At 42.1% G+C, this 128,360-nt stretch overlaps 3 protein-coding genes and 1 long non-coding RNA gene across 20 annotated transcripts in view; 3 read left to right on the top strand and 1 right to left on the bottom strand.

Moving 5' to 3' along the window:
• Window positions 1-12,971: 12,971 nt before the first annotated feature.
• On the top strand, window positions 12,972-26,421 carry cox11 (cytochrome c oxidase copper chaperone COX11). 6 transcript variants are annotated; one of them, XM_021581035.3, is made up of 5 exons: window positions 12,972-13,641; window positions 23,098-23,494; window positions 23,864-24,019; window positions 24,422-24,547; window positions 25,918-26,421. In XM_021581035.3, exons 2-5 carry the CDS (start codon window positions 23,162-23,164, stop codon window positions 26,116-26,118), a joined length of 816 nt encoding a protein of 271 aa, XP_021436710.2. In that variant the 5' UTR covers window positions 12,972-13,641; window positions 23,098-23,161; the 3' UTR covers window positions 26,119-26,421. The 6 variants fall into 6 exon arrangements, with proteins under 6 accessions (XP_021436710.2, XP_090073412.1, XP_021436706.2 ...); XM_090217286.1 differs by lacking the exon at window positions 12,972-13,641 and adding an exon at window positions 18,728-18,888 and having other exon boundaries at window positions 23,098-23,437; XM_021581031.3 differs by lacking the exon at window positions 12,972-13,641 and adding an exon at window positions 18,728-18,888.
• On the bottom strand, window positions 23,671-33,355 carry LOC110502763 (uncharacterized). Of its 7 annotated transcripts, none has more exons than XR_016491068.1 (6): window positions 33,218-33,351; window positions 31,739-31,823; window positions 31,353-31,590; window positions 30,766-30,868; window positions 28,481-28,682; window positions 23,671-28,267 (listed from the first exon to the last, which is right to left on the bottom strand). It is a non-coding gene; the product is annotated as an uncharacterized LOC110502763 (long non-coding RNA). The 7 variants fall into 7 exon arrangements; XR_016491071.1 differs by having other exon boundaries at window positions 30,766-30,865; window positions 31,739-32,446; window positions 33,218-33,340; XR_016491072.1 differs by having other exon boundaries at window positions 28,011-28,267; window positions 28,481-28,667.
• A 3,399-nt stretch (window positions 33,356-36,754) lies between these two features.
• On the top strand, window positions 36,755-91,202 carry rab40b (RAB40B, member RAS oncogene family). 2 transcript variants are annotated; one of them, XM_021581030.3, is made up of 6 exons: window positions 36,755-37,840; window positions 72,494-72,554; window positions 76,290-76,350; window positions 88,746-88,823; window positions 89,375-89,597; window positions 89,754-91,202. In XM_021581030.3, the coding sequence occupies exons 1-6, from the start codon at window positions 37,699-37,701 to the stop codon at window positions 90,059-90,061; spliced, it is 873 nt and encodes a 290-aa protein (XP_021436705.2). In that variant the 5' UTR covers window positions 36,755-37,698; the 3' UTR covers window positions 90,062-91,202. The 2 variants fall into 2 exon arrangements, 1 of the variants encoding a protein (XP_021436705.2); XR_016491066.1 differs by lacking the exons at window positions 36,755-37,840; window positions 72,494-72,554; window positions 76,290-76,350 and adding an exon at window positions 77,520-79,724 and having other exon boundaries at window positions 89,754-91,057.
• A 15,688-nt stretch (window positions 91,203-106,890) lies between these two features.
• LOC110502760 (caskin-2) overlaps window positions 106,891-128,360 on the top strand; it is a 74,377-nt gene continuing 52,907 nt past the window's right edge. For all 5 annotated transcript variants that reach the window (XM_090217278.1, XM_090217276.1, XM_021581029.3 and 2 more), the window contains exons 1-2: window positions 106,891-107,381; window positions 109,189-109,774. In XM_090217278.1, the coding sequence (XP_090073404.1) occupies window positions 109,761-109,774 (14 nt within the window). In that variant the 5' untranslated portion in view covers window positions 106,891-107,381; window positions 109,189-109,760. The remainder of the gene's footprint in view (window positions 107,382-109,188; window positions 109,775-128,360) is intronic.

Here is a 128,360-nt window from a genome sequence, read left to right as displayed (position 1 = left end):
CATCACCGCTTGGTATGGCAACTGCTCGACATCCTACCTTAAGGCACTACAGAGGGTAGTGCATACAGCCCAGTACATTACTGGGGCCAAGCTTCCTGCCATCCTGCCATACAGTACACTATACTTTACTGTACTCTACTGTATTGTACTGTACTCTACTTTTCTTTACTGTACTGTGTACTGAACTGTAATATGCTGTGCTCTACTGTACTGTATTGTGCTGTACTGTGCTGTTCAAACTTGTGAAACAAAGATGTCTATGATTGGTTCAAATTTGATCCGGTCCGGACCATATCTGAACCAATTATAGACGTCTGTGTTTGTCTACGTCTATGTTTGTCTGTGGACATTGAAATCGAGTCCAGACCGGACCAAATCTGAACCAAACGTATATATTTGCCGATCTTTCACTCATTTGTGCTTTACTTGGATGACAAGAAACCACCTTTTTCCGTATGTCTACGGCCTATGTTGGCCCTGCTCAGGACTCTGTACTGAACTGACCCTGTAAGTAGCAGTGGAAAAGGGTTCGACATTCCAGATTTAGGAAGAGCTGACCTGGTTTTCTGACTTTCCTCTTCTTCCTTTCCTCTTCTTTCAATTCCTATTGATTCCCTTCCCCTCCTCTCATTTCATCTCATCAATACCACCTCATTTTCCTGTCTTTTATTTTCCTCTCCTGTCTTCTCTCCTCTCTCCTTTTCTCCTCTTCTCTCCACCCCTACACATCTATCCTTTCCTCTCCTGTCATTTCTGTGATCTCCTCCAGCCCCCGCCCCCTTTCCCCTCCCATCTTGTCCTCTCCTCCCTCTTCTGCTCTTCCCCTTCCCCTTCACAACAAAAGCCCACATTTCTAAATTTAGCCCAGGAGATTACACTGACCAATAGACATTGACCAAGACGGACAGTTACTGTCTTCAAAGTCTCATAGCAAGATATCTAAACAGCTATTGTTCATGAAACCTACAAAAGACTATTATAAAAACACCCTATAGCCTACATTACCACATATAGAACCCTTTATCAATAAACAGCGAGTGAGTCATTTATAGTGCGTTATTGGCGGAGTAGCGACGAAACAGCTCCGTTCTTCCTCCTGCTGCAACAGTAATATGGTAATACGGGATAGGCCAGCACCGGTCACAGGGCTCTAGCTGCTATAGGCTACTGGTTTGGGCAACTGGTGGCCCTCCCCCTTTTTGTAGGCCCGCGGACAAATTTCCAACCAAAATAATAATAATAATATATATAAAGTACCAATAAAAAGTTTGGACACACCTACTCATTCCAGGGTTTTTCTTTATTTTTACTATTTTCTACAATGTAGAATAATAGTGAACACATCAAAACTATGAAATAACACATATGGAATCATGTAGTAAGCAAAAAAGTGTTAAACAAATGAAAATATATTTTATATTTGAGATTCTTCAAAGTAGCCACCCTTTGCCTTGATGGCAGCTTTGCATACTCTTGCCATTCTCTCAACCAGCTTCACGAGGTAGTCACCTGGAATGCATTACAATTAACAGGTGTGCCTTGTTAAAAGTTTATTTATTTCCTTCTTAATGCATTTGAGCCAATCAGTTGTGTTGTGACAAGGTAGGGTTGGTATACAGAAGATAACCCTATTTGGTAAAAGACCAAGTCCATATTATGGCAAGAACAGCTCAAATAAGCTAAGAGAAACGACAGTCCATCATTACTTTAACTCTTTTGGGATAGGGGGCAGTATTTTCACTTTTGGATGAATAGTGTGCCCAGAGTGAACTGCCTCCTACTCTGTCCCAGATGCTAATATATGCATAGTATTAATAGTATTGGATAGAAAACACTCTGAAGTTTCTAGAACTGTTTGAATGATGTCTGTGAGTATAACATAACTCATATGGCAGGCGAAAACCTGAGAAAAATCCAACCAGGAAGTGGGACATCTGAGGTTTGTAGTTTTTCAAAGCTTGGCCTACCGAATACACAGTGGGATATGGATAAAGTTGCACTTCCTACGGCTTCCACTAGATGTCAACCGTCTTTAGAAACTTGAATGAGCATCCTACTATAAAGGAGGGGCTCATGAGACCTGTTTGAGTCAGTGGTCTGGCATAGTGCCTTGGTCTCATGACGCGCGCTCCCGACAGAGTTACCTCTCGTTCCAGTGCTTTTCTTCAGACATAGGAATTCTCCGGTTGGAACATTATTGATGTTTTATGTTAAAAACATCCTAAAGATTAATGCCATACATCGTTTGACATGTTTCTAAAGGACTGTAATGGAACTTTTTGAGTTTTTGTCTGGACGAAGTGCCTGCTCCTCATGAAGATGGATTACTGGGCTGAACACGCTAACAACAAGTGGCTATTTGGACATCAATGAAGGACTTTATGTAACAAAATCAGTCATTTATTGTCGAACTGGGATTCCTGGGAGTGCCTTCTGATGAAGATCATCAAAAGGTAAGTGAATATTTATGGTGTATTTCTAACTTCTGTTGAATCCAAAATGGCGGATATTTCTCTGGCTGGATTGGGCTCTGAGCGCCGTTCTCAGATTATGCTTTTTCCGTAAAGTTTTTTTGAAATCTGACACTGTGGTTGCATTAAGGAGAAGTCTATCTTTAATTCTGTGAATAACAGTTGTATCTTTTATCAATGTTTATTATGAGTATTTCTGCAAAATCACTGGATGTTTTGGAATCAAAACATTACTGCACGTAACGCGCCAATGTAAACTGCGATTTTTGGATATAAATATGCAGATTATCGAACAAAACATACATGTATTGTGTAACATGATGTCCTATGAGTGTCATCTGATGAAGATCATCAAAGGTTAGTGATTAATTTTATCTATATTTCTGCTTTTTGTGACTCCTATCTTTGGCTGGGAAAATGGCTGTGTGTTTTTTTTTTACTTGGCTAGGACCTAACATATGTTGTGCTTTCGCTGTATTTTTTAAATCGGACATGATGTGTCGATTAACAATATGTTTATCTTTCATTTGCTGTATTGGACTTGTTAATGTGTGAAAGTTACATATTTCAAAAAAATATTTTTGAATTTCGCACGCTGCCTTTTCAGCAGAATGTTGTCGAGGGGATCCGGCGGAACGCCTGCCCTAGAAAGGTTTTAAGACACCATCAAGAGCTATGATGAAACTGGCTCTCATGAGGAGCGCCACAGGAAAGGAAAAACCAGAGATACCTCTGCTGCAGAGGATAAGTTCATTAGAGTTACCAGCGTCAGAAATCGCCAAATTAACTGCACCTCAGATTGCACCTCACAGTTCAAGTAACAGACATATCTCAACATCAACTGTTTAGAGGAGACTGCGTGAATCAGAACTTCATGGTCGAATTGCTGCAAAGAAACTACTACTGAAGGACAGGAAAAAGAAGAAGAGACTTGCTTGGGACAAGAAACACAAGCAATGGACATTAAACCAGTGGAAATCTGTCCTTTGGTCTGATGAGTCCAAATTTGAGCTTTTTGGTTCCAACCTCCATCTTTGTGAGACGCAGAGTAGGTGAATGGATGATCTCTGCATTTGTGGTTCCCACTGTGGAGCATGGACGAGGAGGTGTGATGGTGTGGAGGTGCTTTGCTGGTGACACTGTCAGGGATTTATTTAGAATTCAAGGCACACTTAACCAGCATGGCTACCACAGAATTCTGCAGCGATACGTCATCCCATCTAGTTTGGGCTTAGTAGGACTATAATTTGTTTTTCCAACAGGACAATGACCCAACACCTCTAGGCTGTGTAAGGGCTATTTGACCAAGAAGGAGAGTGATGGAGTGCTGCATCAGATGACCTGGCCTCCACAATCACCCGACCTCAACCCATTTGCGATGGTTTGGGATGAGTTGGACCGCAGAGTGAAGGAAAAGCAGCCAACAAGTGCTCAGCATATGTGGGAAGTCCTTCAAGACTGTTGGAAAAGCATTCCAGGTGAAGCTGGTTGATAGAATGCCAAGAGTGTGCAAAGCTGTCATCAAGGCAAAGAGTGGCTACTTTGAAGAATCTCAAATATAAAATATATTTTGATTTGTTTAACACTTTTTTTTGTTACTAAATTATTTCATATTTGTTATTTCATAGTTTTGATGTCTTCACTATTATTCTACAATGTAGAAAACAGTACAAATCAAGAAAAACCCTGGAATGAGTAGGTGTGTCCAAACTTTAGACTGGTACTGTATATTATCTTATTAGGACATTAATTCTCTGGACGCAGTGCTAGTGACGATGGATTCAGTGGATTAAACCACAATGGCCTAGTAGTATTGTGCCGTGGTGATCAACTCAGCTAAACAGAGATCAGGCAGACCAGACGTTTACCTTCTTCTTGGTGGTGAGGATGTGTCTCAGGGCAGTCCTCAACTTGCAGCTTCATTAAGTAGTACCCGCAAAACACCAGTCTCAATGTCAACAGTGAAGAGGTGACTCCAGGATGCTGGCCTTCTAGGCAGAGTTCCTCTGTCCAGTGTCTGTGTTCTTTTGCCCATCTTAAACTTTTATTTTTATTGGCCAGTCTGAGATATGGCTTTTTCTTTGCAACTCTGTCTAGAAGGCCAGCATCCCAGAGTCGCCTCTTCACTGTTGATGTTGAGACTGGTGTTTTGCTGGTACTATTTAATGAAGCTGCCAGTTGAGGACTTGTCAGTTTCTCAAACTAGACACTCTAATGTACTTGTCCTCTTGCTCAGTTGTGCACCGGGGCCTCTCACTCCTCTTTCTATTCTGGTTAGAGCCAGTTTGCGCTGTTCTGTGAAGGGTGTACAACACAGCCCTGTACGAGATCTTCAGTTTATTGGCAATTTCTCGCATGGAATAGCCTTCATTTCTCAGAACAAGAATAGACTAACAAGTTTCAGAAGAAACTTTGTTTCTGGCCATTTTGAGCATGTAATCAAACCCACAAATGCTAATGCTCCAGATACTTAACTAGTCTAAAGAAGGCCAGTGTTATTGCTTCTTTAATCAGAAAAATAGTTTTCAGCTGTGCTAACGTAATTGCAAAAGGGCTTTCTAATGATCAATTAGACTTTTAAAATTATAAAATTGGATTACCTAACACAGTGTGCCATTGGAAAACAGGAGTGATGGTTGCTGATAATGGGCCTCTGTATGCCTATGTAGATATTCCAAATTCTGCCATTTCCAGCTACAATAGTCATTTACAACATTAACAATGTCTTCATTATATTTCTGATCAATTTGATGTTATTTTAATGGACAATGGAAAAAATAGCTTTTCTTTCAAAAACAATGACATTTCTAAGTGACCCCAAACTGTTAGTGTAAATATAAACTCAGCAAAAAAAGAAACATACCCTTTTCAGGTCTTTCAAAGATAATTCGTAAAAATCATTGTAAAGGGTTTATACACTGTTTCCCATGCTTGTTCAATGAACCATAAGGGCTTGTAGGCCTGTTGTAAGGCAGGTCCTGACCAGACATCACCGGCAACAATGTCGCCTATGGGCACCTAGGGCACAGACCCACCGTCGCTGGACATCCTCCTCCCTCATGTGGTACCCTTCCTGCAGGCTCATCCTGACATGACCCTCCAGCATGACAATGCCACCAGCCATACCCATACTGCTCGTTCTGTGGGTGACTTCCTGCAAGACAGGCATGTCAGTGTTCGGCCATTGAGCACGTCTGGAACCTGTTGGATCGTAGGATGAGGGCTAGGGCCATTCCCCCCAGAAATGTCCAGGAACTTGCAGGTGCCTTGGAGGAAGAGTGGGGTAACATCTCACAGCAAGAACTGGCAAATTTGGTGCAGTCCATGAGGAGGAGGTACACTGCAGTACTTAATGCAGCTGGTGGCCACACCAGATACTGACTGTTACTTTGATTTTGACCCCCCTTTGTTCAGTTTATGTCTCAGTTGTTGAATCTTGTTATGTTCATACAAATATTTACACGTTAAGTTTGCTGAAAATAAACACAGTTGATATGAGAGGACGTTTCTTTTTTTGCAGAGTTTATATATATATATGAACTTTGCGACCTTTTGCCACATTTCAGGCTTCAAACATAAAGATATAAAACTGTATAAAACTGTATTTTTGTGGGACACAATCATGAAGTGGAACGACATTTATTGGATATTTCAAACTTTTTTAACAAATCAAAAACTGAAAAATTGGGCGTGCAAAATTATTCAGCCCCCTTAAGTTAATACTTTGTAGCGCCACCTTTTGCTGCTATTTCAGCTGTAAGTCGCTTGGGGTATGTCTCTATCAGTTTTGCACATCAAAAGACATTTTTTCCCATTCCTCCTTGCAAAACAGCTCGAGCTCAGTGAGGTTGGATGGAGAGCATTTGTGAACAGCAGTTTTCAGTTCTTTCCACAGATTCTCGATTGGATTCAGGTCTGGACTTTGACTTGGCCATTCTAACACCTGGATATGTTTATTTTTGAACCATTCCATTGTAGATGTTGCTTTATGTTTTGGATCATTGTCTTGTTGGAAGACAAATCTCCGTCCCAGTCTCAGGTCTTTTGCAGACTCCATCAGGTTTTCTTCCAGAATGGTCCTGTATTTGGCTCCATCCATCTTCCCATCAATTTTAACCATCTTCCCTGTCCCTGCTGAAGAAAAGCAGGCCCAAACCATGATGCTGCCACCACCATGTTTGACAGTGGGGATGGTGTGTTCAGCTGTGTTGCTTTTACGCCAAACATAACGTTTTGCATTGTTGCCAAAAAGTTCAATTTTGGTTTCATCTGACCAGAGCACCTTCTTCCACATGTTTGGTGTGTCTCCCAGGTGGCTTGTGGCAAACTTGAAACCACACTTTTTATGGAAATCTTTAAGAAATGGCTTTCTTCTTGCCACTCTTCCATAAAGGCCAGATTGTGCAATATACGACTGATTGTTGTCCTATGGACAGAGTCTCCCACCTCAGCTGTAGATCTCTGCAGTTCATCCAGAGTGATCATGGGCCTCTTGGCTGCATCTCTGATCAGTCTTCTCCTTGTATGAGCTGAAAGTTTAGAGGGATGGCCAGGTCTTGGTAGATTTGCAGTGGTCTGATACTCCTTCCATTTCAATATTATCGCTTACACAGTGCTCCTTGGGATGTTTAAAGCTTGGGAAATCTTTTTGTATCCAAATCCGGCTTTAAACTTCTTCACAACAGTATCTCGGACCTGCCTGGTGTGTTCCTTGTTCTTCATGATGCTCTCTGCGCTTTTAACGGACCTCTGAGACTATCACAGTGCAGCTGCATTTATACAGAGACTTGATTACACACAGGTGGATTGTATTTATCATCATTAGTCATTTAGGTCAACATTGGATCATTCAGAGATCCTCACTGAACTTCTGGAGAGAGTTTGCTGCACTGAAAGTAAAGGGGCTGAATAATTTTACATGCCCAATTTTTCAGTTTTTGATTTGTTAAAAGAGTTTGAAATATCCAATAAATGTTGTTCCACTTCATGATTGTGTCCCACTTGTTGTTGATTCTTCACAAAAAAATACAGTTTTATATCTTTATGTTTGAAGCCTGAAATGTGGCAAAATGTCGCAAAGTTCAAGGGGGCCGAATACTTTCGCAAGGCACTGTATATATATATATATATATATAGATATGAATAATAAAATGCTTTCAGTGTTAAATGACTAAAACCAGATATAAAGTATGTAGAAAAAAGATAATGGAGCTATGTATTTTTATAAATAATATAATCTTTGAGAACTAACAACCAGCTGAAAAAATGAAAAAGAATGAAAAATTCCAAAAATGTCATGGTATATTTTAGATTTTGTTATACATTTTAAGTCACTCAGATAGCAAAAGAACAAGGCAAAAGCCATGGCAAAATGTGTAGAATTGCAGAAAACTAGCTTTAAACTGTAAAATGTTCTCTCCGTCCCATGACAAAATGTGCAGAATTGCAGGAAATTAGCTTTATAACAGAAAAATGTTGTCTATGCAATTTCTCAAGCAATAATTTTGCTAGGGCTGTCTGGGAGTGGTCTGAGTGGGGAGGAGAAAACTGAAAACTAGCTGTTATTGGCAGAGAGGTTTTCAACTCTTTCTTATTGGTTAATTAGCTAATTTGCCACTGGTGATGTCACCAGGAAGGCCAAAACTCCCTCCCACCAAAAACAGGCTGAAATTGTAGGTGGTCTTTTCAAACCGTTTTTAAGCTGAAAGGGCATTATGATCATTTTCACAGTATTATTCCAACCTCATAGTGTAGAAATATATATCTATAAAAAACAGGGAAATCACGTTTTTGACTGCACTGGGACTTTAAAAGAGTGAGGAAGAGGATGATTAATTAAGCAACAGAGGATGAAAATGAGAAAGATGGACATACCAATAAAGTAGAGATAGCCCATCGAATCGTTCTGCCTCCTTAGGCAGCAGTGGCATTGCAGGGAAAGAGAAACTGAATCACTTTCTCTCACAGACAAACACACACACACGGACAGAGGGCGATAAACTGACACCCACACAGACACACACACACAAATATTACAGAGCCATGGAAGATGACAGCAGTCAGTTGTTTGGAGGGAGATGAGATGAGGCACTAGCAGTTCAAACAGGGTCGGTGCTGTGTAACTGCAGAGAGAGAAAGAGACAGATTGAAATCCGCCTAGACAGAGAGAGAACACGCCTGCCTACCTTTACCACTAATCCCTCCTGATACCCGTCCATCACTGGCTGCCTCCCCTCACCTCTCCTTCCACTGTCACTGGGCGTCAGGGGCGTCAGCGTTACACACACAATCTAAGAAACACACACACACAGCCACACACGACACACCCACATACTCACCTGAGCTGTACCTCTGTCCAATAAGCTATCATGGAGAGACAGATGGACTGAAAGGAGGGAGAACAGAAAAACAAATAGGTAAAACTACGCAACCATGCAATTAGGGAAAGAGAGATGGAATAAAAATGTATGAAAAACAGAAAGGAAAAGAAAGACAACAATGTTAAGTTGAGGTCCCTGTGGAGAGAGAGCCTAATGGGTAATACTAAACTACTCTAATTCCATGCGTCTCTGTCTACTACAGCTAGTCATTTACTAGGATTGACATCATAAAAAAATCCCCTTCAAAATCTGTCTATTTAAGCCTATGGTTTAAACTCGAGATGTATCTGGTGTTTTGTATGGGATGCGTCTCAATCCACCACATTTCGACCTTCTGCATTGGTGGTGGAAAGTGGCAGAGCTACAGGGCTGTTTGTCAGACCAGCAGACATCACGAAAATAGGTCTTCTCACAAAAACATCTGTTTGGGATGAGACTCTCATAGACATGATGGTGTTCTCAGTTTTGCTCTACGACCACCACAAGCGTCACAGGACTCTCTGAAGGTAACCCAGTACCAGTTTAACTGATGGAAGTATGGAAGTAGTTTTGTGCCAACAAAAAAAGGGGTTAAAAATGTGTCCAAAAAAAATATATTTCCTGAGCTTTGTTATATCTCCTATATAGGACAGAACTTATTCCTCATTATTTATTTTTTGATTGTCTTTTTTGCCATTTATGAATGTGTTATTCAATGTATTTCTATGGGCTATAGTAGAAAAGGCCAAATTCAATATTGTATCCCATTTTTTTTTTTTTTTTTTTCTACTTACTGGCGTCCTAACATTCCATATCAAATAACTAAATGATCCATGGTACGACCATCTTAAAACAATTCCATAAGTTATCTTAGCAGAACCCCCCCCCCCCCCAATCAGATAAGTAGATACTACAAAGCCAAAAGAGTTTTGTCATGTTATTTTGTTAGTAGATGATCAAAAATGAAGATAGACAGTTATCTAAGTGCACCGGGCCATGCAAAACGAAGTTCACTTGGATTTAGGCTAGATCAACAATGTTTTGCAGAAATTAATTATCAAATACCCATCGGATTAACGTCATTGTTTAGTTCAAAGTATGGCTTTATTTTGCTGAACCTCCTGATCTTTATTGGCCAATACAACTTGCAGGATATCATGGTAACCAATGTTTGTGTCAGACATTATACCTGTATTTACTGTTACTGCTGCTTGTAATGTTAGTACTCAGGTTAGCATGTGGCGAGCTAAAGCTACCATCGGCCAACAACAGAGTTTTAGCCAGTTTGGTTATAGACGTTCAATGTCTACTATGATGGTAAAGGTTTATCTTGATTTTGTGTAACAGTATGAGAATATGTTGAACTGCTAATAAGTGATGTTTCAAGGCTGCTAGTGGGTAGCTAGTAGGGGTTAAGCCCAAATCACAGTCAGACGCCGTCAAAATGTGCATGCGAGACTAGAGAGCGTCAATTCGCATATGGCAATTTAATTGTCTCGAGAATCCATAATAAACAGTTGTATTTGCTATGTAGCCCTTGTGAATTATTGATTGTTGTTGTTACTTTTGACTCACCATATATTTCCTACAGGAGCCACTGTACCTGCCTATTAGACTGTTATGTTAGCTCACGAACGTGAGAACAGTAGTAGCTAATATACCCGAGCAGTTTATAAATAATTTAGCTAGTCTCGTTCATTCTACATAACAGTATTCTTTCGTGAAATTCGAGTTCCTTCGAGTTTCCCAGCCATAGCCTGCCAAGGCTACATGCCTGTGATTGAAATCAACACAGGTAGGCATAATGTTATTGTTTTCAAATATGTATTGGCACTGGCAGTATTATTATTATCAAAACTAAATAGACACTATAACTTAGACACTGTACATCACAGGATATGGTCAGATGATAAGTTGACTTTATTCAGAGTGTGAAAATATTTATTCAAAAACAATGAGGACTCGGTATGATGTGGTTCTTTACCGTCTTATGTGGACAGTGGCTTCACTCTTGTCGTATATTCACTCATGTGATCTTCTCTTGTCACTTTTCCGAACGATTTTCCAACATTACTTCAGTCAAATTCTGATCAAATAAAATAAAATATCCCAAAATATAAATGTACATTTTTACCTGTCGTATTGGGACTTTTAGTTGGAGGGTTGAAACCAAACATAATGTTTATTAACAGCAACCTAATTCTGCAATCTTCTTTTAAACAGTGATTAAACATAGGCAGTGTCAACCCGGTCTCAGAGCATTTTGTATTATTCTGTACGTAAATCCGTCATACTCAATTTAGTATGACATGTTACATTTCGTATGGTATGTATTCATTTGTGTATGTCCATTATCCATTTGTATATGTGACAAATTGCAATTCGTATAATATGTTACAAATTATGTGGCTAACGTTAGCTAGGCTAGAAGTTAGGGTTAAGAGTTAAGGCAAGGGTTAGCTAATATGCTAATTAGTTGCAATGGAGCTAAAAAGTAGTAAGTAGTCAGCAAATTAGCTAAAATGCTAAAGTTGTCCATGATGAGATTTGAACACGAAACCTTTGAGTTGCTATACATTTGCGTTATACACCAACCCGACCAAAAGTAAAAACCCAACCCGACCAAAAGTAATGGTGATGGACTGCGCTATTAGTATGCATAGGAGGCCTACAATATTGAAGTGCTATTCTGAACAGTTTTAAATCAATGTACAGGTAACTGCCAAAATAATGAATACACCTGAGTAAATGAAGTGTTTGCTTCCACACAGGTGTGGTTCCTGAGTTAATTAGGAAATGAACTTCCAATCATGCTTAGGGTCATGTATAAAAATGCTGGGCAGGCCATTATTTTGGCTACCATGGCTATGCTCCCATCCAAAGGGCACGAGTGGTCACAATGTAAACCTTATGCCATGGCCATCACAGTCACCAGATCTCAACCCAAATGAACACACATGGGAGATTTTGGAGCAGCACCTGAGACAGCATTTTCCACGACCATCAACAAAACACCAAATTATGGAATTTCTTATAAAGAATGGTGTTGCATCCCTCCAATAGAGTTCCAGACTCTTGTAGACTATGCCATGGTGCATTGAAGCTGATGTGGCTCATGGTGGTCCAACGTCCTATTAAGACGCTTTATGTTGATGTTTCCTTTATTTTGGCAGTTACCTGTAGCTATACTGTTTGTCATTGTTAAAGTGTGTAAAATCTATGTAGCCTAACAATGGTTCTTAGGATAGGCCTAAGGCAGGGTCAAGACCTAACCTTGGCACTTCCGGTCACGGAAGTCACAAGAATTAGGTTGTGTTGCATGCATCAACCAATGGTTACGTACCACATCATCGACTGCGCCGTCGGGCACCAGATTGCTATGACATACGATTTGGTAATGTTGCGTTTGTGACAAGTTGGAAGGTGGTATTTACCACATACGACTGTGAAGCATCCACTTGAACGCCCCTCTAACTCGTAATTACTGATGGGAAACTCGTCTATCATCCTTGCGCGCCAACCTCTCCCACATGCTGAACTCTGATGTAACGTACTAAGGAAATGGCCTCTAAAAGCATTTTCAGCAGTTAAATGTAACAAAACATTCTTTATAAAAAACGATGTATTAATATGGTTTTTGAACACGTATTTGTTTACTAGCATGATAGCTGTAATTTTAGTTTATGGTTGCAGCAGCTTGTTGAAAATAAAGGAGAGACGCACACTAGGAGCTCAGATGCAAAAATGTAATATCCAACGTTTCGACAGGCAAGCTGTCTTCATCAGGGTATAATCACAAACACCGCAGGGTGACTCGTTGATATAGTGTCAAAAGACACACAGGTGTCTGTAATCATGGCCAAGTGTGGCCTAATATCATTAGTTAATTCTCAAATATTAAAATGGCCTACAAAGAACAGCATACAAAAAACAGATGGATAGCATACGATCATAGATTCATTTTACACAAGCTTACAATTACAATGGCAAAAGTCACAATAATCACAAGAATGGATTCAGATCAAAGTTTACGTTGAGACCGAAGGGAGCAAGGGTTTTTAAATTAAAGATCCAGGCAGCCTCTCGTCATAAACCCATACAAGATTACTTTGAATATAGCCAAAGGGAGCGTGATAAGATCATTGTTTCGGAGTCCCTTTTTTGACATGCCGGAAGGTAATTCTGACCTCGAAATAACTGTTACATTTATCTAGGCGCCAGATGAGAACGCATCTACACATAGTCACTCTTAGTGATTATGTGCGTCAAGGCACTATTCCACGGGGACTCGTGGCAAAAATAACGATAATTGGGACAGCCCGCAGATGATTTATGTGAGCGCTGGTGTGCCATCCTGAACAAATGCTCTATTGATTTAATTACATTAATTGTTGACCAGTTGAAAAATGATTTTATTGAAATGGTTAACACGATTAAAGACAAGCGCACAGCTCTACAAATAGCTGTTAATGATGATGGCATATTCAATAAACTGATAAACTAACCAAGCACTCCGAGACAAGTGGTCTACAGAAATAAAGGAACATAAAATCAATTCAACCAAGACAAAAAAGACAAGGCCGAGGATAAAGTAAACTTCTGGAGAAACCCTGACAAAGGAGGTTCCTCCTCTCCATGGCAGACGCAGGAGGAATGACGCTTACTTCGATCCACCCCCGTCTGACCAACACTCTACAACCAGCGCCTCATCGGCTTCCAGTGGCAGTTTTTTATTCAACGAGAGACTGGGCCGACCGAAGGGCGGAGGTGGCCGCAGGCACGCTCATCGACGAGATGCCGCACCCGACGGGGTAAGAAGAAACGACTTTCAGAGGCATAGGGGACCATTCACACGGTCCCAGAACACACAGGACTGAGTGTCTTTAATGTATCAAGCAAGATATTGAGCCTTGCCCATGTCTCCTTGCTTCGTAAAGGACACCAGCAGTATGATCTCTATCATTGAATCTCTTGATCCTCTCCCTGAGAATACCTTGTTAGTTACTTTTGATGTTGAGTCGTTATACACAAATATATTCCACACGAGGGTGGTATTGAAGCTATGGAACATTTTCTTCTGCAACGTGACCCTAATTAACTACCTTCCAGTGCCTGCATTATAACATTGGCTGAAATAGTACTCACACACAACTACTATGTTTCTAAATGGTTTATTTATTCAGACGAAGGGTACTGCTATGGGATCCCCCATGGCTCATAACTATGCTAATTTGTATGTGGGTCACATGGAGAAAGTCTATTTTCAATCCTCTCAAATGTTTTCTTGCCTAACATCATTATTTGGAATCGTTATATTGATATTTTTTTTCTATGGAGGGGTGATGCAAAACAGCTCCAGGCATTTTATGCTTTTCTTAACTCCTGTTCTGATCATTTGAGATTTACTATGCAAACTGATTTGATGTGTATCAGATTTCTTGATCTTGTGTGAAAAATAATGTTCTATACACTGATCTTTACAGGAAACCTACTGATCGTAACTGTTTGTTGAGAGCTGACAGTTGACACCCACTTCCCTTGAAAAATAGTTTGCCCTACAGCCAATTCTGTCTAATCAAAAGAATTTGCAAAAATCATTCAGGTTTCGACAGAAATATGGCTGAGATGCAAAGAAGATTCAAGGAGAGGGGGTACAAAAATGATCAGATTAATATTGCCATTGAAAACAAAACGAGACATGACCTTTTTCAAGGTCAGTCTCTCAAAAAGACACATTCTTGTGTTCTAACTACCAGCTATTCAAAGTGCTCTGAAAAAATTAAGGGAATTGTTCACAAACATTGGCACATTCTAAAATCCGATGATAATCTCTAATGTGTTTTCGGACCTTCCCTTGGTCGTATTTTCATGGGGCAGAGATCAATTGATACACTCGGATTTACCACCCCAATATATTCCTGAACGGATTTACCTTTTTTTGTATGCTGTTCTTTATATGCCATTTTAATATTTGAGAATTAACCAATGATATTAGGCCACACTTGGCCATGATTACATACACCTGTGTGTCTTGACACTATATAAACGAGTCATACCGCAGTGTTTGTGATTATACCCTGATGAAGACAGCTTGCCTGTCGAAACGTTGGATATTACATTTTTGCATCTGAGCTCCTAGTGTGCGGCTCTCCTTTATTTTCCTCATCTAAATAGGTGTGCGTTTCTTTTTCTTCTAGATTGCAACAGCTTGTTGGCCATGAGCCAATCTGCGTTTCTCAACGTGCATCCAACTGGTATTTACCGCTTCACACACTGATAATTACTACCTTCCCACATGGTTATCAATGCAGCATTAGCTGATACGTAAAATACCTATCCAGGCGTTGTAAGATCTGGCATGCATCAGCAACGTCTGATCAGGGGAACACGACCACCTGGCTGGCTTTCGCTAAATCCACAGCCAGCTGTGAATACTTACAGATTAACACATGCACCATCATTTTGGAGGAAACAGGTGGCGGTCATAGCCTTAATATATAGACAACTCTAGTGCCCAAAAGCCTGTTTTAGCATGGGCAGTGCTATTGAGGACTTTCACAATTTTGAAGTAGTCAACTGGTTGGGACTTCCTTTGAGTTAAGGCATGATCACATAATTCCATCCAGGTCATCAGGACATTCAGGCAATGAATTATACTTGTGAGGAAACATTCTATAACTGTAGGTGGCAGTACATTTTCAACCTTGGCTTTATACCTGTTCAAAGAACACACTCCAGGTGGCAGTATGCACCCTTTCAGTCTGCTTACCAACTCATAGAAGTAGTAGAAGAATAAACTGTACTACTTCAAAATTAAGATGGCCTCAATGGCGCTGCCCATGTGCTCACAGAGGGCATAATGGGACAGATACAAAGAAGAGTCCTTGGAGGTTAGTGCTATCCAGGGTCCGTGTGATGTCCCTACCTTAATCCTTACCATAACCATTTTAAATGTCAACTTCAATGGGTAGGGAAGTCCTAAGGATCCCAGGTTGCAAGGACCTTGACTATCTCTATGGTGGTGGCGCAGTCTCCTTCATACATGCACCTAATCAGAGCACACAAGCAATTATTTCAAATGGAACAATATGCTCACAGTACAAAATCACATTATTACCCACTATTTTCTGCAATTCATGGAGCCACCACCCTGTTACAGTTTAATAGCTGATTAATTATATCAAAGATCATGTATATACTGACAAGACACATGTCGCTCCGCACTAACAATGGGAGTAGTCCACAAAGCTCACGGCGGACTGTCTAGCTCCTGCCTATTCTTTCTTTCTTTCTTTGGATTGATAAATACATCTAATTTTTCACATCCTTTTTTGAATATTCGATGAGGGTTATTGACGTCAACTGCCTGTATTTAATGGAGAGAGATGTGGTGGTGTAAAGTACTACTTAATCACCCTGTCGTCTCAGATTTTGAAATGACGCTTTACAGCCAAAGCAATCTTTTTTTGGTATCTGTACTTTACTATTTATATTTTTGACAACTTTTACTTCACTACATTCCTAAAGAAAATAATGTACTTTTTACTTCATACATTTTCACTGACACCCAAAAGTACTCGTTACATTTTGAATGCTTAGCAGGACAGGAAAATTGTCCAATTCACGCACTTATCAAGACAACACATGGTCATCCCTTCTGCCTCTGATCTGGCGGACTAACTAAACACAAATGCATCTTTTGTAAATGATGTCTGAGTGTTGGAGTTTTCCTCTGGCTATTCATTTTAAAAACAAGAAAAATGGTGCCAACTGCTTTGCTTAATAGAAGGAATTTGAAATTATTCATACTTTTACTTTTGATACTTCTTTAATTTATTTTCGGCAACAGACATATACAGCAAAATGTGGACCCAGAGGATATCACTTGAAAGTATTAATTAAAACCATTATTTCCAAAGTGATCCTCTGGGGAAAAACAATAACACATAATGATTAAAAGACCATACAAAATTACACAACCATACATTCATTTATATTGACATCCTAAAAAGTGACACTATGCACTGCACTTATCCCTAACCTTAAAAATCAAACATATTAATTTCACAATAAAACAATTTATTAATTGCACATCATTCCGATCCTTCAAATACGCCTGACCAGCAGTAGGGGGCACAAGGAGCATTGGAGTGGTTTCCCTGACAACAACCTTATCCAAATGGCAAACTTAAGTATATTATAACGACCCTGAGTTTATAAGACACTGCCGCACGAGCATGCTTTTGCGGCACAGTCGATAGCACGCTGGACCTCGGGCTAGAAGGTTGAGGGTTCGAGACCTGCTCCCTGCTGTTTCATTACAATATCTAGAACCAAATACTTTAAAACTTTTACTCAAGTAGTATTTTACTGGGTAACTTTTACTTGTAACTTTCTATTAAGATATCTATACGTTTACTCTAGTATGACAATTGGGTACTTTTTTCACCACTGGAGAGATGCTACTAGCGTCATCCCATGAATATGCATAGCCATCTCGAGATCAATATAAACTCCAATATAAAGTGTTTTTTCCCCAAAAAGTTGCCCGGGATGTCACGTCAACTACTTAAATCAGTACAACATAAGCATTACAAAACGTATATTCAATCAAATAAACCTCACGTAGCAAATAAGCCATTAATTTTTTTTAATGACGAAATTCGGTCGACACATTGACCTGCATAGAAAAAAATCCTTGCTTGGTGGGCGAAACAACAAAAAAACGCCACCTGCTGGAAGGAGTCTGAATTTCAGACGAATTGGGCTTCTCTCTTCAGCTCTCACTGCATTCAAGTCAACAGTCAACTTCCCACAGGTTTTCTCTGAATACATTTTCTGCAAGCAAAGGCTATACAGATTTAGCATTTCAGGGCTATTCCAATAATTATAATTCTGAATGTGTGTTAACAAGTTGTGAATGCGGGTTTAAGTAGCCTACTACAGTAGCTGGCGAAGGAGAAATACAGACCATCTAATGTAGCTTTTGGTACTATTTCCTGTGTTGAATGCATTTCCCCTATCTATAATCATATTTGGAATTTGGATGTACTAATTTTCTAAGTGATTGTGTGTTAAATAGCTAATTATTGTCAAGAAAGGTTGAGGGAAGAGGAATGGCTGTCGGTGTGGTCATGAGGTGTGAGTAAGATGGAGGACATGGATAAAAAGGAAACAAGTGGAACATGTTTTGAGTGAATATGGAGTGGTGGATCACACAGATCTTTTGGAAGAGCTACAGAAGGAACTTGAACATGACGAGAGTGAGGGTGAATTAACTGCGGTGGCAGCTTCGGTGAAGACCGCTGAGTTTGAGCCTCATCTTGATGATGACAAAGATATTCCTGGCCCAGTGGGAGTGGGATTTTTTACCTTATGGATCTGATTCCTAGATGTGAGGTACCCATGGTGATGGCGATCAGAGGTGTCCAATGAGAGAAAGGCAGGTTGAGGTTGCCAGGATCAGAGTAGTCCACAAAGGTGTCCTATGCTGAGGTAGTGAAGAGAGTAGTAGAGGAAGATGGGTCCAGGGTGAGGGCTCTTAAGAGGATCCCTATGAGTAGGCCAAGGCCAATAGAGTGATCGGAATAACCTGTGCTTCGTTAAGGTTGTTTTTGTTTGGTGCTCTTGGCCATGGTTGTCAAGTACTGCAGGAATGACATGTAAATCAGAGAGGATAGATGTGGTGGCAGCTGCAGAGAAGTACTTGGGTGTACAAGATGTTTTGAACAGGATCAGAGGGGGCCAAAGTAATGGAATAGTTTTGAGGTTTTAATGGGTGCAGGGTTAGTTGGTCATTTGTATTTGTATTTTTTTCACAAAGTGTAATGAATTCATACTGTACTACAGATTAGTAGGCTGATACACTGCCAATACAGTAGGTGGCGGTAGGCACCTAAAACATTTGAAGAAAAAGAAGAGCTGGCGGAACAATAGCACTGTCCGGAACCTATGATTATGGTCCTCGTATCAAGGGGGGGACGTTAAACCGCTGGACCATGCTTTTCTTATGTTTTGTAATGTACAATCCAAGGTTGTGTGGGAGCTGAATTTACTTGGTGAGTTATTAACACTATCATCTAACGTTACCTATCGTATTGACTTTGGGCAGTATCAACACTAAACGAGACCTTGGCGGCATGAGCAGGTACGATTTATATGTAGTTTGTAGCTTGTTTGTACCAAAGCAACTTACCCGTAGCTAGCTACATTAGCCTGCGCATGTTTACTAATGAATAATTGTTTCCTATGGATTTTTTTTAGAAACGAACAGTAGTTAGCTAGTATATGTTATATTGTGTAGCTAAATTAGCGAGATGATAATATTAAGGGGTTTCTCAATGCTCTTTCACATCGGCTGTGTTGAGAATATTCTGGCCAACCATGTCTGTCTTTATTTTCACAGCTCAAGAGGTAACGTTACTCTACTGTTATGTCTCGTTAGCTAGCAGATTGTAACTGCTAATGATGCTCCATTAGCCTTACATGATAAGTACCGTTTGGCGTAGCACTGAATTTTCGACCAACCTTAACTTTGCGATAACTTCGTTCTCGATTCGGTCAAACACGTATCTTCTAACATGTATGTCCCTCTCCAGTTGCAGGTTTTTCGTTTGAATTCAGAAAATGCTCCGTTATTAAATACGTACTATACAGAAATCGCTCTTCCTTTTCCTGGTTGTTAAAATTCGAATAATTCCCATAATTTGTTTGTGACAGCAAGCAAGTAGTGTATAGTGTAGGGAATCATTTTACCATCTAAACCACTGTGAAATGTATTTTCCATAACCAAAAATGCAGTGGTGTAAAGTACTAAAGTAAAAAATACTTTAAAGTACTACTTAAGTCGGGGGGGGGGGGGGGGTGTGTATCTGTACTTTAAATTACTATTTATATTTTTGACAGCTTTTACTTTACTACATTCCTAAAGAAAATGATGTACGTTTTACTCCATATATTTTCCCTAACACCCACAAGTACTTGTCTAATTAGTCTTTCACTATTATCTAATTCGCGCATTTATAAAGAGAACATTCCTGGTCATCCCTACTGCCTCTGATCTGGCAGACTCACTAAACACATGCTTCGTTTGTAAATTATGTCTGAGTGTTGAACTGCGCTCCTGGCTACCCGTAAATATATATATATAAAAAACAAGAATCATGTCGTCTAGTTTGCTTAATGTAACACATTTTAAATGATTTATACTTTTGATACTTAAGTACATTTTAAACCAAACACTTTTAGACTTTTACACAAGTAGTATTTTACTAGGTTACTTTTACTTTAGTTATTTTCTTTTTTAAGGTATCTTTACTTTTACTGCAATTTTTTTTATTTTCAGCTTTTTGAAGCTGGTGTACCAAACTGAAAGTAAAACATGCAAAAACGAAAGTTATGAACGGGAAGTATAGAAGTAATGCACATAGAACATATACCGCTTCTTAGACTTGCTTTCAATATTTGTGACAGATCTATAATGCACATTTGTATGTGAATATGGCTGGGTCCCCCAAAAAGTAACATATTGCAGCTTTTAAAGAAATCAATGTTTTGTTCCATGAACTAATCCAACCTTGTACTCCATCTTGTCTATTTTAACTCTTCCCTCATTAATTGAGACAGTTGTGTCATGGCATGCAGCACTTTGGTGTGGACACACCTGTCTCAGTCATTGGGCTAGTTTTAGTGGTGAATGCAACAGACTGTTGATGACACAGGATGTTGTTAGTACATTAATTGGGGAGAACGGGCTTGTGGTAATGACTGGAAATACCTCAAACACAGCTATTCCATTTGCTCCATTCCAGCCGTTATAGAGCTGTTCTCTCCTCAGCAGCCTCCTGTGGTTGATGAAAGTCTAAGAGTGTTGTCGGGGGAGGTGCATCTGTAACAGCCGAAAGTCGGACACTGATGTGGATTTCCACCCGCAAGGTTCAGTGCAACATGACAGTGTTTATAAAAGTTGTCTCCAACCCCCATATCACACACTCACAAACTGAAAATGTGTGTCTGTTGAACATAAATTGGTGAGAGACCATTATATTACATTCATTTCTACATATCCACTGAATACATGAATTGCGGCAGAGTTGGTTCCTGTTTGTCACGTCTTTGGTCATGTTCGCATCAAAAACACCTTAATGATTGATTGACAATAGAGCCTCCCACAATGCAGGCGATGAATGTTTATCCCCATAATGCAACACACTTTAAAAGGCCGACTTGACAACTGAAAAGCTTCAACGCCCAATGAAAGAAGATGTATAAATAGTTTAAATATACATTTATAAATAGGCAAGATGGCAGCATACACATTGTTGGATTACTTCATGGAGCAAAAAAACAAGCCATTTATTTTAATAACTGAACTTTTTCTAAATTCAAACAAACCAGCTGCAACTGAACACTGATATTTTAGAAGATATGTTTGGGCGAATCGAAGATCGTATCGCCAACTTAAGCCTGTGGAAAATTCTGTGCTACGCAAAACAGTACTTATCCTGTAAGGGCTAATGGAGCGTCACATTAGCTAACAGACTGTCTTACTAGCTAGCGAAGGGTTTTGCTTTCTTGCTTTACCAAATATGTTTTATAAATTCCGTTTTTATCTGTATTTTTACCAGTGACAGGTTATTGTAGTGCAGTGAACCGGCATTAGCTACAGTTGAAGTCAGAAGTTTACATACACCTTAGCCAAATACATTTAAACTCAGTTTTTCACAATTCCTGACATTTAATCCTTGTAAAAATTTCCTGTCTTAGGTAATTTAGGGTCACCACTTTATTTTAAGAATGTGAAATGTCAGAATAATAGTAGAGAAATATTTCAGCTTTCATTTCTTTCATCACATTCACAGTGGGTCAGAAGTTTACATTCATACTCAATTAGTATTTGGTAACATTGCCTTTTAAGTTGTTTAACTTGGGTCAAATGTTTCGGTGACTTTTGGCCCATTCCTCCTTACAGAGCTAGTGTAGGTTTGTAGGCCTCCTTGCTCACACGCTTTTTCAGTTGAGGTCAGGGCTTTGTGATGGCCACTCCCATACTCCCATTTTTGACAACTTTGGAAGTATGCTTGGAGTCATTGTCCATTTGGAAGACCCATTTGTGACCAAGCTTTAATTTCCTGACTGATGTCTTGATGTTGCTTCAAAATATCCACATAATTTTCCTCCCTCATGATGTCATCTATTTTGTGAAGTGCACCAGTCCCTCCTGCAGCAAAGCACCCCCACAACAGGATGCTGCCACCCCCGTGCTTCGCGGTTGGGATGGTGTTCTTCGGCCAGCAAGCTTCCCCTTTTTCCTACAAACATAATGATGGTCGTTATGGCCAAACAGTTCTATTTGTGTTTCATCAGACCAGAGGACATTTCTCCATGTGCAGTTGCAAACCGTAGTCTGGCTTTTTTGGAGCAGTGGCTTCTTCCTTGTTGAGCGGCCTATCAGGTTATGACGATATAGGACTCGTTTTACTGTGGATATAGATACTTTTGTACCTGTTTCCTCCAGCATCTTCACAAGGTCCATTGCTGTTGTTCTGGGATTGATTTACAATTTTCACACCAAAGCACGTAAATTTCTAGGAGACAGAACGTGTCTCCTTCCTGAGCGTTATGATGGCTGCATGGTCCCATGGTGTTTATACTTTCATGCTATTGTTTGTGGAGATTAACGTGGTACCGTCAGGCATTTGGAAATTTCTCCCAAGGATGAACCAGACTTAAAACCAGAGGTTGGTTTCTTTTGACTTTCACATGTCAAGCAGAGGCACTGAGTTTGAAGGTACACCTCCAATTGACTCAAATGATGTCAATTAGCCTATCAGAAGCTTCTAAAGCCATTACATAATTTTCTTCAATTGTCCAAGCTGTTTAAAGGCAGTCAACTTAGTGTATGTAAACCTCTGACTCACTGGAATTGTGATACTGTGAATTATAAGTTAAATAATCTGTCTATAAACAGTTTTTGGATAAATTACTTGTGTCATGCACAATGTGATGTCCTAACCGACTTGCCAAAACTATAGTTTGTTAACAAGAAATTTGTGGAGTGGTTGAAAAATGTGTTTTAATGACTCCAACCTGAGTGTATGTAAACTTCCGACTTCAACTGTAGCTAGACTTGTTGTTATGCCTTAACACTGCTGAAGTGGTGCTGTCAGTTTAGCCCAATCTATCCCTGAACCTATCAGTTATCAACATGAAGGTTTAGTTAGTTCAGAAACATTCACGTTAACACATTTCAATGTTTTCACACCCAGGTGAACCCAGATAGGAGCAGCATCTGACTCGACTGAAGCTTGAACTTATAAACCCACTGCAGTCATGCTACTCCCCATCCTTGTCCGTGAGTCCCTATGCTGCTCAAAGAACTCTGTCTTACGGACATCCTCAAACATACAGACCTGTATCAGGGGTCTTCAGGGCAAGGGAGCCAGGGGCCTCCACAGCTACGCCCAGTGGTTCCTCTGTAGGAGGCTTCCCTCACGCCTCAACACCCAAATACGGGGGGCCAAGAGTTGGAAGAGCCAGACCAAGCAGCAGGAGGATGAGTGGAGGAAGAGGAACAAGACGGTGCTGACGTATATCGCTGCTGCGGGGGTGGGTATGATCGGCATGTCCTACGCTGCTGTACCCCTCTACAGACTCTACTGCCAGGTAGGAGCAGAATCATATATTTAGAGAGTATGGACATTAAAGTTTTTGCATTATGTATTTACGTGACACTGTAATTCAAAATGTCGTCCATGTTAAACTATATGGCTCTGGGACGGGTAGGAGAGCAGAGATGGACCCAGAGAAACATACAATGTTTGATACAGTAGTACTGCCACTTGAAGATTTTTAATGTTTTATTTGTGGAGGTAGATATAGTAGCACATCTCAAATTGCTGGTTTGCTTACAAGTCATTATAGAAGCTTTCATTAAATCTGGAACTAAGTATTACAAGAAGACCTGAAAATAGTGGGTGAAAGATGGATGGATTTATTAGATAGCTGTCTCATCTGTTGTGTGTCTGTCTCTAGGCGTCCGGTCTGGGTGGGACGGCGGTGGCAGGTCACGATGCAGAGCAGGTGGAGACGATGACGCCGGTGATGGACCGCATCATTAAGATCACCTTCAACGCTGACACACACGCCAGCATGCAGTGGAACTTCCGCCCGCAGCAGTCTGAGATATACGTAAGACATGCTTAATATAGTGCTCACTCGCTCTCCCTCCACACACACCCAGTAAGGAGGATACATTAGAAGACTGACAATTAAACCATTACTTTTAGCAGAAAACAAATCCTTATTGTGTGTTTTAGTTATCTTATTATTATTATGTTTTTTTGAACAGGGACAATGAACAACAAAACATAACATTCAGTACACTTGAGAAAAGATACGTTGTACCAGATTTAGCCAACAGCTAATATCCATCGGCAGTCCCCAGGCAGGTGAACAAGAAAAACATATGGACATATAGATGCGTTTCCACAATTAAGTCAAGACATTGGTCACAAGTATGTTTGTGTTGTTACAATAGGTATTTTATGTGTGTTACAATATAGGTATTTTATTGCGTATGTTGTGTTCCAGGTGGTTCCAGGAGAGACTGCCCTGGCCTTCTATAGAGCCAAGAACCCTACAGACAAACCTGTTATTGGGATCTCCACCTACAACGTTGTGCCCTTTGAGGCTGGACAGTACTTCAACAAGATACAGGTACTAATGAACATGTAGTCCATGTCATTTATTTTATAAAAAAAATATATATATATATATTTCACCTTTATTTAACCAGGTAGGCTAGTTGAGAACAAGTTCTCATTTACAACTGCGACCTGGCCAAGATAAAGCAAAGCAGTTCGACACATACAACAACACAGTTACACATGGGATAAACAAACATACGATCAATAATACAGTAGAAAAAGTATATACAGTGTGTGCAAATGAGGTAAGATAAGGGAGGTAAGGCAATAAATAGGCCATGGTAGCGAAGTAATTACAATATACCAATTAAACACTGGAGTGAATAGATGTGCAGAAGATGAATGTGCGAGTAACGATACTGGGGTGCAAAGCAGCAAGATAAATAAATACAGTATTGGGATGAGGTAGTTGGATGGGCTATGTACAGGTGCAGTGATCTATGAGCTGCTCTGATAGCTGGTGCTTAAAGCTAGTGAGGGAGATATGAGTCTCCAGCTTCAGTGATTTTTGCAGTTCGTTCCAGTCATTGGCAGAGAACTGGAAGGAAAGGCGGCCAAAAGAGGAATTTGCTTTGGGGGTGACCAGTGAGATATACCTGCTGGAGTGCGTGCTGCTATGGTGACCGGTGAGCTGAGATAAGGCGGGGCTTTACCTAGCAAAGACTTGTAGATGACCTGGAGCCAGTGGGTCTGGCGACGAATATGTAGCGTGGGCCAGCGGACTAGAGCATAAAGGTTGCAGTGGTGGGTGGTATAAGGTGCTTTAGTAACAAAATGGATGGCACTGTGATAAACTGCATCCAGTTTGCTGAGTAGAGTATTGTCATCTACAAAATAGCTTCCATCGCCAAAGTCGAGGGTCGGTAGGATAGTCAGTTTTACTAGGTTAAGTTTGGCGGCGTGAGTGAAGGAGGCTTTGTTGCGGAATAGAAAGCCGACTCTAGATTTTATTTTAGATTGGAGATGTTTGATATGAGTCTGGAAGGAGAGTTTACAGTCTAGCCAGACACCTAGGTACTTATAGATGTCCACATATTCTAGGTCGGAACCATCCAGGGTGGTGATGCTAGTCAGGCGTGCGGGTGCAGGCAGCGAACGGTTGAAAAGCATGCATTTGGTTTTACTGGTGTTTAAGAGCAGTTTGAGGCCACGGAAGGAGTGTTGTATGCACCTCTTCATTGATTGTCAGTCTGCAATACTTTTTTGGGTAAGCACTGCAGCTCACATCAGTGTTGAGACAGGTCTCGCTTTAGGTGGTCTTGAACACAACACTGACTCACACACAGCTTCATATACATTATTTAGTTTGTTGTGGGGACTCCTGACCTAAATTGAACCTCTGATATTTACCTCGATATCGAATCTCTTCTCCCCTCCCAGTGTTTCTGTTTTGAGGAGCAGCGGTTGAACCCTAAAGAGGAAGTGGACATGCCCGTGTTCTTTTACATCGACCCTGAGTTTGACGAGGACCCACGTATGGCCCGTGTCGACACCATCACACTCTCATACACCTTCTTCGAGGCCAAGGAGGGACAGAAACTACCCCTCCCCGGATATAGTCCGATTTCCCTACACAGCTGAAGATTGGCCTCATACTATTTATTGTTCTCCTCAGAGATGCTGAGTTAGTCCAATATATACAGGCATTCAATCCATATCGTGGATCTACAGGATGTTACACAAAATGTTAAGGTGTGTGTATTAGACACAGATGATTGCTGTAATAGTCATTCATCCCTGAATCTGATAATGCAAAGATAATATACGAAAATGATCATGTACAGAGAAGGGGTTATGTAAAAATGTTGTCCATGTGATGACACTTATCAAGTGTCTTTAAGACTGTACAGTGTTCTTCAATCAAATAAATTATGATTTGAGCTATGAGGACTAATCAGACTGTTCTACCCCCCCCCCCCATTTAAAAACTTCTTGTGACTCTCAAACTCGGATCCGGGAGCGTAATCATAGCCTCAAACTAATTAGCATAACGCCGTGGACATAAATCTTCCTATTCATGAAAATCACAAATTAAATATATTGAGACACAGCTTAGCCTTTTGTTAATCACACTGTCATCTCAGATTTTCAAAATATGCTTTACAGCCAACGCTAGACAAGCATTTGTGTAAGTTTATCATGGCATATTGCTATGCTAGGCTCTGCTAACAGCAGGCAACATTTTCAAGAAAATAAGAAAAGCAATCAAATTAAATCATTTACCTTTGAAGAACTTCGGATGTTTTCACTCAGGAGACTCCCAGTTAGATAGCAGATGTTCCTTTTTTCCAAAAATATTATTTTTGTAGGCGAAATAGCTCTGTTCTTCACGTTTGGCTGAGAAATCGACCGGAAAATGCAGTCACTACAACGCTGAACTTTTTTCCAAATTAGCTCCATAATATCGACAGAAACATGGCAAACGTTGTTAAGAATCAATCCAAGGTGTTTTTCACATATCTATTCGATAAAATATCCACCGGGACAATTGGTTTCTCATAAGAAGCGATTGGAAAAATGGCTACTTGTGTACTTTATGCAAGATTTTCTGCGGGAGCCATCATGTGACCACTTGCTCAATGTAGTCCCTTACGGCTATTCTTCAACATAAATGTGTAAAAAGATGTCACAATGCTGTAGACACCTTGGTGAATACGTAGAAAGCGTAAGCTCATTCGTAGCCCAGTCACAGCCATATAAGGAGTCATTGGCATGAAGTGGTTTCAAAAAATGCGGCACTTCCTGATTGGATTTTTATCTGGGTTTCGCCTGTAACATCAGTTCTGTTGCACTCACAGACAATATCTTTGCAGTTTTGGAAACGTCAGAGTGTTTTCTATCCAAAGCTGTCAATTATATGCATAGTCGAGCATCTTTTCGTGACAAAATATCTTGTTTAAAACGGGAACTTTTTTTATCCAAAAATGAAAATACTGCCCCTAGAGTCGCAACAGGATTTATTAAGGGTCAATTTATCCCTCAACCTTGTAAATGCCTTTTGTGTTTGTATTGCTGCAATTTCACCACTAGAGGTTATCACTAATCATTATGGATGCGTATATCTGCCGAATGATACATCAATATGTTTGCCATTTTCCCATTTACCTGCTCATAATCTGACAATTCAAAGACAAATGTGTTGTTCTCTGAGAACTTTCATTTGAGAATTTCCCCACAATCTCTTAAAGTTTTCCTTTTAAATTGCTACCATGTTTGTGCTTATTCTTTCTTTTAGAAACATTTCATTTTGGGCCTGTCGATATAACAATTTACATTTGTAAAGTGCTTTTCATCATACAGGAATAATCTGTGTTTTTTTAAAAAAGAAAAAAAAACCTATAGGGTACCAGTCAAGTTTGGACAACTCTTGAATGAGTAGTTTTTTTCTTACACCAGCTTGATTAAGATCCCAAACCCTGGATGAGAAACAAGAGACCGAAGTAAGGGTAACACTTTACACTACCGGTCAAAAATTTTAGAACACCTCATTCAAAGGTTTTTATTTTTACTATTTTCTACATTGTAGAATAATAGAGGACATCAAAACTATGTAATAACACACATGGAATCTTGTAGTGAACACTTTTTTGGTTATCTCAATTTAAAACAGCACCTCCAGCCTCTCACTGATCTCTTCATGTTCCCTGGAGAGATCGACCATCTGCTTCTGAACCTTAGCCCTGGCATCACGCTCAGCCTCAATTTCCTCCTCCAGCTCCTCAATATGGGCCTAGAACAGGGGCAGGAGCAGGGGGGGGATGAATACTACAATAGTCAAAAACACCATCTTTTACAATGTTAAGCAGCATAAGCAAGAAGCATCATCTTTCAAGCAACTGAGCCACCAGGAAAAATGTGTGCTACCTGATGAAATGTTCGTTTTTTTTTCAGGAAATTATTCAGGTGTGCTTTCCTGTACTTGAGTTTAGATCCCATACTGTACCTGGAGTTCCTAGATCTCTTTCTGGAGCTGAGCTCCCAGAGACTGCTCATCCTCAATATTGCTGTGGCCTTGGTCAGAATGTTGACTTTGTCCTTCTCTCCTTGCCAGTCATCCAGTGTCTGCTTGTGGGACTCTTGGAAGGCTTTCTTCTCCTTGGTCAGCTTGGCAGCACTCCTCTGTCAGGTGTCTGGAACAATATACACTGCTCAAAAAATAAAGGGAACACTTAAACAACACAATGTAACTCCAAGTCAATCACACTTCTGTGAAATCAAACTGTCCACTTAGGAAGCAACACTGACTGACAGATTTCACATGCTGTTGTGCAAATGGAATAGACAACAGGTGGAAATTATAGGCAATTAGCAAGACACCCCCAATAAAGGAGTGGTTCTGCAGGTGGTGACCACAAACCACTTCTCAGTTCCTATGCTTCCTGGCTGATGTTTTGGTCACTTTTGAATGCTGGTGGTGCTTTCACTCTAGTGGTAGCATGAGACGGAGTCTACAATCCACACAAGTGGCTCAGGTCATCCAGGATGGCACATCAATGCGAGCTGTGGCAAGAAGGTTTGCTGTGTCTGTCAGTGTAGTGTCCAGAGCATGGAGGCGCTACCAGGAGACAGGCCAGTACATCAGGAGACGTGGAGGAGGCCAACAACCCAGCAGCAGGACCGCTACCTCTGCCTTTGTGCAAGGAGGAGCACTGCCAGAGCCCTGCAAAATGACCTCCAGCAGGCCACAAATGTGCATGTGTCTGCTCAAACGGTCAGAAACAGACTCCATGAGGGTGGTATTAGGGCCCGACGTCCACAGGTGGGGGTTGTACTTACAGCCCAACACCGTGCAGGACGTTTGGCATTTGCCAGAGAACACCAAGATTTGGCAAATTCACCACTGGCGCCCAGTGCTCTTCACAGATGAAAGCAGGTTCACACTGAGCACATGTGACGAGTCTGGAGATGCCGTGGAGAACGTTCTGCTGCCTGCAACATCCTCCAGCATGACCGGTTTGGCGGTGGGTCAGTCATGGTGTGGGGTGGCATTTATTTTGGTGACCGCACAGCCCTCCATGTGCTTGCCAGAGGTAGCCTGACTGCCATTAGGTACCGAGATGAGATCCTCAGACCCCTTGTGAGACCATATGCTGGTGCAGTTGGCCCTGGGTTCCTCCTAATGCAAGACAATGCTAGACCTTATGTGGCTGGAGTGTGTCAGCAGTTCGTGCAAGAGGAAGGCATTGATGCTATGGACTGGCCCGCCCGTTCCTCAGACCTGAATCCAATTGAGCACATCTGGGACATCATGTCTCGCTCCATCCACCAACGCCACGTTGCACCACAGACTGTCCAGGAGTTGGCGGATGCTTTAGAACAGGTCTGGGAGGAGATCCCTCAGGAGACCATACGCCACCTCATCAGGAGCATGCCCAGGCGTTGTAGGGAGGACATACAGGCACGTGGAGGCCACACACACTACTGAGCCTCATTTTGACTTGTTTTAAGGACATTACATCAAAGTTGGATCAGCCTGTAGTGTGGTTTTCCACTTTAATTTTGAGTGTGACTCCAAATCCAGACCTCCATGGGTTGATCAATTTGATTTCCATTGATCATTTTTGTGTGATTTTGTGGTCAGCACATTCAACTATGTAAAGAAACAAGTATTTAATAAAAATAGTTCATTTATTCAGATCTAGGATGTATTATTTTAGTGTTCCCTTTATTTTTTTGAGCAGTGTACTTTTCAAACACAACCAATTTCCAGAGTTGGCTCTTTGGTACTTTTGTAGATTTTTACCCATTTTATACATATAAATTGACAATGTAGATCTTTAACCAAACACAGACCTCCTTTGGGATTGCACATTAGAAAATCACCCGCAGATGGAGTCAAATAAATTGTGGTGGTGCTAATAACATTTATCATAACTTTGATTTACTGGTAGAGTAAATTGTTCCAAACAACAGCTGAATCAAAAAGGGTACTATTGAGATATTAACATTTGTAATGTTTAATAAATTACTGTGAATTTTTTCATTTCACAATGTTGACACTCCATATTTGAGCACAAACTATAATAAGTATAATGACAGCAAGAAGTTGTCTGTATCATGTATGGTTTACGGATCATAAAATCTTACATGGGGGTGTGGAAAGGGGTCTAAAATGTCCAATTTCATCAGGATTAAAAATGGTTTGTGATTCAAATGTAAAAAGCATGTCAAACATCCTTCCTCCCAATTAAGTTACTATGTCAGAATTGCCAGAACAATCTGACATACCAAAAATATTTTCGGCCTGTGCTGGCGTGGAATTGCTCAATAATAAGGCGGGCAGATCTGGTTCCACCTTAGAGTATGGTTGTGGATAGCTGGAGGAGACCTGCTGAAAGGATTTGCAAATCACATTTTATTGGCCACATACACATGGTTAGCAGATGTTAATGCGAGTGTAGCGAAATGCTTGTGCATCTAGTTCTGACCGTGCAGTAATATCTAACAAGTAATCTAACAATTTCACAACAACTACCTTATACACACAAGTGTAAAGGAATTAATTAGAATGTGTACATATAAATATATGGCCGAACGGCATAGGCAAGATGCAGTAGATGGTATAGAGTACAGTATATACATATGAGATGAGTAATGTAGGGTATGTAAACAATATATAAAGTGGCATAGTTTAAAGTGACTAGTGATACATTTATTACATCCAATTGTTTTATTATTAAAGTGGCTAGAGATTTGAGTCAGTATGTTGGCAGCAGCCACTCAATATTAGTGATGGCTGTTTAACAGTCTGATGGCCTTGAGATATAAGTTGTTTTTCAGTCTCTCTGTCCCAGTTTTGATGCAGCTGTACTGACCTCGCCTTCTGGATGACAGCGGGGTGAACAGGCAATGGCTTGGGTGGTTGTTGTCCTTGATGATCTTTTTGGCCTTCCTGTGACATCGGGTGGTGTAGGTGTCTGGAGGGCAGGTAGTTTGCCCCCGGTGATGCGTTGTGCAGACCTCACTACCCTCTGGAGAGCCTTACGGTTGTGGGCGGAGCAGTTGCCGTACCAGGTGGTGATACAGCCCGACAGAATGCTCTCGATTGTGCATCTGTAAAAGTTGGTGAGTGTTTTTGGTGACAAGTCAAATTTCTTCAGCCTCCTGAGGTTGAAGAGGCACTGTTGTGCCTTCTTCACCACGCTATCTGTGTGGGTGGCCAATTTTAGTTTGTCCGTGATGTGTACACCGAGGAACTTACATTTTTCAATCTTCTCCACTACTGTCCCGTCGATGTGGATAGGGGGGTGCTCCCTCTGCTGTTTCCTGAAGTCCACGATTATCTCCTTTGTTTTGTTGACGTTGAGTGTGGTTATTTTCCTGACACCACACACTATTTGTGCAACCTCTGACTAACTATTGCATGGGGCATATCTCTAGTCTAGCAATAGATACTGTTGTTTTGGCTGTATGGCATCATTGAATGAGATTGCCAATAGTTAGCTAAGATATCAGTTAGCTAACAATTTACAGTAACAGCAGTTCATTTTTTAAGTCAATACACTATCATTGTTGTGCTTAAAAGGTGACAGACAATGGTTTTCTTTATACAACAGCTAATAACATCATAAAATTATCTGCAATAATATTTTGGTCAGAGTAGATTTTGTATTCTATATATAACACTAAGAGAGGCATAGCCATCTAATTACTAGGCATTGTGAAAATTCCATAATCTGAAAAGGTTCAAAATGATCTGATTTAGTGTCCAATAAAGAACGCATATTTTGGCCAATGGGTAAAATAATATGTTAATTGTGTAGATACTCCTTTAATAAAACAAATGGTCCAAATCGTATGTTTCTATCATCATGCATTCAAACATTATTTGAGTTATTTGCCCTTGTGGGGATGGCCAAGATTAGGGTGACGAAATCAATGGATCACCGTTGGACTCGTCATCTTTCTTCTTGAATCCGGAGGACATACAACAATATAGGGGTAAAATAGTTTTGAGAACATAAAATGTGATCAGATGTTTCATCGTTGAGAAATGAGCAGAATGTAAACCAAGTTTCACCTAGTTCCATCCTCTCTCACTACCCGCGACTTGACTTCCTTTCACTACCATATTTTGTGGTGAGAAAACGTTCTAAAGGGATGCTTCAGCTTTATATCCCCTGTTATGTGTCTGAGTTACCCCTTCCAAGCACATTAGGGCTAGTTAACATTCGCTAGCTAGCTAACCAGTACATTTAGCAGAAAGGGTCTAGTTATATGGTAGCATTTAGCTAACCAGGATTACCATAGCTGTATAATTTTAATGTTGTAGTTAGCCACGTTTTGGTTAGTTAGTTTTGCAGCATCAATGGCTGTCTAGCTAGCTAGCAAGCTAACTATAGTTTACTTATTGGAAAACAATAGCTAGATATTTCTGTTAAGTTTATTAGCTAGCCAACTAACTAGCTAACATAATTGTTTACATGTGTATCATCCAATATTTTCTTAACTCAAAATTTAAGCTAGCTAGTTTTGGCTGTTTTGAACTGCAACCTAATCACATTGGGAATTCATTGGCTATAACTAGTATTTTTGCCTAATAATGATGTCATTCTTGCGTTCTACGGTCAGAAAATGACATCTTCACCAAAAAGTAGAAAATACTAAATTAGCATTATTATTAAGTGTACATTTTTTTATAGAGACATTTGCCTGTTACCTAGAAATTGAGAAATCTTACCTTGGCACTGTATAAGCGTTTAACCCCACCTACATGTTAACATTGACATGTCAAGTTGTTTTTTGGTTTACATGCAACAACAAAAAACGAGATTAAAAAAACTTCATTTTCCCCCTATCTTGTTTTTGCATATTAACCAAAAAACAACTTTATATTTCAATTTTCACATGTGGGTGGGGTTAAATGTGGATGCCTGTCATTGGCCAAATGCACAGCCAACACTTCTGGTCCCTCCAAAATAGCAGTTCACCTTTTTAATTCTATTAATCTACTATCTATTAATTAATCTATTATTGCCAAGATCAGGTGATATTTCTCCATTTCTATTTTATATTTAAGCAAACATCTGGAGAAATTAATGCATTTTATTAATCAATCACAGACCAATATTTTGGAGAGATTGGCTACAGATGGGAGTTTGGACCATGTCTGGTTTGTTTAAAGATTGTTAAATGATGGAGCTGAGTAAATTGAAGAATAAGACCGGCTCGACCAACCATTTTAGAATCATTCCGATTGTTTAGGCAGTCACGTCGGAGATAGAACCATTACATTTAAACAGGATTTGAACAATTTATAAAACCATAGAGTTACACCTGGTAGTGAGGGTGTATAAATTCTTAAACAAAAAAAACAAGGGGACTACATCTTCCCTTAAAGTGATGCTACAGAGGTTTTCTATAATTTTAGCCAGTAGTTTGGAAAATAGCCCTCATGAGCCAAAACTGGACCCCGAAAATGGTGTACAATTGTGTACTACGTCATCCAGTTCGTATGACATGTAACACCCTGCAAAAAAAAATGTAAATCCTGAAATTCTTATGTTACAAATTCGAATTAGTACAATAAGTTACGAATGTGTAAGTGCTTAAGATCCCGTTCAATTTTCTTAAGGGGAAAATGGGGTAAAGATTTGAAGATTAATATACAAGAAATTGAATGGGATTTTTTTTTTTAGAAAGGGCAGAGTCCAAAACACAAATTGTTTAGTATAATATAATGAATAGATCTTACTGGTCTCCCTCTAAAATGCACAAGGCAAAAATGACAACCGACAGCAAATGTTGGAGATGTAAATCAGATGACGCTGGCCTTGTTCATATCGCCATTGTCCTCATGGTGAAATCCCTGAGCCATGTTTGGACTCACCTTGTTGTGCTGTTCTCACTTGAACAGGAAGGTGGCGCGGCGGTCCATCGTGGGCAAATTTTGCCATCAAACTTTGTCATCAGTCTGGCATTCTCTGGATTTATGAACAGTGAAAAAAACAAGGTCAAATGACGACTTTAGTGATCTTTAGGTCGGAGCTCTAGAAAGAGGCCCGAGTTCCCAACTTGGAATTCCGAGTTGGAAGACCGTTAAAAACATATTTTCCCCGTCAGAGCTAGTTTTTTCAGCGTTCCTTGTCTGGAACTCACTGAAGTCTGAGATTTTCCAGTTCCAAGTTTCCAGTTGTTTTGAAAGCGGCAGAAGTCATGCTGGGTTGACAGCATGGCCAATGTTGAATGTTTATCCTTTTAAGCTTGGAAAAGAGACCCTTATACCCAGACTTTTACCGCACATCCACTCCATTGAATAGCAGGCTAGTGATTGTTTTGCAATGCTTCAGTTAGCCAAACCACACATTGTTGAATTTGTGATTTCCAACTTGTGTAATGTTTATATCCAATGGCCAATTAGCACCGATACGTTTTATCTATAATTTCTCTTCATTATTAATCTTCAAATGACAAGGATTGAAAAGGATTTGCCAGTAGATTGTTGACTTGATTCATGATGATGACTGCTAGCTAAGATTTTGAAAGTATGATGTCCAATCAAAGCTACTGTAGATATCACGTGATTTGACATAATTTTATCTGTGGCCAATGACCTTGAGCCTTCTTGGATGGGCACTTCTAATGTAACTATGGCAGCACCCAAGGGGCTTGAATTTTTGAGCTCTCCCCGTAGATTTTGCGGTGACGTAGTGTCCCCATGAGTGACAGAACACTGAGCCAATCACGGCGCAACTAGAGAACATTACCAACCCCCTACACTCTGCTGACTGCCCCACCACCACAGAAAACACTGAGTTAGGCTGAAACACCTCTATTTTGGAGCTGCCTTACTCAAGAAAGCAAAAAAGAGACCATGTTTGTGTGCAGCTTCATTAAGTCAATTATATACATATTTTTTTACATTGTTTACAAACTGATATGGGACACGTATTAATGCCAAAATAACATGCAAAACAGGGCCCCCCAAAAATGAAGGGTCGCCACAGGACTTACCATAACTTTAATACTTATTGACTCAAGATATTTCAGCTTTAAATGTTGTATTAATGTAGAAAATGTTCTACAAACAAAATTCCACTTTGACATTATGGGGTATTGTGTGTAGATCAGTGACACAAAATCTCAAAGTTATAAATTCAGGCTGTAACACAACAAAATGTGGAAAAAGTAATGGGGTGTGAATACATTCTGAAGGCACTGTATATGAAAAAAACCCGTACACGTATCCATCTGAACTTTGCATCTAGAATGTTGCAAATGTATTATGTGTACTACCGACAATACACCACCCGAGGGCAGTAGATTAAGCGTAATCATTGCTGGTAGACGCACTCAAAAACTGTGGCGCACTAATGAACTCGGGTAGTGGACGATATTATCTGATGTAATATGAGCAAATAAAAAAATTACCACTCAAATAAAAGCGATGAACAGAACATTTAAGAAATTCTGTCAAATTTAAGTCGAATCTTATTTTCTTTAAACTATCTCAATTTCACAATATAAATTCAGTAAAATAGGCTACCAGCAATGTTTTATTATCTTGTACATTATGTCCCATACCATTGATGTTGTAGGCTAATAACGAATTTGTAATTAGGGTACAAAATATGTCCATGTCTGTATTCATTCCTCGAATCCATCCATAGTCTGGTGCCTGGTGTGCAATTACGCAATGGCCACAGTGGAGTTGGAACTGGCGCCAGAAGGCAGCTCCTCTCTTATTGTTACATAACCCATCTGATCAACAGACCCGCGGCATCCATCCACTACACTGTGTAAACAATATTGTACTGCTGCGCAATGCAATGTTTACTCACTGATGAATGTAGGCTACACTGTCTCGTTTGGGTATTAGAATACCTCCATCATTGTATGATAGCCTATTTACAGGACAAGAGCAGCCTAATATGTTATATTCCTATTGAGCAGTAAATCACATGTAAACAGCCCTTCATTAATAATGGTGCAGTTGTATTTTTCTTGAATCATGTACTGTATAGGCTATGTAGCCTATTGTCTCATACTGTTTTTCTTAGGGAAAACGTAATCCATTAAATTAGGTAATACTATTATTGATCAAGTTTTAATCCGGTTTTTCATTATAATTCCCTTGTCAAAATGATTGTAACTGTTTTTCTCTGTTATGTGCTGTTGTTTTGGAGCGTGGCTGACTGCGCCATTGTTGTCTGAATAGAATAGCCTAATGTCCCTAAATCCTCCGAGGTGTTCTGCGCTACGTCAGAAATCAGAAATCGTGCCCAGCCAAAACAACAACAAACACAAACCGAGCCATGCTGGCTGTTGCTAACCAGCGGCTGCTGCGTACATCTGCAAACACTGACCCGGAATCAGTTCAACCAGCCGTCATCCTATCCCTTCCTACGGGATTAAAATCACGAACACTGACCTCAAATCAGTGATAGGGTGGATTCCAGCTCAAACCGCACAAAACTTGGCTACCAATGGTAACCACACCCCCTATGGAATCAAATGGGTAGGCCTATATGGGGATTTTGACAGACGTTTGCAGCGACTAGCCTACTACCGACACAAGACTGCCCTAGCAACCCGGTGGATGAGCCAACCATAACCGTGTAAAACTCGAGACTCTGCCGCTACTGGGGACAGGAAACGACAGAGATCAGAGAGAGCTGCGGAACAGTGTGGCTGGCTGGCGGTACAATACAGCGTTATAACAAGTATGGTACTTGGTATGGTACGTATAGTACTTTCAAGGCACGGTAGCGGGAATGGAGGATTTGTGGAATGACGATTTGAACACTGGGACAGGTTCGGCGTGAGCGGCAAGCTTTAATGTTACAGTGGAACACACTGTAGATGTAGGCTAATTTGTATAATTGTTTATGTTACATTGTGTTGTCACTTTCGTTGGCAAAGTTGACATTTGTAGCTTTCATTCAAATTCCTATTTTAGGAGACTTCAAATCTGTGTTTGATGCATTTATTCTAAATGGATATAAATGGATAGAGTTCCCAGAGATGAATTATGACTGATAATATAAGGCCATCCACTGGATGAACTGTCAAAGAACACCAGATTCAACTTGACTCGCTTCTTTGCTACTTTAATTCGTGCGTCACACAGCTCAAATCTTGAGTTGGAAGAGAAATAAAAGTGATTGAACAGTCTTGTACAAGTTGTTCCATGATGGAACATAATCATTCTTCACCGCGAGGATGAACCACAGAACCAGCCCCGTCAAGGCTTACGATTTTCTGCTTAAGTTTCTCCTGGTGGGAGACAGCGATGTGGGAAAGGGGGAGATACTGGCGAGCCTCCAGGACGGAGCCAGCGAGTCTCCGTATGGCTACAACATGGGTGAGTGTCCAGTATACAACGGCAGCCAGAACTATAAACAAACAAATGACATATTTTCATTTCAAACATGTATTTATAGAAAATATTGAAGATTACCAGGACTCGATAATATAGAACTTTTTTTCAATGTTTTTATTGCACAACAAACAAGTGGTCACACACAGTACGTTTTATGCACAGCTTGTTCTGGATGGTCCGTGTCATTAGAGCCCCGAAAAGCATTGTGGTCGTCACGCTTTAGCTAGCCAGTGCACATTCTTTAGGTTTAAAGGGTTATATTTAGGATTAGTGGACCAATACCAAGACTGGACATGTCATCTTGGACATCTGAGAGTAAGTGTGCATCCCAATTGGCACCCGATAGTGCACTACTTCAGACCAGTGCCCTATTTAGGGTATATGGTGCCTTTAGGGTACATGGATGAGTGACAGGACATATGGACTTAGATGTCACCCACCTCTTCTCTAGGAAAAAAAATCATAGGTGTTTTATTACTGGGGATATTAACGTAATGGCATGTCTCAGGGTGGACACATTGGCAGTCAGGATCTCTAGTCTCCATCAAGTGTTAACACCCCATCGTTCCCCTTATCCAACTGTCGGTGGAGAAACAAGTTTTTGAGTGTTCAGAAATAATGACCGGCATGGAAGAGGTTAGTCTTCAGAGGTGTAAGGATACTTATGCGTTTGATAATTTTTTTTTTGGTGCAGTTCCACATAAAAGGAGTGTAATAAAAGCTTGGGCATATGTACCACAACATATACAAAAGCATGTGGACACCCCTTCAAATTAGTGGATTCGCCTATTTCAGCCACACCCGTTGTTGACAGGTGTATAAAATTGAGCACACAGCCATGCAATCTCCACAGACAAACATTGGCAGTAGAATGGCCCATACTGAAGAGCTCAGAAACGTTCAATGTGGCAACGTTATAGGACGCCACCTTTCCAACAAGTCAGTTTGTCAAATTTCTGCCCTGCTAGAGCTGCCCCGGTCAACTGTAAGTGCTGTTATTTTGAAGTAGAAACGTCTAGGAGCAACAACGGCTCAGCCGCAAAGTGGTAGGCCACACAAGCTCACAGAACGGGACCGCCGAGTGCTGAAGCGCATAGCGCGTAAATTTGTCCTCGATTGCAACATTTACTACAGAGTTCCAAACTGCCTCTGGAAGCAACATCAGCACAATAACTGTTCATCGGGAGTTTCATGAAATAGGTTTCCATTGCCGAGCTACCGCACACAGGCTGGAGCGGTGTAAAGCTCGCCGCCATTGGATTTTGGAGCAGTTCTCTGGAGTGATGAATCACTCTTCACCATCTGGCAATCTGACGGACTAATCTAGGTTTGGCGGATGCCAGGAGAACGCTACCTGCCCCAATGCATAGTGCCAACTGTAAAGTTTGGTGGATGAGGAATAGGCCCCGTAATCTTAATGCTACAACATACAATGGCATTCTAGATGATTCTGTGCTTCCAACTGGGGAAAGCCTTTTCCTGTTTTTGCATGACAATGCTCCCGTGCACAAAGCGAGGTCCATACATAAATGGTTTGTCGAGATCGGTGTGAACTTGACTGGCCTGCACAGAGCCTTTACCTCAACCCCATCGAACACCTTTGGGATGAATTGGAACGCTGACTGCGAGCCAGGCCTAATCTGCTAACATCAGTGCCCGACCTCACTAATGCTCTTGTGGCTGATTGAAAGCAAGTCCCCGCAGCAATGTTCCAACATCTAGTGGAAAACCTTCCAAGAAGAGTGGAGGCTGTTTTAGCAACAAAGGGGGGACCAACTCCATATTAATGCCCATGAATTTGGAATGAGATGTTCGACGAGTAGGTGTCCACATACTTTTGGTCATGTAGCCGTATGTCTCACCACCAGTTGCTTTTCACCACAATGCGTAACTTGAGTATAACACCCTAAAGGTGGTAGGTACAGGGCCTTCAGAAGGTATTCATACCCTTTGACTTATTCCACATTTTGTTGTGTTACAGCCTGAATTCAAAATTGATTAAATATTTTTTTTAATCTCACAAATCTACACACAATACCCCATAATGACAAATGGAAAACATGTTTTTAGAACTGTTTGCAAATGTATTGAAAATGAAATGCAAAAATATCTCATTTACATTCACACTCCTGAGTCAATGCTTTGTAGAAGCACCTTTGGCAGCGAATACAGCTTTCAGTATGCTGTGTATGTTATCATGTGTGTGTATGCATGTGTCTGTGCCTATGTTTGTGTTACTTCACAGTCCCCACTGTTCCATAAGGTGTATTTTTACCTGCTTTTTAAATCTGATTCTACTGCTTGATTCAGTTGCCTGATGTGGAATAGAGCTCCATGTAGTCATGGCTCTAGTATTGCACACAGAGTTAGGCCATGCAACTAAGTATGTGACTTTGATTTTGTGATTTGTAAAAATATATATATTTTTAAATTTACCTTATTTAGGCTTGCCATATAACAAAGGGGTTGGATACTTATTGACTCCAGACATTTCAAAATTATAAAAATATTATTCCACTTTGACATTATGGGGTAATGTGTGTAGGCCAGTAACAAAAAAACAACCTTTTATACATTTGAAATTCAGGCTGTAACACAAGAAAATGTGGAAAAAGTCTAGGGGTGTGAATACTTTCTGAAGGCACTGTAGATGCGATTTCAGAGGCATGTCCAAGCTTGTTTCTGCAACCTAGAGAAAACTCTCTCCAGCGTTGGTTGAAGACAGCTCAGGCATCAGACAGCTAATCATGCAAAGCCCACACCAATGTGTTCTGATAAGTCAATACCTCAGTTACTGCATCTCCACAACATCCAGCACACAAATTGACAGAAGAATTCGGAGGGGAAAAATAACAGCTGCTGCAGGGCATGAACCAATTATTGTGTTGTGGGCATAAAGACACATTGTTAATACACAATAAAGTACATCTTATCTTATCCAAAACTCTACCATAACCATTAGGGGAAACACAAAACTGAACTTGAATCAACGTCTAGGGGAAACGCCATCCTACTCTGTTAGTTGTTTAAGGGAGAGCTTACCTCAGGGACTGACTGTTATAGTTCCAGGCCTGGGGAGAGCACTACAAAGTGAAGTCCTCTCTGTGTACTCTGGTAACCTCTGTGTTGTCCTTTGGTCTGGTTGATATACAGTGTTCCCATACAACTGGCCTATTAGATATAGTCACACAGGTACGTTTATGAAGTGGCGGCTGTTATGGTAGGCCTATTTGTGGCTTATTTATTAGTGGACATGTATTGTGCACTTTTATTGTAAATAAGAATATAATATGTTTCTGAACACTTCTACATTAATGTTGCTGTTACCAGGATTATGGATAATGACGAATGAATCGTGAATAATGATAAGTGAGAAAGTTGCAAAATGACACACTCATTTATTTACCATTCATTTCTATTGGGCGCATCATAATCCGAAACAACCAAAACAAATGGCAAATGCAGCCAACAAGTTTGTAGTCACAAGTTTGATGTCGTCATGGTGTGTTAGGAATATGGGACCAAATACTAAACTTTACTGCTTTAATACACCTTCAAATGGGGGGACTAGATACATAAAGTAAAATGGTAAAATAGATATGTATGAAAATACCCTCAAATAAAAGGTGACATTCTGTACTATCACCTCATATGAAACATTTGATCTCAAATCTAAAATACTGGAGTATGGAGCCACATTAAAATATGTAGCTTCAGTCACATGTATTCATGGATGCCAAGGGAAGCTAGGCTTCCCCAAAAAGCGGACCAAGAAAAAAACATAACAAGATTATTTATCTTTCGTCTCTGTGTTTCATAATGTGCCTTCTATTCGCAAGAGGCTGAATGTATCTCCCAGGAGAAAGTATCCAGGCAAGTGAAACAGCGCCCCTCTGTCTTTGTATGTGTAGCCCATCTACGTGATGCTGTTTGGTCAAAAAGAGTACGATTTTGCTGCCGCCTGGAGCATTGAATGCAAGGGAAGCCAGCCTCCCTTGATCATTTTTTAAATACAATAACAGCCCATCAGCGTTGAGCTAAACAGAGTGAGTTCAACTGTGAATGGTCCCGTCGCACCAAAAAAAGTGTCAAGAGAAGCCAGTTTGGACTTGCCTTCACACCAATCACATCACATCAATAGCCAAATGTCATTGACAGAAAAATTGTCCTCCAGTGGCTAGCTAGATAGCTAAAATTCGCCCTTTCCTAATTTAGCCATGGACGGAGATAGGGATTTGGACTTGTGGTTTTACTTAATTCTCTGTACTGGCCAATGATTATAACGGCGTTTCTGATCCAACCATAAATTCATAGGATGGAAGTTCAATATGTAGCTAGATGTAGTAGGCTAATGTTAACTAGCTGGCTAATCATTGCCCATGAAAGGAAGTTAGGCTAGAGAGCAAGCATTTTATCCAGGTAGCTTAGGACAACAAAAACTGTGTACTGTATGACGGAGTCATAGACCGTTTTGGCAACATGAAAAAGTGGAGGATAGCGTTGGCGTTTCTCAACAAGTAGGGTGAGTAAACCTGTTTTTCTACTTATTTAGCCTACGTTGACTGGACTAAATGGTTTTTGGAATCTTTTAGTTGTCACTGTATTAGACTAAGCAGAGGTGATTTGATGATGTTGAAGTTGAAATGGTGCTGGAATAGTGGAGTCAACTCCTGTTTTCTTTGCGATGTGCAGTAAATCTCCGGTGTTCTAAATCAATAGTTGTTTGTAGTCCGAAAACTTGCTTGACGATGTTGTAGGTCATGTAACTGTTTGTTACATGCAATATGTTTTGTGGACTTCACCGAACAGAGGTTGCTCTCCGGTTTTGTGATGAAACAAAGGTGTGATTGAATTTATTCTGCCACTGTCTTCTTATTGTCTTGACCTCTAGGCCTTTATATCACGGGGGCAAGGCATATGAACGAACAGGTTATAGAGCAAACAATGCAATTATCACAAAATATACAGTAGGTTGTAATATGGCTTTTTCCCTGGCTTGTCTTCCCCAGTGATTTTACCCACGCACCTCTACAGTTTAGCTTCACTGTTCAAATAAATACGTAGGGGAGTGTAGTGCACTATTTTTGACCAGAGCCCTATGGGCTCCGTTTTGACCAGCTCCCTATGGGCCCCGTTTTGACCAGGGCCCTATGTGCCCCGTTTTGACCAGAGCCCTATGGGCCCCGTTTTGACCAGAGCCCTATGGGCCCCGTTTTGACCAGAGCCCTATGGGCCCCGTTTTGACCAGAGCCCTATGGGCCCCGTTTTGACCAGGGCCCTATGTGCCCCGTTTTGACCAGGGCCCTATGGGCCCCGTTTTGACCAGAGCCCTATGGGCCCTATAGTGGCCATTGTCTTGATATCAGGGCCTATTCACTGACTTAAGACAGTCTGGGCCAGTGTCTGTAAATAAATGTTTGGACTTCGGGTTTAGTGTCTCATTCAATGGAATGAGAGTGTTGAAATATGTTGATATGACGACTGCTCAGTGTTCAGTAATAAATGGTGTCATTCTCGTCAACTGTTTGATCCAGCACCGACTCCAGTTAAGGTGTCTGAGTGAGAGAGAGACATTGAAAGAGAGGCAAAGGAATGGGGAGATGGTGAGAGAGAGATGGGAGTCTAGATATTAGGAGAGAGGAGTTCTGTCTCTGCTTAAACTCTGGTACATAGCAACAATTGCTAAAGCAACAATGTAGCTGCCTCTGCTCCCCTGCCTGGATGATGGGTCTTGCACTATGGAAAGACTTGCTGCTCCTCAATGAATACTGGCTTTATTAACAGTTAGCTCAGTCCCTCTCTCTCTGTGTGTGTGTGTGAGAGATTTGTCCGTTTGACAGCCAGATGGATGAAGCGTGATTCACCACTCCAGCCGACGCTTGTGGCATTGCGCATGGTGATCTTAGGCTTGTGTGCAGCGCTCGGCCATGGAAACCCATTTCATGAAGCTCCTACTGCCAATGTTTGTCTATGGAGATTGCATGGATGTGTGCTCAATTCTATACACCTATCAGCAATGGGTGTGGCTGAAATAGCCAAATCCACTCATTTCAAGGGGTGTCAACATACCTTTGTATTTTTAAATGGTGGCATGTGAGTCTGACTGGCTGGCTAGTTGCAAGTGGAGAGCAGCACAGCCCAGCAGGGGAGCATTCAGTCTGCTTACTTTCAGAGTCCCCGCCAGTAGCAATGGAATGTTATCGAGCTGACATGAGTCTATTATTGCATGTAGCACAGAACATTGTTATGCAGTGTTTTACAGTGTTTGTATCCCAAAATGGCACTCTATTCCCTATACAGTGCACTCCTTTGGGCTCAGCCCAAACGTAGCGCACTGTGTTGGGAATAAGGTGCCATTTGGAACACAGGTAGTCTTTTTTTCTATGTAGTGTTTTTTCTGCTCTGCAACTGTCAGAAAGTGTAACACCTGGGTTCAAATACAGGTGTATTTGAGTATGTTTTATTTTAAATACTTTTTTCTGTGTATTTGAGTATTTTCAAATTCACAACCCAAAACAAGTAGTTTTATTTGAGTATTTGAATTTAAAAAAATTGTCTTCCTAATTGTATGTCTTCCAAATTGTATTTGAAAGTCTTTTCAAATACATATTTCAAATACTATTTCCAAATACTGTGTTTGAGTATTGTGTTTGAGTATTTTCAAATACTTTCCAAGTGTATTACTATAGTATTTCCAAATACATTTTCAAATGTAGGTTATCTGAATACTTACTTCGGAATGTATGGGAAAATAATTCATTCATTTTAAATAGTATTTGAACCCAGGTCTGGAAAGTTTCACCCTATTAACACGCCTCTGAGAGGGAGTTCCCAACATTCAATGTGAAGTACTTTTGTGATTCAGGGAAAGTGTTATAGGCTATAAATGCAAGACATCATTATAATCATCATCAGTGTTTGTTTATCTAACTGATGTTTGTTTGACTGATTCCTAGAGGGAGCTGTATGAAAGGCAGTCAGACTTGAGTCCCAAATGGCACCCTATTCCTTATGGGTCCTGGTCAAAAGTAGTGCACTATATTGGGGATAGGGTGCTATTTGGGATGCAACCCCGTTTTCCTCAGAGGATCTTAGTTAACTGTTAATTACCTTATTTTCTCTGTTAGTGTTTTTTCCTAATGTTCTAGTTAGAACAATGCCAAGCGTCATCATCTAGAGCAGTGGTTCCCAAACTTTTTATAGTCAAGTACCCCTTCAAACATTCAACCTCCAGCTGCGTACCCTCTCTAGCACCAGGGTCAGCACACTCTCAAATGTAGTTTTTTGCCATATTGTAAGCCTGCCACACACACACACTATACAATACATTTGTTAAACATAAGAATGAGTGTGTGTTTTTGTCACAACCCGGCTCGTGGGAAGTGACAAAGAGCTCTTATAGGACCAGGGCACAAATAATAATATAACAATAATCAATAATTATTTAGCCATCTTACATATAAAACCTTATATGTTCATAAACAAATAGTGAATAACTCACCAGAGGTTTGACTTTTTCTTCCAATTTGAACCTTTATTTACAGTTGAAGTCAGAAGTTTACATACAGAATCCACTCTCACATAGGTAGGTGGTTGCAAAGGGCATCAGTTTCTTAACAGCGCAATATGCCAAGGCAAACAAAGTCTGAGCGCAGCCCTATCCAGAAATGTTCAGATATCAGTAAGTGAACTGGAGGCAGGGCATGAAAGGGATAACGAATCCAGTTTGTTTGTGTCATCTGTTTCGGGAAAGTACCTGTGTAATTACGCACCCAGCTCACTCAGGTGCTTCACTATATCACATTTGACATTGTCTGTAAGCTTGAGTTCATTTGCACACAAAAAAATAATACAATGATGGAAAGACCTGTGTGTTGTCCTTGTTAATGCAGACAGAAAAGAGCTCCAACTTCTTAATCATAGCCTCAATTTTGTCCCGCACATTGAATATAGTTGTGGAGAGTCCCTGCAATCCTAGATTCAGATCAAGCAGATAGGCCAGTTGTGTGAGAAACTCGTCATCATGCAAGCTGTCAGTGTAAGGGTTTTCCTGTGGTGAAGTAGAGGCGGACCAAAACGCAGCGTGGTTATATTGATTCATGTTTAATAAAAACGATAAACACAAACACTACAAAAACAATAAACGTGGAAAACCAAAAACAGCCCTATCTGGTGCAAAACACAGAGACAGGAACAATCCCCCACAAACACACAGTGAAACCCAGGCTACCTAAGTATGATTCTCAATCAGAGACAACTAATGACACCTGCCTCTGATTGAGAACCATACTAGGCCGAAACATAGAAGTACCCAAAACCTAGAAAAACAAACATAGACTGCCCACCCAACTCACGCCCTGACCATACTAAATAAATACAAAACAAAGGAAATAAAGGTCAGAACGTGACAGTCAGACAAGTGAAAATTATGGTCAGTAAAGAAAACTTTAAGCTCGTCTCTCAATTTAAAAAAACGTGTCAATACTTTGCCCCTTGATAACCAGCGCACTTCTATATGTTGTAAAAGTGTTACATGGTCACTGCCCAAATCATTGCATAATGCAGAAAATACACGAGAGTTCGGGGCCTTGCTTTAACAAAGTTAAGCATTTTCACTGTAGTGTCCAAAACGTATTTCAAGCTGTCAGGCATTTCCTTGGCAGCAAGAGCCTCTCGATGTTGCAGTGTACCCAAGTGGCGTCGGGAGCAACTGCTTGCATGCGCATTACTACTCCACAATGTCTCCCTGTCATGGCTTTTGCACCATCAGTACAGATACCAACAGATCCATCAGTACAGATACCAACACATCTTGACCACCAAAGTCCATTTGATGTCACAAAGCTGTCCAGTACTTCAAAAATATCCTCTCCTGTTGTCCTGGTTTTCAGTGGTTTACAGAAGAGGATGTCTTCCTTAATTGACCCTCCATAAATGTAACGGACATATACCAGGAGCTGTGCCTGGCCCGCCACGTCTGTTGACTCATCCAGCTGTAACGCATAGAATTCACTGGCTTGTATGCGAAGCAGTAATTGTTTCAAAACATCTCCTGCCATGTCACTGAAGTATTGTGAAACAGTGTTGTTTGATGAAGACATTGTCTGTACAGTTTTTTGGCCTTTTTCCCCAGCATTGTCCCAGCCATATCCTCTGCAGCAGGAAGAATTAAGAACCTCCACAATAGAATGGGACTTGACTGTCCAAGCCACCCGGCAACTCACCATATAAGATGCTTCTAGCCCCTTCTTATTAATGATATCTGTTGCTTTTATACATGTCTTACAACTCAAATGTCGGCTTTATTCTTGCTCGAAAAACTCCCATGGCTTATGATTTATTTAATGATTTATTTCAGATTTGATTTCTTTCCATTCCCAGTGGGTCAGAAGTTTACATAGACTCAATTAGTATTTGGTAGCAATGCCTTTAAATTGTTTCACTTGGGTCAAACTTTTCAGGTAGCCTTCAACAAGCTTCCTACAATAAGTTGGGTGAATTTTGGCCCATTCCTCCTGACAGAGCTGGTGTAACTGAGTCCGGTTTGTAGGCCTCCTTGATCGCACTCGCTTTTTCAGTTCTGCCCACAAATTTTCTATGGGATTGAGGTCATGGGCTTCGTGATGGCCACTCCAATACCTTGACTTTGTTGTCATTAAACCATTTTGCCACAACTTTGGAAGTATACTTGGGGTCATTATCCATTTTGAAGACCCATTTGCGACCAAGCTTTAACTTTCTGACTGATGTCTTGAGATGTTGCTTCAATATATCCACATAATTTTCCTCTCTTCATGATACCATCTATTTTGTGAAGTGCACCAGTCCCTCCTTCATCAAAGCACCCCCACAACATGATGCTGCCACCGCCGTGCTTCCCGGTTGGGATGGTGTTCTTCGGCTTGCAAGCCTCCCCCTTTTTCCTCCAAACATAACGATGGTCATTATGGCCAAACAGTTCTATTTTGTTTCATCAGACCAGAGGACATTTCTCCAAAAAGTAAGTTCTTTGTCCCCATGTGCAGTTGCAAACCGTAGTCGGGCTTTTTTATGGCTGTTTTGGAGCAGTGGCTTCTTCCTTGCTGAGTGGCCTTTTCGGTTATGTCGATATAGGACTCGATTTACTGTGGATATAGATACTTTTGTTTCCTGCAGCATCTTCACAAGGTCCTTTGCTGTTGTTCTGGAATTGATTTGCACTTTTCGCACCAAAGTACGTTCATCTCTAGGAGACAGAACGCATCTCTTTCCTGAGCGGTATGACGCATGGTCCCATGGTGTTTATACTTGCGTACTATTGTTTGTACAGATGAACATGGTACCTTCAGGCGTTTGGAAATTGCTCCCAAGGATGAACCAGACTTGTGGAAGTCTGTGGCTGATTTCTTTTGACTTTCACATGATGTCAAGCAAAGAGGCACTGAGTTTGAAGGTAGGCCTTGAAATACATCCACAGGTACACCTCCAATTGACTCAAATTATGTCAATTAGCCTATCAGAAGCTTCTAAAGCCATTACATACTTTTTGGGAATTTTCCAATCTGTTTAAAGGCACAGTCAACTTAGTGTATGCAAACCTCTGACCCACTGGAATTGTGGTACAGTGAATTATAAGTGAAATGATGACTTGTGTCATGCACAAAGTAGATGTCCTAACCGACTTGCCAAAACTATAGTTTCTTAACAAGAAATTGTGGAATGGTTGAAAAATTAGTTTTAATGACTTCAACCTAAGTGTATGTAAACTTCCGACTTAAACTGTATGTGTGGTAGTATGCATGTGTTCATACTCTGACTGTTATTGCACTCCTTTATAAAACCCCTCATTGAGAATGTGTAATAGAAACCAAAATGTAACTGATTATACAGTGGAAGTAATCTAATTAATGATCTTCTGGATAATACAATTAGGGAGGCATGGTAAGCTCTCTCTGAGGAATTTCATTTTCTATATTTTACCAATTAAGAAATGTTTTCCATAATTATTTTGAGATCTCTACATTGCTACTTTAGGATTGTAAACAAAAAGTTCTGTCTGACTTTTCCTGGGTTGTAGCTTGAATTTTATACATAGAGGACCATATCCACAAGCTGAAGGGTGTGTGGGTATTCTCTTGCTCGACCAGTGATATCTGTTGGATGTTTGTACACTATAATTTATCCTGGTTGCCTGGTTTGTTCTCTGTGGCCCTGCTGTGTTTTTCTTTAGTATCACAGGACATGATGAATCTGATGTGTGTTTATATAAGAGCCACAGTTTCCTCCACCTCCAGGCTGGTTTGGCTTGTTTTCAGCAGCATGAAACAAAGCTGCTTCCCAAATGGCACCCTTTTCCCTTAATAGTGCACTACTTTTGACTGGCCTCTGGACAAAATAGTGCACTGTATAGGGAATAGGGTGCCATTTGGGATGCTGACAGTGTTTCCCCTTCTGTACTCTGGCCAATAATTGCTGTTGATGTTAGGCTACTAAATGTGGAATCAACAGGATCCAAGGCGCATCTCAGTTTTCTGGGTCAGCTCTACTAATAGGAGGAAATAGAAGGAGAGAGTGGAAGCCCGTCTGTGATCAGCCCGTCTCCGTAGCCAGTGATCAGCCCGTCTCCGTGGCCAGAGATCAGCCAGTCTCCTTAGCCAGAGATCAGCCAGTCTCCTTAGCCAGAGATCAGCCAATCTCCTTAGCCAGAGATCAGCCAGTCTCTGTAGCCAGAGATCAGCCAGTCTCTGTAGCCAGAGATCAGCCAGTCTCTGTAGCCAGAGATCAGCCAGTCTCCATGGCCAAAGGTCAGCCCGTCTCCGTGGCCAGAGATCAGCCCGTCTTCGTGGCCAGAGATCAGCCAGTCTTCGTGGCCAGAGATCAGCCCGTCTTCGTGGCCAGAGATCAGCCCGTCTTCGTGGCCAGAGATCCCCTACATACAATCACCTCCAAAATTACTGGCACCCTTGATGAAGATAGAGCCAAAAAGACTGTATTAAATCATTATAAATACTTAACAGTACAGTATATTGTATGCTCAAAAATGTGTTTATGTATATTTTTTTATACTAATACAATTGCCCAGGGAAAAATGTTGTTTGTAACAAGTAATAAGTGTTAAAATTATTGGTACCCCTGTTTTCAATACTTTGTGCACCCTCCCCTTCCAAGGATAACAGCACATGGCTTTAAAAAAAAAATGTTTTATGAGGTTGGAGAACACATTAAGAGGAATCTTTCCTTCATACAGATTCCAGATCCTTGATATCCTTGGGTCTGTGCTTATGGACTGCCCTCTTCAATTAAAACCACAGGTTTTCAAATGGGATTCAAGTCCAGAGACTGAGATCAATTAACCAATTCTTAGTGGATTTCCATGTGTGCTTGGGGTTATTGTCTTGCTGGAAGATCCCCTTGCGGCCAAGTTTCAGCCTCATGGCAGAGGCAACCAGGTCGTTGTCTAAAATATCATAGTACTTGGTAAAGTTCATGGTGCTGTTGACCTTAAAGGGAGACTTCGGGTTTTACTACCTCTAACTTCCTTCATACTGGACACAGAGACATATTTATGGTATCCACAAATGAATCTAACTCTGGGGATACCAAAACCAAAATGCCAAAATCCCTTTAACAAGAGCCCAAGGCCCAGTGGAAGCAAAACAGACCCATAACATCAAAGATCCACAACCATATTTGACAGTAGGTATGAGGTTATTTTCTGCGTATGCATCCTTCTTTCAAGGCCAAACTCACCACTGGAGTGCGTTGCCAAAGAGCTATATTTTCATCTTATATGACCATACCACCCCGTTCCGGTCCAAGTGCCAATGCCGTTTAGCAAACTCCAGGAGTTTACATGTGTTGGTTGTTCTTAATAAAGACTTTTATGGCAACCATTCCAAATGGCATGGAGGTGGCAACTAATTGTAGATTTGGAGACTTGCTGACCTCAAGATGCAACCAAGTTCTGGAATTCTCCAACTGTGGTTGGACTTTTCTTTGCATCCCAAATCATCTTCCACACAACATTTGGGAACAAGACACACTTGTATCCTCCACCAGGCAAGTTTACCACTGTTCAGTGGTTTTAAACTTCTTAATTGTTGCCTTAATAGTGGTAAGTGGTATATTTGTTTTTCAGTTGTTTTTTTGTTCCCATTGCCTGATTTATGAAATTCAACCACCATTTGTCTCTTTTCATTTGTGAGTTCTTTGCCATGGATGACAAAGGGATTTTACATGCATGTTACCAGGGGTGAAAGTAGATTTAATTTCTTCTGGAACCTTCTATGTGTGCATGCAATTTAATTACAATTTTAATGGACCCAATCATAGAAATACATATATAATTCCTATTAATTTAATAGGACTTCTTTGGGCTTAATAGTAAAGATTTGTCATTTAAGCCTACCTTTTAATATGATATAAACACAACCAGTCATGATGTTTTCATCTGATTGTCAAACAATTATTTTTTGCTCATCTCATCTTTTGCTCACCCATCTGTAAATAGCCCACCCAATTTACCTACCTCATCCCCATACTGTTTTTATTTATTTACTTTTCTGCTCTTTTGCGCACCAGTATCTCTACTTGCACATGATCATCTGATAAATTATCACTCCAGTGTTAATCTGCTAAATTGTAATTATTCGCCTACCTTCTCATGCCTTTTGCACACAATGTATATAGACTCTTTTTTTTCTACTGTGTTATTGACTTGTTTATTGTTTACTCCATGTGTAATTCTGTGTTGTTGTCTGTTCACACTACTTTGCTTAATCTTGGCCAGGTCGCAGTTGTAAATGAGAACTTGTTCTCAACTAGCCTACCTGGTTAAATAAAGGTTGGCAATAATGTTGGTCTGTAGTGCACTACTTTTATCCAGGGCCCATGGGGCTTTCGACAAAAGTAGTGAACTATGTAGGGAATAGGGTGCCATTTGCCGGGCAGTCGGGGAGAGATGATGGCTGAGGGTGCGTTAGTAAATTCACTCTGGCTATCTAATCCGATTTCAGAGGACTCATCTGAGTGCCAGAGCAGCAGAATAACTGATGAATTTACAAACACCCAACACCCATGAATATGGCCGGTGTCAGTAAACATTGGCAATAAAAGTGTAATTAAATTGTGCCTGTAGCGCAGTTACAGTCACCAACGCTCAGGATAACATAAAAACAGCCTAACCAGCTCTGCTAGGGCGAGTAAAATGGTCAGATTGAGGTGTTCTCTCTTTTGTCTGGAAGTAGCTAGCAAGCTAGCCAACGTTAACCAGTTAGCTTGGGTGCTTGACTGCCGTTGTGAGGTCAGAACGGTCGGATCAACCCTACTCCTCGGCCAGAGTGTCCAGTGCATGCTCTGAATTTACGAACGCCCAGTGGGTACTCTGAGCGCACTCTGGCACTCCAGATTGAATTTTCAAACGCACCCTGAGTTGGAGCGCTCACAGGTGAATGACCACAGACTCCAGAAGCAGTGGAACAGTTGGAACACAGACAGTGGAGTGACCACAGACATTCTGGAATCCTTCCATAAACTGTTATTCCAGTCCCAAGCCACGGAACAGTTCCAAACCAAAATGAATCACTTGATAATAGTTCAGAACACACACCACACACACACACACACACACAGGGAAAGAGGCACGTATGCACACAGACAGACAGGCATAGGCATACACACACACACACACATTTGAATAATTATTTTTGAAGAACAGTGTCTGGAACTCCATTTTGACTTTAATTTGCTCTTTTAACTGAATGTATAGTAAGATGAGGTGTTCATGTTTTAAATGGCCCTCTGTTTTTATTCTTGCTACATCTGTATAGCACTTCTTACAATTGAGTCCATTTTTTCAAAAACAACCACTGAAGGTTCTATTAATGGTCAAAAGAACAGAATGTTTGAAAAGCCAATGAGTCGAAGAGAGTGTATTTGAACTGTATGAGTTTAGAAATGTTTGACAAACTGTGTGTGTGTGTGTGTGTGTGTGTGTGTGTGTGTGTGTGTGTGTGTGTGTGTGTGTGTGTGTGTGTGTGTGTGTGTGTGTGTGTGTGTGTGTGTGTGTGTAGCAGTTCTGTGGGGGCTGCTGATGCCAGGAGAGGATGACTCATCTTTGTATCTGATCCCACTCAGACAGAGCGAAAGAACGAGAGAGAGAGAAATGAAAGAGAGAGAGAGAGATTGACCTTGGCAAACGTATTAAAAACGCTTGTATGAAGCATCTGATCTAAACACACAGTAGACTTAACCCTAAAAGCACCAACAGGGATCAAAAATGTAATAAAGCCTTTTTTTATCCTTCTGAAATGTTGTAAAAACATTGGAGATTAGAAAGCATGGTGGGAGAGATCTTAGACCTTTCCTCCATACAGAATCTTTCCAGATCCTTGATATCTATCTAAATTGTAATTGAACATTTTAGATTTTGTGGTCAATGAACCATTTCTTTGTGGATTTTGATTAGTGCTTGGGGTTAAAGTCTTGCTGGAAGATCCAATTGCAGCCAAGTGTCAGCCTCCTTGGCAGAGTCAAACAGGGATAGTAATTGCTTAATTAACTCAGGAACCACACCTGTGTGGAAGCACCTACTTTCAATATACTTTTAATCCTTCATTTACTGAAGAGTTCCCTTTATTTTGGTAGTTACCTGTACCTCACAACTACAGTAAAATATGGTGGTGGGTTTTTTATATTATGGGGCTTTGTTAAGGTCAACGGCATCATGACATTCTAGCCAAAAACCTGGTTGCCTCTGACAGGAGGCTGACACTTAGCCGCAAGTGGATCATCCAGGAAGACATTAACCCCAAGCACTAATCAAAATCCACAAATAAATGATTAAAGGAGAAGTTATTTTTTTACAACCAAATCTCTATTTTTGATATACATTGCATGTTTTAGAAGGGTCCAGATAACTTTTTTGCAATTTCACAAGGTTTTAAAAAACTTACCCCAAACAGAAAATTGCTTCCTCATCCTCGTTGTGTAGTATGGGGGCCCTGAAAAAAAAACATTTAAAAAATCTCAATAAACACCCCAAAACGTCCTTTTAGAAACGGCAAAGCTCTCAGTATAGTGATGCAGGGCTTTAGATGTTGTACACATGAAGTTGTCATTTAGAACTTTATCTGCAATGTAATATTCCCTTTTGCGCAACTCAAGTCTCGAGCGGTTCTGTTTTCCGTGTAGCCTGCTGCTACAAGTAACTGACAAAATAAAGGAAACACCAACATATATAGTGTCTTAATAGGGCGTTGGGCCACCACGAGCTGCCAGAACAGCTTCAATCCATCTTGGCATAGATTCAACAAGTGTCTGGACCTTCCTGTGTGGAAGCACCCCCTGCTTTGTATCCCTCATTTACTCAAGTGTTTCCTTTATTTTTGCAGTTACCTGTAAAATGGACGGAGAGATATCGCTCAAGTGGCAACAAAATGGAATAAAACCCAGCAGATAAAGTTCGGAATAACATAATTTAATGTCAACAGCATTTAAAGACCTGACTTATGATACGGAGAGCTTTGCTGTTTATAAAAGGGTGTATTTGGGTTTTTGGATCCTTTGTTCATGTTTTTCAGGTCCCCCATACTACACAATGAGGATGAGGAAGTGATTTGCTGTTTGGCTTAAGTTTCTCTAAAACATGTGAAATCACAAAAAAGGCATCTGGACCCTCCTATACTGAACAAAAAAATAAATGTAACATGCAACAATTTTAAAGAGTTACAGTTCATATAAGGAAATCATTCACTATAAATAAATATCTGAGGCCTAATCTATAGATTTATTTGACTGGGAATACAGGTCAGCATCTGTTGGTCACAGATACTTTAACAAAAAGGTTGGGGCGTGGATCAGAAAACCACCATTTGCCTCATGCAGCGTGTCACATCTTCGCAAAGATTGATCAGGCTGTTGATTATGGCCTGTGGAATGTTGTCCCACTCGTCTTCAATGGCTGTGCGAAGTTGCTGGATATTGGCGGGAACTGGAACACAGTGTCGATCCAGAGCATCCCAAATATGCTTAATGGGTGGCATGTCTGGTGAGTATGCAGGCCATGGAAGAACTGGGACATTTTCAGCTTCCAGAAATTGTGTACAGATCCTTGCAACATGGGGCCGTGCATTATCATGCTGAAACACGAGGTGATGGCGGCATATAAATGGCACTACAATGGGCCTCAGGATCTTGTCACGGTATCTCTGTGAATTCAAATTGCCATCGATAAAATGTTTGTTGTTCGTAGTTTATGCCTGCCCATTCAATAAGCCCACCGCCACCATAGGACACTATAGGACACACACACAAGTTCCCCAAATCCTTTTCCCATCAAGTCTTTAAAGGCACCAAAGAAGGGTTCTGTAAGTCATGAATGATTCCATATATATCTGAAATTGCGCCCCTATGAAGCTTGTTCAGCTCAGATGCTCTCTATAGCTGTATTTGCAGCCATATGGGGAAATTCAGGTGTGTTAGCTCTGACAAAGTTCCTAGTCTGGAGATAGAGGAAAAAGTGGGATTGGGGGAGATTGAACTTTTCCTGTAGCTGAGCAAAAGAGGCAAATGCATCAAAGGATAATTGGGCTAGTGAGGAGAGGCCTAGTGAGTGCCAGATGGCAAAAGCCCCATCATTCAAATATGGAGGAAATAAAATGTTCTGATTGATTGGGCCTGATAGAGAAAAGCCTCAGAGGCCAAAGACTAAATGGAACTGATTCCACATTTTAAGAGACTGCTTAACAATTGGGTTGACACACCTTTTGCCTAGGGACACTGGGAGAGACGAGCACAACACAGAAGAAAGTGCAGCAGGTTTACACGATTCAGACTCCCATCTGGACCCAGAGTGGTCTAGGGCCAGTAGGATCAGTCTGCAGCCAGTACAAAAGGGCTCTGAAATTTGCAGCCCAATAGTATGTCTGAAAATTTGATAGAGCTAAACCCCCCAATGCCTTAGGCTTCTGTAAATGTTTTCTACCAATCCGTGGTACCTTGCCATCCCAAACAGTGAATTAATAAAAATATTTTGGAATAAAAATGGATAAACATTGAAATAAATATAAAAATTTGGTCAACACATTCATTTTAATTACATTAATTATTCCAATAAGAGAAAGAGGTAGCAAATTCCAAAAAGTAAAAGCAGCCTTATTTACAGGAAAAGCCCACTCTTGCCTAGATTCAGCTTGTACCCTGAGATTGATCCAAACTTTTTAAAAACAGATAAGGCACGTGTCAATGAGGTATCAGGGTTGGAGATAAACAGAAGGAGGTCGTCAGCATATAGCGAGATTTTCTGCTCTAAGCCCGTCCTGATTATTCCTTGAATGGCATCATTAGAGTGTAGTGCAAAAAGCAAACAAAGCAAACAACAAGGGGGAGAGTGGACAACCCTGTCTGGATCTGCGGTGCAAGGGGAAAAGTTAGAGGACAAGTTGTTAGTCCGTACCGAAGCCATGGGGGAAAAATAAAGACTCTTTATCCACTCAATGAATTTGGGGCCAAAGCCAAATCGAAAAAGGTAATCCTACTGAATGCGGTCAAAAGCTTTTTCTGCATCAAGTGAGACCACCACCTCTGGGTCCTCCGACGCTGGGGAGTACAGTATATTCATAAGGCGCCTAATATTGAAAAACAAATGCCTATTTCTCACAAAGTCAGTCTGGTCAGAGTGTATTACTTGGTGCAGCGAGCCTTCCATACGGATGGCTAAAAACTTGGCTAGGATTTTGTAATCACAGTTTAAAAGCGAGATTGGGCGATAGGATCCACATTCCAGGGGGTCTTTGTTTTTCTTTAATAGTAATGACATTTAAGCCTGATGAAGACTAGGCAGTAGCTTTGAGATATTAAGGCACTCTACAAATAATCGAGACAAGAATGGGCAAAGCAGACCAGACAACGTCCTGTAAAATTTGGTTGGAAAACCGTTCGGACCCGGTTATTTACCACTTTTCATTGCGGACACTGCTGTTACAATCTACTCAGGTGTAAATTCTTCCTCTAGACAGTAATGGCTGTCTGTATCAATTGAAGGCTTATTCAAGCCAGTAAAGAAGGAATCTATCAGCAAATGGTCTTGAGGGGATTCAGAGGTGTATAGCGCAGAGTAAAATTGTTTGAATTGATCGTTGATCTCTTTATGAATAACTGTGACGGGGTCCTTATTTGTGGTGCTCTTTATGTAGATCAGAGGAAGGATCCGTAACATACTTCTCATCCAATGTGGCTATGGATTCGCTCAGGTCCCGAAGTTGCTGAGAGCAAACTTTGTTTTGGTTAGCTGTATAAGAAATTATTTGACCACGTAGGTATGCTTTGAGAGACTCCCATATGGTAGAGCAGGACATACCTGGTGTTGAATTAGTTTCTAGGAATAAGGTGGTTTCAGAAGAAATGAAATTGACAAACTCCTTATCTGAGAGTAAAATGGGGTTAAGGCACCACTGATAACACATAGGAGGTCGCTGGGGAAACTCTAGTTCAAGCACTAATGGTGAATGGTCAGAAATAACAATACTCTCGTAAGTACACCGCCGAAAGTTAGGCAGAAGTTTTTTGTCCAAAAATAAGTAATCAATCCGGGAGCATGTTTGATGAACATGAGAATAAAAGGAATACTGTCTATCTGTAGGATGTAGGAAACGCCAGGCCTCAAACATAGCATATTTATGAAGAAAAGATTGAATAAGTAGGGCACATTTAGATGGCCTGTAGTTCTTTGTGAGGACTTGTCAAGAACTGGGGACATTTTACAGTTGAAATCCCCCCCTAAAATCAACAAATGAGAATCTAAATTGGGTATAGCAGATAAAAAGGAAGAAATGAAACTTGTGTCATCCCAATTGGGAGCATAAACACTAGCCAAAAACAAGAGGGATAGAAAACAGTTTACCGGTTACTATAAGGTATCGTCCCTTAGGATCAGCAATAACCTCAGGATCTACAAAGGGAGTAGATTTATCAACCAAAATGGCAGCATATCTTGATTTACTATGAAGTTAGAGAGGAACACTTGACCAACCCAGTTCCTACGCATCCTAAAATGCTCACCAGTCCTCAAGTGAGTCTCTTGTAGAAATGCAACATTTGCATTCAAACCCTTTAAGTGTGTCAACACCCTCTTACGATTCACAGGGTTGTTAACCCCTTTGATGTTCCACGAAACGTACTTGATCGCATTATTTCGGACACCCTGTGCACTCACGTTATACAACCCTGTCATAAGAGCATAGAGTGCCCAAAAACACAAAATAACTTGTCTCAGAGTAATAATGTACAGTGCAAGTTGTTTGGAAAAAGTACCAAAAAAAACTAAAAAGACAGAATGACAACATTAGAACTGAACAATTCAACCTTCCTCCCCCCCTCCCCCCATCCCAGACAGTACCTCCACGAAATAGAACATGTTCTCTTCGCACAGTATGTCTGTGACAGTGCGGTCTTAAACCTAAACCCACAGTCCCGCTCTTTAAAGTCACGTTTTGTGTTAGTGGATCAAACAGCAAAAAGAGAGAAAAATAAAAGTGAATCCCTTGTGCAAATGAAATTACAAAAGCACCACTTGTAGATGTATATAATTATATTCCCAGTCTTATACAGGCATTGAGATAAAAAATAAATAAAATGTATAAAGGCTGTAAGCCAAAAACCTAATTTGAAGTAAGGAAATCGTAGTAAGACAATACATTTTTTTTTTACAAATTATTGTCTAGTTTGACGCTGAGACAACTTACAACCAAGACCAAAAAACTACGTGTGCGCAACATTGAACGTATGCTGGGCATAAATGACGCTTAAAACTTTTAAAATTGAAGTGAAGACCCCCAAAAACATGTAGCCTCGGAACATTTACTGTTTACTGGGTCGGTGCAAATGGATGCAGTAATCAAATAACCAAAAATATTTTGAGTCACTGAGACACTATGTAAACAAACTGAATAGGTGAACGAGACAGCCTAGAAACAAATGAGTTAATAAAACCTTAAAACCTTAATTTAATTAAATTAAAATGACTGAATGCTTGTAAGGCAAGCACACTAGAAGCACATAAAACATTAGACCACATCAAATAAGCCTGAATGGGTTCGCCAACTCCCCAACTATACAAGACTAGTATGTTATAACTAAACATAATTGTACCACAGGTGGGCTACTTACTATCCACAATTTGCAAGCAACAGTTGCTGATCTATGGACAAGTTCAAGACTTCTTGATGTGACGTTGAATGTGAGCCATAGCCTCATCCGGAGACTCAAATGTGTAGTCTTTACCATCACGAGATAGCCATAAACGGGCCTGGAATCACAGTCCATACTTCACACCTGGTTGGTCCCGTAGTAATCGTTTGGCCTGTCCGAAAGCTGCGCGCTGCCTGAAAACCATGGGCGAGTAGTCCTGGTAGATGGAGAAGCTATGCCCTTGAAAGCTCAGAGTGCTATTTCGGGCTTGTCGGAGAATCTCCATCTTCTCATGGAGAGAGTGCACTCGAAGAATTATGTCACTGGGCTTCTCACCATCCCGGGGCTTTGGGCGTAGTGACCGGTGGGCACAATCAATCAGGGGCTTCTCATCTAAGGCAAGAACATCCTTCAGCAGCCCAGAAACTAAATCTGTGGCGCGAGGCATTTCCGCTGACTCTGGGACCGATACAAGTCTCAGGTTATTGTGGCGAGAGAATCCCTCTAAACTCACACAGCTCTCCTTCACCTTTTTCAAATCCGCAGCCAGGCGTTTCACGTCAGCCTCCAGGGATGTAGTTAAGTCAGAGACATTGGTAGCGGAGGTCTCCAGTGCTGCAATCGTTGTAGTGTGCGACACTGTTGTTGTTTTGAGTGACGTGATTGCTGGCACCGTCTCGTTCCGCAGGATGGTTAGATCTGATTTTAATGTATCAGAAAACTCCTGTAGTCGGGCCTCAATCGTAGCAACAACCTCCGTTTTCATTTCAACTATCTCAGAGTGTAGTAGTTTCATGGCCTCGAATGTTCATTTCAGGGCCGCTAGGCCAAGCCGCACCCCTGGGTAAAGTGTGAGTCCCCGGGCCCTCAGACTCAGGAGAGGGCGGTGATGAGTGGGTCTTGTAGGCCGGGTTCTTTCAAAGTCATGTTTTTGGCCTTAAGTTTCGTCGACATGCTGACATTCGAAAGCAAAATAGTCTTGGTTTTTACAGAAAGGGATCACCAAATTAATATTTGAAAATAAATACGGTTCTGCTGCAAAATTCACATAAACTTTAAGAATACCGCGGGAGCAAACAGAAAACACGTCAGTCGCACATGGCCAACCCCCCAGACCAGAGGCCATTTCACCAAAAAGTACGATCTTTGTCCCCATGTGCAGTTGCAAACCGTAGTCTGGCTTTTTTATGGCGGTTTTGGAGCAGTGGCTTCTTCCTTGCTAAGCGGCCTTTCAGGTTATGTCGATATAGGACTTGTTTATTGTGGATATATAAATACTTTTATACTTGTATCCTCCAGCATCTTCACAAGGCCCTTTGCTGTTGTTCTGGGATTGATTTGCACTTTTCACACCAAAATACGTTCATCTCTAGGAGACAGAACACATCTCCTTCCTGAGCTGTATGACGGCTGTGTGGTCCCATGGTGTTTATACTTGCGTACTATTGTTTGTACAGATGAACGTGGTATCTTCAGGCGTTTGGAAATTGCTCCAAGAATTAACCAGACTTGTGGAGGTCTACAATTGTTTTTCTGAGGTCTTGGCTGATTTCTTTTGATTTTCCCATGATGTCAAGCAAAGAGGCACTGAGTTTGAAGGTAGGCCTTGAAATACATCCACAGATACACCTCCAATTGACTCAAATTATGTCAATTAGCCTATCAGAAGCTTCTAAAGCCATGACATAATTTTCTGGAATTTTCCAAGCTGTTTAAAGGCACAGTCAATTTAGTGTATGTAAACTTCTGACCCACTGGAATTGTGATACAGTGAATTAAAAGTGAAATAATCTGTCTGTAAAGAATTGTTGGAAAAATTACTTGTCATGCACAAAGTAGATGTCCTAACCAACTTGCAAACTATAGTTTGTTAAGAAATTTGTGGAGTGGTTGAAAAATGAGTTTTAATAACTTTAATACCCTAAGTGTATGTAAGTAACAAATATAAAATAAAAGTAACAAATAATTTAACAGCAGCAGTAAAATAACAAGCAAGGCTATATACAGGGGGTACCGGTACAGAGTCAATGTGCGGGGACACCGGTTAGTCAAAGTAATTGAGGTAATATGTACATATAGGTAGATTTAAAGTGACTATGCATAGATTATAAACAGAGAGTAGCAGCAGCCTAAAAGAGGGGTCTGGGTGGGAAAGGGCAGTGTGGAGTGCAATAGAAATAGCATCATCTGTGGATCTGTTGGGGCAGTATGCAAATTGGAGTGAGTCTAGGGTTTCTGTGATAATGGTGTTGATGGTGTAGATGTGAGCCATAAGCTTCCGGGTTAGAGTCCCGCTCCTTGAAAGCGGCAGCTCTACCCTCTAGCTCAGTGCGGATGTTGCCTGTAATCCTTGGCTTCTGGTTGGGGTATGTGCGTACAGTCACTGTGGGGACAACATCATCGATGCACTTATTGATGAAGCCAGTGACTGATGTGGTGTACTTCTCAATGCCATCGGAAGAATCCCGGAACATATTCCAGTCTGTGCTAGCAAAGCAGTCCTGTAGCTTAGCATCTGCTTCATTTGACTACTGTTCATTGACTACAGCTCAGCATTCAACACCATAGTACCCTCAAAGCTCATCACTAAGCTAAGGATCCTGGAACTAAACACCTCACTCTGCAACTGGATCCTGGACTTCCTGACGGGCCGCCCCCAGGTGGTGAGAGTGTGCCACGCTGATCCTCAACACTGGAGTCCCCCAGTGGTGCGTGCTCAGTCCCCTACTGTACTCCCTGTTCACCCACGACTGCATGGCCAGGCACGACTCCAACACCATCATTAAGTTTGCAGACGACACAACAGTGGTAGGCCTGATCACTGACAACGATGAGACAGCCTATAGGGAGGAGGTCAGAGACCTGGCCGGGTGGTACCAGAATAACAACCTATCCCTCAACGTAACCAAGACTAAGAAGATGATTGTGGACTACAGGAAAAGGAGGACCGAGCACGCCCCCATTTTCATCGACAGGTCTATAGTGGAGCAGATTGAGAGCTTCAAGTTCCTTGGTGTCCACATCACCAACAAACTAGAATGGTCCAAACACACCAAGACAGTCGTGAAGAGGGCACGACAAAGCCTATTCCCCCTCAGGAAACTAAAAAGATTTGGCATGGGTCCTCAGATCCTCAAAAGGTTCTACAGCTGCAACATCACTGCCTGGTACGGCAATTGCTCGGCCTCTGACCGCAAGGCACTACTGAGGGTAGTGCGTATGGCCCAGTACATCACTGGGACTAAGCTGCCTGCCATCCAGGATCTCTACACCAGTCGGTGTCAGAGGAAGGCCCTAGAAAATTTTCAAAGACCCCAGCCACCCCAGTCATAGACTGTTCTCTCTATTACCGCATGTCAAGCGGTACCGGAGTGCCAAGTCTAGGACAAAAAGCTACTCAACAGTTTACCCCCAAGCCATTAGACTCCTGAACAGGTAATTAAATGGCTACCCGGACCATTTGCATTGTGTTCCCCCCCCCCCCCCAACCCCTCTTTTATGCTGCTGCTACTCTCTGTTTATCATATGTGCATAGTCACTTTAACTATACATTCATGTACATACTACCTCAATTGCCCCGACCAACCGGTGCCCCCGTGCATTGGCTAACCTTGCTATCTGCATTGTGTCCCGCCACCCACCACCCGCCAACCCCTCTTTTACGCTACTGCTACTCTCTGTTCATGATATATATGCATAGTCACTTTCACCATATCTACATGTACATACTACCTCAATCAGCCAGACTAACCGGTGCCTGTATGTAGCCTCGTTAGTGTATATAGCCTCGCTACTGTTATAGCCTCGCTACTGTATATAGTCTCGCTACTGTTATAGCCTCGCTACTGTTATAGCCTCGCTACTGTTATAGCCTCGCTACTGTTATAGCCTTGCTATTGTTATTTTTCACTGTCTTTTTTACTGTTGTTTTTATTTCTTTACTTACCTATTGTTCACCTAATACCTTTTATGCACTGTTGGTTAGAGGCTGTAAGTAAGCATTTCAATGTGAGGTCTACACCTGTTGTATTCGGCGCACGTGATTTCACATGTGAAAGGTTATGTGATCATGTGAAAAGCCGAATTCAATATAATTTCAATGTAAGAATCCTCCAAATTGTGACACTCACCGATTTCAACGCCCCCCTTAGTCACTTTATCCTGGCACTGGGTCTGGCATGCCATCAGTGTCTGTAACAGATGGCAGAGAGGTGAGATGGAGGGATGAAGGTTGGCAGATGGACATAAAGGGAGGAGTGACTTGAAGCATTCAGCCTTACTGTACTAGGCTACTGGATGCAACCCAAATGGAACCATATTCCCTTTATATGGCACTTCTTTTTACCGGGGCCCATGGTCAAAAAGAGTGAACTTTATAAGGAATAGGGTGTCATTTGGGGCGTACCCACTGTAGATGGTTCAGGGATGTATAAACTCAGAACCATAACGTCTGCATGAGAGAAAGGGCTGAACTATACCTTCACCAAGTTAATGCAGCTGTTTCTTATTGTCTGGATGAGTAGCCTCATTTGCACTAATGACACCACAATTACCCTTAAACATTATAACCTAGATAAAGCATTTATTTACTGTGAGTGTGTGTGTGTGCGCCAACAGTGAACTGTTGTTATGATGTACATTGAGTTTTTTAAAAACATTAAGAACGCCTGCTCTTTCCATGACAGACTGACCAGGTGAATCCAGGTGAAAGTTATGATCCCTTATTGATGGCCCTTGTTGAATCCACTTCAATCAGTGTAGATCAGGGATATCAAAGTAAATCAGAGCATGGACTATATTGAGCACGGGACAGAGATAGACTATTATGTTTAGTTTTTGTACGTGCATACAACTGGCCATTGTTTTATTAGAACAAATATGGCTCTTTATAATGTCCACTAAGGTACATAGGATACTGTATAATCAAAAAGTATTTAATAGCTACAAATAACAAAAACGTAGCTAGGTTGTTGTAACATTTCAACTTAAAACATGTTGAAAATGTTTTTTGCGCCGCATGGATCACCGGTGTGGTTGAATGCAGCATTACTTTATGCTGCATTCAAAATGTATTGTGGTTGAGTAGCCAGCCTAGGCTACTGCTCAAATGTTGCTGTAATAGGCATTCATGTTTCTCCTTTGAATTGTGTTTTGTTGCAGGTTTTCGTTTTTTGATTATTAATTTTCAAACTTTAAAAAATCCAAGCCAGACTGCAACATTTTAGTAGCCTAGCTAGGACAGTGGCATGTGTCAGTAGCCTACACTTTCCATCTGATGCGCTGTACGGGACACGAAAGTAGCGCAATTGATGTTGAATTCACCGATGCAAGCGCATCAGACTGTAATTTCATAAAGTAAATGGTTCAACTGTTAACTAATTTATACTCCCTTGTGTGTCATGTTGCCCATTAGTAGTAATTCATACCCGCGTGTGAATCCTTTATCTTATAACATTTTGACAACCAAGATGACATTTTCTGCAGGCTAGGCACCAAAACGTGGCATGGACATTTAGCCAACAACAGTTTTAAACTTTCGGTCTGGTAGAAGATACGATCAGTGCCATTAGTTATGATATGATCCAGCCTTACCGTGGCTGGCTTGTGTGTACAGTGGGGCAAAAAAGTATTTAGTCAGCCACCAATTGTGCAAGTTCTCCCACTTAAAAAGATGAGAGAGGCCTGTAATGTTCATCATAGGTACAAAATTAGAAAAAAAAATCCAGAAAATCACATTGTAGGATTTTTAATGAATTTATTTGCAAATTATGGTGGAAAATAAGTATTTGGTCACCTACAAACAAGCAAGATTTCTGGCTCTCATAGACCTGTAACTTCTCCTTTAAGAGGCTCCTCTGTCCTCCACTCGTTAACGGTATTAATGGCACCTGTTTGAACTTGTTATCAGTATAAAAGACACCTGTCCACAACCTCAAACAGTCACACTCCAAACTCCACTATGGCCAAGACCAAAGAGCTGTCAAAGGACACCAGAAACAAAATTGTAGACCTGCACCAGGCTGGGAAGACTGAATCTGCAATAGGTAAGCAGCTTGGTTTGAAGAAATCAACTGTGGGAGCAATTATTAGGAAATGGAAGACATACAAGACCACTGATAATCTCCCTCGATCTGGGGCTCCACGCAAAATCTCACCCTGTGGGGTCAAAATGATCACAAGAACGGTGAGCAAAAATCCCAGAACCACACGGGGGGACCTAGTGAATGACCTGCAGAGAGCTGGGACCAAAGTAACAAAGCCTACCATCAGTAACACACTACGCCGCCAGGGACTCAAATCCTGCAGTGCCAGACGTGTCCCCCTGCTTAAGCCAGTACATGTCCAGGCCCGTCTGAAGTTTGCTAGAGAGCATTTGGATGATCCAGAAGAAGATTGGGAGAATGTCATATGGTCAGATGAAACCAAAATATAACTTTTTGGTAAAAACTCAACTCGTCGTGTTTGGAGGACAAAGAATGCTGAGTTGCATCCAAAGAACACCATACCTACTGTGAAGTATGGGGGTGGAAACATCATGCTTTGGTGCTGTTTTTCTGCAAAGGGACCAGGACGACTGATCCGTGTAAATGAAAGAATGAATGGGGCCATGTATCGTGAGATTTTAAGTGAAAACCTTCTTCCATCGGCAAGGGCATTGAAGAAGAAACGTGGCTGGGTCTTTCAGCATGACAATGATCCCAAACACACCGCCCAGGCAACGAAGGAGTGGCTTCGTAAGAAGCATTTCAAGGTCCTGGAGTGGCCTAACCAGTCTCCAGATCTCAACCCCATAGAAAATCTTTGGAGGGAGTTGAAAGTCTGTGTTGCACAGCAACAGCCCCAAAACATCACTGCTCTAGAGGATATCTGCATGGAGGAATGGGCCAAAATACCAGCAACAGTGTGTGAAAACCTTGTGAAGACTTACAGAAAACGTTTGACCTCTGTCATTGCCAACAAAGGGTATATAACAAAGTATTGAGATAAACTTTTGTTATTGACCAAATACTTATTTTCCACCATAATTTGCAAATAAATTCATTAAAAATCCTACAATGTGATTTTCTGGATTTTTTTCTCTCATTTTGTCTGTCATAGTTGAAGTGTACCTATGATGAAAATTACAGGCCTCTCTCATATTTTTAAGTGGGAGAACTTGCACAATTGGTGACTGACTAAATATTTCTTTGCCCCACTGTATGTGGGTCTGGGAGGAGGTAGGTGTGTGTGCGTGTGGTGTGTGTGTGGCATTGCGCTGACATTTGGTGTGCAGCACGTTGGCAGTGCTTGGTGTGACTTCGCGGGCGGTGTTGAAGCGGGCCAAAATTAATTGACAACCCAAATCAGTACGCGGGCCAGATAGAAATGTGTCACGGGCCAGATTCGGTCGCGGGGTCGCCTTTGACACCTGGTGTAGATAACGGGTTAAATTAGGATTTTTTTTGCCTTGAGACAATTTAGACATGGATTGTGTATGTTTGCCGTTCAGAGGTTGAATGGGCAAGACAACATTTTTTAAGTGCCTTTGAACGGGGTGTGGTAGTAGGTTTATGTCAAGACCTGCAATGCTGGGGGGGTTCTATTGATTTTTATACTCAGTGTATATTAACAGATATTAGAAGGATTACCTTAACCTCTTATGTATCATCACCTCTCCACAGTGTACAATGTGTGTGTGTGTGTGTGTGTGTGTGTGTGTGTGTGTGTGTGTGTGTGCGCGCGCACCTGCATGCATTTATGCACACATACTGTACCCATGTTTTGCGTGAATCTTCCTCAAGGTGTCAGCACAAACTATGTCCAATCCAATACTACAATGTCACGTCCGCATGTAAACAACGTCTCGGAACAAGACCGCTCCAAACCCAACCAGACAGTTGGGCCAGGACAGACATACAGTGTTAAGACCTACATTCTTGACCCCCCTTAAAGGCAGGAGTAACACCTAGATGGATGCATTATGGGTGCAGGTCATGAGGAGGGTGTTTGCCAGGGGTGACAGTTGGACTGGGGAACCAACACTTCATGTGGAGGAAAAGCATTAAATGTGATTTGTCAGCTGCCATTGGCATCTGTGAGCGCACATACGTAGGCTCGCACGCACACATATGAACATGTTAAAATTGTGCTGCTGTCAGAAACACCTCTCAGTGAACAAAAGTAGAGAATGGCTTTTCTGCCCTGATTACTGTAATTACCAGGACTTGTCTGATCTCACTGGAATTAAAAACACAGTACATTCTGCTGCTTCCAGACGTGGTAAGGCTCCAAGTACATACTGAAGCTTCATCTTAATGCTCACAGATACCCAGTGTGTGTCTGTGCACGCGCGCATGTGTGTCTGTGCATGCGTGCTTGCATCTGTGTGTGCACGCGCGCGTGTGTGTCTGTGTGTGTGTTTGTTTGCGTCTACAGTGCCTTGCGAAAGTATTCGGCCCCCTTGATCTTTGCGACCTTTTGCCACATTTCAGGCTTCAAACATAAAGATATAAAACTTTATTTTTTTGTGAAGAATCAACAACAAGTGGGACACAATCATGAAGTGGAACGACATTTATTGGATATTTCAAACTTTTTTAACAAATCAAAAACTGAAAAATTGGGCGTGCAAAATTATTCAGCCCCTTTACTTTCAGTGCAGCAAACTCTCTCCAGAAGTTCAGTGAGGATCTCTGAATGATCCAATGTTGACCTAAATGACTAATGATGATAAATACAATCCACCTGTGTGTAATCAAGTCTCCGTATAAATACACCTGTTCTGTGATAGTCTCAGAGGTCCGTTAAAAGCGCAGAGAGCATCATGAAGAACAAGGAACACACCAGGCAGGTCTGAGATACTGTTGTGAAGAAGTTTAAAGCCGGATTTGGATACAAAAAGATTTCCCAAGCTTTAAACATCCCAAGGAGCACTGTGCAAGCGATAATATTGAAATGGAAGGAGTATCAGACCACTGCAAATCTACCAAGACCTGGCCGTCCCTCTAAACTTTCAGCTCATACAAGGAGAAGACTGATCAGAGATGCAGCCAAGAGGCCCATGATCACTCTGGATGAACTGCAGAGATCTACAGCTGAGGTGGGAGACTCTGTCCATAGGACAACAATCAGTCGTATATTGCACAAATCTGGCCTTTATGGAAGAGTGGCAAGAAGAAAGCCATTTCTTAAAGATATCCATAAAAAGTGTTGTTTAAAGTTTGCCACAAGCCACCTGGGAGACACACCAAACATGTGGAAGAAGGTGCTCTGGTCAGATGAAACCAAAATTGAACTTTTTGGCAACAATGCAAGACGTTATGTTTGGCGTAAAAGCAACAAAGCTCATCACCCTGAACACACCATCCCCACTGTCAAACATGGTGGTGGCAGCATCATGGTTTGGGCCTGCTTTTCTTCAACAGGGACAGGGAAGATGGTTAAAATTGATGGGAAGATGGATGGAGCCAAATACAGGACCATTCTGGAAGAAAACCTGATGTAGTCTGCAAAAGACCTGAGACTGGGATGGAGATTTGTCTTCCAACAAGACAATGATCCAAAACATAAAGCAAAATCTACAATGGAATGGTTCAAAAATAAACATATCCAGGTGTTAGAATGGCCAAGTCAAAGTCCAGACCTGAATCCAATCAAGAATCTGTGGAAAGAACTGAAAACTGCTGTTCACAAATGCTCTCCATCCAACCTCACTGAGCTCGAGCTGTTTTGCAAGGAGGAATGGGAAAAAATTTCAGTCTCTCGATGTGCAAAACTGATAGAGACATACCCCAAGCGACTTACAGCTGTAATCGCAGCAAAAGGTGGCGCTACAAAGTATTAACTTAAGGGGGCTGAATAATTTTGCACGCCCAATTTTTCAGTTTTTGATTTGTTAAAAAAGTTTGAAATATCCAATAAATGTCGTTCCACTTCATGATTGTGTCCCACTTGTTGTTGATTCTTCACAAAAAATACAGTTTTATATCTTTATGTGTGAAGCCTGAAATGTGGCAAAAGGTCGCAAAGTTCAACGGGGCCGAATACTTTCGCAAGGCACTGTATGTGTGTGTATCAGGGTTTCTGTTAGGAAAATGTTGCTCCGGACATTTGACCTGCAGCATTTTAATTTACTGGTCATTTGAGAAATATACCGGACCCATATGCATTGGGTGCGCAACCTGATAAGGGTGCCCACCCATGGGGCTCAGAATGACAGAAATTACATTTCGATTATGGTAATTCATGTTATCAGAACATGCAAATTGAGGATGCAACGATGTGCGGTCCTTCTTACGGAATTCTGATGGACACTTTGAAGATGCTAGAATAACTTTCCACACTGACTTTTCCTCAGCCAACAAGACGAGTAACGAACAGCCAAATCACTGGCCTATGTCAATCTACTATCCCCATAGTAGAAAACTTTACCTATTCTGTTGGCTAGCTTGTCGAGAAAGAAATAGCCTATTCCAAACAGACTCTGGGACAGTTGTGGAACGATAGATCCCAAATTCATACAACCAGTAGGCCTAGGCTACATCATTTTTTTAAAGCAATGAGTCTAAAACCACAGATCAGAACGTTTAGCTTAAAATGTTGATGGATTATTATTTCTTCACATTTAAGTGCAGCAAGGCAGCAGACTACGAGCAAATGTTCGATCCATAATGCAATTATTGGGAAAACACCGTTGTCACACATGCGAGCGGTTTCATGTGACAGAGATTCAAATATTCTTTGGAAATGTTGAAAGAGGGGAGATCTACTATGTGCCTTTGGCTACTGGACAATGAAAGAAAGTTGATATAAAATAATTCCCTCCATGGATATGGTCTGATTTTGGCTAGGCTACTTTGAAGCAAAGTAAGACATGTCTCATAATATGTTGTAAAACGTCCAGGTTCAAACATATGTTACCAAAATGCCTACTGGTGTGACGGGCTGATGAAGCCTGTCTTCCGTTGCCTGTGCGTTTGCTGTTTGAGATGCTGTAGCAGCAGCTCTCGCGCTGTCTGACATATTTAATGCTCACAGGCTCTGTATCTGTATGTTGTAAGCGTGTAATAACTAAGATACATGACGAATATACTGTACACACGCCACTTTAATTACACTAAATGATGAAACCTAACCTATAGACCGATAAGCATGACCAGTCAAATATGTTTACATCAACTGGCATTACCATCTGTGAGTAGGCTAAGAAGTATGAAATGTATGCACTCACAACTGTAAGTCACTCTGGATAAGAGCGTCTGCTAAATGACTGGCATTTTAATGTAAAATGTGTGCATGCTGCTGCTGTCACTATGTAGCTTCAGTATTTGTGCTGTGCTGTATGAGTCATGCCCTCTGGGTGAGATCCTGTGTGGGATTTCATCATCCAGTACTGTACGACTTAACCCTTACATGGTCATGGTTTTAGCTTGATTTCAATGAACACATGTTATTGTCATCTTCACACACGTCATTCCATGGTGATAAGGTAATGTCTATGGGGTGATGGGTTAATAATGGATCTGGTATCCAGAGAAAACCAGGATTCCTGAGCTTTGACACACATGCACGAACACACGAGCACACACACACACTAGGAATCCTGTGGAGAGAGAATGTGAGAAGAATGTGAGAATTATGTGGATCTTTCTAGGGATAGTTGTTCTTTTCACTGCCTTATAGAGACAGAGAGAGAGAGACAGATACAGAGACAGAGAGAGAGAAAGGGGTGTAGACAGCTGGAGAGAGGGAGGTAGTGAGTAAGGGGGAGGTAGGGGGTAGAGAGGGGGGGGTAGGTAGATAACGTAGAGAGAAAAGAGGGCATAGAGACAGAGAATGTGAGAATATGTAGATTTCAACAGGATCAGAGAATCAGATTTCCATCCCAGCTTTCTATGATTAGTCTGAGTGACCTGTGCGTGCTTGTGAATGTAATCTGTGCATGTGTTCATCCGTGTATGTGCTGGATAGAAATTACAGTTTGTGTATGTGCTGGATAGAGATTACAGTGTGTAATGTGCTGGATAGAGATTACAGTTTGTGTATGTGCTGGATAGAGATTACAGTGTGTAATGTGCTGGATAGAAATTACAGTTTGTGTATGTGCTGGATAGAGATTACAGTGTGTAATGTGCTGGATAGAAATTACAGTTTGTGTATGTGCTGGATAGAAATTACAGTTTGTGTATGTGCTGGATAGAGATTACAGTGTGTGTATGTGCTGGATAGAGATTACAGTGTGTAATGTGCTGGATAGAAATTACAGTTTGTGTATGTGCTGGATAGAGATTACAGTGTGTAATGTGCTGGATAGAGATTACAGTGTGTGTATGTGCTGGATAGAGATTACAGTGTGTAATGTGCTGGATAGAAATTACAGTTTGTGTATGTGCTGGATAGAGATTACAGTGTGTAATGTGCTGGATAGAAATTACAGTGTGTGTATGTGCTGGATAGAGATTACAGTGTGTAATGTGCTGGATAGAAATTACAGTTTGTGTATGTGCTGGATAGAGATTACAGTGTGTAATGTGCTGGATAGAGATTACAGTGTGTGTATGTGCTGGATAGAGATTACAGTGTGTAATGTGCTGGATAGAAATTACAGTTTGTGTATGTGCTGGATAGAGATTACAGTGTGTAATGTGCTGGATAGAGATTACAGTGTGTGTATGTGCTGGATAGAGATTACAGTGTGTAATGTGCTGGATAGAGGTTACAGTTTGTGTATGTGCTGGATAGAGATTACAGTGTGTGTATGTGCTGGATAGAGATTACAGTTTGTGTATGTGCTGGATAGAGATTACAGTGTGTAATGTGCTGGATAGAGATTACAGTGTGTAATGTGCTGGATAGAGATTACAGTTTGTGTATGTGCTGGATAGAGATTACAGTGTGTGTATGTGCTGGATAGAGATTACAGCATGTGTATGTGCTGGATAGAGTTTACAGTTTGTGTATGTGCTGGATAGAGATTACAGTGTGTGTATGTGCTGGATAGAGATTACAGTTTGTGTATGTGCTGGATAGAGATTACAGCATGTGTATGTGCTGGATGGAGATTACAGCGTGTGTATGTGCTGGATAGAGATGACAGTTTGTGTATGTGCTGGACAGAGATTACAGCATTGCCTCAGTGCTTACTTTACACATCTACCCACCTCCCTCTCACATGGTCTACTTCCCAAATGGCACCCTATTCCCTATTTAGTGCACTATTTTTGGCCAGGTCCCATATGGCTGCAGACATGTTAATTTACCCAGTTTAATCTCCATCCTGCTTCTTCCACATGTTACCTCCTGAAACATACACAGCCTTATTAATACCCTCTTATTCATCTCTCTCCCCCCTCTCTCGCTCTCTCCCCCTCTCTGTCTGTCATGTAGAATAATCATGACAGCTCAGACATACTGTCAGGACCTAGATACATCCAGAGTAGGCTAACAGAGATGTTATTAGCATCTGTTTCTCTTGTTTCGTGTTGTTGGCAGGAATCGACTACAAGACGACAACGATACTCCTAGACGGAAGAAGAGTCAAGCTGCAGCTCTGGTGAGTGAAGTCACTGTACACAACACACACTCGCACGCATGCACAAACACACCCACCCGGCCGTTGCCATGCTAAACTAATCCCAATTCCACATCAGGGTTATTGGAACATATTGAAACTGTAAATGGGACTCTATGGCCTCCTAGTTCCTGTCCCAAATGGCACCCTGTTTCCTATGTAGTGCACTACTTTCGACCAGGTCCCATATGGCTCTATATACTGTAGGTGATAAAGTGCAATTTGACTGTATCATGTTGATCAGATTAGGAGAAGAATAGAGTATTGTCAGCGAGAGAGAGAGAGACATTCCTGAGAGTTGTTGTAAGGAGAAGAGCAATGGGGGAGAGAGCTCTGTACATAGGCTCAATAAGAAACATGTGAGTCTGATTACACTAAGAGGAATTGTAGCCAGATTTGTCAAAGCAGCAGAATAGGGATGAGGGAAAGACAGACAGACACACACACACACACACACACACACACACACACACACACACACACACACACACACACACACACACACACACACACACACACACACACACACACACACAGTGCCTTCAGAAAGTATTCGCACCCTTTGATTTTTTTTGTTTTTTTGTTACATTTTGTTACAGACGGAATTTAAAATGGGTTAAATTCTGAGCTTTTATCGTCACTGGCCTAAACACAATACCCCATAATGCCAAAGTGGAATTATGTTTTAAGAAATGTTTTGAAATTGATTAAACATAAAAAGCTGAAATGCCTTAAGTCAAAACCCCTTTGTTATGTCAAACTTAAATAAGTTCAGGAGTAAAAATTTGCATAAAGTCATATAATAAGTTGCATGGACTCATCACTCTGTGTGTAATAATAGTGTTTAACATGATTTTTTGAATGACTACCTCATCTCTGTACCCCACCCACACAATTATCTGTAAGGTGCCAGAGTTGAGCAGTGCATTTCAAACACAGATTTAGCCATAAAGACCAGGGAGTTTTTCCAATACCTCACAAAGAAGGGCACCTATTGGTAGATGGGTAAAAAGAAAAAGCAGACATTGAATATCGCTTTGAGCTTGGTGAAGTGTGTATCAATGCACCCAGTCACTACAAAGATACCAGGCGTCCTTCCTAACTCAGTTGCTGGAGAGGAAGGAAACCGCTCAGGGATTTCACCATGAGGCCAATGATGACTATAAAACAGTTACAGAATTTAATGGCTGTGCTAAGAGAGAACTGAGGATGGATCAACAACATTGTAGTTACTCCACAATACTAACCTAACTGACAGAGGGAAAAGAAGGAACCCTGTACAGAATAAAAAATATTCCAAAACATGCATCTTGTTTGAAACAAGGCACTAAAGTAATACTGCAAAAAAATGTGGCAAAGCAACTAACTTTTTGTCCTGAATACAAAGTGTTATGTTTGGGGAAAATCCAATACAACACATCCATATTTCCAAGCATAGTGGTGGCTGCATCATGTCATGGGTATGCTTATAATTGATAAGGACTGGGGAGGTTTTCAGGATAAAAAAGAAACGGAATCAAGCTAAGCACAGACAAAATCCTATGGTTCAGTCTGCTTTCCACCACACTGGGAGATTAATTCACCTCTCAGCAGGACAATAACTTAAAACACAAGGCCAAATCTATACTGGAGTTGCTTACCAAGTAGACAGTGACTGTTCTGAGTGACATTTTTTGTTGTTGTTTTTTTTGTTGTTGAATTTTACCCCGTTTTTGTCCCCTATTTCATGGTATCCAATTGTTTAGTAGCTACTATCTTGTCTCGTTGCTACAACTCCCGTACGGGCTCGGGAGAGACGAAGGTTGAAAGTCATGCGTCCTCCGATACACAACTCAACCAAGCATCCAACCCGGAAGCCAGCCGTACCAATGTGTCGGAGGAAACACAGTGCACCTGGCAACCTTGGTTAGTGCGCACTGCGCCCGCCACAGGAGTCGCTGGTGCACGATGAGACAAGGATATCCCTACCGGCCAACCCCTCCCTAACCCGGACGACGCTAGGCCAATTGTGCGTCGCCTCACGGACAGAGCCTGGGCGAGAACCCAGAGTCTCTGGTGGTACAGCTGGCGCTGCAGTACAGCGCCCTTAACCACTGCACCACCCGGGAGGCCCTGAGTTACAGTTTTGACTTAAATCTGCTTGAAAATCTATGGCAAGACTTGAAAATGGTTGTCTAGCAATGATCAACAATCAACTTGACAGAGCTTGAAGAATAAAAAAATGTTAATGGTCAAATGTTGCACAATCGAGGTGCTCAAAGCTCTTAGAGACTTTTACCCAGAAAGACTCACAGCTGCAATCTCTGCCAAAGGTGATCTGACATGTATTGACTAAGGGGTGTGAATCCTAATGTAAATGAGATATTTCTGTATTTCATTTTCAATAGATTTGCCGAAATATCTATAAACACGTTTTTACTTTGTTATTATGGGGTATTGTGTGTAGATGGGTGAAATGTATATTTTTGTAATCCATTCAGGCTGTAACACAACAAAATGTGGAATAAGTCAGGAGGTGGGAATTGTTTCTGAAGGCACTGTACACACATATGCACAGATGCACACTAACCCACATCACACACACACTCCGTGGTTCCCATCGTGTGTCCTTTGCCCTCCTCTTCTTTACTCCTAACCCTTACCATGAGAGTGCTACTTTTATTTTTAGAGGGTTTTGCTTTTAGTCAAGTCAATATTAAATGATTCATCCGGAAACTTCGTTTGATGTCTAAAAGGATGAGACACGTTATTACTTTAACTGGAGGGCTGTTAGTAATGCTCTCTATCCTCCTCACCATGGCTACATGCTAATCACAGCTAGCAAGTGTGGCATTGGGGGAAGGGGAACATTGGTAAAATGCTAGCGTGGCATGGTGGAACATTGGTCAATTATAGAGTGGCTAACATATTAACAAAGAGATAACAAGCATTAGCGTGCAGAATTGGCCAGTTGTGAAAATTGTGAACTTGGCAAGGATATCCAATCTGCAGGTGGAGTAGGCCTACGGATACACACAATAAGATGATTGCAAATCTGCAGCTTGTGAGAAGAAAGGAGAGTATGAGTATCTAAACGACGTGGGGTTATTCTGTTATTAATATATTGACATTTCTATACTCAAGCTTCTCCCTTCATAGTAGGCTAGTGTGTGAAATATGGTATGGGGTGTCAGTATATGAAATTATATCAAGAAACAAGTGTTCAATGTTTTATATGTGCATGACTCTCATCGAGACTGTGTGGGCGGGCGGGCGGCGGGCGGGCGGGCGTGCATGCGTGCGTGTGTGTGTGTGTGTGTGCGCGAACCCAAACACTGCTGTGCCATCGAGGTCTGGAGAATGCAATCTGGAAACATGTTATTGTTTTAGCTCTGTACTCTCACTACCTTACCCAATTGCATTCTCTTAAATGCAGGCTTAATCTTAGTGTTTTGGTGTTTATTACACCACAGTAGGTTTTTGAATATATGTAGTTAATCCCCTCTTTGTAAGGGATGTATGAATTGTCTGAATTTCACAGCCAAATATACTATACATTTGAGAAGTTATCAGTGTTGCTAAACATAGATCATTGGTGATTGTCTGACAAATGATAGCAATAGATGCCTTGCCTTTATAAAGTCATTATAATAGGGGTGGAATGTTGTTGGAATACTGTGTGTTTTGATTGACATATGGTTGACATTCTTAACCCCTGACCTCTGTGTGTTGTTTCAGGGACACCTCTGGCCAGGGGCGATTCTGCACCATCTTCCGCTCTTACTCCAGAGGAGCGCAGGTATGTGTGTTTGTGTGTGTGATTGAGTTAGATTCTTTCTTCAGTACACTGTTTGATAATGGGTTACACATTATTGTTTCACAATTCCAAAACAAATAACATGTTTACAGCAGGGGAATGTTTCTCTTGGCTGCTGCTGCACACTCTATAGTAAACCCTAATGTATAACACCTTACATGGTTCTGTGGAAACCTCACCCCAAAAAAAACAGATTTCATCTCTGAGGAAAGGAATAGCCTTGAGCATTTCAACATAAAGAACACAGTAGCCCATTTGAGAATGTTTTAGAATCAGCACACACAACCTGTAAATACTATGCTGTCGACCTCCACATGCACAAGTCTTACTGGCTGTGCTAATATTATAGAATGGGTGCGTGCAAGTACATGTTTTCACATCCATCTGTATATCAGCACCATCACTACTGACCCCAGCACCCTTTCCTGTGGAAACAGTACAGTATGGGTGGATGGGGGTGCACCTATCTAAACAGGGACAGTGGATTGGCTTGTGCACTGTTCAAAATAAAAACTTTAATGGTACATCAATGTTAGTGGATCCAGTATGTAGGAAATCTATTTAGTTCAACCACAATGGCGCCGGAAGAAATGGCAGCAGTTTTACGGGTGCCCAACCAATTGTGCTATTATGTGTTTTTTTCGCTATATTTGTAAATTATTTTGTACATAATGTTCCTGCAACCGTATCTTATGGCAGAAAAGAGCTTCTGGATTTCAGGACAGCGATCACTCACCTCGGATTAGACAAAGATTTTTTCAACAACAAGCAAGACTCACATGATATTCTCCAAACACCCTGCAGGGCCGACATCCCAGTTATTCGCAAGAGGAAGCGACGCAGGTACAGAGGACAAAGAGCCGGATGCCTCATCAGGACCCGCAGAAGGCGAGTAGGAAAGATGCCGTTACCGTCAATATTACTCGCCAACGTGCAATCATTGGACAATGAATTAGACGAGGTACGATCACAAATATCCTACCAACGGGACATCAAAAACTGTAATATGCTATGTTTCACAGAATCGTGGCTGAATGACGACATGGATATTCAGCTAGCGGGATATACGCTGCACCGGCAGGATAGAACAGCACACTCTGGTAAGACGAGGGGGGACGGTCTGTGCATATTTGTAAACAACAGCTGGTGCACGATGTCTAAGGAAGTGTCTAGATTTTGCTCGTCTGAAGTAGAGTATATTGTGATAAATTGCAGGCCACACTACTTGCCTAGAGAGTTCTCAGCTATACTTTTATTTACCACCACAGACAGATGCTGGCACTAAGACCGCAATCAGTCAGCTGTATAAAGAAATAAGCAAACAGGAAACCACTCACCCAGAGGTGGTGCTCCTAGTGGCCAGAGACTTTAATGCAGGGAAACTTAAATCAGTTCTACCAAATCTATATCAACATGTTAAATGTGCAACCAGAGGGGAAAAAATTCTAGATCACGTGTACTCCACACACAGAGACGCGTACAAATGAAGCAGATGCTAAACTACAGGACTGTTTTGCTATCACAGACTGGAACATGTTCCGGGATTCTTCCGATGACATTGAGGAATACACCACATCAGTCACTGGCTTTATCAATAAGTGCATCAAGGACGTCGTCCCACACAGTGACTGTACGTACATACCCCAACCAGAAGCCATGGATTACAGGCAACATTCGCACTGAGCTAAAGGGTAGAGCTGCTGCTTTCAAGGTGCGTGACTCTAACCCGGAAGCTTACAAGAAATCCCGCTATGCCCTGTGACGAACCATCAAACAGGCAAAGCGTAGATACAGGGCTAAGATTGAATCATACTACACCCGCTCCGACGCTCGTCGGATGTGGCAGGGCTTGCAAACTATTACAGACTACAAAGGGAAGCACAGCCGCGAGCTGCCCAGTGACACGACACTAGCAGACGAGCTAAATCGCTTCTATGCTCGCTTCGAGGCAAGCAACCCTGAGGCATGCATGAGAGCATCAGCTGTTCCGGACGACTGTGTGATCACGCTCTCCGTAGCCGACGTGAGTAAGACCTTTAAACGGGTCAACATACAGAAGGCTGCGGGGCCAGACGGATTACCAAGACGTGTGCTCCGGGCATGTGCTGACCAACTGGCAGGTGTCTTCACTGACATTTTCGACATGTCCCTGATTGAGGCTGTAATACCAACATGTTTCAAGCAGACCACCATAGTCCCTGTGCCCAAGAATACGAAGGCAACCTGCCTAAATGACTACAGACCCGTAGCACTCAGGTCCGTAGCCATGAAGTGCTTTGAAAGGCTGGTCATGGCTCACATCAACACCATTATCCCAGAAACCCTAGACCCACTCCAATATGCATACCGCCCAAACAGATCCACAGATGATGCAATCTCTATTGCACTCCACACTGCCCTTTCACACCTGGACAAAAGGAACACCTATGTGAGAATGCTATTCATTGACTACAGCTCAGCGTTCAACACCATAGTACCCTCAAAGCTCATCACTAAGCTAAGGAACCTGGGACTAAACACATCACTCTGCAACTGGATCCTGGACTTCCTGATGGGCCGCCCCCACGTGGTGAGGGTAGGTAGCAACACATCTGCCACACTGATCCTCAACACTGGAGCTCCCCAGGAGTACGTGCTCAGTCCCCTCCTGTACTCCCTGTTCAACCACGACTGCATGGCCAGGCACGACTCCAACACCATCATTAAGTTTGCAGAGGACACAACAGTGGTAGGCCTGATCACCGACAATGACGAGACAGCCTATAGGGAGGAGGTCAGAGACCTGGTCGAGTGGTGCCAGAATAACAACCTATCCCTCAATGTAACCAAGACTAATGAGATGATTGTGGCCTACAGGAAAAGGAGGACCGAGCACGCCCCCATTCTCATCGACGGGGCTGTAGTGGAGCAGGTTGAGAGCTTCAAGTTCCTTGGTGTCCACATCAACAACAAACTAGAATGGTCCAAACACACCAAGACAGTCGTGAAGAGGGCACGACAAAGCCTATTCCCCCTCTGGAAACTAAAAAGATTTGGCATGGGTCCTCAGAAGGTTCTGCAGCTGCAACATTGAGAGCATCCTGACCGGTTGCATCACTGCCTGGTACGGCAATTGCTCGGCCTCCGACCGCAAGGCACTTCAGAGGGTAGTGCGTATGGCCCAGTACATCACTGGGGCAAAGCTGCCTGCCATTCAGGACCTCTAAACCAGGCGGTGTCAGAGGAAGGCACTAAAAATTGTCAAAGACCCCAGCCACCCCAGTCATAGACTGTTCTCTCTACTACCACATAGCAAGCGGTACAGGAGTGCCAAGTCTCAACAGTTTTTACCTCCAAGCCATTAGACTCCTGAACAGGTAACTAAATGGTTACCCAGACTATTTGCATTGTGTGCCACCCCCATCCCCTCTTTTACGCTGCTGCTACTCTCTGTTTATCTTATATGCATAGTCACTTTAACTATACATTCATGTACATACTATCTCAATTGTCCCGACCAACCAATGCTCCCGCACATTGGCTAACTGGGCTATCTGCATTCTGTCCCACCACCTGCCAACCCTGCTTTTTACACTGCTGCTTATATGCATAGTCACTTTAACCATACCTACATGTACATACTAAATAAGCCTGACTAACCGGCGTCTGTATGTAGCCTTGCTACGGTTATTTTCAAATGTCGTTTTACTGTTGTTTTATTTCTTTACACACACACACACACACACACACACACATACCTTTTTTTGTACTATTGGTTAGAGCCTGTAAGTAAGCATTTCACTGTAAGGTCTACACTTGTTGTATTCGGCGCACGTGACAAATAAACTATGATTTGATTTGATTTATCCCTGATAGGGTGCTACTCAACCCTACTTGCTTTACCGAATCCCAAACCACAGCTGATCAGCTACTGAGAATTCTCTCCTACTAGGCAATGAATAAAAATGACTTGGTGAATAAAGTTCTTATTTTTATGATTGTTACTCATCGGCACATTACTGAGCGCAGACTGGGTGTGACCATTGTGACAATGACACCACCACCATAGCGAGGCAGCAGGCTGTGCTTCTTGAACACTGTCCAGTTCAACTGTGTGTGTGTGTGTGTGTGTGTGTGTGTGTGTGTGTGTGTGTGTGTGTGTGTGTGTGTGTGTGTGTGTGTGTGTGTGTGTGTGTGTGTGTGTGTGTGTGTGTGTGTGTGTGTATGTGTGGAGTCAGGTCAGGATAAAACATCTCCTCATTGGTTTTTATGAGCATATACCTACGTGGTTGATTGAAAGATGAACTGAGGTCCACACTCCAGTCCAGTTGGTGGTGATAATGCACCTTAAAGTTGGTTGCCAACCGCCATATAAAGTCCAAAGAAGAAGAAAAAGCCTGAAAGAGGAGAGATTACTAGAAACAAACTATGTTGACCGTTTTATCTGTGGATTAATTGTCGGAGTAGATGACCTTGTACATTTCAGGTAAAATAACAACCCAATGTTTATATCCCAGGACAAATTAGCTAGCAACAACAAGCTAGCTAGCTAAATTGCCATAAATGTTTAATGCTTTTCAACCTGTCTCCAAATTAATATAATTGGTTCAGAGATTGTTTTGATATTTCAACTTGGGTGTCTGGTCTGGGTGGACAAAATCAACTTGGGTGTCTGGTCTGGGTGGACAAAATCAACTTGGGTGTCTGGTCTGGGTGGACAAAATCAACTTGGGTGTCTGGTCTGGGTGGACAAAATCAACTTGGGTGTCTGGTCTGGGTGGACAAAATCAACTTACGGGCAATGACGTATGCGGACACATGCACGGTCTGGTAAACATGTAACAGTTCTATGGAATGCAAACTGATGGAGAGTTAGCTTGAATCCTCAGTGTTAGCAACTGGCGCCACCAGTGACAGTAAAACTTAATAGTAGTTGGCAGTTGGACAGACTACTCCAGCTAATTGTATTTATACAGGAATGTGCTATTCCCATGAGACTTTCTATAGTTTACACTGTACCCAATTAACTGAACAGTCTGCTTCATTGTCTCTGGTCTCCTGTACAGTAGCCTACTGTACACAATATCACATATTTTACTGTGCATCTCCACTTAGAGAGTGTGTGTTTGTGTTTAAAGGCCCACTTTTTTTCAACTGAAAGATGATGCCCAGAGCTTACCAATGATGTTGCACAATTCAAGTCAATAAGTCATACTTTTAGGCAAAGTATTATATATTTGTGGGAAATCTAAAATTGGGACATTTTTTTCTGTGGCAATGCCGTGCGTTTCCCATATGATATGACATGCTAATACTTTTCAGTCTACGTTCATTTTCAGAGCTGGGTTTTATTTAATTGTTACCACCCACCAGCATGGCATTGTTAACAATCAGAAACACCTGCAAAGCAATTTATGTCTGTAATAAAGCCTTTTTGTGGGGAAAAACTCAATCAGATTTTCTGGGCCAGGCTCCCAGTGGGTGGGCCTTGCTCCCAAGTGGGTGGGCTATGCCACCATTGGCTGCGCCACTGCCCAGTCATGGGAAATCCATAGATTAGAGCCTAATGTACCTTGTAGCCTTACTTGCTTACTTACAAGTAAGGCTTACTTGTAGCCTTACTTGCTCAAAAAATAAAGGGAACACTAAAATAACACATCCTAGATCTGAATTAATGAAATATTCTTATTAAATACTTTTTTCTTTACATAGTTGAATGTGCTGACAACAAAATCACACAAAAAATTATCAATGGAAATCAAATTTATCAACCCATGGAGGTCTGGATTTGGAGTCACACTCAAAATGAAAGTGGAAAACCACACTACAGGCTGATCCAACTTTGATGTAATGTCCTTAAAACAAGTCAAAATTAGGCTCAGTAGTGTGTGTGGCCTCCACGTGCCTGTATGACCTCCCTACAACGCCTGGTTGAGGTGGAGGATGGTCTCCTGAGGGATCTCCTCCCAGACCTGGACTAAAGCATCCACCAACTCCTGGACAGTCTGTGGTGCAACGTGGCATTGGTGGATGGAGCGAGACATGATGTCCCAGATGTGCTCAATTGGATTCAGGTCTGGGGAATGGGCGGGCCAGTCCATAGCATCAATGCCTTCCTCTTGCAGGAACTGCTGACACACTCCAGCCACATAAGGTCTAGCATTGTCTTTCATTAGGAGGAACCCAGGGCCAACCGCACCAGCAGATGGTCTCACAAGGGGTCTGAGGATCTCATCTCGGTACCTAATGGCAGTCAGGCTACTTCTGGCGAGCACATGGAGGGCTGTGCGGCCCCCCAAAGAAATGCCACCCCACACCATGACTGACCCACTGCCAAACCGGTCATGCTGGAGGATGTTGCAGGCAGCAGAACGTTCTCCACGGCGTCTCCAGACTGTCACGTCTGTCACATGTGCTCAGTGTGAACCTGCTTTCATCTGTGAAGAGCACAGGGCGCCAATGGCGAATTTGCCAATCTTGGTGTTCTCTGGCAAATGCCAAACACCCTGCACGGTGTTGGGCTGTAAGCACAACCCCCACCTGTGAACGTCGGGCCCTCATACCATCCTCAAGGAGTCTGTTTCTGACCATTTGAGCAGACACATGCACATTTGTGGCCTGCTGGAGGTCATTTTGCAGGGCTCTGGCAGTGCTCCTCCTGCTCCTCCTTGCACAAAGGCGGAGGTAGCGGTCCTGCTGCTGGGCTGTTGCCCTCCTACGGCCTCCTCCACGTCTCCTGATGTACTGGCCTGTCTCCTGGTAGCGCCTCCATGCTCTGGACACTACGCTGATAGACACAGCAAACCTTCTTGCCACAGCTCGCAGTGATGTGCCATCCTGGATGAGCTGCACTACCCAAGCCACTTGTGTGGGTTGTAGACTCTGTCTCATGCTACCACTAGAGTGAAAGCACCGCCAGCATTCAAAAGTGACCAAAACATCAGCCAGGAAGTATAGGAACTGAGAAGTGGTCTGGTCACCACCTGCAGAACCACTCCTTTATTGGGGGTGTCTTGCTAATTGCCTATAATTTCCACCTGTTGTCTATTCCATTTGCACAACAGCATGTGACATTTATTGTCAATCAGTGTTGCTTCCTAAGTAGACAGTTTGATTTCACAGAAGTGTGATTGACTTGGAGTTACATTGTGTTGTTTAAGTGTTCCCTTAATTTTTTTGAGCAGTGTATTTATCTCAATTGACTGATTTCCTCCTATGAACTATAGTTCAGTAAAATCGTAAATTGCTGCATGTTGCGTTTATATTTTTGTCCAGTATGAATAGTATACTTGCGGGATATGATTGCATTTTGTAACCCTGCTACCCCCGTCGTCCCAAGAAGAATGATTTTGACCACTAAAGTCTTGCTTCACTGCTTTGGTTGGTGCTAAACCACAAGTGTCTATCCTATAATGAACAGGCACCCCTCAAAATAAAATTTAAGGAACTTGTTTATTTATTTTGTTGTTCTGTTGTTACTTTTGTATTGTTGTTTCGTGTCCGTAGCGCTCAGGGTGTTGTTACATGTCATTTGCGACATGAGTCATTGTAGCTTATCATTTCACTTCCCTTGTGAGAACGATGAGCACGGGTTGACTTGGCTTTGCTGTACTGCAGCCAAAGCCTGCCACCAGCCTACCTACCAAAGGTTGCATCATGTCCATTACACAATGTAGAAAAATACATCTCTTATGGAAGATGCCAAAACTTTGGAGATAACAAAAATGCAGAAGTCAAAAATACTGGTTTCCATCTGTGGTAAAGTTTTCCCTATTATGCTTATGACAAATCCAGCTCCTGGCTAATCTTTGGAATACGGTGTAGTAAAAAAAACGTACATATCCCAACTGGAAGCCATGCAACATCCGCACTGAGCTTAAAGACTAGAGCTGCCACTTTCAAGGAGCGGAACACCAACCCGGACGCTTATAAGAAATCATGCTATGCCCTCCAACAAAACAAGCAAAGCGTCAAGACTAAGATCGAATCCTACTACAAGGCAAGCAACACTGAACCATGTGTAAGAACACTAGCTGTTCCGAACGTCTGTGTAATCACATTCTTTGTAGCCGACGTGAGTAAGACCTTTAAACAGGTTAACATTCACAAGGCCGCAGGGCCAGACGGATTACCAGGACGCGTACTCAGAGAATGCACTGACCGGCTGGCAATCGTCTTCACTGACATTTTCAACCTCTACCTGACCCAATTTGTAATACCTACACGCAGACCACCTTAGTCTCTGTGCCCAAGAACGCCAAGGTAACCTGTCTAAATGACTCTGACCCCATAGCACTCACATCTGTAGCCATGAAATGCTTTGAAAGGCTGGTCATGGCTCACATCAACACCGTCATCCCAGACATCCTGGACCCACTCCAATTCGCATACTGTCCCAACAGATACACAGATGACACAATCTTTATTGCACTCAACACTGCCTTTTCTCACTTGGATAAAAGGAACACCTACGTGAAAATGCTGTTCATTGACTACAGCTCAGCGTTCAACACCATAATGTCCTCCAAGCTCATCACCAAGCTAAGGACCCTGGGACAAAATACCTCTCGCAACTGGATCTTGGACTTCCAGGTGGTACGCCTCCAGGTGGTACGCCTCCAGGTGGTACGCCTCCAGGTGGTACGCCTCCAGGTGGTACGCCTCCAGGTGGTACGGGTAGGTAGCAACACATCTGCCACGCTGATACTCAACACCGGGGCCCCTCGGGTGTGTACTTAGTCCCCTCCTGTACTCCCTGTTCACCCACGACTCTGTGGCTGCACAAGACGCCAACACCATCATTAAGTTTACCAAAGACATGACAATGGTAGGCCTGATCACCGACGACGAGGAGACAGCCTATAGGGAGGAGATCAGAGGCCTGGCAGTGTGGTGCCAGGACAACAACCTCTCCCTCAAAGTCAGCAAGACAAAGGAGCTGGTCGTGGACTACAGGAAATGGAGGACCGAGCATCTCCACATTCACATCGACGGAGTTGTAGTAGAGCAGACCGAGAGCTTCAAGTTCCTCAGTTTTCCCACCCCTCGACTTTTTCCACATTTTGTTGTGTTACAAAGTGGGATTGAAATGGATTTAATTGTCTTTTTTTTCAACAATCTACACACAATACTCTGTCAAAAATGATTGAAAATAAAACACTAATATCTTGATTAGATAAGTATTATTCAACCCCCTGAGTCAATACATGTTAGAATCACCTTTGGCAGCGATTACAGCTGTGAGTCTTTCTGGGTAAATCTCTAAGAGCTTTGCACACCTGGATTATACAATATTTGCCCATTATTATTTTTAATTCTTTCAGCTCAGCCTTTATCAAGTTTTGCCACAGATTTTCAAGCTGATTTAAGTCAAAACTGTAACTAGGCCACTCAGGAATATTCAATGTTGTCTTGGTAAGCAACTCCAGTTTATATTTGACCTTGTGTTTTAGGTTATCATCCTGCTGAAAGGTGAATTTGTCTCCCAGTGTCTGTTGGAAAGCAGACTGAACCAAGTTATCCTCTAGAATTTTGCTTGTGCTTAGCTCTATTCCGTTTCTTTTTATCCTAAAAAAACTCCCTTGCCTATGGTTGAAAATATGAAGAGTGTGTTGTGTTGTGTTGTGTTGGATTTTCCCCCAAACACTGTATTCAGGACATAAAGTTAATTTCTTAGCAATGTTTTAGCAGTTTTACTTTAGTGCCTTTTTGCAAACAGGATGCGTGTTTTGGAATATGTTTATTCTGTACAGGCTTCCTTATTTTTACTCTGTCATTTAGGTTAGTATTGTGGGTTAACTATAATATTATTGATCCATCCTCAGCTTCCTCCTATCACAGCCATTAAACTCAGTGACTGTTTTAAAGTCACCATTGGCTTCAAATAAAATCTAATTTATTTATATAGGCCTTTGTACATCAGCTGATATCTCAAAGTGCTGTACAGAAACCCAGCCTAAAACCCCAAACAGCAAGCAATGCAGGTGTAGAAGCTTCATGGTGAAATCCCTGAGCAGTTTCCTTCCTCTACGGCAACTGAGTTAGGAAGGACACCTGTATCTTTGTAGTGACTGGGTGTATTGAAACACCATCAAAAGTGTAATTAATAACTTCACAATGCTTAATGGGATAGTCAATGTCTGGTTTTTTTTTTTTTTTTTTACGCATCTACCAATAGGTGCCCTTCTTTACGAGGCATTGGAAAACCTCCCTGGTCTTTCTGGTTGAATCTGTGTTTGAAATTCACTGCTCGACCGAGGGGCCTTACAGATAATTGAATGTGTGGGGTACAGAGATGATGTAGACATTCAAAAATCATGTTAAACACTATTATTGCAACTTATTATTTGACTTGTTAAGCACATTTTTAGTTGTGAACTTATTAGGTTTGCCATAACAAAGGGGCTGAATACTTATTGACTCAGCGTTTCATTTTTAATGAATTTGCCGGCATTTATAAAAGTTAAATTCCACTTTGACATTATGGGGTATTGTGTGTAGGCCAGTGACACACACTCTCAATGTAATCCATTCTAATTTCAGGCTGTAACACAACAAAATGTGGAAAAAGTCAAGGGGTGTGAATACTTTCTGAAGGCACTGTATCATCAAATCAAATCAAATCAAATTTTATTTGTCACATACACATGGTTAGCAGATGTTAATGCGAGTGTAGCGAAATGCTTGTGCTTCTAGTTCCGACAATGCAGTAATAACAAGTAATCTAACTAACAATTCCAAAACTACTGTCTTGTACACAGTGTAAGGGGATAAAGAATATGTACATAAGGATATATGAATGAGTGATGGTACAGAGCAGCATAGGCAAGATACAGTAGATGGTATCGGGTACAGTATGTACAATTGAGATGAGTATGTAAACAAAGTGGCATAGTATAGTATAAAGTGGCTAGTGATACATGTATTACATAAGGATACCGTCGATGATATAGAGTACAGTATATACGTATGCATATGAGATGAATAATGTAGGGTAAGTAACATTTATATAAGGTAGCATTGTTTAAAGTGGCTAGTGATATATTTACATCATTTCCCATCAATTCCCATTATTAAAGTGGCTGGAGTTGAGTCAGTGTCAGTGTGTTGGCAGCAGCCACTCAGTGTTAGTGGTGGCTGTTTAACAGTCTGATGGCCTTGAGATAGAAGCTGTTTTTCAGTCTCTCGGTCCCAGCTTTGATGCACCTGTACTGACCTCGCCTTCTGGATGATAGCGGGGTGAACAGGCAGTGGCTCGGGTGGTTGATGTCCTTGATGATCTTTATGGCCTTCCTGTGACATCGGGTGGTGTAGGTGTCCTGGAGGGCAGGTAGTTTGCCCCCGGTGATGCGTTGTGCAGACCTCACTACCCTCTGGAGAGCCTTACGGTTGAGGGCGGTGCAGTTGCCATACCAGGCGGTGATACAGCCCGCCAGGATGCTCTCGATTGTGCATCTGTAGAAGTTTGTGAGTGCTTTTGGTGACAAGCCGAATTTCTTCAGCCTCCTGAGGTTGAAGAGGCGCTGCTGCGCCTTCTTCACGATGCTGTCTGTGTGAGTGGACCAATTCAGTTTGTCTGTGATGTGTATGCCGAGGAACTTAAAACTTGCTACCCTCTCCACTACTGTTCCATCGATGTGGATAGGGGGGTGTTCCCTCTGCTGTTTCCTGAAGTCCACAATCATCTCCTTAGTTTTGTTGACGTTGAGTGTGAGGTTGTTTTCCTGACACCACACTCCGAGGGCCCTCACCTCCTCCCTGTAGGCCGTCTCATCGTTGTTGGTAATCAAGCCTACCACTGTTGTGTCGTCCGCAAACTTGATGATTGAGTTGGAGGCGTGCGTGGCCACGCAGTCGTGGGTGAACAGGGAGTACAGGAGAGGGCTCAGAACGCAACCTTGTGGGGCCCCAGTGTTGAGGATCAGCGGGGAGGAGATGTTGTCATGGTCCGGCAAGTGGTACCGAGGTATCAAGTCTGGAACCAACAGGACCCTGAACAGCTTCTACCCCCAAGCCATAAGACTGATAAATAGTTAGTCAAATAATTAACCAAATAGCTACCCTGCATTGACCCTTTTTGCACTAACTTTGACTCTTCACATACACTGCTGCTACTGTTCATTATCTGTCACTTTATTCCTAGTTATATCTTCCTCAATTACCTCATACCACTGCACATCGACTCAGTACTGGTACCCCTTGAATATAGCCAAGTTATTGTTACTCATTGTGTATCTATTGTTATTTTTATTATTATGTGTTTTACTATTCTATTATTTCTCTATTTTCTTTCTACTCTGTATTTTTGGGGAGGGCCAATAAGTAAGTATTTCACTGTTAGTCTACACCTGTTGTTTATGAAGCATGTGATGAATAACATTTTTGATTTGATCTCTCAGGGTGTGATCTTGGTCTATGACATCACCAACCGATGGTCGTTTGATGGTATTGACAGATGGATTAAGGAGATAGATGAGGTAAGAGACATCGATCATTCACTCTCTCTCAGAAACAGTAAATCTCAAATGTGTCCCAAATTGCACCCTATTCCATATTCCCCAAAGGGCTCTGGTCAAAAGTAGTGCACTATAAAGGGAATAGGGTGCCATTTGGGATGGCACCACATGGTAAATTGCAGTCTACATCACTGAATCGCTCCTATTGCTCTATGATGTAAGACACGTTGCTCAATTTCTGCTTGTGATAATGACTAAACCTTCTCCAACCCACATCTCTGGCCTTTGCTCCAAAACAACTCACACACTCATTAACTAGCCACACAGAGTTAGACTTTCAAGATAGCCCATGTTATGGGAATAATATTATTCACCTTCAATTAAAAATAAAATATGCTCAACGATTGATTCTTGACATCCTTTTTGCCACCTTGGGACCTTCTATTACCACTCCATTATTTGACTTATTACAGGGAAGAGCACAATGTAACACATACGCATATACACACCCTTATTATGTACTAACAGAATCTGTACCTCACTACTTTCTGTTTCCCTTCCTGTCTACCCAGCATGCACCGGGAGTGCCTAAGATCCTGGTGGGGAACCGGTTACACCTGGCCTACAAACGCCAGGTGACCACAGAGCAGGCCCAGGTGTACGCCGAGAGGTTAGGGGTCACCTTCTTTGAGGTCAGCCCGCTGTGCAACTTTAATATCACAGAGTCCTTCACAGAGCTGGCCAGGATAGTCTTAATGAGGCATGGCATGGAGAGACTCTGGAGGCCTATCAAAGGTGAGGCAGCGTAAACTGAGCCTAGAGCAGCTAGTTCTTACTCTCTCTCATTGTTTTACACAATGGTGCCCTCTCGTGGTGTAATATTTATATTTGTGAAATATTAAATATTCTGTCTCTCTCACCCCCCACCACCACCTTCTCTCTCTCTCTTAGTTTTGAGTCTTCAGGACCTGTGCTGTCGTTCCATCGTGTCCTGCACCCCTGTCCACCTTGTTGACAAGCTTCCTCTCCCCCTTGCTCTCAAGTCCCACCTCAAGTCTTTCTCCATGGCCAACGGCCTCAATGCCCGCATGATGCACGGACGGTCCTACTCCGTCACCACCACTGCTGCCAACACCACCCACATCGCCACCAAGAGGACCGGATGCCAGCTGCTGAAAAATAAAAAACTCTTCCGTCCTCCACCGCTCAGCCCGGCGGCCGAACAGAGCTGCACTGGCAAGAGCTGCAAGATCTCCTAGCAACCAGTTGAAACAGGAAGAGGAAGTCCTTGGGGAAGAAGGTTGTTATCACATGAACAGGAAGTTGTTGTTGATCACTAGTGCAGCCAAAGATGGTGGATAAATGAAGATGAACACCGAGGCTGTTTATCATTTTTAAAAATGGTCACAGTTCCGGTCTGCTTAAGGGGTGGCTCTCCCATAGGCACCAATGTATTAGCAGCTGGGTCTGGTCTACTTAGTTCATTGACTGTATATGAGCGAGTGAGATGTCTTCCTTCCTCTTCCGTCTCTGGTGCAGCCATAGACTTAGATAGACATTGCGTCATTATTTCTGTCCCATTATAATAATTTGGTAGGTGCTTACAAGTGTGTATTAATACACATGTGAATTACAAATGTTATTTTTTGCATATCCCAATGCTCCCCGAGACACCCACAGATAGTAGGGTCATGGCCAGGGTCTGCCGTTATCAACAAGAACCCTGGAGCAATTAGGCTTATGTGCTTTGCTCAAGGGCACATTGACAGATTTTTCACGTTGTCGGTTTATGGATTAGAACTAGCAACCTTTCAGTTACTGGACCAATGCACTAACCGCTAAGCCACCTGCCCTATAGGAAGTCCCACCTAGTTGAATACTTCCAAATACTGAAAGTCCTCAATGGCGCTGCCCATGCTAAAACAAGCTTTTGGGCACTAGAGTCTTCTATCTACGTCTATGGGTGCAGCTCGTCTAGGTTCACCAAGAGCCAGCCACATGAGCTTAGAGGGAGTATTCAACGAGAGGTGAATTTAGCATTCAGTGCATTCAACTAAGGTAGATAAACAACCACATATCACATCAATGGAAAAAGTTTTTTTTTTTGTTACAGTTACTGTGTAACGGTCTTCTAGGTGTGAAGGAGAGTCGGACCAAAATGCGGCGTGTAGATTGCGATCCATGTTTATTGTGACTATAACAACATGAATCCAAATACAAACAGTGCAAAATAATAAACGTAATGAAAACCGAAACAGCCTAAACTGGTGCAAACTAACACTAAGGACAATCACCCACAAACACACAGTGAAACCCAGGCTACCTAAATATGGTTCCCAATCAGAGACAATGACTAACACCTGCCTCTGATTGAGAACCATATCAGGCCGGACATAGAAATAGACAAACAAGACATCCAACATAGAATGCCCACCCAGTTCACGTCCTGACCAACACTAAAACAAGGAAAACACACACGAACGATGGTCAGAACGTGACAGTACCCCCCCTCCAAGGTGCGGACTCCGGACGCACAACTTAAACCTATGGGGGAGGGTGTGGGTGGGCATCTGTCCGCGGTGGCGGCTCTGGCGCTGGACGTGGACCCCACTCCATAACAGTTTTAGTCCACCTCCTTAGCGTCCCTAGATAGGTGACCCTTCTTAATGACAGCTCGGGACAGAGGGTCAGCTCGAGACAGAGGGGCAGCTCGGGACAGAAGTAGCTCGGGACTGATGGGTAGCACAGCACTGAGAGGAAGCTCAGGCAGGTAGTTAGATCCGGCAGATCCTGGCTGGCTGGCGGTTCTGGCAGATCCTGGCTGACTGGCGGTTCTGGCAGAGTCTGGTCGACTGGCAGATCTGGAAGAGTCTGGTCGACTGGCAGATCTGGAAGAGTCTGGTCGACTGGCAGATCTGGAAGAGTCTGGTCGACTGGCAGATCTGGAAGAGTCTGGTCGACTGGCAGATCTGGAAGAGTCTGGTCGACTGGCAGATCTGGAAGAGTCTGGTCGACTGGCAGATCTGGAAGAGTCTGGTCGACTGGCAGATCTGGAAGAGTCTGGTCGACTGGCAGATCTGGAAGAGTCTGGTCGACTGGCAGATCTGGAAGAGTCTGGTCGACTGGCAGATCTGGAAGAGTCTGGTCGACTGGCAGATCTGGAAGAGTCTGGTCGACTGGCAGATCTGGAAGAGTCTGGTCGACTGGCAGATCTGGAAGAGTCTGGTCGACTGGCAGATCTGTCTGCTCCATGCTGACTGGCAGCACTGGCTGCTCCATGCTGACTGGCGGCCCTGGCTGCTCCATGCTGACTGGCGGCCCTGGCTGCTCCATGCTGACTGGCGGCCCTGGCTGCTCCATGCTAACTGGCAGCTCTGGCGGCTCCTTGCAGACTAGCAGCTCTGGCGGCCCCTGGTTGACTGGCGGCGCTGGCGCTGGGCTGACTGACGGCACTGGCGGCCCCTGGCTGACTGGCGGCACTGGCGGCCCCTGGCTGACTGGCGGCACTGGCGGCCCCTGGCTGACTGGCGGCACTGGCGGCCCCTGGCAGACGGGCGGCACTGGCGGCGCCGGGCAGACGGGCGGCACTGGGCAGACGGGCGGCACTGGCGGCGCTGGGCAGACGGGCGGCACTGGCGGCGCTGGGCAGACGGGCGGCGCTGGCGGCGCTGGGCAGACGGGCGGCGCTGGCGGCGCTGGGCAGACGGGCGGCTCCGATGGCGCCGGGCAGACGCGAAGCTCCGGCAGAGGCGCCGGGCAGACGGGAAGCTCCGGCAGAGGCGCCGGACAGGCGGGAGGCTCCGGCAGAGGCGCCGGACAGGCGGGAGGCTCCGGCAGAGGCGCCGGACAGGCGGGAGGCTCCGGCAGAGGCGCCGGACAGGCGGGAGGCTCCGGCAGAGGCGCCGGACAGGCGGGAGGCTCCGGCAGAGGCGCCGGACAGGCGGGAGGCTCCGGCAGAGTCGCCGGACAGACGGAAGGCTCCGGCAGCGCTGGAGAGGAGGAAGGCTCTGGTAGCGCCGGAGAGGCGGGAGACTCCGGCAGCGCTGGAGAGGAGGAAGGCTCTGGACGGATGGGCCGGAGAGACAGCCTGGTACGGGGAGCTGCCACCGGAGGGCTGGGGTGTGGAGGTGGTGACGGATAGACCGGGCCGTGCAGGCGCACTGGAGCTCTTGAGCACCGAGCCTGCCCAACCTTACCCGGTTGAATGGTCCCGGTCGCCCTGCCAGTGCGGCGAGGTGGAATAGCCCGCACTGGGCTATGCAGGCGAACCGGGGACACCGTGCGCAAGGCTGGTGCCATGTAAGCCGGCCCAAGGAGACGCACTGGAGACCAGATGCGTAGAGCCGGCTTCATGGCACTTGGCTCGATGCCCACTCTAGCCCGGCCGATACGCGGAGCTGGAATGTACCGCACCGGGCTGTGCACCCGCACTGGGGACACCGTGCGCTCCACAGCATAACACGGTGCCTGCCCGGTCTCTCTAGCCCCCCGGTAACCACAGGAAGTTGGCTCAGGTCTCCTACCTGGCGTAGCCATACTCCCTGTTAGCCCCCCCCCAAGAAATTTTTGGGGCTGACTCCCGGGCTTCCATCCACGACGCCGCGCTGCCTCCTCGTACCAGCGCCTCTCCGCTTTCGCCGCCTCCCGTTCTTCCTTGGGACGGCGATATTCTCCTGGCTGAGCCCAAGGTCCTTTACCGTCTAATTCGTCCTCCCATGACGCTCTCTCCCACTGCGGCTGCTGCTGCTCCTGCTGCCTCTGTTCCTTCTTCGGCTGCACCTTGGTGCGGCTATACTCCCCTGGTTTAGCCCAGGGTCCTCTCCCGTCGAGGATTTCCTCCCATGTCCAGAAATCCTTACAACGTAACTCCTCTTTTTGCTGCTGCTGCTGCCTGTTGACACGCCGCTTGGTCCGTTGGTGGTGGGTGATTCTGTAACGGTCTTCTAGGTGTGAAGGAGAGTCGGACCAAAATGCGGCGTGTAGATTGCGATCCATGTTTATTGTGACTATAACAACATGAATCCAAATACAAACAGTGCAAAATAATAAACGTAATGAAAACCGAAACAGCCTAAACTGGTGCAAACTAACACTAAGGACAATCACCCACAAACACACAGTGAAACCCAGGCTACCTAAATATGGTTCCCAATCAGAGACAATGACTAACACCTGCCTCTGATTGAGAACCATATCAGGCCGGACATAGAAATAGACAAACAAGACATCCAACATAGAATGCCCACCCAGTTCACGTCCTGACCAACACTAAAACAAGGAAAACACACACGAACGATGGTCAGAACGTGACATACTGAGAATGTTGTTGTAGTGAAGGCGTATACTTGCAAATATATTTTGTATTTTAGTTTGATACATTGGTCTTTAGAGTATCTTGTATTTAGAACAATAAACATTTGATGTATCTTTTGCCCATCTCTGATTGTGCATAATATGTTTCCAGAAAAACGATGAACATATGTACTGTGTAAAAATATAGTACTAAATAGTACTATTGTGTACAATATTTGTGGATGATCTGTGGTCCTCTTTGCACTGTTTTCTCACCCACTGCGATCAATGACACAAAGCATTCAAATTAGTTTTAATCCTGTAGTCTAATTTCACAATGAAAGAAATGTTACTGGACTGGTCTTATAAATGGTATACTACACACCTCTGCCTTTAAAAACATACTGGACAAAGCCTTTTTAAGATCTAGCTACTTGTTTTACACATACTTTTTACAGCAAAATACTATTTCTGCCGAAGTCATCTGGAACTTCAAGTCTGCAATTCTATGGAGAAACCATTTGTGTAGTGAATTTGTATGATATGTACAGTTATGACAATGTTGTTTGATACAATGTATTTTTTCTGTTATTTGGGTTTGTATTCATTTCCAAATGTACAGTGACAGAGATTATACTATTTCAGATAGTGACACCAACACCAAAGACTGAGGACGTTACTGAACGAACAAGGGTTTTGTACAGTAAATATCACCACACGGATTTACAATAAACTTCACGAATAGGAACTGTCTTCTTTGCTCAGATAGTAATAATAAAAATACAAATAATTGATAGCATTTATATTACACTTTTCCACATGCTCAATGTGCTGTAAGGAGGGAAACTTACCTCATCTCACTTGATCATGTTTTTACCCACATGTCCCTGATGAAAACCTGAAAACAATGGGTGCATTCCATGTCACCCACTAGCTTTACTAGAGAGCGCTTTACAAAGGAGGAGGTATGAGTATTTTTACATACTGTATCTAATGAAGACATTTATGGTCTCATGGCTGTTTGCAAATGAGGTGTGACAGGCTCAGCCATAGAGCAAGAACAGGTGCTTTTAAAATCTATCAGAAATGCTGAGAAATTGACCCATGGAAAGCTTTCCTGATTATTTTGGTCTTGTCTGTACTCTGGTCTCTTTGGTTATGTGTTGTTATTCAATGAGAGTGTCAACAAGAGGATCAGCATTCGGTAAGTCCTCATCATAGCAAAGACTCCATAGATCCAGAGTTTCAGAAGACCTTTATTACCGACATACTGTCTACCTGGACAGAGACCAGCTCAGTAGTGTTAGTGAATGGAACCGATTGGCCCATTTCAACAACCCCTTTAGTTTCATGGGTTACAACTACATAGGTCATCTCTCTCGCTCTCTCTCTTTGATTGAGTGTGTGTACACATAATAAATGTTATGACAATTTGCTTCGGAAAAATATACGATTTCTAAATAGCCAATGTCACTGGGCGAGTGGATGGCAGCAATTAGACTTGTTCTTTACGCGCCTCAAACTTGGCAATAGTGGTTACCTTGAATAAATGCATGTTTATCCGTAATGTTGACGAGCAATCTTCTGTATCTTGTTTGACGTTTCTTTCGTTTTCTTGCATTTGTTTGCAATAGTTTGATTGTGGTAAGAACCATGAGCTCTCCCACCATCCACATCCACACCATATGTTCAAACACCTGCATGTTTATAGATCACATGATGTGTGTTTACCACCATTTGTCTGTCCCTAGTGGTCTGGAGTGTAATGCCCGAATATTACCATAATATAACATCAACCCAAATTGGCTCCAACACTATGTGTGTTTCTGTGAATATATCCAGTACCGTGTGTTATACTGTGTTTACAATGTATACCTCTGTATTTATGTGTCGTTTTAAAGGCAGCAGTGGATTTGATCCCTACGCCAGCGAGTCACCAGCTCCTGCCTGACCCTGTACCCATGGCAGCAGGAGGTGGACAGGGTGTGTATACAGTTCCTTCAGAAAGTATTCACATCCCTTGACATTTTCCATATTTTGTTGTGTTACAGCCTGAATTGAACATTTATTAAATTTTGATTTTGTGTCACTGGCCTTACACACAATACTCCATAATTATGTTTTTAGAAACTATTACAAATGAATTAAAAATGAAAAGAGTTAATAAGTATTCAACCTCCTTGTTATGGCAAGCCTAAATAAGTTCAGGAGTAAATAAATAAGTAACTGCCATATAGCAGTTCTGCAACATACTGCCAAAATAAAGGAAATACTTGAGTAAATGAGGGATACAAAGAATATTGAAAGTAGATGCTTCTACACAGGTGTGTTTCCTGAGTTAATTAAGCAATTAACATACCATCATGCTTAGGGTCATGTATAAAAATGCTGGGCAGGTCATTATTTTGTCTACCATAGCTATGCCCCAATAGAATGACGATGCTCCCATCCACAGGAGACGCGAGTGGTCACTGAATGGTTTGATGAGCATGAAAACGATGTAAACCATATGCCATGGCCGTCTCAGTCACCAGATCTCAACCCAATTGAACACCTATGGAAGATTCTGGAGCGGCGCCTGAGATAGTGATTTCAACCACTATCAACAAAACAACAAATTATGGAATTTCTCATGGAAGAATGGTGTCACATCCCTCCAATAGAGTTCCAGACACTTGTAGAATATATGCCAAGCTGCATTAACACACTTTATGTTGGTGTTTCCTTTATTTTGGCAGTTATCTGTATCATATTTAGTGGTGGACAAAGTACTCAATTGTCATACTTGAGTAGAAGTTAAGATACCTTAATAGAAAATGACTCAAGTAAAAGTCACCCAGTAAAATACTACTTGAGTAAAAGTCCAAACGTATCTGGTTTTAAATGTACAGTGGTGGAAAAAGTATAAAATTGTCATACTTGAGTAAAAGTACAAAGTAAAAGTAAATGCTATACATCAAATTCCTTTTATTAAGCAAACTAGACAGCACATTATTTTTTGGGGGACAGACAGACAGGGGCAGACTCCTACACTCAGACATCATTTACAAATTGCGTTTTTGTGAGTCTGACAGATCCAGTAGAGATGCCAAAGTGTTATATTGACAGGTTTATGAATAATTCTGTCTTGCCTGAGCATTAGAAATGTAACAAGTACTTTTTGGTGTACGGGAGTAAAAAGTACATATTTTATTTAGGAATGTAGTAGAGTAAAAGTAAAAGTTGTCAAAAATATAAATAGTAAAGTCCAGATATCCCCCAAAAATACTTAAGTGGTATTTAAAAGTATTTCTTACTTAAGTACTTCACATCACTGATCATACTATTCTCTGTATATGAGAATATATTATTACCTGAGAATACATTATCATATTTTGTTGTTCTCTCGAGCTAAGATTGGATCCTATAATACTAAAAGATATTCCTGTCTTTTCGCTCAACCGGGTGCAGCACCTTGGACTACAAGAAGTACCCAAACTTCTACAACTACAACAAACACCACTCACCAATGGTATTCTTCACCAATCACGATTATATACAGGAGATGAAAATATGGACGAATTTCCATGACAACAAATTAATCAAACTGTACCTGGAAAAATGACATGAATTTCACATCTGAAGATGTGATCTCATGTGATTGTCACGCCCTGACCTTAGAGAGCCTTTTTATTTCTCTATTTGGTTAGGTCAGGGTGTGATTTGGGTGGGCATTCTAGTTTTCTATTTCTTTGTTTGTTTGTTTGTATGGTTCCCAATCAGAGGCAGCTGTCTATCGTTGTCTCTGATTTGGAATCATACTTAGACAGCCTGTTTTCCACCCTAGTTTGTGGGATCTTGTTTTTGCACAGTTGCTGTATAGCCCTGCAGAACTTTACGTTTGTTTATATTTTGTTGTTTTGTCTGTGTCTCAGTATAAAATTATCATGAACACTTTCCACGCTGCGATTTGGTCTCATTCATTCAACGATGAGCGTAACAGTGATCACGTGATTTAATGTGAAGTTAATGTAATAACATTTGACAACATGTGAAGCAACATGTAACGTGATGACAACATATGAAACGTGACATGTGGGCACATGGGAAATTAATGTGAAATAAATGCCATTTAGAATATTTTACTTTGAAAAGCACAATTGACATTAATTCAATTTATACAGTCTTGGTTCCCTGCAGGTTTTATTTAGTTCCCGGTTTGATCCATCGATTTCCCCCAGTACGTTTTAGGACATTCTTAGAACATTGTGTCAAGGTCCCCTTGATGAACCAGGCTATGAGGGGTGGCCAGTCCTCTTCTGGCTGTGCCGGGTGGAGATTATGACAGAACATGGCCAAGATGTTCAAATGTTCATAAATGACCAGCATGGTCAAATAATAATAATCACATTAGTTGTCGAGGGTGCAACAATTCAGCACCTCAGAATATCAGTTGAATATCCAACCTGAAAATATATTTACCTCGGAAGCTATCCTCACCATAAGGCGATCGTTCTCCTGTATATTATGAGTACAGCGACTGCAATTAGAAGGCATAATGTTAATGTTACTAACGTTACTGGAGGTTAGTTAGCACAGTGTCCAAGGAAGGGCCAGAGATATATAAAATGGTGTCGTCTGCGTAGAGACTGCCAGAGGTCTGGACAACATGCCCTCCGATTTCACACACTGAACTCTGTCTGCAAAGTAGTTGGCGAACCAGGTGAGGCAGTCATTAGAAAAACCAAGGCTATTGAGTCTGCTGATAAGAATAGTCGAAAGCCTTGGCCAGGTCGATGAAGATGGCTGCATAGTACTGTCTTTTATCGATGGCGGTTATGATATCGTTTAGTACCTTGAGCGTGGCTGAGGTGCACCTGTGACCGGCTCGGAAGCAGGATTCCACAGCGGAGAAGGTACGGTGGGATTCGAAATGGTCAGTGATCTGTTTATTAACTTGGCTTTCGAAGACTTTAGATAGGCAGGGCAGGATGGACATAGGTCTGTAACAGTTTGGGTCTAGGGTGTCACCCCCTTTGAAGAGGGGGATGACCGCAGCAGCTTTCCAATCTTTAGGGATCCTGGACGATACGAAAGAGAGGTTGAACAGGCTGGTAATAGGGGTTGGCGGCGGATAGTTTTAGAAAGAGAGGGTCCAGATTGTCTAGCCCAGCTGATTTGTACGGGTCCAGGTTTTGCAGCTCTTTCAGAACATCTGCTGTCTGGATTTGGGTGAAGGAGAAGCTGGGGAGGCTTGGGCCGGAGCTGTTGGCCGGGGTTGGATTAGCCATGAGGCAGGCATGGCCAGCCACTGAGAAATGCTTATTGAAATGTTCGATTATCATGGATTTATCAGTGGTGACCGTGTTACCTAGCCTCAGTGCAGTGGGCAGCTGGGAGGAGGTGCTCTTGTTCTCCATGGACTTTACAGTGTCCCGAAAACTTTTTGGAGTTAGAGCTACAGGATGCGAATTTCTGCTTGAAAAAGCTAGCCTTTGCTTTCCTGACTGACTGCGTGTAATGGTTCCTGACTTCCCTGAACAGTTGCATATCATGGGGACTATTCGATGCTATTGCAGTCTGCCACAGGATGTTTTTTTGCTGGTCAAGGGCAGCCAGGTCTGGAGTGAACCAAGGGCTATATCTGTTCTTAGTTCTGCATTTTTTGAACGGGGCATGCTTATCTAAGATGATGAAGAAATTACTTTTAAAGAATGACCAGGCATCCTCGACTGACGGGATGAAGTCGATATCCTTCCAGGATACCCGGGCCAGGTCGATTAGAAAGGCCTGCTGGCAGAAGTGATTTAGGGAACGTTTGACAGTGATGAGGGGTGGTCGTTTGACCGCAGACCCATAGCGGATACAGGCAATGAGGCAGTGATCACTGAGATCCTGATTGAAAACAGTGGAGGTGTATTTGGAGGGCAAGTTGGTCAGGATAATGGCTATGAGGGTGCCCATGTTAATGGATTTAGGGTTGTACCTGGTGGGTTCCTTGATGATTTGTGTGAGATTGAGGGCATCTAGCTTAGATTGTAGGACTGCCGGGGTGTTAAGCATATCCCAGTTTAGGTCACCTAACAGAACGAACTCTGAAGATAGATGGGGAGCGATCAATTCACAAATGGTGTCCAGAGCACAACTGGGAGCAGAGGGGGGTTGATAGCAGGCGGCAACAGTGAGAGACTTATTTCTGGAGAGGTACATTTTTTTAAATAAGAAGTTCAAACTGTTTGGGTATAGATCTGGAAAGTATGACAGAACTTTGCAAGCTATCACTGTAGTAGATTGCTGCACTGAAAGTAAAGGGGCTGAATAATTTTGCACGCCCAATTTTATAGTTTTTGATTTGTTAAAAAAGTTTGAAATATCCAATAAATGTCGTTCCACTTCATGATTGTGTCCCACTTGTTGTTGATTCTTCACAAAAAAATACAGTTTTATATCTTTATGTTTGAAGCCTGAAATGTGGCAAAAGGTCGCAAAGTTCAAGAGGGCCGAATACTTTCGCAAGGCACTGTATATATAGATATAGATATATATATAAATAAACAAACAGAATAGAGTACCGTGATTAATGGACAGTCCAGCGGGCATCAGCTATGTAATCAAGTGATCATAGGGTCCAGGGGGCAGCAATAGAAGGAACAGGGAAGCCGCGGAGTAGTCGTTACCATGCTATCACACGGGCGACGCAGCGTTTAAAGTTAGTAGTCCGGGGCTAGTAGAAGCGTCTTCTCCGACGTCCGACGGAGGCCGGTTGAAGGCACAGCGGATGGAGTATTCGTCGGCAGACCTGCCGTGGTGGTGCAGCAAGCCAGATGGCGAAAGAGGTATTGTAGTTGTAGTAATTTAGTTTTCTATCCGGGAGATGCGCCTGGCTCACGGCTAACTGAATGTTTCTGATGACGTACACTATTTATGGCCTTTATTCTGTCACTTTAAAGTAAATAGTGAAGATGTGTCATCATGTAAACACAGTATTGTCAGCAATAACACACTTTTTTGACAACATAACACCTTATGTATGATACTTATATATGCCTTGTTAGGGAGATTATGTGACAATGACCAATTAAATTGCATGTAGCCAGAATATATTAGACAAATAAAAACAAAGGCAAATGTAATTACATTTATTTTAAATCTCAATAAACAATCCTTCTAACTAACCAATATTCTCTGAAATGTCTATGTACTTTAGTTTATGCTTAATTATTTGTAAAATGTTCTTCATATTCAATGCATTTGTGGTTTTACTTTCTCTCCTTATACTGACAATCGAATGGTACTTTCAAGCAACCACAAAAAGCTGCAGTCACGGGACAAAGATTTACATCCTAAATCATTACTCAGCCCAAGTCATTCTAAATGGAGAAAGAAGTTTTGTGCGCAAGCAAAGTCTGCCAACAGTACTAATATAATCTGTTAGTGGAATTTGAAAGGATTAACTATTGATATATATTTTTTGGCTTAGTGGCAAGCATGTGAAATTATTTATTTCAGGTGAACTTCGGTAACTACAATGCTATCATGAGTTTCTTGAATGTGAACCAGAACCACTGGAAGGTCATTGTGAGTAAAATCCTTTTTCCAAAATTGATTTAGGTATATTTTTGTGAAGGGGTATGAGGGTTGTAATATGGGTAATTTAATAGTAAAATCATTTAAGGTGTCAATACATTTCTATATTGCTTCCCAAGTATCTGCATGAACCATCAGGCCAAGTGTTGTCACGCCCTGACCTTAGAGAGCCTTTTTATGTCTCTATTTTGGTTTGGTCAGAATGTGATTTGGGTGGGCATTCTATGTTCTTTATTTCTATGTTTTGTGTTTCTATGTTTTTGCCGGGTATGGTTCTCAATCAGGGACAGCTGTCAATTGTTGTCTCTGATTGGGAATCATACTTAGGCAGCCTGTTTGGCCACCTTAGGTTGTGGGATGTTGTTTTATTTTTTTAATTTTTTTTTTAGCTCTGTCAGAATGTGACGTTGTTTTGGTTGGTGTTCGGATTAATTAAAGAATCATGAACACGGTGCACCTTGGTCCACTTCTTCCGACGGGGGTTACAAGTGTTTTTGGTTGACCCTGATGGACAGAAAGAGAAGGAGGAATCATTCCATTGTACTGGATCTAATACATATTAGCATTTTACATACATTCATATGTGTAATAATTGTGGGAGAATGGGAGAAACTCCCCACATACAGGTGTGCCAAGCTTGTAGCGTCATAACCAAGAAGACTCAAGGCTGTAATCACTGCCAAAGGTGCTTATGTCCAATTTTTGTAATATATATATATGTATGTGTATGTATGTATGTATATATATATATATATATATATATATTTATATATATTTGCAAACATTTCTAAAAACCTGTTTTTGCTTTGTCATTATGGGGTATTGTGTGGAGATTGAGAGGGAAAAAATTATTTCATCAAATTTAGAATATGACTAACGTAACAAAATGTGGAAAAAGTCAAAGGGTCTGAATACTTTCCGAATGCACTGTACATCTCCGACACTGCCAAGACACCAGCTATGCAAGTGTCAGCTAGCACGTGTTTATGCTTGATCTGATTGAATCTAGGCATTAATGTCAAGTGTCCCTGTGTAATCACACAATTATTGACTTAATTCCGGGCTGCATTTAACAAAGTGCAGAAATGTAATCTTGCCAATAAATCTGTGGGCTATTTCTGTCATGGCCAAAAACCTGATGGCGAAGCAGGAAATTCAGATTTGCTTACATGTAAGAGGTGAGTTCAAATCCCAGATGTGGTTGCATCCCAAGTGTGCTAACCGATGTTGAGATTATTTCCATTTATGTTCCAATTCCTAATTTTAAAATTATTTTAATTAGAATTTGAATTGATGTGTACTTCCTGAATACAGTTTGTTGTTGTATATCTACTGACAAAATACAGTTCAGCTGTAGAAATACCTTAACAGTTGTTTCCACTATTTTCACCGCAACGCAGTAGCTGGAAAATTACTATAAAATTACAGGATAAAAAAACCAAACATGTTGTGCCATAGCGCATCTACCTTTAAATGCAATTGCAAGTCAGGCATACCAAGTTAATTTGCAAGAAGGGCCAAAAAGTACCCAAGTGCATTGCAATTGACAGTAAATAAACTCAGCAAAAAAAAGAAACGTCCTCTCACTGTCAACTGCGTTTATTTTCAGCAAACTTAACATGTGTAAATAATTGTATGAAGATAACAAGATTCAACAACTGAGATATAAACTGAACAAGTTCCACAGACATGTGACTAACAGAAACGGAATAATGTGTCCCTGAACAAAGGGGGAGTCAAAATCAAAAGTAACAGTCAGTATCTGGTGTGATCACCAGCTGAACTGCAGTGCATCTCCTTCTCATGGACTGCACCAGATCTGCCAGTTCTTGCTGTGAGATATTACCCCACTCTTCCACCAAGGCACCTGCAAGTTTCTGGGGGGAATAGCCCTAGCCCTAGCCCTCACCCTCCGATCCAACAGGTCCCAGACGTGCTTAATGGGATTGCTGGCCATGACAGAACACTGACATTCCTGTCTTGCAGGAAATCAGGCAAAGAACAAGCAGTATGGCTGCTGGCATTGTCATGCTGGAGGGTCATGTCAGGATGAGCCTGCGGGAAGGGTACCACATGAGGGAGGAGGATGTCTTCCCTATAATGCACAGCGTTGAGATTGCCTGCAATGACAACAAGCCCAGTCCGATGATGCTGTGACACACCGCCTCAGACCATGACGGACCCTCCACCTCCAAATCGATCCCGCTCTAGAGTACAGGCCTCGGTGTAACGCTCATTCCTTTGACGATAAACACAAATTGCAATTTATTGCCCTGGCCACATCTGCAGTCCTCATGCTTCCTTGCAGCATGCCTAAGGCACGTTCACGCAGATGAGCAGGGACCCCAGGCATCTTTATTTTGGTGTTTTTCAGAGTCAGTAGAAAGACCTCTTTAGTGTCCTAAGTTTTCATAACTGTGACCTTAATTGCCTACCGTCTGTAAGCTGTTTGTGTCTTAACGACCATTCCACAGGTGCATGTTCATTAATTGTTTATGGTTCATTGAACAAGCATGGGAAACAGTGTTTAAACCCTTTACAATGAAGCTCTGTGAAGTTATTTGGATTTTTACGAATTATCTTTGAACGACAGGGTCCTGAAAAAGGGACGTTTCTTTTTTTGACTAATTTATATAGAAAAACTCTAATACATAATCCTATTACTGTAAAAATGTATCTTATAATGACCATAACATTTACCCCAAAATTAATAGCAATGGCTAACAGTGTAGTTTCATGTTATCACATGTTGAACCACATGATTTCACATGTGGAAAATTGCATGATTTCACACGTGAAACATGACATTTCACTAGGGAAATCATGTAAAAACTTGTTTTTGGAACACTTCACATGTGACATATCGAATCTAAAATCATGTGAAACGTGTTTTGGAACACTTCACATGATATTTCACATGTGAAAAAGTGTTTTTGGAACACTTTACATGTGACATTTCACATGTAGTGAACGCGTCTGCTTTTGAAGCACTTTACATGTTTTTAAATGTGCAATTCCATGTTATCGCTGTTCAGCTAAAATATTACCCCACCTGTGATTTGAACTCACTCACAACCGCTGGATTTGACATATGCTGATCTTTCTGCATCACCACAAAGCCTTTAGCAGTCCTTTAAACATTCATGATCTATAATACATCTCTGCACTTATCAGAAGCGTGCCATCTGCACTGCTATTTTAGCTATCAGTTATTCTGACTATTCTCTCGTCATTGATTTATTTGACTTATTTCAGAAATTTCAGGGTTTGCTGTACAGGTGTCTAATGTTGGTGTGGCATATTATTCTGTTTTAATGATACTCCTGAATCACTATGATAAATATAATAGTTTTTCTTGAGTGTATTTTTAACAAAGCTGAGATTTACTTTGAAGTCTAAAGTGTAGGAATATAGGTGAAATCAGTATCTGACAGATATGGTGGCATAGCAAGAATATTGGCACGAGGTGAACCAAGAGGTTGTGAGTTCAAACCCAACGTAAAGACATGTTGAAAAGTTAGTTGAAAGCACTGTGTATATATCCTTGTTATGTATTGTGTTACATTGATTAGATTTGTTTAACTTTAGGTTATTTAGTAAATATTTGATCAACTCTATTTCTCTAACTGCATTGTTGGTTAAAACATGTGGAAATGTCACATGTGAAATGGTTTTCCATAAGGGGAGGGAACACGTGGAGAAATGATGATGACAGGGAGAATGAAGAGGAAATACCATTCTTCTGTGTGTCTGAAATGGAACCATATTCCCTTTTGGTGCACTACTTTCAACCAGGGGCTAAAGGAAAAAAGCTGAACATACCGTAGCTCCGGACATTTCTAGACATTTAAAGTTTCTCCTGTTTCTGTGTTGAATACACTGTGAATGGTACTGAAAGAGAAAACAATGAGTCAAGAATATAAGATCCATTGTAACACTCCCTCCCACTCATGTTTGAATGATACAATAACTATTGTTATTTTAAATGTTACAATTGTAAAATGGTTTAATGAATCTGCTTCTGACTGTTTATTCTCTCTGTAAGAGAAAATAAACCCCCAAGTGTAAATTATTCATTGTTCAAACAAGATTATAAAACATGTATTTTATTTGGTTACTTTTGTTTGAAAGCACACTCTGCAGTATTGTCTGCAACATGTGCATTACTCATGATACCCAGTCATACCACCAAGTGTCGCTAAAACCAAACACAACTTCAAACTGTGGCCCGGTCGAATTATGTTATTTGGGTTACATACACATAAACTCCTTTCCAAATCCTTTCAGACTATTTTAATACAGACGCTGCTTTTGAAGATGTATATACACAGAGGATACAAAACATTAAGAACACCTGCTTTTTCCATGACATAAACTGACCAGGTGAATCCAGGTGAAAACTATGATCCCTTATTGATGATACTTGTTAAATCCACTTCAATCAGTGTAGATGAAGGGGAAGAGACAGGTTAAAGAAGGATTTTCAAGCCTTGAGACATGGATTGTGTATGTGTGCCTTTCAGAGGGTGAATGGGCAAGACAAAATATTGAAGTGCCTTTGAACCGGGTAAGGTAGTAGTTCTAGGTGCATCGGTTTGTGTCGAGAACTGAAACGCTGAGTTTTTCACGCTCAACAGTTTCCCGTGTGTATCAAGAATGGTCCACCACCCAAAGGCCATCCACCCACCTTGACACAACTGTGGAAAGCATTGGAGTCAACATAGGCCAACATCCATGTGGAACGCTTTTGACACCTTGTAGAGTTTATGCCCCGACGAATTGAGGCTGTGCGTATAATCAGTGTATATTGTAGCAAACGGAGGGAGTGGGAAGTGAACCCGCATCAGCGTGAAAGGCAAAAATCCTACACATTGGCCACCATTCCATTTCTGACACCATCGTAGCGAACTGACGGAGCGGGAAGCGAACCCGTGTCTCAGGCATGAAAGGCAAACACCATAAGGTTAACACATTTGGTATGAATTGTAAAGTGGCTCATAGCAAGGATCGATGCAATATGGTAAACCGACCTTGTCTTGTCTACTGGCAAACTTCATTCTGTCTCCAATAAATTATCCATATAGCCTAACTACTGATACGGAGTCAGATACCTTTCACTCCCCTGGTGATTAAGGATAGTATGGGAGTAAAGTAATCCTATCCTAGATCTGTGGTACAGTAGCATACGAGTCGTCTCCCTCCGAAGTTCTTCCCCAGAGTTTTGATGCGTGCGGAGGCGGAGCCAAAACGTCGAGGAGTCGCTCGTTCCGCTCGAGGTCGCAGAGGGATTAGTCAAATTGAAAAGGTGTCAGATCCGCTCGAGGTCGCAGAGGGATTAGTCTAAATTGAAAAGGTGTCAGATTCGCTCGAGGTCGCAGAGGGATTAGTCTAAATTGAAAATGTGTCAGATCAGGTCTCCTAGCGCGCGCACGATTCAGTCGAACTGCCTGGCGAGGGTGACATTATTTTCTTGACCTTCAGTAAAACAGGGAGTAGGAAAAGAACTGAATGAAGTCAGAGTTTGACTTTCAACCACTTATCAGAAAGTCTTCTGGATATTGTTTCGCTAGCAGCATAACTTCTTTATACACAGATCTTCTGTGCGGTCTGCTCCTTGAGCCTCGGCTCCAAGCACCTGACAAACGCTAGCTGAGCACTACTTTACACTCCTCCAATCCTTCAACAGGGACCGGACAACCTGTGAACACATTTACAATACTGGTAAGATGTTCTGTCTTTGACCTCTTCGTTTGGTTATTATTGAGCGGTCTTGGAAGACCACAAATCAAAATCGGACTAACCAATTTTCAAATTTGATACAACTTGTCGATAAAACGAGCCCAAATCTAGCTAGCAGCAACGTCCGACGTTCTATTAATTAGTTATTTTCTATCTAGCCAGATCTACCGTTATTATAATAATAATAATAATTTATTTCATGTTCTGTCCTATTCTGTTCATTTGGTTCTATTCTATTGGGGTTCTAGTCTATTCCTTCGAAGTGTGGCAAGGTTTTCAAACCTCTCCTCGGGGACCCCCCAGACGTTCCATTTATTTGATATACCGTTACTGTACCAGTTTGTTTTCCTAACTACAGGGAAGCCCTTTAGCTATAGCAGCTCCGTGTTTGTTTACAAATGCTCATGTGCCTCCCTCAATGGACAGCTGCTCAGTTTGTTATGATGTTGTTATGACACCCTCTGAACTCTGTGTACTGGGCTTGATGGCAATCAAGAGGAGGGTCATGTACTAGCTGGCAGGCAAGGTGACTGAGTCTGTGACACATTGACATGTATGCCATTACTAGCCACTAGTTATCCAGAACAGAACTCGTATGGGGTAACTTCTGATTGGAATAAAAATGGATTCATGATTGCTGCCTTACATGATGCCTCCTCCCTTCACACACATGTAGCGCCTATCATTCCATATTATCATAGCTAATATGATGTGATCTGTTATTGTACTTGACCGTGTCTACTGCCTATTATTGTGTAGTCTCTACAATGACAGCATATGTGATAACTTAGCCCCACAACCTGATGGTAAACAGAAGCCCTGCTGTAGACAGAGAGACACACCAATAACAGTCCCTCCCAGCACAACCTTTCACAAGAATGGGAGGAATTTGAATATAATTGAATAGAATGGGATAGAGTAGAATAGAAAACATTGTCCTTCAGAAGGACATTTCTTTGCAAAGTCTTGCACAGGTGACACAAAAAAAAAAACACATTCAGTTGGAGGTACAAAGGCGGTACAATATTTTCGTGTTTTAGCCCAACACTTTGCCTCCCAGCTCCATTGGGTGTCTTAATTGCTGTTTTGTTTTCGCCCAGAAAACTCCTATTTTAATTGGATCTGTGTGGCTGCAGCTCTGTGTGTGATCTCAGATATGCCTCATTCACTTGCAGCTGTACAATCCAAAAACCAGACTAATGTATTTTTCTCATAAAACATTTATCCTGGATATGTTTTGTCCCGTAAGTGCTGCTGGCTGTGTCCCCTGTGATGTAGAATTCGGGGGATGGTATTAAGATGCGGTCACTTCTGCCTTTCAGTGTGCGCCCCCAAATGTCACCCTATTCCCTATATAGTGTACTACATTTGACCAGGGCCCGTAGGGCTTTGGTCAAAAGTAGTAGGCTTACACTATGTAGGGAATAGGGTGACATCTGGGACAGAGCCCCCAGTTTACTTCTGTCGGGAAAAGTTTGCAGCTTTTTCCCTGACAATTGGCAGAGTTCCAGACAGCTCCAAGTGAAAAAGACATTTCCTAGAAGTTGAAGGAAAGTGGAAGGAGTTAAGGAGTAGTATTCTGACATGGAATGATCCAAAGATAACATTCCATGGTGAATAGGCTTCCTGAGTGAAAGAAAAACAAACACATTAGATTGGTTTTAGAGAGCCACCCATCCTTAATTATGTTGTAGTTACAACTTGTAATAACACCCAGTGCTTTGCTAATGCTTTTATTAAATAGTAGTGAATGCCCAGCTCATGATGACATGTCTGTGTGTTCTGGTAGGTTTTACTGTTTCAGGTTGGCGGAAACAGCTGAGAACCCAACACACACCTTGCCCTAAGGACAATTCCAGGCAGACTCCATTTGATTTACATCGGGACAGACAACCAGGCCCCATACACAAACACACACTCTGGAAACCAAGCAACAGAAGGCAGAGGAACACAGCCTCTAACAACCAACTACCCCACCTATCTCACCATCTCACCCAGTTGATGCCTAGCCTAACGTAGGCCCGGAGATAAAAATGTTCTCTGCTGGCTGTTCTGGTTGATTCCTATCTGACTGACACACGCAGGCAGACAGACTGGCTGGTTTGGGCGTTTTGTGACGCTCTTCTGTACGTTCATCATCATTGTGTATCCGAAGGAATCAACATGCACCTGACTGGGTAAGGTTGAGGCCTCGAATGCCAAGGACCACTTAGACGCGGTTGCGACAACTGACCTCGTAAGGACCGTGTGTGGTTACTCGTCACTGGTGTGGTGGTCAGTTATGGGTAAAGAACAGGACTTCCTGGTGGCAGTGAAGAGTGGAGACATCCTCCTGGCACACAAACTTCTGGCTAAGGTTAAATGCAACAAAACCAGTGAGTACCTAGACACACACACACACACACACATCTGCTTTCTCTTTCAATTCCTGATGCAGCCCATGTCTGCCTGTGTTTGTGTTCAGAGCATGTGTATCTGTTGGCTTGATGCAATGTACAGCAGAAGCATTGATAGCCTGTCCCTTATCTGAGTGATATTGTTCTCTCTATATCAAAAGAAAAACGTTGTATTTAAAATAGCAGTATCAGGTTCAACCATCCACCACAACCAATGATCCATCTAGGGTTCGGACAATTTGAATTTAAATGTAGTCAAACCCCTAACAATATGACCTAATCTCCAAAACACAGATGCTGGTACTGTACAATATGTCTCAGGGTGTGCCTGGTCAAAAGTAGTGTACTGTATAGGGAATAGGGTGCCATCTCTCTCTCTCTCTCTCTCTCTCTCTCTCTCTATGAAACCTCTTTCTTGCTGTTATGTGCCTGTGCTGTGCTTACATCGTGGCTGCTGTTCTGCTCTGTTCGGTGGCAGGCTCAGAGGAACAAGGGCCTGTCCCTAGCACATGGGGTTAGCGTTATCCCTACACATCATGACATGCTGCTAATGCCTTTCAACAGTCAAACACTCATGGGCTAAATGTTTCAATTCTCGGGAAAGGAAATTAGTGGCGTAGTTGTTGCTTTCATTTTTAAATTTGTAGGGCTGGGAATTGCCATGGACCTCACAATATTATATTTTCACGATACTTAGGTGCCGATACGATATGTATTGCAATTCTTACGATTGTCATGATTCTATATGTGTTACGATTCAATACTGGGATTTTATTGTGATTCGATGTTCCAAATATATATATATTTTTTTACCTGACGAAGATCTGTTTCAGACCGAAACGTTGTCAATAAAGCAGTGGATTAGGAGCTTTAACAGTATGTGGGTCTTCTTGTTTTATACTAGTATTCTTTATTAGTCCAGCACCTATGTTTTTAAGGATGTGCGTATGACCACAAACTTTTCCAAATATATTGCTCACCATATGTCTGCTGCACAGGGACAAGTGGGAGTCATGAGATTTATTTGCTGTTGATCAGTCATGTTAATAAAATTGCTGAAAACAAATTGGATACCTTTTTAAAAAGTAGATGGTGAACAAGCCATGAAGAAAAAATACTGGACTTTTGGTGTAGGCACCAAATATTTGAGATATTGTCAAAACGATACGGTATATCATCCAAAATAATATCCCAATATGTAACTGTTTCAATTGTTCCCCCCGTCACTATTAATTTGCAGTGTGGTTTATTACACTTTACCAACTTTCCGGATGTAATGCATTCATCAAAGTGAAATTAGCCAGTTTCACTCTTGGAATATGCTTGTGTGAGTACTCTGACTGGAGAAATAGGCTACTTTCTGATGCTTTGCAATGGCCCGTCTGTAATATTTTCCATTTGTAAACGAGTAGTTTAGTATCTCAGGACGATAAGACTTAACATTTGAAGTGCTCTATTTTAACAAACCTAATGCAATGGTAAATCTAAGCGCAGGCGTTAGCGCTATAGGTTCAGGGGTGTGTCAGAAATATTTTTGCTATTTTCACAACTACAATTATCGGCGTGAAAGGGCTGGGTTTTCATGAACAAACAAGTTGTGGGTGTGTTGAGGCTTGTGCCCTCACTGGCCAATCAGAATGTGCTCCATGGCTAAATATGTGGTTGCTTCAAGTTGTGTATTTCCAGTCTTTTATGTATTCCCTTGGAATCAACTCCAATTCCAATGTTAGTCCGTTTATAGTTTGTCAAATGCCTTACCGAAATGAAATAACAAAATGTAGAGGTATCCTATCTTTGCTAAATACATTAACTTGAACCCATTTTGCAGTCCACATTGTTCTAAGTAATTGCATGGCTTCAATAGCATTCACACTGATATAGGGGCTAGGCCTACTGTAAATTACATTATGGCTGACCATGTACATGCCAAACATTGCCAATAAGCTAGATTAAATTCCCTATTAATGAGGCCTAAAAAGAGAACCAATAATTCAAATCAAATTCGAAACAAAAATCAACCACAACTTGTATTAAATAGGCTATGTCTATATACACTTACAGGCACCATCGTTTCTCCCTGTGGGTATGTAACATTAAAACAGAGCAGACTATGGAGGGTATGTAACATTAAAACAGAGCAGACTATGGAGGGTATGTAACATTAAAACAGAGCAGACTATGGAGGGTATGTAACATTAAAACAGAGCAGACTATGGAGGGTATGTAACATTAAAACAGAGCAGACTATGGAGGGTATGTAACATTAAAACAGAGCAGACTATGGAGGGTATGTAACATTAAAACAGAGCAGACTATGGAGGGTATGTAACATTAAAACAGAGCAGACTATGGAGGGTATGTAACATTAAAACAGAGCAGACTATGGAGGGTATGTAACATTAAAACAGAGCAGACTATGGAGGGTTTTATGTACAGGACATCCACACTTTTCACAGTAGCTGGATCCAGTATAGATCCAATATAAAGAGAAAGGGAGAAAGTCTGTATACTGCTCCCAAATATATTTTATTAACATAATCGGATCTTACAGATCAGATCGTATTCTCACATCTCCAGGAGTTGCATTGCATGGGCACCACAGAGTTGGCACCATAAAACCAGGAAGGTGAATCATTCTAATAAGTTTGGTTGTAATAAAATGTTTCTAAATACAAAGTATACAGGCATAAAAAGCAAATTAGAATGCTTTTGTTCCACTTGCATATGGGCAGTGTGCGTCATAGGCTGTGTTTCAGCTGTAAAAATTCAAGCCATAACCAACTGCTGACGCTAAAACCAGCTTTTGGTTCGTCTTAAATATCCCTATCAGCGTATATAGCTCCACAGTGATCTGGTACTGTTACTTCCTGTATATAGAGCCGCAGTGATCTGGAACTGGTACTCCCTGTATATTGCGCCACAATGATCTGGTACTGGTACTCCCTGTATGTTGTTCTACAGTGATCTGGTACTGGTGCTCCTTGTATATTGCTCCACAGTGATCTGGTACTGGTACTCCCTGTATGTTGTTCCACAGTGATCTGGTACTGGTGCTCCTTGTATTTTGCTCCACAGTGATCTGGTACTGGTACTCCCTGTATGTTGTTCCACAGTGATCTGGTACTGGTGCTCCCTGTATATTGTTCTACAGTGATCTGGTACTGGTGCTCCTTGTATATTGCTCCACAGTGATCTGGTACTGGTACTCCCTGTATGTTGTTCCACAGTGATCTGGTACTGGTACTCCCTGTATGTTGTTCCACAGTGATCTGGTACTGGTACTCCCTGTATGTTGTTCCACAGTGATCTGGTACTGGTGCTCCTTGTATATTGCTCCACAGTGATCTGGTACTGGTACTCCCTGTATGTTGTTCCACAGTGATCTGGTACTGGTGCTCCTTGTATATTGCTCCACAGTGATCTGGTACTGGTACTCCCTGTATGTTGTTCCACAGTGATCTGGTACTGGTGCTCCTTGTATATTGCTCCACAGTGATCTGGTACTGGTACTCCCTGTATGTTGTTCCACAGTGATCTGGTACTGGTGCTCCCTGTATATTGCTCCACAGTGATCTGGTACTGTTACTCCCTGTAAATAGCTCCACATTGATCTGATACTGGTATGCCTTGTATATAACTCCATTCTTGTGGATATTATTCCTCTTGTGTTACTAGTAATTTTAAATATTATTTAACTCTGCATTGTTGGGAAGGGCTCATAAGTAAGCATATCACAGAAACGTCTACACCCATTGTGTTCGGTGCATGTGACAAATAATATTTTATTTGATTTGACGCGCACACACACACACACACACACACACACCATGTCATCACCATTGACCCTAGTGGAGGGGTTAAGGATCTGGTCAATGCTACAGTCGTTCATCACCGCAGGAGAGCTGTAAGAATGACAGAATCCCAGATGCTCTGGTCTACACTGGCTGGTATAGCCCTGGCTAGGAGTCAATGAAGTTGAATAGCATGCCTATTGATTATGTGGAGCTGTAAAAGGTCTGTCTGTCTGTTAGTCAAGGTGTGAGGGCCAATCAGAAAGAAAGGGAACAGGTGGTAGTAGGTCACCATAGGGCCATAGACCAGGACTGCGTCCCAAATTTCACCGTATTTCATATATATATATATATATATATACACACACACACATTTCATAATATTTCCTATATAGTGCACTACTTTTGATCCATGTCCTATTGAGAGCCCGTAGGGCTCTAGTAAAAAGTTGTGCACTAAATAGGGAATAGGTTGCCATTTTGGATGCAGCCCAGTGGTCAGAGAGCTGGTAGACCAGAGTATGGCTTTATCCTGAGTCTGACTGACCATCTGCTGACAGGTCCTGTCTCTCTGTCCTCTCCTAGACTAGCCCAGGCTACATCCCAAATGACACGCTATTCCCTGCATAGTGCACAACTTTTGATCAGAGCTACATAGGGCACAACTTTTGACCAGGGCCATAGGATAGTGTACTATGTAGGGGATAGGGTATCATTTGGTACGCTACCCTAGTCTGGTCGTCCACTAAGACCCGCTATTATTGACCCAAAGAAGGTCCAAAAATGCAGGCACAACATTTTTGTGGAGGTGACCGATTCATCATGGCGATAGACATACTCACAGTGAACTATTTTATTCAGTAAGCTGATAGTGGACTATAGGAGACAGAATGGAGAGCACGTCCCCAACCACATCGACAGAGCTGTTGTGGAGCAGGACGAGCGCTTCAAGTTCCTTGGCGTCCATATCACTAAGTACTTAATAACCTCTTGAAACTCTGGGGGCGCTATTTCATTTTTGGATGAAAAACGTTCCCGTTTTAAACAAGATATTTTGTCACGAAAAGATGCTCGACTATGCATATAATTGACAGCTTTGGAAAGAAAACACTCTGACGTTTCCAAAACTGCAAAGATATTATCTGTGAGTGCCACAGAACTGATGCTACAGGCAAAACCAAGATGAAAATTCAAACAGGAAATGCCCCAGATTTTGGAGGCGCTGTGTTCCAATGTCTCCTTATATGGCTGTGAATGCGCAAGGAATGAGCCTACACTTTCTGTCGTTTCCCCAAGGTGTTTGCAGCATTGTGACGTATTTGTAGGCATACAGTGCCTTGCGAAAGTATTCGGCCCCCTTGAACTTTGCGACCTTTTGCCACATTTCAGGCTTCAAACATAAAGATATAAAACTGTATTTTTTTGTGAAGAATCAACAACAAGTGGGACACAATCATGAAGTGGAACGACATTTATTGGATATTTCAAACTTTTTTAACAAATCAAAAAGTGAAAAATTGGGCGTGCAAAATTATTCAGCCCCCTTAAGTTAATACTTTGTAGCGCCACCTTTTGCTGCGATTACAGCTGTAAGTCGCTTGGGGTATGTCTCTATCAGTTTTGCACATCGAGAGACTGACATTTTTTCCCATTCCTCCTTGCAAAACAGCTCGAGCTCAGTGAGGTTGGATGGAGAGCATTTGTGAACAGCAGTTTTCAGTTCTTTCCACAGATTCTCGATTGGATTCAGGTCTGGACTTTGACTTGGTCATTCTAACACCTGAATATGTTTATTTTTGAACCATTTCATTGTAGATTTTGCTTTATGTTTTGGATCATTGTCTTGTTGGAAGACAAATCTCCGTCCCAGTCTCAGGTCTTTTGCAGACTCCATCAGGTTTTCTTCCAGAATGGTCCTGTATTTGGCTCCATCCATCTTCCCATCAATTTCAACCATCTTCCCTGTCCCTGCTGAAGAAAAGCAGGCCCAAACTATGATGCTGCCACCACCATGTTTGACAGTGGGGATGGTGTGTTCAGCTGTGTTGCTTTTACGCCAAACATAACATTTTGCATTGTTGCCAAAAAGTTCAATTTTGGTTTCATCTGACCAGAGCACCTTCTTCCACTTCTTCCACATGTTTCTTTCCACATGGTTGAAAAGCATTTTTTGAAAATCTGAGGTGACAGTGTTGTTAACAAAAGGCTAAGCTTGTGAGCTAATATATTTATTTCATTGCATTTGCGATTTTCATGAATAGTTAACGTTGCGTTATGGTAATGAGCTTGAGGCTATAATTAGGCTCCCGGATACGTTTTTTTTTCTTAGCCAAACGTGATGAACAAAACGGAGCGATTTCTCCTACACAAATAATCTTTTTGGAAAAACTGAACATTTGCTATCTAACTGAGAGTCTCCTCAATGAAAACATCCGAAGTTCGGAGCCTCCCGGGTGGCGCAGTGGTTAAGGGCGCTGTACTGCAGCGCCAGCTGTGCCATCAGAGTTCCTGGGTTCGCGCCCAGGCTCTGTCGTAACCGGCCGCGACCGGGAGGTCCGTGGGGCGACGCACAATTGGCCTAGCGTCGCCCGGGTTAGGGAGGGCTTGGTCGGTAGGGGTGTCCTTGTCTCATCGCGCACCAGCGACTCCTGTGGCGGGCTGGGCGCAGTGTGCGCTAACCAAGGTTGCCAGGTGCACGGTGTTTCCTCCGGCGCATTGGTGCGGCTGGCTTCCGGGTTGGATGCGTGCTGTGTTAAGAAGCAGTGCGGCTTGGTTGGGTTGTGTATCGGAGGACGCATGACTTTCAACCTTCGTCTCTCCCGAGCCCGTACGGGAGTTGTAGCGATGAGACAAGATAGTAGCTACTACAACAATTGGATACCATGAAATTGGGGAGAAAAAGGGGTAAAATTCAAAAATATATATATAAAAAAAAATAAAAAACATCCGAAGTTCTTCAAAGGTAAATTACTTTATTTGAATGCTTTTCTTGTTTTTGTGAAAATGTTGCCTGCTGAATGCTAGGCTTAATGCTATGCTAGCTATCAATACTCATTCCAAAATCATGGGCATTAATATGGAGTTGGTCCCCCCTTTGCTACTATAACAGCCTCCACTCTTCTGGGAAGGCTTTCCAGTAGAAGTTGGAACATTGCTGGGGGACTTGCCTCCATTCAGCCATGAGTGTTATTGAGGTTGGGCACTGATGTTGGCCGATTAGGCCTGACTCACTGTCGGCATTCCAATTCATCTCAAAGGTGTTCAATAGGGTTGAGGTCAGCACTCCTCGGCTGTTCTGTGAGCTGGTGTGGCCTACCACTTCGCGGCTGAGCTGTTTTTTCTCCTAGACCAGGGTTCCCGAACTATTGGCCCGCGGGTGGTTTTATTTGGCCCCCCAAGATTTCTGAGCAAATCTTTTTATAATAATATGTTTTAATACATTTAAATGTTGGACATAAAAGACTGTAAATACACCAGGAAATCAGCTCCAAGTAATTTTAATTTAATAAATCTATTCCCAAGTATTCCCACGCATAATAGAGAGACAAGTGGTCATATACAAATGTAATCAAGGTTTGAAATGATAATGTTTTCGTCAAACATTATATCTGTTTGGGCTTCTTGCGGTCAATTTGCAGTCTACAAATTATTTGTAATTATGTTCCAGCCCCCCGAACTTCCGCTCAACAAAAAATCATCCCACGGATTAATCTAGTTGATGATCCCTGTCCTAGATGTTTTCACTTCACAATAACAGCACTTACAGTTGACCGGGGCAGCTCTAGCAGGGCAGAAATTTTACCAACTGACTTGTTGGAAACGTCCTATGATGATGCCACATTGAAAGTCACTGAGCTCTTCAGTAAGGCCATTCTGATGCCAATGTTTCTCTATGGAGATTGCATGGCTGTGTGCTCGATTATATGTACCTTTCAACAACGTGTGTGACTGAAATAGCCGAAACCACTAATTTGAAGGGATGTCCACATACTTTTGTGTATATAGTGTAGCTCCATTCTTGTCCATTTTATTTTATTCCTCTTGTGTTACTATTACATATTTTTTAACTCTGCATCGTTGGGAAAGGCTCGTAAGCAAGCATTTCACAGTAAAGTCTACACCAGTTGTATTCAGTGCATGTGACAAATACAATTTAATTTGATTTGACATGCCCCCAGTGACAGCTTGAATTATATGACTGTGGGAGGTTCTTGCTCCTCATGGGTGCTGTTCGTCCGTTGCCCTAACACTCCTCCTTAAAGGAAGACTATTGTTAGTATAGCTCCTCATTATTACCATTTCTATTGTCTTCTAGATACATGCTGGTGTTCGTGCTATATAATCCTAGTAGTCTGTCACTACATCTATACAAATGACTGAAGTTTCATGCAGAACAGAGGTGAATTTTAAATCTGAAAAACTAAAGTTCACAACACAGTCCTTCACCTTCACATATTAATGCAACATAACCCCTGATGTTAAAGCTCACACTCCTTTACAAACCATCCTGTTCTTTTTAACATCTGCTAGTTCTCTAGCTCCCTCTCTTCATCTTTACCTCCTCCCTCCTTCGCTCCCTCATTCCTCTGCTCAAATCAGGGATATCCCAGATGGCCCAGGGTGAGATTACTGGACAGAGGGGTGTGTGTGGTGTGTGTGTTCCACTAATACCACTGTTCCATTTATCCTACAGTATGAAGCTATGGGTCGCCAACTAGAGTACCCTATTAGCTAACAGTAGTTATCTTATTATTAGCGATCAGTAGTCAGCTTGTTATTAGCTAACAGTAGTTATCTTATTATTAGCTAACAGTAGTCAACTTGTTATTAGCTGACAGTAGTTATCTTATTATTAGCTAACAGTAGTCAACTTGTTATTAGCTGACAGTAGTTATCTTATTATTAGCTAACAGTAGTCAACTTGTTATTAGCTGACAGTAGTTATCTTATTATTAGCTAACAGTAGTCAACTTGTTATTAGCTGACAGTAGTTATCTTATTATTAGCTAACAGTAGTCAACTTGTTAGCTAACTGGGCTAAAGATATAATTGAGGTTGTCGACTCATTGTCTCGTCATGTCAGCCAAACATGCTAGTACAGCAAATACGCACACACACACACACACACACACACACACACACACACACACACACACACACACACACACACACACACACACACACACACACACACACACACACACACACACACACTTTAATCCTGACCCCCTTCTTCCCAGGACAGATGGAGGAGCTTGTCTGGGATTGCCAAGGAATTTAACTGAAGGGGTTAAGTGTGTGTGAATGTGTGTGTGATAACGTCACTTAATCCAGCATAAGTGTTATTATATTACCTACCGTAGCTAGCATGCAAGCAGTGGATTCATCCATTCCAATAACATTTGATTTTCAGTCTTCCCTATCTTCTCTTAACCTTCTATAGTCTCTCTCTCTCTCTCTCTCCTCTCTCTCTCTCTCCTCTCTCTCTCTCTCTCTCTCTCTCTCTCTCTCTCTCTCTCTCTCTCTCTCTCTCTAATAAGAGTCTTACCATTAATCAGACAGTAGAGATGTATCATTCAGAAAGTATATGCCAGGAAACTCAGAGCACCTTGCCTCCAGGCAGCGTATGCACCCTTCTAGTCTATTTTCTCTCTCTCTTCATTAGGTTAGTATCTCTTTTCTCTCTCTTCAATAGGTTAGTCTCTCTTTTCTCTCTCTCTTCATTAGGTTAGTATCTCTTTTCTCTCTCTTTCTTCATTAGGTTAGTCTCTCTTTTCTCTCTCTTCATTAGGTTAGTCTCTCTTTTCTCTCTCTTCATTAGGTTAGTCTCTCTTTTCTCTCTCTTCATTAGGTTAGTCTCTCTTTTCTCTCTCTCTTCATTAGGTTAGTATCTCTTTTCTCTCTCTCTTCATTAGGTTAGTCTCTCTTTTCTCTCTCTTCATTAGGTTAGTATCTATTTTCTCTCTCTCTTCATTAGGTTAGTATCTCTCTTCTCTCTCTCTTCAGTAGGTTAGTCTCTCTTTTCTCTCTCTTCATTAGGTTAGTATCTCTTTTCTCTCTCTTCATTAGGTTAGTCTCTCTTTTCACTCTCTCTCTTCATTAGGTTAGTCTCTCTTTTCTCTCTCTTCATTAGGTTAGTATCTATTTTCTCTCTCTTCATTAGGTTAGTATCTATTTTCTCTCTCTTCATTAGGTTAGTATCCATTTTCTCTCTCTCTTCATTAGGTTAGTCTCTCTTTACTCTCTCTCTCTTCATTAGGTTAGTCTCTCTTTTCTCTCTCTCTCTTCATTAGGTTAGTATCCCTTTTCTCTCTCTTCATTAGGTTAGTATCCCTTTTCTCTCTCTCTTCATTAGGTTAGTCTCTCTTTACTCTCTCTCTCTTCATTAGGTTAGTCTCTCTTTTCTCTCTCTCTCTCCATTAGGTTAGTCTCTCTCTCTCTCTGTCTCTTCATTAGGTTAGTCTCTCTTTTCTCTCTCTTCTTCTCTTTTTTCTATCTCCAGTATCTGACTAGCACTCAGTCATATTGTATGCCAAAAACTAAGTCACCAATTTCTGTAGCCCCTATCTGTACTTGCCCTAGAACTGTTTTCATGATTTGTCTGCCCGATACAGCTGGGGACAGACAAAGACTAAACCTTGTCTGTAAGCGTGGTATACAGGGATTTTGGTATTGTTTATGCATGTATGGATGGTCTAGGTTTATGTTATTGTCTGACAAAATAGCTTTGATAAGACTGATACGTGTGTGTGTGTGTGTGTGTGTGTGTGTGTGTGTGTGTGTGTGTGTGTGTGTGTGTGTGTGTGTGTGTGTGTGTGTGTGTGTGTGTGTGTGCTCCTTAGGGAATAGGGCTGTATCAGTCATTTTAATGAGAATCAGCAGGATGCTGCTTTTGTTTTTGTAGAAGAGCTGCTGCTTTGATCTGCTATGCCCTCTGATTGTTCTGTTACTCAGACTTGATGTTAGATATAGAGACGGAGGTTATTAAAGCACCGTCATCTGTTCCCACTTTTAGATGTTTTAAAAGGCTAAACGTTTAAAAGGCAAAATCTCTTGTCTTGTTCTGATAAAGGATGAGAAACACTGGGAGTCTGACTGAAGCCACATTTATACCCTTCACATGTACGTAACGCGAGAGTGAAATTAGCTACACAAACTGGCGTTCTGCATAGTTGTGTTGAGTTCATATTGCGGGGTCGACACACTTTTGCTTATTCCCTCAGTCATTTCCAAAGGGGCCGATGGATGGTTTTATCTCTGTGGTAGGCCTAGTACAGTACACACATCATGTGCCTAGTACAGTGAAGTCAGGCATGGATGGTAATCCACTCAGGGCTCTTCTCAGCTTAGACATACTGTATAATTGGGCTACTTTACCTTAGTAAAGGAGAGGGGGCTGAGATTCCGTTTTTTTCCCAAGTTCCGTTTTCTCCAGGGTTTTTTTCTCCAGGTTTCTGTTTTTCCCCGTACTTTTTATTTTAAAACATCTAATTTAAAAAAAATTCAACAGAAAAAACAAGAAATTGGATGTTCTAAGTCCACAGCAATGCTTAAACCACATCAAAATCCAATAAAATGTTAATGGTTACATGCGCCGAATACAACAGGTACCTTACCGAGAAATGCAGTTTTAAGAAAAATGATGGTGTTTTTCAGCCTTTTTCCTCCAAACATAACGATAACGATTATGGCCAAACAGTTCTATTTTTGTTTCAGGACATTTCTCCAAAAAGCCTTTTACGTTATGTCGATAAAGGACTTGATTCTTTTTTATTATTATTATTATTTTTTTTAAATTTGACCCCTTTTTCTCCCCAATTTCATGGTATCCAATTGTTGTAGTAGCTACTATCTTGTCTCATTGCTACAACTCCCGTACAGGCTTGGGAGAGATGAAGGCTGAATGTCATGCGTCCTCCGATACACAACCCAACCAGCCGTACTGCTTCTTAACACAGCGCGCATCCAACCCAGAAGCCAGCCGCACCAATGTGTCGGAGGCTACACCGTGCACTAGCCAAGGTTGCCAGCACTGCACCCGGCCCGCCACAGGAGTCGCTGGTGCGCGATGAGACAAGGAGATCCCTACCGACCAATCCCTCCCTAACCCGGACGACGCTAGGCCAATTGTGCGTCGCCCCACGGACCTCCCGGTCGCGGCCGGTTACGACAGAGCCTGGGCGCGAACCCAGGGACTCTGATGGCACAGAGTCCAGTGGTAGTACAGCGCCCTTAACCACTGCGCCACCCGGGAGGCCCGGATATAGATACTTTTGTACCTGTTTCCTACAGCATCTTCGCAAGGTTTTTTGCTGTTATTCTGGGACTGATTTGCACTTTTCGCACCAAAGCACGTTCATCTCTAGGAGACAGAATGTGTCTCCTTCCTGAGCAGTATGATGGCTGCGTGGTCCCATGGTGTTTATACTTGCTTACTATTGTTTGTACAGATGAACGTGGTACCTTCAGGCGTTTGGAAATTGCTCCCAAGGACGTACCAGACTTGTGGAGGTCTACAATTTTTGGCTGATTTTCTTTTGAATTTCCCATGATGTCATGCATAGAGACACTGAGTTTGAAGGTAGGCCTTGAAATACATCCACAGGTACACCTCCAATTGACTCAAATTATGTCAATTAGCCTATCAGAAGCCATGACATAATTTTCTGGAATTCTCCAAGCTGTTTAAAGGCACAGTCAACTTAGTGTATGTAAACTTCTGACCCACTGGAATTGTGGTACAGTGAATTATAAGTGAAATAATCTGTCTGTAAACAATTGTTTGAAAAATGACTTGTGTCATGCACAAAGTAGATGTCCTAACCGACTTGCCAAAGCTGTAGTTTGTTAACAAGAAATGTATGGAGTGGTTGAAAAACAAGTTTTAATGACTCCAACCTAAGTGTATGTACATTTCCAACTTCAACTGTAAATAAAAATAGAGGGGGGGGGGCCAGTGCACATTTTTCAGGTAGCCATTTTATTAACTCTTCAGCAGACTTATGGCTTGGGAGTAGGTGCTTTAAGGAGACCACTTTTTAAGTATTTTCATCTCTCCCAGAAGGTTATTATTAGCATAATCGTAAATATAAGTGGAAAATATGCATACTTTCTTTATGAAACACCATTTTCCACCACCATGCTAGAGTTGCTAATTCTAGTCAGGTTGCAGCAGTCTATTTTTTTCACCCCTGGTCTGCAACCCAATTAGCTGAACACGATAATCAACAACCCGGACTAGCATTAGCTACTTTAGTATGGTGGTGGAAAATTATGTTTCAATTTGCCTTCTAACCATTAAATCGAGTTAAGGAGGAAAATGACTGAATGGAGAATGTTTTATGTACGAACCGGTCCACAGGGGATACAAGTGTATAGCCGGCTGCATGCATTCCCTTTGGACGGTAAGATGAAACAACTCGAAGTCTGGACATCCTCTCGCTCGCTCTCTTCTCTGCTCTTCTTTTCTCTCTTCTCTTTCTCCAATTAATGTCACCTCTCCCGGCTCTTACTGACACCTACCCATAAGCCCCCTCTCTTTCAATATACTGTAACCAGCATCTTCACCCACTGAGCACTGACAGACACTGGACGTCCATGGATGTTGAAAAGTAGTTGAAATTGGTTCAGTCCGCCCTGGCCTTAATTTCAACGTCCAAAGATGTTGTTTTTTGGTCTGGTCCAGAAGCTGCCTTGATTTCAACTTCCACAGACGTCTGGACCGGCCTTAATTTGGCCCAAACAGACATCCATTATTGTTTTTTTGGTTATTGAGATATGCAGCCGGCCGCGACCGGGAGACCCATGAGGTCCGTGTACAATTGGCCCAGAATCGTCCGAGTTATGGGAGGGTTTGGCTGGCTGGGATGTCCTTGTCCCATGGCACACTAGCAACTCCTTGTGGTGGCCGGGCACATGCACTTCGGTTGCCAGCTGTACGGTGTTTCCTCCGACACATTGGTGTGGCTGGCTTCCGAATTAAGCGAGTAGTGTGTCAAGACGCAGTGCGGCTTGGCTAGTCGTGTTTCAGAGGACGCATGGCTCTCGACCTTCGCCTCTACCGAGTCCGTACGGGAGTTGCAGCGATGGGACAAGACTGTACCTACCAATTAGATATCACGAAAAAGGGGTAAAAATATATATATATATAAAATGCAAAAGAGGATATTGCATATTTATAACTTTCTGTACTTATTTAGGATACATCACCATGAAGAGAATGACAATCCTATCAATAAATATGCATTGACTTACTGTATTTCTTTTTTTTTGTTAGTTTTCTTTTAATTTTACCCCTTTTTCTCCCCAATTTCGTGGTATCAAATTGTTGTAGTAGCTACTATCTTGTCTCATTGCTACAACTCCCGTACGGGCTCAGGAGAGACGAAGGCTGAATGTCATGCGTCCTCCGATACACAACCCAACCAGCCGTACTGCTTCTTAACACAGCGCGCATCCAACCCGGAAGCCAGCCGCACCAATGTGTCGGAGGCTACACCGTGCACCTGGCAACCTTGGCTAGCGCGCACTGCACCCGGCCCGCCACAAGAGTCGCTGGTGCGCAATGAGACAAGGAGATCCCTACCGACCAATCCCTCCCTAACCCGGACGACGCTAGGCCAATTGTGCGTCGCCCCCACGGACCTCCCGGTCGCGGCCGGTTACGACAGAGCCTGGGCGCGAAACCAGGGAATCTGATGGCACAGCTGGCGCTGCAGTACAGCGCCCTTAACCACTGCGCCACCCACTTACTGTATTTCAATAATGAAAACAAAAAAATCATATCATAGCTGACATTGTTTTTGGCAGACATATTTGAATCTTAGGAGTAGAGTTTTGGGAAAACGTGGTCACATAAAAAACAGCGGGAGATTTCACCAAAATTCTGTTACCAAACTTTGCATCTGCACAGTTCTTCCAGTAAATGTGTTTTTGTAAAATTGTCACTCAATTCTTAAAAGTAGTGCTTATGGCATAGAGTTGTATGGTTTGTTGAACTTTGAAATCAATGATTTTTGTTTGGCATACATTTTACTGGAAAAATCTGAGTCTACCGTGGAATTGCCTCAAATAGATATTCTAGATACGTCTTATGGTAGGATACAGCACGTTTTGTTTTTTGCCCTAGCACTACACAGCCGATTCAAATAATCAACTAATCATCAAGCTTTGTTCATTTGAATCAGCTGTGTAGTGTTAAGGCAAAAACCAATACGTGCACCACTTGGGGTCTCGAAGACAGAGTTTTGTTAAATCCTGGGATACAGGGACAATCAATGTTCAGAATTGACATCAATGTATAACCTAAAGTCAGATTAGTTCTTATCTGAGGTCCCCATGCAGATGTTATAGCAAACTCTTGGTTTTAACCCAGTTTTGTCTGGTTGGTAGTGGCCCTAGTACTATGACATGAGATCTTTCTGTGAGATAAAAACCAGACAGCACTGTTTCACCAGACTTGTTTACAGATACACTTAGGAAAAACAACCCTATTACAACAGACAGACAAACTATAATAACCAGGACAAGTCCAAACAAGAGTTTGGTAGACAGGTGAACTCTCCTTGAACTTTCTCTCTCTCTATGTTCTCTTTGTTCTCTTTCTTTCTTGCACTATTTCCCTTTGTATCTTTTCTGGTACTGATGGAGTTATTGTGCTGGAACAAAGCATGTGCTGCTTGCCTGCCACCATACACAGAGACATGCAGAGGACAATGAGAGGACAATGTCTGTGTCCCAAATGGCACCCTATTCCCTATATACCGTGCATTGGGAAAGAATTCAGACCCCTTCACCTTTTCCACATTTTCTTACTTTACAGCCTTATTCTAAAATTGCTTAAAATAGTTTTCCCCCCTCATCAATCTACACACAATACCGCATAATGACAAAGCAAAAACAGGTTTTTAGAAATGTTTGCAAATGTATAACCCCCCCAGGAAATATCACATTTGCATAAGTATTCAGACCCTTTACTCAGTACTTTGTTGAAGCACCTTTGGCAGCGATTACAGCCTTGAGTCTTCTTGGGTATGACGCTACAAGCTAGGCACACCTGTATTTGGGGAGTTTTTCCCATTCTCCTCTGCTGATCCTCTCAAGCTCTGTCAGGTTGGATGGGGAGCGTTGCTGCACAGGTCTCTCCAGAGATGTTCGATTGGGTTCAAGTCCGTGCTCTGCCTGGGCCGCTTAAGGACATTAAGAAACTTACCCCAAAGCCACTCCTGCGTTGTCTTGGCTGTGTGCTTAGGGTCGTTGTCTTGTTAGACTGGGGCGAAGGTTTGCCTTCCAAGGTCCTGAGCGATCTGGAGCAGGTTTTCTTCAAGATTCTCTCTCCACTTTGTGCCGTTCATCTTTCCCTTGATCCTGTCTAGTCTCCTAATCCCTACCGCTGAAAAACATCCCCACAGCATGACGCTGCAACCACCATGCTTCACTGTAGGGATGGTATTGGTCAGGTGATGAGCAGTGCCTGGTTTCCTCCAGATGTGACACTTGGCATTCAGGCCAAAGAGTTCAATCTTGGTTTCATCAGACCAGAGAATCTTGTTTCTCATGATCTGAGAGTCCTTTAGGTGCCTTTTGGCAAACTCCAAGCAGGCTGTCATGTGCCTTTTACTGAGGAGTGGCTTCTGTCTGGCCACTCTACCATAAAGGCCTGATTGGTGGAGTGCTGCGGAACTCTGGAGCTCTGTCAGAGTGACCATCGTGTTCTTGGTCACCTCCTTGACCAAGGCCCTTCTCGCTCGATTGCTCAGTTTGTCTGGGGGGCCAGCTCAATGAAGAGTCTTGGTGGTCCCAAACTTCTTCCATTTAAAGATAATGTAGTCCCCTGTATTCTTGGGGACCTTCGATGCTGCAGAATTGTTTTGGTATCCTTCCCCAGATCTGTGCCTCAACATAATCCTGTCTCAGAGCTCTACGGACAAGTCCTTCGACCTTATGGCTTTGTTTTTGCTCTGACATGCACTGTCAACTGTGGGACCTTATAAAGACAGATGTGTGCTTTTCCAAATCATGTCCGATCAATTGAATTTACCACAGGTGGACTCCAATCAAGTTGTAGAAACAATTCACAATTCCTGACATTTAATCCAAGTAAAAAGTCCCTGTTTTAGGTCAGTTAGAATCACCACTTTATGTTAAGAATGTGACATGTCAGAATAATAGTAGAGAATGATTTATTTCAGATTTATTTTTATTTTTTTCATCACATTCCCAGTGAGTCAGAAGTTTACATACAGTCAAATAGTATTTGGTAGCATTGCCTTTAAATTGTTTAACTTGGGTCAAACATTTCGGGTAGCCTTCCACCAGCTTCCCACAATAAGTTGGGTGAATTTTGTCCAATTCCTCCTGACAGAGCTGGTGTAACTGAATCAGGTTTGTAGGCCTCCTCGCTCACACACGCTTTTTCAGTTCTGCCCACAAATGTTCTATAGGATTGAGGTCAAGGCTTTGTGATGGCCACTCCAATACCTTGACTTTGTTGTCCTTAAGCCATTTTGCCACAACTTTGGAAGTATGCTTGGAGTCATTGTCCATTTGGAAGACCCATTCACGACCAAGCTTTAACTTCCTGACTGATGTCTTGAGATGTTGCTTCAATATATCCACATCATTTTCCTGCCTCATGATGCCATCTATTTTGTGTAGTGCACCAGTCCCTCCTGCAGAAAAGCACCACCACAACATGATGCTGCCACCCCTGTGCTTCACGGTTGGGCATCCCCCTTTTTCCTCCAAACATAACGATGGTCATTATGGCCAAACAGTTCTATTTTTGTTTCATCAGACCAGAGTACATTTCTCCAAAAAGTACGATCTTTGGCCCCATGTGCAGTTGCAAACCGTAGTCTGGCTTTTGTTATGGTGGTTTTGGAGCAGTGGCTTCTTCCTTGCTGAGCGGCCTTTCAGGTTATGTCGATATAGGACTTGTTTTACTGTGGATATAGATACCTTTGTACCTGTTTCCTCCAGCATCTTCACAAGGTCCTTTGCTGTTTTTCTGGGATTGATTTGCACTTTTCACACCAAAGTACGTTCATCTCTAGGAGACAGAATGCGTCTCCTTCCTGAGCAGTATGACGGCTGCGTGGTCCCATGGTGTTTATACTTGCATACTATTGTTTGTACAGTTGAACGTGGTACCTTCAGGCATTTGGACATTGCTCCCAAGTATGAACCAGACTTGTGGAGGTCTACAATTTTGTTTCTGAGGTCTTGGCTGATTTCTTTAGATTTCCCATGATGTCATGCATAGAGGCACTGAGTTTGAAGGTAGGCCTTGAAATACATCCACAGGTACACCTCCAATTGACTCAAATGATGTCAATTAGCCTATCAGGAGCTTCTAAAGCCATGACATCATTTTCTGGAATTTTCCAAACTGTTTAAAGGCACAGTCAACTTCTGTAAACTTCTTACCCACTGGAATTGTGACAGTGAATTATAAGTGAAATAGTCTGTCTGTAAACAATTGTTGGAAAAATGACTTGTGTCATGCACAAAGTAGATGTCCTAACCGACTTACTGTAAACTATAGTTTGTTAACAAGAAGTTTGTGGAGTGGTTGAAAAACAAGTTTTAATGACTCCAACATAGTGTATGTTAATTTCCGACTTCAACTGTAAAATTGTATTTCTGTTTAAGATGTTTAATAAATTAGCAAACATTTTTAAAAATCGTGCTTTGTGATTGTTGGGTATTATGTGTAGTTTGAGGGGATAAAAAAACAAAAACATTTTAGAACTGTAATGTAAAAAATGTGGACA

Source organism: Oncorhynchus mykiss, chromosome 23, assembly GCF_057628025.1.
Source record: "Oncorhynchus mykiss isolate SJ-2025 chromosome 23, ASM5762802v1, whole genome shotgun sequence".
NCBI classification, from domain to species: Eukaryota; Metazoa; Chordata; class Actinopteri; order Salmoniformes; family Salmonidae; genus Oncorhynchus; species Oncorhynchus mykiss.
Note: the sequence above shows the minus strand (reverse complement) of the source record. Positions and strands in the feature narration are given on the sequence as shown.

Excerpts from the sequence above, each read along its gene's own strand:
- cox11 (XM_021581035.3), top strand. The coding sequence starts at position 23,162 with ATGCTACTCCCCATCCTTGTCCGTGAGTCCCTATGCTGCTCAAAGAAC. Across the intron at positions 23,495-23,863 it reads TCTACAGACTCTACTGCCAG|GCGTCCGGTCTGGGTGGGAC; the intron begins GTAGGAGCAGAA and ends GTCTGTCTCTAG. Across the intron at positions 24,548-25,917 it reads AGTACTTCAACAAGATACAG|TGTTTCTGTTTTGAGGAGCA; the intron begins GTACTAATGAAC and ends CTCCCCTCCCAG.
- rab40b (XM_021581030.3), top strand. The coding sequence starts at position 37,699 with ATGAACCACAGAACCAGCCCCGTCAAGGCTTACGATTTTCTGCTTAAG. Across the intron at positions 37,841-72,493 it reads TCCGTATGGCTACAACATGG|GAATCGACTACAAGACGACA; the intron begins GTGAGTGTCCAG and ends TGTTGTTGGCAG. Across the intron at positions 89,598-89,753 it reads ACTCTGGAGGCCTATCAAAG|TTTTGAGTCTTCAGGACCTG; the intron begins GTGAGGCAGCGT and ends TCTCTCTCTTAG.